Genomic DNA, 144,179 nt, shown 5'->3' with positions numbered 1-144,179 from the left:
GTCCTGAGCCACCAAGACAGATGCACTCTCCTCTTCCATCTCCCTTTCTTCTCCACAAAACAGATTGATCTACAGTAAAACTGAATAAGGATTCACTTCTCTGAGTAAATGTATTTTCATAGATTAGGTAAGAGTAGAAAACCATCTATAATTATAGAAAATGTTGATAAACTTAGCAAAAATTACTTAAATTAGTTGGAAATATGCATTAACATTATTTATCCATATTGCATAAAGACTCACAGGTTTTCTGTTTTGCACCTACACAAATGATGAATTTTTTCACAGAGCTGTGTCCTGCTTACAGATATGACCCATGCTAAGGATCACATGTCCCCATTTTTAAAGAAAAATATAAAAATACACATGTAATTAAACATTATAATATGTTAGAATTATTATGACTAAATATATTTCAGTAATCTGGAAAAGAATGAACTAGCACAGAACTCCATTGAGATAAGTAATGTAAAAAATACAAAGGAATTGTTGGTCCTGGCTCATATCAGCACGTGATCTATCTTTATCAATGAGGCCATTGTAATCCCACCAAGAGGAAAGGAGAATTCATGCTGCATATGGGGTTCTCATGGTACTTCTATTTCAAACAACCAATAGAAGTCTTGAAGTCAACTACTAGTCCCACAGGACTCACAGTGCTGTCAGTGGAGGTAAGGTCTCCTACAGAATGCTCCAGGCAAGAGCCTACACATCCTCTCTTGATCTCCTGGAGAGACCATCCAGATTTGCAGGTATACAGACATTTCCCGTGTGGTTACCATTCTGCTATCTACAAGCCTCAAAAAGTAAATGTAGATGGTGCTGGAGCCAACAGAGTTTTGCTACAAATTTGAAAAGGTACAGGACTTCTCTGTGAGCTTTTTCTGCTCTGTCCCGTGTTCACACACTCTAACCTGTGAGCTAGTCTTCAGGGAAATGCCACAAGTCACAGTTCTATTTTTAGTACCTGTGAGTTGAGGATTTAAATATTTATTTCCTTTCTCTAGGAAAAAAACTCTTACCAAGTTTTCTTTTAGCTGAGGAGAAATGGGTAGGAGATTTTAACATGTTGAACACAATTTTACATATTAATTACAATGTAAGTTTTAGTGTTGTTTGATGAGTTGTACTTTTATAACCAGAAATTAACTGGTTGCATAGAAGAGTTCCTACAGAACACTGAAATTCCTGATGATTTCATCAGATTTTTAAATTAGAATACAGAAATGGCTCTGAGAGCACCACCAGGGAGTTCAGAGCAACTATGATAACTGGAATAGATTTCTTCTCCTTTTCCCCAACACAGCTCACTGTAGTATGGGTGTTTAAGTCACAGCTCTGTTAGGTTCTTGGGTTGGGAACACAGCATTCTTTGAGAGTTTAGTATTTTAGTAAAGAAACATAAACCAGAACTAAAATTAAAGCACAACAGAATATGTATTTCTGCCTTTTCCTTATTTAAGCTGGATTCCTAGACTGCCTGCATTTGTGGAATAAAGCCATAAAATGAAAGAGTACTATTAAATATTTGACCTTTGTAACCTGGCACCAATCTCACAGCTCAGTACAAAAGCTCACATTTCTCTCCTGCACTCTCCTCTGCATGAATGAGATCAGCAACCCTCGACTCTAATCATGACTTCTACAAACGTCAACTCTATCAGCTTCTAACCAGTACCACAATTTGTCACCTACTAGGTACCTGACAGAAGAGCTACTTGCAGTGATGCCTTCCTTTGTGATATTTGAGCCTTATATTTGTGGTACTGTGATTAATGCCCAGTTCCCTCATTAAATCCATTAAGGATTTACCAATTAGTAAATATTTTCCTAATGAATACGTCTTAAAAATAACAGAGAACATTATAGAATCATAGAATCAGTCATAGAATGGTAGGGGTTGGAAGGGACATTTAGAGATCTTCTAGTCCAACCCCCTTGCAGAAGCAGTTCCTTCTAGATCAGGTCACATAGGAACATGTCCAGGTGGGTCTTGAAGACCTCCAAGGAAGGAGACTCTGCAACCCCTCTGGGCAGCCTGTGCCAGGGCTCCCTCACCTGAACAGTGAAATAGTTTTTTCTTATATTTACATGGAACTCTTTGTATTCCAGCTTCATTCCATCACCCCTTATCCTGTTGCTAGGTACAATAGAGAAAAGGGATGCCCCAACCTCCCGACATCCACCATTTAGATATTTGTAAATGTTAATGACATCCCCTCTCAATCTCCTCTTCTCCAGACTAAACAGACCCAGTTCCCGCAGCCTTTCCCCATGAGGAAGATGCTCCAGTCCCCTGATATCTTGATGGCCCTGCACTGGACTTTCTCCAGAAGCTCTCTGTCCCTCTTGAGCTGAGGAGCCCATAACTAGACACAGGACTCAAGATGAGGCCTCACCAGGGCAGAGGAGAGGGGGAGTAGAACCTCCCTCGACCTGCTGGCCACATTCTCTTGATGCATCCCAGGATGCCATTGGCCTTCTTGGCCATGAGGACACATTGCTGGCTCATATTCAGTTCATTACTAACCAGGACTCGCTATTACTACAAAAATTGTCTCAAAATGTAGACATATTTGCAAAAGTTTTTACAGCTCTACTTGTTATCTACTTGATTTTTTTGCAAAATGGTTGCAATTACAACTAAATAAAAATTCTTTAGCTCAGCTCCATAAAGTTAATATTGTTCCTTTCTGAATGTCAAGAAAAAAAAACTTCATGAACATGCTAATTAAAAAAAATAAAAGAAATAATTAAAAAGTCCCAAAAGACTAGTATAAAACTGATTCCTTTCCATGTGCTGCAGTGACCTCCAGTTTGGTTGGTTTGTAGGTCAGAAGGAGTGCAGCAGAGATAGTTCTCTTCAGCTGGGAAGTGGAGATTATCAGGATGGAGCTGATGTCCTATCTCAGAGTCTCAGTCTGAGTCTGGGCCAGCCATTCGGAACACAGAATGCACCTGCAGGATACCACGTAAATGTCAGCAGGGATGTTATCCAAGATACTGGAAGTGGTACAGCTGTGCTGGTGATATTACCTGAGATCCTGGAAGCAGTACAGCTGGTGTGCAGCACTGGAGCTGTTCCTGCAGCAGTGTCAGAGCTCCCCAGTTCTTATGCCCACGTGCCTGAGCTGTGCACCATGCGCTTTCACACAGGTGTCCTGATTTCCTCATCAGCACTTAGAGGCTGTGATTCCCAACTACAGTAGAAAAGAAGTACATTAAGATTGATGAACTCTCACTCTGTGCAGGTGGAAGCAGCAAATGATAGGTAAGGTAACATTTGCACAATGATACAATGATGTTTTTTCAAAGAAAGGAAAAGAGCTGGATAAAATTCAATATTGAGGATGGAAAAAAGAGAGTTTAAGTATAGTTCATTTGAACAGCAGCTCTGATTTTTTTTTTTTTACCAGAACATTCTGCTATATTTTTCAGAACAAATTCATTCTACTTCTACAAGGAAAGAGGAGAAATAAGGAAAATAGAAAATTTACAAACAATTAAAATATCTGTAACTATAGAGATAGTATACTTTGAAGTAACCTGCCTGTAACAACGTCACACTTACTGGATTACTTCAAGTACTTAATAACTTGTAGTACTGCCAAAGCTCAAACTAAACTATAGTTATTTTTCCTGTCAAAAGCTTTTCAGCTGTGCAGTGTCAAGCCACCAGAAGTGTTCTTTATTGCTTCTGCATGAAAAAATCTAACCACATTTCATTTTCGTAGAGTAACAGTTTTCTTTTTGTTAGCATGCTATGAATGTATTCAGAGATCAAAAAGCTGTTATTTAAAACAAAATGATAGAATGGTTCAAATTGAAAACAAATTATATTCATTTGTTTAACTGGGAAGATGATGAGCAATTGAGCTGTGTGATTGTAAATAACACAGACAAATGGCATAGCAAATGAACTTACGAAATATAGGTGCATTTGTAAAGATTTAATAGCTATATTAAACAGCATTAGCTTTCACTTGTGCATTCATAACACCACACTGACAAAACTGTGGGCTGAATTGTGGGGGGAAGAACCACACGCCTTTATTTCTGATCCTAAATTACATTTCTTGTTCTCATTTATTTTGCTCACAATTGATGGACAAAGGTGTACAGTCTTTACAGATTCATCTTGGTGCTGTGATGGAGAACTCTGGACTTTTAACTACAGAAAAGAAATTAGGAGAAGATGGTCACTTTTCTCACATTTGTAAGTCTAAAATATTTTCCACCTGCACAGACATGCAGACAAAGCATTTGTTTTAATGTCATTCATACAACTATTAAACACTTTTATGCTTTAATGTCAGACATTGCTTAGCCTATCTGTGTTTTCTATAGAAATTCCACATGCAATGGATTATATTTAGCCAAATATAATTAATATTTTTGTTGTATGTAATATCTTGCACAATAAAAACTCATGGTGAGTGAGGTCTACAGAGGAAAAAAGGAACAAGACCTTTAGGAACTGCAGGTAGAGAAGCAGAAGGACTGTAAAAATATGGAAAACTACCTTACTACTGAAGATAAAAAAGAACAGAGAGTAGTCTGTGCTGCCACATGGAAATCATAAGAAAGAGGCATCAAGAAAAAGCTAACTAAAGCATTTGCAAGAAACATATGGCTTGTAGGGAAGACAACACAGAGAAGGAATGCATAAACTGGTGAAGCTGTAACAGCTGATATCACAGAAGTAGACAGAGACTGCTGAAAGAGAAGATGACATTTCCTGGGACAGTGTTGCAAAATACTTATCAATGCCAGGATTTTATGTAGAAAATCTATCAAAAGTTTTACTACAGTCCTATGTAATGAAGTTGACAGAATTACGTAGGCATTCATCACTCACTAGCTATTCACTAGGTTCTGTCACATTTGTGAAAAAACAGATACTTCACAGGTATCTGGATTTACCACAAAACCTGCTTCTGCATGTATGTTAGATGTTTGATGCACAGTTCTCAAGAATTGCTTCTTAAAAGTCTACTCTAACTAAATTCAGTAGAGAAATTCACATCAGTTTCAATGGGGTAGGGTTTTTTCCAATTAGGATATAAAAAATGTCTCTTTCCAGTCGATCTTCTGGAATACATTTATTTTTAAAATGTGGTTTGGAAGGCTATTTTAAACACATGAGCAGCCTATTACCTTTTTTATCTTACTGGGACATTACCACAGAATTAGCAACAGCAGAACCATCTATTGCATATTCAGTATGCAGTACAGACTTCTGCTGAGCCCTAAGGGAATATATCTAGCAAGGAAGGAAAAATATTCTGCTCTTCTTTTTCCACAGGGTTGTTCCGTTTCCTTCTGTCTTTCACTGGGAGACATCAGACTTTCCCAAGCGAAGTCAGTTTCAGCATCTGAAAGCCAAATAATCTGTGGTGTTATTCTTTTTTTATACATTTTCAACACCTCCTTGCATGTAAAAGCTATATACAGGAATGAAGGAGAAATGTTTGTTAACTGTTGCACTTAATTTCAGGCAGAAGCTACACTGTGAGGTTGGGTTTACTTTATTGTACATGAAGGCTTGTGCAAATGAAACAATATTAATGTTGGTAGACAAGGACACAAAGGCAGCTAGCAGGTCAAAAGTGCAGTAGACTTGCCATGCCTGTCTGCATAGCTCGTCTTTAACACAGAAGACAGGGAACTGTGCATCACTGGCAAGAAACAATAGGAAGCAGCCAGCCCTCAAGTATGATTATAAAATAGCCCATGTAAATGTTATAACTGAACTTTCAAGTATTTGAAGCAAATGTTTAGAATAGTTCCATTTTTCCTCCTTGGTATTTTGAAAATCTAGGGTGCTATGCAACCTTATTTTACTTCTACATCCGTACCTCATGAAAGGTCACAGTATCAGTATAGGATTACTTGAATAGTACGGTAAATGAAATCATCAGACGTTATTTTTACATATGATGTTATTACTATTGCAGAAAGTAGATGTTAAAATTTGAAAGCTTTAACAAAGGCAATGGCATGGTTGGAGACAAAAATACAAATCCTCCATGGGAACAATGGTTTAAGTTATCATGCTCTGCGATCACAATTCTCTTAACCTTTGCTTCATAGAAAATTCTTGAGCAGCTCCTATCTTCAGAAATGGACATGTGGAACAAGATTTACCCCCACATAACTTTCATAATCTAAAAATTACCTTTTATCTATAGTCACTGTCTTAATTTTTTAAGAGCTCCTTAGCCCAAAGACTTTATTTCATCTCAACCTGGGAGTTGTAAGTCACTAGTTCCAGACACAACATCATCCACCTGTTTCCTACAGTGAGTACAAAGGCAAGCCACCTAGATGTGTAGTATCTAACTTCTGGACACCCAAAGTGAGAATAAACAAACCCCCTTATTTAAATACTTAAGGGCAACTAAATGGCATGGAATGCCTCTGTCTCATTTTATATTATTCCTCATGCCAAAAGATATGGATATAACAGGACACTTGACTGTGCTGTGGCCACTCATCCTTACAATAGATAATTGTATTAGTATTATTTTAAGGGCTGGGGACTTTCATAAAGTCCGGGAAATTACTATGGCTACAGTTTTGAAAAGCAGATAAATGATCCTGAAATCTGGCCAGAACAAAGAAATTTGATGTCTAGTTTTCAGCAAACAAGCTTGCTAGTTATTTCACACAGAAGAAACTATCACCTTGAATGAAAAGATTCAGAGCTTGTCTATGTGTAAGGGTCATATAGCTTAGAAAGAGTCTGATATATACAATCATCTCCCCAGTGGTTGTGCTTTTTCAAACTGATAAGAGCAAAAGGTGTATAACAAAAGGCTGAAGTGTTTCCTCTCCAAATGAGACAAGGTATATTTTAGTTGTAGGAGTCTTTGATCTTCCTTGAACTAAGTATGACTTCTGCTAATGATCAGATTTTTTTTTCTGTCAAGTAGGTTAAAGCTTATCCATTTCTCAAGCCTTGTTTTTGTGGGGGGGGAAAATAGTTACACTTTAAGAAGATAGATTAGAGGCATTTCTGACAAGCCAGCTGATTACAGTTACAATACCACAAGCCAGCATTTTCCATTTTATTTTCAAAGCAATGAATAATTTGCCCAATACACTTTGATTTTTCTTCTAACTATTCATTTTTAGCTGACCAGTCTAGATTTCTGTGTATGTGGCAGTGTTTTTTATAAAGTATTTTCAAAATAACTTATTACAAAATTTAGCCCCAGAATTAATTGAGATCTCTTCTTTCTGGACTTGTTCTACAGAAATGGTTTTAGCAGGGAAGAAACTTGCATTGGACAATCCAGTATTGTGTGTAGCACAAAGAGAAAAGGTCTGGATGGAAGACAAAATAGAACTGAAGAACGGTAATGACTTGTACACCAATCAAAATAGGAAATTATCAGTACACCATAAAATTGTGAATTGTTATTAACATTCATTAAACTTGCAGTCATCCCAATGATTTTAGTAAACAATTAACAGCCATCCAATTAGGAATAAACTGCAATTGTAAGATACCGTAAAAATCCAGACAAACTCAATATAGTAATTGATTGCATTTTTTAAAATATTTCTGAATCATCTAGGAACTCATAAACTGACAAGCAGTCAACAAACTTTCAGTTTACACTAGTTGAAGGCACTGCTCTGACATCAACAAGGAAAAAAATAAAGGAGAGAGAGGAAAAGCCAACTTCAGAAATTAAGATAAGCTATCAATATTTTTTTCTCCTGTAAGTGATGTTTACAACCACTTTCAGCTTTTGGACTTTGATGGGATTACTCACTAATCTTTAAAAGATCAGATCAGGGATAGTATGTTTTAGATTAATAATTTACATGATCTTTCCAAGGTTCAGTCTGCAGAGTCATACAGTTAAATTTGTGTGTACAATTAAATTTACAGAAGTGAATGAATTAAGAGAATAAAATCTGTTCTCTGACTAATATAAATAAGAGAGGTAAAACCACAGATCACATATGGGGACAGAAGTGTAAGGAAACAATTAAAGATTTAAGAAACACTTTAAGTATGCAAACAACTAACTCTTCAAGGGACTGTCTTCCAAGGACAGCTCAAGGAAGCAAGGTCTATTTTTAAAATAAATGTTAGTTCATTGACCTGAAGCACAGAAAAAAATGTTAAAGACAGATAGATATTGGATTAACACAAATTTTCAGTATTATTGATCCTTTCTGCCAAATAAATCAATGAAATTAATTATTAGTCATGACAAGGATGTAATTTTTAAGGAACCATGCCTCAGGAGTCTTTTTTTACTTTTGATAGGTAATGCATTTTTTCAACGTTTTCTTCAAGTACCTTAGGTTTTAGCAGTTCATCTGGATCATGAAACATAATGAACTTGTATAAGAGAGAAAAATCCTACTTTGAAATGTCATTTGGAAAAATTCTGGTTTTTCCTGTTGTGAACCTGGGGCTTCATTAACTTCTAAGTCACACTGATGAACATCTGAAGTTACTCTCAAAAAATCCAGCCCATGTAAAAGCCACAGGAGAAATGTTATATGATTAGCTGATCATGCCTGGCTAGGCAGGTCACAGTTCAGAAGACAAAGTACAGTGAGCAAGTCCTGATGATACAGATGGAATGGGCTGGTGAGGCTCAGAAAGAGCATAATCTAAAGCAAGAGATGACTGTTAACTCAAGGGGAACCCAACAGATGTAAGGAGGACTCAGCAGCTGACATCCTTTGGCCCATACCATTGCAAAGTATCCTAAAGCTTGGATACAAGTATCTTGTTGCCTGCATGTCAAAAACTACCTGTATACGCACACCTTGTTGTGGAAGTGGCTGTGAGTATAAATGGGTAAAATCATATTTACTTCAGTTTAATTTTTAAATGAAATAAACTTCTCCTCCCATCAGAGCTTGCATTGATCTTTGTTAAAGTGTTCCTACCATACTTCATCAGTATTTCCTGCATCTAGTCGTGCAGCATGCTTTTTTCCAAAGTTCAGAACCAAACAACTTTCTCTCAGCAGAGATTTGCCTGACAGGCACTAGAAGTCCACACATATCTCTATTCCTGCTCATATAGCTCAACAAACACATGTGGAGTTCTGGGGCCTGTCCAGGTCTGTGTGACACCTGCCCTGTCCATTGGGTTTGCTTCTGGATACATGCTCTGAACAGAAGCATTGGCAGGATAGCATGTGTTCACACAGTAGGTCTACATCCTTGCAGGAGGTATTAGATGTAAGAGTTAAATTCGGATTTACCCTACAAGTAAATAGCATAGCTGACATCTCCAACACAGATTGACAAGACCAGTGCAGAGCATCCCGCACACTCCTGAAGCACAGGACTCACTCCTATATTTTGCTAGAAACTTACATTACCACTGCCACTGCTTCTGAAGTCCTGGGCTGCCCAGTATTCAGACACACAGAGAGCATGTATCTAAAACTGGATTTGGTAATGGCAGTCTTTTATCCAACAGCCAAAGGGCTAGATTACTCACCCACACCACTGCTCTCCATGCTCTACCAGAAAGGCATATCTTCTTCTCAAGAACCGTAACATCTTGAATAGAAGTTTTCCTTATACGGTTTTCTCAGTCCCTGTGCTTGAACGTGTGCCATCTTGTAGAACCATCTAAATGATTTTTGGACAGAGAGAATGAAATCCAGATTTCCATTTTCTCTGAGTTCTGTGACATTGAGGGTCACTATAGCAGTCACTTTTGTGAGAAAACAAATGTTTAATTAAAACAAAACAGCCTCAAGGAGAAAGATATGTTCCTTCCGGTGGTTGCCTGCCCCTTCCTCTGTAGTTGTGTACACTGATAGAATTATCATCAAGCTTATTGCATTTGCTTGGAAGCTGGCAAAATCTTGGAATTCAATAAGCAGTATGTAGATTACAAAGTATGTAGACGGAAATTAATTTGGTTATCTCACATGCATACGAGTATCCAAATCACCAAATTATTGAATTTAAGATGGGGAGTGTAGCACCACCACAGCCACTACTTAGGAAACAGGTAAACATGAAAGGCTACTCAGTAGTGATCCCCTAGCAAACAAGGCATTTTTCTCAGCCCACATTGTCTGTCTTCATACGAGCTTTCTCCTGTCTAGAATAGTCAGTTTTCCACTCCAAATGTACTCCAGATTCAGGTGATAAATCTACCCTAGTAAAGTTTGTTCAGATTTTCTTTTACATTTTCCTATAGACTGTAGTGTAGATATACCTGGAGAAGAGACTATACATCTCATAAAAAACTTAGTTTACTAAGCAGCAGATGGCCAAAAAGTTCTACCTTCAAAGAAAGTAAAGACACTCACCACTGACAAACAACCCAATCCTGAGGCTAATTAGATTAGGTATCACATCATGTTTATTCAGCTACTTTTCTACTCACCAAACTTCTACCCCAAGCTGGTTGCTATTGATTGAGCCAGGTATGATATTATGCTACATAAACATGTCAACTTGTTTGGTGATTGTTTTGAATTATTTCAATGTTATGTAATTGCTGGTGTCATGAAAAACACCAGAGATTAGAGTATTTGAGATTCTTTTTGTCAAGCAAGTCCCTAAAACAAAAGTTTGATGCTATTTCTAGTAATACTACACTACCTGGCTGAAAAATTGCATTTGGCTCTTGCATCACAAGAAATCACCTTCAATCAGTATAAACAACAGTGCATCCTAACATAAGATCACTGGGAAAATCAATATGAATTCACTTCTCAGGACATAACTCTTTCAGATAAATGCTAAAGACCTAAATTCCCCACCTACAGAAGTCAAGGGGTTCAATTTTTAAGATACACTGTTCTAGTTACTTAGAAAACAGCATTAAAAAAATAAAGATGTTACATAGGTTTGTAGAATGGCATGGACTAATTTTTAAGTTAAAGGAGATCATGTTGATTATCAAGTCCAATCTATTACAGGTTTTTTCAGAATAATGTTTTTTTAATAAAGGCTTTTTGTTTTGCATAATGGTATTAAAATCCAAGAATAAAGCTAAGAAAATTCTTAGTTAGAGTTTACATAATTACAACTTGTGGTTCACAGGAGACCAGAATGATATCTCTCATGTAAGCTTTATACATTTTTCCTAATCAAAATGGGTCTAGCTTTCTCATAACTCTCTGCTGGTGGTCTGGTTATGTGACCACAAACTCACTTTATCCTCTTACCTCATTGCTGTGAGTGCCAAGTAAAACTTGTTTGTAGGTCTTTTGGAATGTATATTACACTTACTGCTGGACTGTATGGTTTTTTAGTCATTAAATAGATCTTAAAAAGCTCACTAGACCCAGCTTTCAGCCAGAAGGAAAGTGAGTGGATGGCATGCAGCAGCTCAAGGAAAACTATGTCAAGCAGGAATGGGAGTAGAGCAAATGTCAGATACGGAGAGAGTATCAGAACATCATCAAGGAGAGTGACTGATCCCAGAAGTCACAAAGCTGGCTGAAGATGGTGAAGAAGCAAGAGAAGCAAGTTCTCCTTGCCTTGAAGGATATATAAACAAGAGATAAGACAGACTCAAACCACATCATACATCACCTCAGTAGGTGTGTAAAAGGTGCAATTTTAGAAGGAGGAGTAGTGAGAGATTTGTAACAAGGACAGAAAAGCTGAAGTCTAAAAACGATTAATTGTGACAGAAAGAAAAAAGTCTGTTTCAGCTTTCTGTATGCAGGGTCTCAAATGCAATATAGTATATAGAAAATTAAAATTTGTTATTGCCAATGTAACAAAAGATAGTTCTCTCTCCTTTTGGGGAGGTTTTTTCCATCCTTTTTTTTTTTTTTTTTTTGGAAAGCCACAGGAGGTTTGAAAACATACAAAGGTGTAAGAAGGAAAGTAAAAACTAAATATTATTACTATGACTATGACTATTAAGAATATAAAGTACAATGTTAAATAAACATTGGGAGCATAAATTGCAAACACATTTTTGGTAAAACATTTAAGTAGTTACTTAGACACAGAAGTATTTTTTTTCCACAGGTACATTCTTGCTTTTCACTTTTTGGTGTTTTTTTGTTGGGTTCTTTGGGGTTTGCTTGTCATTTTTGGGTTTTTTGGGTTTTTTTTTTTTGCAGAGAGTGTTTTGGATTTCTTGGGGGTTTTGTTGTTGTTGGGGTTTTTTGGGTTTGGAGTTTCTTTTGAGTGATCTATGAAGACTCAAAGGAGCAATTATAAATTATAAAATATAAAATAACTGCATGGAAGGGAAAATATTACATTGCTATGATTTGTAGGCATTTGTAGACAGAACTGTTGAATTTTTCTAGTTTATAGTAACAGGTTTAGAGATTGTAAAATGGTCTTTTAGGAGCTCAAGAGCAATACTTCTTTGGTTTCAATGAATGAGATCCTGGTTAACCTGTTTCTGATGTCTGAATCCACGACACAGGGGAGCTGCTCTCCAAAGTTCTTTTTGCAGTTGAAAAGAGGCTGTATGAAGAATATTAATGGGATGGACATTCCTTCTGCACCGTCACCTGGAACAGGAGATTTTGTACTGACTGTAGCACTTCTAAGCAACCTCTGGATCTCTGTTCCTTAAAAACTTAGTAATCCTTTTAAACTTTGGAGACATGGAGGTTTAATTGTGTTTTCAAAAAGCTTCAATTGCAAAATTGTAAGGAAAATACAGATATAGGTATTTTTAGGCTTCTGGTACTATAGAAGCAAAACACAGCAGCACAGCCTTGCAGTCCTTTATGGGCCTGATCGTCTCAAGGGCTGCTGGCTGCCTCCTGTAGCTGAAGTTCTGGGCACTCAATCTCTCCCAGAATCAGATCTGTGTTTATGCATTGAATAGAGTCTTCCAAATCAAAACCTTATCTCAACTCTGTGTTTTGGTCTTCACTGCTTTCCATTGTCACCACTCAAGAAACAGTTTCTTGCTTTTGTGCTTCAAACCACTTAAACTCAACTGTGCTTTCACAGAGTGCCTTGATTCTGCACTAATGCTCTGGGCTGTTACCTCAAGGACATATTAAAACCCAAACAAAAGCACAAATCTTAAACTCCTTAATTGCTACAAAATCACTCTCAGAGGAATTTTGAAGATGTTCACAGCCTTTGCAATTTGGGAAGGACAGACCACCCATCAGCTTCTCTCAAGCCTGACTCTCTGGCTCGAACACATGGGGGCCAGCTGGCTGTCCTTGTCAGCAGGAGTTAGTTTTGCATCCACTTTCTATAATATTGGGTTAGATATTTGTCTGAAGGACATCTTGGCATCTGCAAATAAACATTGCATTCAGGAAAGCCTGTATGTACACAGTCTCTGTCGTTTATAGAAGAGCGGGATGCTTCTGAATAAAATGCTAAATTTAGACTGAAACTTCTCACTCACACACACACAAAAAAAATCTATCCAAATTAAACTTTTTTTCCAATAATTTTTAAAATTTTCCTTTTGAGATTACCAAATTATATTCTTTCCTCTTTGTCCATAATAGCAGACACTTTTCATCCTGATCCCAACAGAAGGTAAGCAGCAAGCAGATATTTATTCAAATTACTTTGGTTTTCATCCAAGATGTGTCTTCTGTTAAGCACTTGCAACTTTTATGATGAATATTAGGGTGTTTAGTGCACTTTGAACTAATTTTGTTAACAATTAAAGGTTGGTCACTACACAGGTCATTCTAATGCCAACTATAAACATTAATAAAGAAGTTGTTAAATGTACTAGTAGATATGCCTAGCTAACAAAGCAAAAAAGATATTGTGTTTCAAGTGATTTTGTGATTTCATTTCTTTGCTGTACTGGAACTTGGTATTTTCTCACAAAATACTTCCTAGCTGACACAGCACTATAATAGGATATTATTATATTTTGTGGTTATAGTATTACAACTGTATCTATTACAGAATATAACCATAAATGAGGACAGATTTTGTGAGAAACAGCTGTTGCAGTGATAGGGAGAGGATGAGATCAGGTAGGTGGATTATTTACAGAGAGAATGTATTATTTACAGAGAGAATATACAGAGGGGTGAGACTGTTCTGTCGAGTTCATTCACGTTTCAAAAGCATTGATTTTAAAATCACACAAAAGGTAAAGATAAGACATGTCATTGAAAATGTTGAAGCCTTAGCTTCTATTATTAGGATGTAGCCACACAGAAAGAAATTTTGTATTCCTATATGATCTCTCTAGGTCCCCTCCAGCCTTTAAGATTCAGTGATATGTCTTGAAAGCAGTGAGAAGGGCTATGTAGTGCATACTATGGAAAATATCAGCTGAAATGGGGCAAGAGCTATGTGCAACCACTTATGACCAGGTTGTGCTAGTGTTACTATATGATCTTTTCTTCATCCACTTGCTGGGGAGAGCACATCCTAATTCCCAACACAAAGTTCCTTCTTTGAGGTCCCTACACAAGCATGCAAAGTGGAATAAAAGAAAGGTTTTTATTGGAAATAGAAATGGAAGGCAACAAACAGTGCTGAGTTCTGTGAGATTTTTTTTGTCATCCCAATGCACGTATCACTGAAAATCTGTGTATGTATCATAAAGCAAGATTCTATCAAATCTGACTCCAAGAAAATAAACAATGGTAGATATTACAAGTATTACTCTGTTACGTGACTTCTTTTTAAAGATAAGTTATTCTAAATAGATATAGTAAGATGTTTCAGCAGGTCATGTGTCATTTCATTTCTGAACAGTAAAGCCATTTGTATATCTGTGCCTCAGGCAGTAGCTGTAATTTCATTAGGGAAAAAATAATTTGGATTTGCTGTCACTGATAGCTGAAAATAATTTTAAAGAAAGTAAATGGACAAGCTGTCCTTTAATGAATGTACTTGTGTGGTGAAGAGGTTAGAGTTAAGCTGACAGGTGATACAAAAAATATAGAGATTATTTTTGGCTAGGGAAAAGCCTCTGCTACCCTATTCTATTCTGAATGTTGTAAATATTGCCACTCCATCTCTGTAACAACCTTCCTTAGAGTAAAACTTTGTGGGTTTAGTGGCAAGTGAATAGGTAGGATAGTGCCCACCTCTGCTTATAGGGTGCAAGGCATTGCATTGTGCTGGAGCAGTGGGGAGGGAAGGGCAGTAGATTTTTCTCTACAGCTGCATTGTATTATTTGCTAATGAGGTCATAGCTCATTCAAATCACCATGTCTTTGATCTCAGAGGAGGGGAGCCAGGACCGGGCTTTGTGGAGTGATGAGTCAACAAAGAATTCTTTTGCATTTGCCTTTCCATTTCCATTTCTTACACAGAGTCTAGAAAAAATCTGCTGCTGTGTTTTCTGAGATGATGAACATAAATTTCATCACACTCAAGAAACCATTCACTTTCTCTGTAACACCTCCAGAGCCCAGATAACTTCTGACTACAAATAATTCTATTTGTTAAGTCTAAGGTATAGAAATATAAAGAAAAAAGTCTTTTTCTTTCAGTGCTATTAATCACCTAATGATGTTATTAATTGTAATGCTAAATTTCACAAAGTTTTCTTCTTTTGGTGTATGGGCATGGTTCCAGTCCTTGAAGAAATGTTGCACTGTTTGTTGTTAGGAATGCCAGACTTTTAGGAAAGCCATTGCATGCAAGGGAGTTTGTTTTCTGCTTTCATGTTTATAATTGGAATTTAACTCTTGAGGCAGAAAGGCTTGATGTGAGGCAGGCATTGTAATCCCATTGATTCCACCACCTCTAAGTCCTACCCTGTATATGCATAAAATAGATGGGGCTAAAATACCTATGCTCTGTATCTCTTGCAGCCGGAGAATGGACCTTTAGGCTCTTTATAATCTGATGCAAGTCAGAAAAGAGGGCTTAATATAAAGTTTAATTGCTAGGAAAGCCTACAGTAAATATTTGCAATGTTGTTCAACTCTCTTCCCACAGTTCTGAACATCAGACAAAACTGTAGCAACCTCAAGTTTCAAACCAGGATACTGAAACAGTGTAGCCGAGATAAGTTAAATGTTATGTGTACTTAACACAGTGTCATCAGGGTGAAGTTTACTGGCTTATAGAGAGGCGGGAAACTTTCAGCTTACTCCTCTGCTACCTGAATCACAATATGTATTCCCAGTGACTTGGGAAAAAGAAAAGTCCAGCTGCCGTAACTTATTCTGTATTACTTTGAGATCTGGCAAAACTGTTATCCTCAACATTTCACAGAGATGTTTCTTTTTGACAGCTAGATGGAAAAGCAACAAGTATTTGGAACATGTGGTGTGATGGGCACACATTTAGCTATTTTCATTTCCCAGAAATATAAGACTAGCTCTGAGCTGGTGGAGCAGTGAGTTGTTCTCTTTCATTTTCATTTTGACAGGCCAAGAGATAGATGTTGAAAAGGATATTCATATAATAATCAAGGTTTGCAATCCCATGTCTCAGTCTGAAAACTTCTCTATGTTCCTTGCAATAGTAAACTTAATGAAACAGATCACCTAAACAATGTTTTGGACATGCATGTGAGCATGATTCATCTCTCTGATAGACGTAGGTGGAAGAAAAATGTCCTGACTAAGTAAGCCAAAAGGCTTAACAGTCAAAGGCTGTAGACCAGCCCATCCTCCAGGCCCTCCTTCTCTTTGAAAAACTGTCATCATTAATTACAGTGAAGCACCTGGAGCTCTGTTTAAACGGGTATGGTCACCAGTACAGCAAGAGAATCACTGGTACCTGGCAGGGCAAAGCAGGGATGTCGTAACTGTGGCACTCATCAGGAACAAATCAGTAAATTGAAAAGAGACTAGACAGCATGAAGCCTTTTTATGCTGTGTGTTTTGGACATGTAATGCAACTCTTTCAGTACATCAGTTAACAGTATGCTCACACTGTCTAATGTCACCTTTATGACTTCAGATTCCTTTGGGGCTGAAACTTTATTGAATGCGTTTTGTTTAATAATTTCATCAGTAAATATTATTAATTTCTTACTGTATTTTCACAAGCCTTCTCAAATGCATGGAAGTTACTTGGAAATGCACCAAAAAAAAAAAGTTCTCAATCATATTTGCATATAAGCTTCCTTTGTGCATCAAATATGCCTGACAAAGAGGGAACAAAAGCATATTGTGTAAGGTTTTTTTGCAGGTTAAGATGTTAAATGATTGTGAAACAGTGCATTTATGTAGCCTTACTTTTCTTTTAAGCAAAGAAGCCGAATTTAAAGAGGCTTCCCTGCTGATTTGTATGCACTGTACAGAAGCAGGGGACTTCTGTGAAGTAGTATAGTGAGCAGTTTCTCATTTTGTGGATGTTTGTGTTGACACAATGCAGAAAACAAAGATGTAGTGATTTATTAAATGTTTTCTGGGTATGTAGATCTCTCTTCACTCCCTTCCTCTCCTTCCTCTGGCCTAACAAAGGTCAGGAGGCAAAAAGCCATGGAGTGGAAGAAGGAACTGTGGCAGTAGCAGCTGGATTCCCAAACAAAGCAGTTGGACTCACCAAACATGATGGTTTGCCTCAAAAGCCAAAAACAAAGTTAAAAAAATCCTCACATATGCCTCCTCAACACCCTCCTTGCACTCCAAGTGATAAGGAGGAGTGTTATCCAGCCATGGTTTTCTGGGCAGGAAGAGCACTCGGTGAACAAGATGTTTATTGCCTACAAGAGAAAAGCTACTGAAAACAAAAAGCACCACTTTGTCACGGAGACCAGGAGACTGAATCCTTTCCACACTCAGTTTGCGCAGGTGCGCAGTCAAAGACGTGTACACTCAGTTCTGTGTTGGAATATTACTAAAAGAAGGATGAAAAAAACAGAAATCCAAACAAATCCTAGTTCTGCAAAGTGGCAGGTATTTAATGCTCAAATGGTTAAGCCTTCAAAGTAAAATGGGTGAAATGAACAGCCATCCATAAGGCTCAGGCAAAAGGTTTTGGTAAAAACAGTTAGTTTCAATCAAAACCTGTACAATTCTTGACATAAAAATAAACAGCAGATAATGATCCTACATTAGAGAAAAAAAACCCAACATGTAGGTAATCTTCCATTTTGCCTTGTGGCAGCCCACCAGGGAACACAGCACATTGCTTTCCCATACTAGTAGGCAGTCCCTCTCACATTTGCTGTACTGGAAGGTTGCACAGCACTGCTGAAGAGGCAGTAAGATGTGCTGAGTTGTGGCAAGCTTTCAGCGATGGACACTTTCCATATAGCCCTGTCAGTGACTATAGGGAGCTTAGGTTAGTAAATTCTCAGTTTGATAGGATACATGACACCATTCTTGGTTTAACTGATGCATTGCATATACCCACACACTTGGAAGCTCTCCTGAGATGTCACTATGAAGAAATATGGAAAGTTCTTCAACAGTCCAAAAATGCTTTTTGTGGGCCATTGTTGTTTATGTTGGGATATTCACTCCAGGGTTATTTTGGAGCATGCTTGTATTGGGGTTTGAAGTTTTTCAGAAGAAAACTCCTGGTTTATATTTACATTTAAAATACTCTTTTTTAGAAGAAGGGGCAGAATCATTTGTTTTGTGCATTTATCCAAGATGCATTTTATTGTTATATTTTAAGTTATTTATCCTGCTGTGCTATATCTTTTTGTTTAATTCTTTGGTTTGAATCAGTGGTATGGGCCACTGAGGGATTATATTTGTCCTTTTCCCACCTGAGTGGCACCCACCTCCAAAATAATGGAAATTCTGTTAACCTGAGTAAAGGTTCTAATCTCAAGGAAATACAGGATAATATGATAGAGACACAGCCACCTAGAGCATTGGTTTGGATCAGAAGGCTTTAGAAAACCATGAAATCAAGAATCAAAATAGATTTTGTAGGAAAAATCAAAGTTTTTAAATACCATGAAAGTGCTTGTAATGGTTAGAAATTATGTCATTTACCCAATATATTATACATCTCACTTCTTCCTCTGTAACTAATTCCTTTAACCCATGGGCTGGAGAGGTAATTATAGTCCTCTTGGTAAATAGTAAGGGAGTCAGCGGGCTCTGACTCAATGTAGATTTCTAGTCTTGTTTAGCAACAGTAAGTAAAAGGCACCTTGGCCACTGTACAGCGTCTGATTCCCTGCAAAACAATTGTATGCATGAATAATTTTCATTTACCAATGGATACAAGCTTTTAAGTCTAATACTCATGAATTAACATATGTAACTACTGCGAGTAGAAACACAAATACAGATTTCAAGCAATCAGAATCATGCTAATAGTCCTAGGAGTCATTTCTGAGTAATTACAGAAAACTTAGGACTAAATAACATCCCTACTTGAAACCGAATGTTTCAAATACGTGCTTAAAAGAGTAGAACTTAGAAAATGTGAGGCTTAAATAAACTATACTACAGCTTCTCTATCGTTTCTAGTGCTGCAAAATCCCAGAGAAATAAGGAGCACAATGTCTCTGTGCTGTCTACTTTGCAGCCCTGATAGAGAAGGCATGCAATGGTCATGCTTACAGTAAGTACGAAGTGTGAGGGGTATTTATCTGCTTCAAGGTCTTCTGGAGAAGACGCAGCTAAGTAAAATCTAGCAAAGGCTTGAATAAGGTTGTTCTTATTATACTATGGACAAAAAAGGATGATACAAAGACATATACTAAAATATTCATTCTTTCTTCATCTCTTCCCCTTGTAGATAGAAAACTGCTTGGCCAGAGCAGAGGTTAAGGGTCACTGTATGCTTTTATTTTGACACAGAGCACCATGGCCCATTAAAGATTAGGGGAAATACATTGCATTCAGACAGATTTTTAGTGCAGACCACAGAGAGGCTATTCTGTACTTAAATTAACAAGGACATGCATTCCAAATTGCGCTCTGAACGGGATCTAGTTTTGGTGGGGAGGAGAGTTTTGTTGCTCCCACAACAAGGACTTATGAAACATTTTAATAAACAATAAGGCTTTGTCTGAAGAAAGAGCCTTGACAGCCAGTATACAGAAGTCAGACATATGCACAATAAGTTCAAACTGAACTGCTGTTGTATTCTGAGAAACCACGGCAGACAAGTGGATGAAATCCTTATTTGCACAATTGCCCACTTATTGAAGCAGTCTTTCCCATAGTACTTTCACAGGGTTTAACTCCGTGCCAGTCATGTTTTCTCTTGTCCACTGTCCTGATGTGAGCATTTCTCACCCTTTAAGTAACAAATGATCTTGTGTGGGAAAAGGTTTTCTCGTTATAACTTGCAAAGAAAGGATCTCTCGCTCTGAAAGATTATGTTCACATGAATTGCTCTAATCCTACATTCTATGTGTATGCTTATTCCAAGGAATACTCTCAAAATTTTATGAATCACAGTTTTTCTTTGTTCAGATTGCAGAAAAATTTTTGTTCCTTGCTCTTTTAATTCAAGAGGAGTACAATTTAGACAACTATAAATGAGTTTTACCAGGCCTTTGCACCGTTCAAGGCTTTGTTACCCATATGTGTGGCCATATAAAAGATCCTGCAGGCTCAAAAAGGCTGAAATGCAGAATTAGAACTCTGAGTACAGCCGCATGGACGTTTGAGTCAAGTTTCACATAGGACATACTATGACATTGCTCTGTATCTTGGCATTTTCCTAGAGAAGAGGGAAGTAAAAAAAATCTGCTTTGTGCAGTTACGTGGAGACTGAAGGATGTGGATCCTCCCTTGGAGTTTGATTTCAGATTTCATGACTCACTAATGGCGACTTTTTCATTTTGTTTTCCAAACTATCTCATTGTTTACTTCCACTGAAGTTGCAGGCAAAATTTCTATTGACTTCAGAGGAAGCTGGATGGCGCCAGTGAGATTCTTATAGTTCAAGAAATCTGTACAAATCTGTCACTAGCTTCAAGAATTTGGTTTTGAAAAGTCCTTTTATATGTGGGTTTATTAATGTGGTAATAAATACAGCCACTTGTATGTACTTGTATGGATCAAGTTTCTCTTCTACTGTAATTATATGTATTATCTTACATCACTAATTAAGTTCAAATGCTCTCTTCTTAACTCCATCATTAATAAACTGTCAAAAAACTGTCCAGAACAAAACTAAAGGAAAATATCCAGTCTTAAAGCCCATGTGTAAGAACACAACATTTTTTTAATCATGGCTTTGAGACACTGCCTCAGGGACTTCTTTTGGGTGGTCAAGTAACTCTGCCTGATGAGTAACAAATAAATAATTCTACATCCAATTCTATTTTATTCCCACTGAGTGGTATCTCCCTGTGCAAGTAGTTCCACTTCAGTATTTAGGCATGCAGATAATCCCAGCTATTTATAGGGATACATATCACTCTCCAAAACAAGGGATACAGTATGACATCTGTAAAAAAAGGGGAAAATTGCCTGATAAAATGTGACAAATTCTATTTTGAAAGGATAGACATATTCAGGACTCAAACATGAAACTAATTAAAACTTTCAGTTTCTCAATGTCATGTCTTAATGCTTTTCCTTTTTTTTCTTTTTTTTGAGTAACAGTGATTTTCTTTAAAGGTGAATTATCACTGCTACCTGGATCTTTCACATAGCCAGATACTAAGGTTAACAAGAGGTTTTTGGTGTCAGGAGTACATCACTGAATGTTAGGTGTTGTTTTAGATTACCTTTGAGTACTATCTGTTTCATAATATTAACCAGCTTGGCTTTACTTTGCTTTTTTTTCTGACATAGTCACTCATCAAGAATTGTTCACGTTGCTTCTCTTACCGATGTCAACCACAGGAGCCATAGGATACACAGACCTTTGGGACAGGCTTTGCAATTTCAGAGAAAGAAGATTGTTTATTTTGAAAATAATTAAAAAAAAAAAAAAAAAGACATTCCTGTAGTTTCTGGGGACCCACTCCAAAACACTTGCATGGAAAATCTAGAAAGAATTCCTTTATTAGCAGTTCAACTATAAATAGAGTTCAGCAGCTAATCTTCTAAACATCTAAACCTCATCAACTACTTTCCTCCTCCTTTGGAGCAAAATATATGCCATATTTAGGAGTACAAAATTCAGGATGTTAAGTATGTATGTGTACATTTTGATATACATACATTTTGTCAAAGATGTTTTAGAAAACCATCACGGCAGCTCAAGTTCAATAAAAAAATCCAGAACAGTTCAGCGTAGGAGTTCTGCTAATTTCTAGGGAGGAGATTTTGACCCCTTTTTTCAAGTTAATCCATCAGAATTAGCATTGAGGTTTAGTCAGCATCACTGAAAGCTCAAGCAGGCAACAGAGACTGCTGGGTCAGAGCAACACAGAAAGTATACTGCATGTGTGGGTTTTTTTCCCTTGTGAACTATCAGGGTTAGAACTGCAGGGAGAAAGCACAGACAACCTCAATTTACATTAATATTTAAGTGTCATAAGAAGTATTACATCTCAAGATTGTTTCCAAACCCTTCCCCATTTCATAGTGCATGCAAGCATACTCTCATGTACAGTTACATGCCTGTACACACTGATACACAGCCCAGTCTCAAAGAGTCCTGCTGAAAAATTCCTCTTGTTGACAGCAACTTTATAATTATCTTTTTATACTTCAGTTCAGTCAAATTGAAGATAACTTACTTAAGAAACATCCTTATTACTGCTTCTGGAGAATTAGAGAAACGCATTTAACCTCTGATATCCCAATCAGAACAAGGAATTCTGATTCAGGCAACTGCCTGTCTTCTTGTACTTCAGAAACTATTCTATTCAGAAACATGCCTATTCTCAAGAACTTCAAAATTTAAGCTTGGAAAAGCTCATGCAGCAGTGGCTAGCACAGTTTTTGCTCTGCTTTGTGAGACTGACTGCTACAGTCTTTTCTTGGTAAATTCTAATAAAAAAATTCCCAGAAGAAATCTAAAGGACTGCCAGTAAGCATGATTTAAAAGCAAAATACAATAAGATAAAAGCAAATAAAGTATGTTTCACTTGCCTTAAGATAACTTTCCAACAGTAAATTTTTTAATAGCACTTTATGCTTCAAGACAGTAGCAACTTTGAAAAATCTATTATACATATTGTTAATAGTTCATAATTAAAATAACACAATGATTAGTAATAACAATTTCATATCAACAGTATAATTCCCAGAAAATATATGCATTTGAGGACTACCGTAGTAACTGTCATCTCTGAATTAACTCTAGAAATACCATACTCAGTCACAAGAAATACACATGAAAGAGATAAAGATTCTGTTTAATATTGCAATAATAAAGACACAGAATTGAGTTCAAGGCCTGTGACCACAGGGATCAGTTCTGGGGCCAATCGTCATCCTGGATGAGGAGACAGAGTGTACCGTCGGCAATGCCACTGATTACACCAAACTGGGAGGAACCTCATGAGGTTCAACAAGGACAAGTGCAGAGTCCTGCACCTGCGGAGGAACAACCCCAGGCACCAGTACAGGCTGGGGGTTGACCTGCTGGAGAGCAGCTCTGCAGAGAGAGACCTGGGAGTCCTGGTTGATAATAAACTGAACATATGCCCTAGTGGCCAAGAAGGCCAATGCTATCCTGGCATGCATCAAAAAGAGTGTAGTCAGCAGGTCAAGGGAGGTCCTACTTCCCCTCTACTTTGCCCTGTGAGGCTTCATCTGGAGTCCTGTGTCCAGTTCTGGGCTTCTCAGCTCAACAGGGACAGAGAACTTCTGGAGAGAGTCCAGCACAGGGCCACCAAGATGATCAGGGGATTGGAACATCTTCCTTGTGAGGAAAGGCTGCAGGAACTGGGGCTGTTTAGTCTGGAGAAGAGGAGACTGAGAGAGGATCTCATGAATATTTATAAGTATATAAATGGTGGGTGTCAGGAGATTGGGGCATCCCTTTTTTCTATAGTAGCTAGCAACAGGACAAGGGGTAATGGGATGAAGCTGGAACAAAAAAAGTTCAATTTAAACATAAGAAAAACTATTTCACCATGAGACTGAGGGAGCCCTGGCACAGGCTGCCCAGGGAGGGTGTGGAGTCTCCTTCCTTGGAGGTCTTCAAGACCTGCCTGGACACGTTCCTATGCAACCTGATCTAGGTGACCCTGCTTCTGCAGAAGAGTTGGACTAGATGATCTCTAAAGGTCCCCTCCAACCCCTACCATTCTATGATTCTATGATTCTATTATTAAGTAAACCAATGGACCTCCACTGCTTCTGGACAGGCATTGACTTTCCATGGCATGATTTTCGAGAAGGGCACCTTTTTTGTCATCTGACAAATTATCTTAGTGGAATAAGAGAGACCAAAGCTACCAACCTATGACACCTACAAGATATATTGTTTAGCTTGAGATGTACCCAATGCTTTGTTAATCTCTTCTCCTGAAGCTTATCCACTGTGCTTTCTATGCAATATTTTAGAAGTTTAAAGCAGATACTTTGAGTTATCTATGGGGGATTTTTTGTTCCAAAGTATTAACTGGGGATGGGTGTGGAAAAAAATCTTTCCCTCTCCAGTGCTCTGCTTTCTTGCTGAATTCACTGAGAACAGCAGACATTCAGAAATTTTGAAAACAAACCTCTGTTATTTAAGTCACTTAAAATTGGTGCAACTCTGAATGTTGATATCAAAGTACATTAATTCAAATTAGCATCTTAAATGGTACATTTTGGGGTTCCACTCAAGAGAGCCTTTAATGTCTGTTTTTCCTATGGATTCCTCAGATGCTATTACAGTTTGCTTTCCTGTAAAGCAGTCTATGAATAGAACAGGAATGGGGAGGGCTTGACAAGAAACAGAAGTATGTAATACAAAACACCAAAATGCTCACATTCTCCTTCAACTCCACTAAAGGTTTCTTCTTTCCTTTTTTTCCCCACTCAAGAAGGAAGAATTCTGAGCTCAGTACCCACAGTACTTTATAAGTCTGTCTATAAGTGCAGCTGTTCCTTCATTTAGGACAGAGAAGAAAGATTTACTTTCTTTTTTCCCCCAGATATAACCATAAATCTCAGCAGAAGGCATCAGTTCCAGTTCACTGTGCCACAAAGCTGACTTTTGCATTTCATTGGCTCCTTTGAAGTTATCTGAGCATATGAGTGATTTGTGACATAGCTGTGCCCTGTGATGAAACTTGTTTTTTAGAGCTCTGAAGACATCCTTGCAGGGCATATGAACCAGTCAGACACATCACTCTTCTGTTGATTCTTCAAGGAAGAATTTCTTCACTGTGAGGGTGACAGAGAACTGGAACAGGCTGCACAGATGGGTTGTTGAGTCTCCTTCTCTCAGGACATTCAAAACCCACCTGGACGAGTTCCTGTGTGCCCTGATCTAGGTGCCCTGCTTTGGCAGCCAGGTTGGACTAGATGATCTTTCAAGATCCCTTCCAAAACTTAAGATTCTATGATTTTATTTGGTGTTTCTTCTTTAGAAGATGCTACCGTTGATTATATTTCCTAAAGAAACAAAAAAAGGCGCAAGGTATGAAATCATTTGAGTTTTGATGTCCACACCTATTATACAGTGCTGTGGTCAGCTTCAATAGAAGTAGAGCTGTTATAACTGCACTGTTTTGTGAAAGAAAGGTAACCCTCCTTTAAGATCTACACACAGGAACAAAAAAGAATGGCTGTACTAAAGAAATAATGACATACAAATTAACCAAACCAACACAGTTAGAGGACAGGTGCCACATAGTAATTTTGTCTCCTGGAAACTCACTAGGAGTGCTGAGGAAATTAAAACATCACATGATGTGGGTACTAATGCCACAGAACAAATAAGACTCGACAGATGCATAGACTCTGAACAACCCGAGGTAAAATCCATAAATAGGCACCCAGCAAGCCAGTTGCTATGTCCTAACATCCTTCTTCAATAAAAAGCAAAAGGTTAAGATGCAACACGTTACTAAGGACAATCCTACTGCATTCCCTGTCCTGGGAAGTTGCTACAGGATCACTTTAACTACAAATGGCTTTTTAGTGCAAAACAGTATCCTCACACAGAGATGTCCAAAAAGAAATTGGAAGGAAAGATTTGTTCAGCCATTTAGATTATCTGTATGCTTGGTAAGGAAAAGGTTCTGCTGTCCACCAACCTGATCTGGTGTATAAAATTTTGTCAAAATTATAACTGTTTTAGACAAAAGAATTTTGAAGTAGATGGTGCTTTATCTAAAAATATAAAATAAATGTCATTTTATTTTAATAAGACACAAAAATATAATTGAAGACATTTAAAATTAAATGTAGAAAATAATTTGGGAAGATTAGTTCAATTAGAATGACATTGAAAAGCCCATTACTCTATCTTGAGTTAAGTAAGCATGCTGTCACCCTAATAGACTGGTTTTAATTTGCTCAAACTCCATTGAAATTATTTATATTCCAATACTTCTGGCAAACACATTTAAGAAAGTTAATTATCTTTCCTGAAAGAGGTTTTCATTGACTGAACTGAGGTGCAGAGTAGCTACATATATGTTCAATAACTTTGAATAGACTATTTAAATTGCATATTCTCATTGAGCACCTCCAACCCAAATCAGAATCCACAACTTTTAGTTTAAAAAAAGCCTTTTAAATTTTTTTTTTTCTGATCTTGCATGTTCCATTTACTGATTAGTTCTGGAGGAAATCTATGGGACAGAATTTATGGGATGAATTTATGGGATTAACTGGGAGCCATAGTGACCCCACAGGAACAACTACTTTGCTGCCCCTTCAGTCACACCAATGTAACTCTTTACGAGAAGGGTGTTTTTGCTTTGTGGGGTTTTTTTTAAATGTAGATCATTTCAGTAATTCAGCTCACTGAGTAGCCCCACATGCTTTTCTTCTTATTCAAGGAGGGTGAGATTTCTCAACAGCTTAAACCAATCTAAACCAGCTTTGCCACCATCCATTCTTCTTTCTTTCTTTCTTTCTTTCTTTCTTTCTTTCTTTCTTTCTTTCTTTCTTTCTTTCTTTCTTTTCTTTCTTTCTTTCTTTCCTCCCTCCCTCTCTCCCTTTTCTCTTGCAATCTCCACCCCTTTTATGCTGGCACTAATGGTTCCCAGTGACTCAGAGCTGGTTCAAATGGCTTAACAGAAACCTATTAGGGCTTTCTATACAGTTTCCTGGCATTCTCAGTGCTAGTGGTAGTACAAGAGAGACGGTGAGGGAGCCAGAGCAAAGTATTAAGATGAGACCATAGTTGTGCTGACTCAGATTGGTTTAATTTGTCACAGAAGTATAACCTGGGGGTATGGTAAAATCTAGCTTGGGGGATACAAGGCACCAGTGCAGAGAGGAAGACTGGAAACTTCTGAAGCCAGCTTTTCCAACAATGCCAACATCTTTAGTAATTTCAGCTACAGAGCTAAGATTGGCATAGGTGGAGCCTGTAACTGCTCATAATGGGTGTGTCCTGTCACAGCTGAGTCTCCTGTGTGTCCCTTATCCCTGCACTGCCAATTGCAGCAGCACACAGGGTGGTGGGAGGCAGAGGACCAGCAAATTTACCACAGCTGGGAGACTGTCCTCAGAAGGAAAACTCTGCAGGCTACATTCAGACAGTTTTTAGATTCTTTCCCTCTCTTAATTAAAAAAAAAAAAAAATATTAAAGACACTGCCTGTTGTATCATTTTACAAATTGGGTTGCTGCTTGTCTTTCTACCCTTCTACTCATTGCATCTGCAGTGTATTAACAAGTATTAACAGCTAAACCTATTACCTAAATTCTTTCTTTGGATGATGTCTCACTGGGACAATTTTTGTGCCTTTCATAAGCAGAACTAGGGATCACATTGAACATTCAGGATCCGTATTCACCTTGTAAAGGGTATTCACATTCAAGCAGAAAATCAAGACTGCAAAAATAATGTCATGTCTGGATAGTGGAAGAGGACCACAAATTCCCTTTACAGATATAGGAGTCTTAGAACTGATTTGCAATGAGGTTTCTAAAACCTCTTTTAAGCACCACATTTAAAAGAGGGATTGCCCCATACACTGAATTTCTGCCTTTAGGGAACAGTGATTTGAGAAGCATTTCAGGATCAGAAGGGATTCTCACAAATTTCCTAAATTCATCAGGGGCAAAATCAGCAGTATCATGAAGGAATGCAGCTCCATACAAATTAATCTAAAAATGTAGAGAAGGGGAAAAAAAAGATGGTACTTATGTGAGTTATTTGTTTTGGCAAGCATTTTGTTCTATGCAACTCCATAGGAGCTGCCAGAGAGTTTAAGGAAGGTTCAACATTTTTATTTCAATCCTTCTGGCCCACTTCAGAGGACAGTGACCTGTGGGAAGTACTATGCATGCTTTCTCAGAAAAAATGTCTGAAATATCACTGTATGCTCTGGCTGTTCAAACAAGAAGGAAGTATGATTTAATTGCTGTCCATGACCAAACTTAGATTGCGATAGTTAATGTGGGATTCCCATCTCAGTAGAAATTTACTCCAGCATCTGTGTAACGTTCAACAATAGAGGGAAATTGTGGAAACCAATGGCAGGATTTCCTTTAACAATTCACTTTTATTCTTTCTTCCCTTAAATCCCTTTATTCTTGACTAGTAAAAATTGTATACATTAGTAGCAGCTGGAGTGAATGCAACTTCAGGCCTGAAAACACTTCAATCCATCAGCAAAGAGGTGTGGCAGATGGTCAGTCTATCGTCGCATAGGAAGGAAGTTGTAGCCTTTGCTTTGAGTCACGAGAAGCAGCCAAGGAGGGAAGCATCCATGCTTAGATGGTTGATACAGTAGAGTAAAGCTCTAAAGTAAAGTTGTTGGTACAAGATACCATGATGCAAAGCTGCTCAGTCACTACTTTCCAGGAAACACCAATGCTTATCTATGTTCACAATGAAAAACTGAGATACTGTCTGTGTCTGCATTAGCACATTGGTTGATTGTCATAGGAGCATATCTTCAGAGACAAAAATTTCTTTCTGAGGACCCAGCTTCTCTGCTTTCCTCAGTAGAGGTGATTTTATTGCAGACTAGCTCTAGTCTGGCCCAATACATCAAAAGTGGTTTAAGTGAAAGAGGAGCCTGTCTGGATGTCGTCTTCTGATTTCAAAATTCTCCAGTTTGGTCCACATTGCAATGTGGTCTTGGAGCAAACAAACTTCAAGAAGTGAGCATAACACGGGACTTGTTTCAGATACTCCCAATATAAACTAAAATGGTAATGCTGATGGTCTTATAGCAGTTGTTTTTCCTCTGCTTCACTAGTGAATGGGTTGCAAGATCAACATCCTGATAACAGGTAAAAAGGAAATATACTGACCTCAGAAAGGACTTTCCAATAATGATCCTTAAAAGGATGGATCCTGTCAAGCCCCTGGGGTCACATAAGAAGGATGACTTCTGGTCATGTGCTATGAGATCACAGCAAATCTACTGCTGAGAGTGCCCAAGTAGTTGTAGCTTGACACAAGCTCTCCATTACAACTAAACACATCTGTGTGAGAGGGTATATAGTTTAACTATAGAACACATCTCCAAGCTTTTTGAAGTTTCTAAGAATGAAAGCTAAAAACACTTTCACCAGCTGAACAACATCACGTTCAGAGCTGGTGAAAATTTTCACCAGAAAAGAATATCATGTTCAGAGCTCTTTCTGTTTCTTTTCATTTCCAGAGCATATTGTGGTGCATCATAGCACACAAGGACATCAACCACATTCTGTTGCACAAGGAAGCTGAAGGATTTTGACTCAGCTTAGGGCTGGCTGCCTCTCTTTTACTGAGTTAGCAACAGTTTCCAAAGAAAAACCTTTCAAGAGTTCAGAAAGACTACTGTGAAGAAAAAGATCATATGCAATATTGTCTTTGACCCACTGTCAAACAGCAATAATGCCAAATCTATGGAAATGTAAGTAATTTCTCTTCAGAAGACTACACAAGAAACAGTGCTTTTTGTAGAAAACATGACAACACAATGTGGCAAAGACCATAGACTATACAAAACACAATCAAACACCCAGAAATGTTATGAAAACATTGTTAGTATTCTGGCTTGTATATATAGGTGGAGAGAACCAAGAACTATGGATGAAACTCCAGCCTCAAACCATACAGTGATACTCAAAGACTCCTTTTAAAAGACTTGGGATGCTTATAGATTTAGTAACATGTGCACCTAGTTTATTATTAGAAATCCTTCCAAATCTGCATTTCCTGATTGAGCAAGCTCCTAAAATTGCTGGGTGTTTTTAATTTCATTTTTCTGTAATTTATCTTCCACACAGATAATCAACTGACTAATTAAGATCAGGAGGTTAGGTACTGTTATTATTTACTCATTAAATGCACATGAAGATAGAGATTTAAGTTCTTCATACATCATACATTGAAAAAAAAGAAAAGCAGCAAACTCAAAACCAAGATCAATTGAACTTCATAAAAAATCTCTTGATTTTGCTGGAGCTAAGATTTTCCTGTGGTCCAACAGCAGAAAGGGAAAAGACCATGTCTTTTGTTATCTTGCTGTGACAATCTCTTGGTGTTTGACTCTTGTTAGTATCTGTTTCCATCAGTATGAGTTTCATTATCAGAAAAATCCTAATGTTAAGCGGAGCTGTTTATTACTATTGTTATTATTTTCGTAAAAATCCATTTTGCAATGCCTATGAAGTTGCATCATGTTTTCCTGGCCCTTCAGAACTGAATGGTGCTAAAGCAATCCTTGAATGATCATCCTCACTCATTTTAAACAATAAATCTTTCTCTGTAATGCTGCAGTTCTTGCTTTTGATCATTTCCAGAGTTGATGGCTTCTGAAAATTTTCAAAGTGGCATCAAGTAACAAAAACAGTGAAAGGGTGGGTTCAGTATCTTTTGAAAGAAATATCTTTATGTCTTATCAATGTCAATCTTTCAAAGAGAACATCATGTTCTTGAGTTGGGAGGAAAAATACTGGGAAAATTAGTACACTGGAACTAAAGCATGTGTATGAACGTAAGCACGCACCTACTGCTAAGCCATCCTCTGCCTTCTAAATTTGATTAATGAAAGCTATTTTCTTGTATCAATCATCAAAGCTTCCATTAAAACTTATGTAAACTTCATCTTATGTAAAATTGGATGAAATCACAATCCATAGTCTCAAAGAAAACCTTCAAAGGTGCACATGTGCGTACACACACAGACACACACACACAACACATGTACTCCTTTCAAAACACCACCTTTCAAAATGTTTCTAGCTTGTTGATCTCAGAGCAGATCCATGGATATCTCAAATCTGATATGATTGTACTGAAATTAAATACTTCATAAAAGGCTTAAAATGAGCAAATGGGAACATGTGGCCCAATACTCCTCTCACATTCATATCAGTGCCAATTAAGATTAATACTGGATTAACTTTTTGATAAGTTGTAGAATCTGTAGGAAATATTTCAGTTTCTTGGAAACCCAAGGTGTTGCAAATCCGTGTTTAGCCTAAAAAAATAAACATTGACATTTTGTCTGGGATTTTGCTCAGATAAAATTTTCATTTTAAAACTAGTTTTTTTAATGTTAAAAAGTGTCAAATAAATCAAAATTAAACCCAGACTTTGTGGATTATTTCTTTGTCCTTTCTGCAAACAGGAAAATCTTACATCAGGTTGTCGGTTCCATTTCTGTAGTGATATAAAATAAAGGCAAACAGATAATTTGATATAGTGCCCAAGTCAGTTCAATGCCACCCTGACTGTACAAAAGTGCTAATACATTCCCTTTCCATGGGTCAATTTTGCTTAAACAGTAAAACAATTTAATATTTTCGGATTGTTTAGTTTCATATATCAGAAATTGCCTCAAGAAAATTTGATAAATTCTTTAAAGATTTTTTGCATAAATCAAAGGACATTTGAAAAAGCTTTGCAGAAAATTCATACTCATGAGCACTGATTAAAGACAATGAATTCCCACTTGCAGTGAGTACAATTTTCATGGTCTGAACAGCATGAAGTTGTAATGTATACTCAGCTTATTCCTATTCATCTTCACTTTAATTTTCTATCTTCCTCCCACAAAGGTTCAAAGGGGTCTTAATATAAACTGTGAATCAAAACCCAAGTTATATTGCCATTTATGCTTGCAACAACCTTTCGATAATATGGTAATAAATGCTTTGTTGAAAATAGAGCTCAGTGCACTTAGCCAGATCCTATTGGCCTGCAATTCCACCTCTGACACACTACCTAGTGTTTCACATCCGGCTAAAAGCGAGTTAAAACAGCAGTCCTTGAGCTAACTCTTTTTGAATTAAAATGACATTCCATTTTCTCTACTTGAGAACAGAAGTAGATGCCTCTACTGCAAACTGCTAGCCATGAAGGCAGGTTTTGGGATGGACTCATCTCTGCAACTACCCTGCTACTGCAGACTTAGTTTATTTACCCTGTGTTGGCAACTTTCAGTCTTTTTCAGTATAAGCCCGGTTTGAATTGGTAACAAAAAAGTGAACTGTTGTGTGTACTTTTTTTTTTTTCCAACTGATCTTTTTAAAATCTTCAGAAGACTATATGTATTACTAAATCCTAGCCCTAAGATTTTTCCTCTTTAGCTTAAATTCACTTCTAGTAAGAGATAACTTTCACATATGGAGAGTTTGTTTACAGAAGGCTCACTGTGACGGCATAGCCCTCAGAAATAATAATTTAAAAAAACTTTTAAAAAGGAAAATGTGTACACTCAGCAGCTTGCTAGGGAATCACACAGCATTCTTGATTACTGAGGAGTTGTTAACATACAGAATCTACATTACATGTATACATACACACCCACTTTGCCCTGTTCACTTGAACAATCTTCAAGAATGCTATGATTATTTTCAGTATCACTTGACAACCAAGACAGCATGAAGGGACTAGAGAGCTGACTCAGTGTTCTCTAAAGCCAACAGAAATCTCTTACTCTTTGAAGGACTGATTTTTTATTTCTTTTTGCCTTTGTAATGTATTTGGAACTTTATCTTCCATGCTTAGTCTTTCCTGAAAGGCAGACCTTTGTAAGGGTTAAATAGCCCTTATAAAAAGTCCTTTGATGGTATTATTATTGACTAAGTATTTGTTTAGTTTGTGTACGGAAAAATACTTTAAAATCTTCTCTGTCTTTGATGGGAAAGGTGAAGGAATGACCACAGCCCCAAGATGCTAGCTGGCTTTTACCAGACAAAATGCCAATTGGGTATTGTCGTCACACAGAGAAGTCACTGGGAAAAAGCAAGAGTGAAGTCATAAGGATGAGTTATGTCTTGTCAGCTCTCGTAAGGAGAAAAAGGATGTTTCCAGACCACCACTGTTAACAGGTTCTCAGGCCTTTCCTGCACGCCGTGAAGGACTAGGTCATTGTGTTGGAGCTGCAGTGCACTTCCTTCCCAAACCTGAAGCAGGAAACAGGAGCACAAGGGAACAAAAGAAGAAAGAAGTCCAGAGATAGTTCTGTTATAACCATATGTGATGCTGCAAAATATTTCCTTTCTCTTCCTCCATAAAAATACCTAAATTAAACTAAGCTCTGAACCTGGATTAGAAGTGGTCTCCAGTCCTTGGAGTTGTCCTGTTTTATTCCATGTGCAAACTTTGTCATATGATTGGTATTGCTTATTATTTCCTTTCCTACCCAAAAAAAGCCTGAAGTGCCTGACTATCTAGCTAGGTAAAATGCACAGAGAGATTGCTAAGTTACCAGAAACCCCTCCTGAATAACCCCCTTTCATTTTAAAGGGCATTCAGTCGATTTATTACATTATTATTATTATTATTACTTTTCTTCTCCTCTTTTTCCCTGAGCAAAACATTAGCACTTGGTTTTTCTCCTGGGAAGATATCCACCATAGTCTAGCAACAGAAGATTAATAAGTCACTGTTATTGCTAAACCAAAGGCACTGGAAGAATGCTTGCACTCCAAGCCTCCATTGACCCCAGTAGGCTTTGTACTGAGACCTCTAGAGGAAACATGAGACCAAAGAGGTTTTCCAGTAATCACATTTATCCTTTCTTGCTTTCAGTCATTATTCAAGAACCTTTTTAGATTTCCAAATATATTTTTCCCAAGTTAAATGCATATGTAAACAGCTAGAGGATACAGTTTAATAGTTCCCGACAGTATTAATCATCAAAAACCACAAAAAATATATTCATTCACACTTCCACTGAAACAGTCAAATGCTGAAATTTAAAAAGGATCTTTCCATAACAGGATTAGGAGTATTACATCTGGGCTAATGCATGCAGTAAAGGAAATTAAAAGAGGCTGCAAAGCAAAAGTAAAAGTAGAGTTGGCTCGTACTGAAGTCAATGTCAAAATTCCTTTAAACTACAGCAAGACAAGACCAAGCCCCAACAGTCTGGATTCACTACAAAGCTAAGGGAGATATTAAAACATAAAAATAAAGCAACGGCACAACGATTATTAACACTACGATGTTAGAAATCACACTTATTAGTATCTAAAATTCTTCTCAAAATGCACATTTTACTTTGGTTTTAGAATTAGTAGGTATTTCATTAACACAGAGAAAGGATTTATGTTTTTAGTCTAATTGTGGGTTGGGTTTTTTTCTTTACAGCATAGAGATAGCTTAAATGCATTCACATTTGTGTATATCTTTACCATGTGTTCCTGTAGAGAGGGAAGGGCCATAGTTACATGGGCAGGAAACAGAAAATGTTCCATTTTCCAAGCTTATCCTTGCCTTCAAATCATTACAATGCCAGATTTTATCAGGAACGCAGCTTTAAAAAAATTAGAGTTTAAGTTCCAGATGGAGTCTACAGTGATGTTACAAAGATAATATAAGGAACAGAAAGTGGAAACAGATGTGTCATTTTTGCAGAGATGGATTACATTAGAGTAAAACTCTCCAAATGTTATGTGAGTAGTGACATCTGCAGCAATATTTTCAGATCTGGGTAGATCCCTTCCCTCTGTGGATTTCCTAGGTTGGATGGTCATTTCTTTCTTTACAGTTTCACAGATTGTAATGGACTATCCAGACTGACCCTCTCACAGGACTTCTCAGAATTCATATCCAAAACAGGCTTGCCCTGAAGTGCAATAGACATCCCATGACTGTATTTGCTAGCCATACCAATGAATCTTTTGTTGCTAGACTGAAAAAATCAAACTTCTCAGAAGAGTCATCCTCTGAGTCCATTCAGAGAACTGTCACCACTTTTGCACAGTCATTAGCTCCTCTGTTGCATTGCTGTAACTTTTTGTTCTTGGATGAAAGACATTCCTGTGTGAAATTAAATTATTCTCTCTCTCTCTCTCTCTCTCTCTCTCTTTGCATCAGTACTCTTAGCCTTTCTTTTTGTATGGCTTTCTTCATGCCCAGTCTATGTCCTCTGGGAACTCTCTCAGAAGTAAATTTTGTATTTTCTTTTGTATCAGTGAGGAAAATTTTACCGATGTAAAGGTCAAGAAGCATCTGTCCTCTTGTCAATGACAGCTACCTGAGATTCTTAAAATTTGAGAACTGATGCTAAGGTTTTAATCTACTCTATATGACTGATTGTCTCTTTCACGTCGTAGGAATATTTTTTTTACTGAAAGGGTTATTAAGCATTGGAACGGGCTGCCCAGGGAGCTGGTGGAGTGACCATCCCTAGAGATATTCAAAAGATGAATAAATGAAGTTGGGGGGGATATGGTTTAGTTTAGTGATGGGCTTGGCAGTATGAGGTTTGTGGCTGATCTTAAAGGTCTTTTCCAACCATAAAGATTCTATTATTCTATGACCAGAATGACAAATGCCAAAATACTTTGGTGCCATTGTCTTTATCAACCAAACGTATTTAATTTTTAAAAATAGGGCATCAAAAGTTGTTTCCCATAAACCTATGTTAATTGATACTGACACTAGGATTCTTCATTTTTCATCTAAAAGTTCTTAAGCACCTTCTCACAATTGCTCCAGCTATTGGAGTCACCTTCTTGATCTTTTAAAACGTTGACGTGGAGTAATATTTTCTTTACATAAGAACAAATATTTAGAAGGAGGTTCATGAAGCTATCTGGTTTTATAACATACACTTTTCTCATGTTTTTTTGAGGAGCCACTTTTGCTTGGTAACAGGGGGAGAGGGTTGCACTGCAGACCCAGTAAAGAGTTATTGGTCTTACCCCGGCTCTTGGGTTCAGACCCACCTCCAGTGTGGCTGGGCCAATCTGCCACCTCTGCCAGTACTATTTAAGGATGGGAATATGAAGTGCTTGGGAGGACGTGTAGGAGTGGTACAAGATGGAGGCAACCATATGGACCCCACAGTCAGAGGAGGAGGAAGGAAGGAGAAGCACTAGACCAGAGACCCCTCTGCAACCCGTGATGAGAACGCAGCTGTGCCCCTGCAGCCCATGCAGCACCATGGCAGGCCTGAGAGCCACCAGCAGCTCTAGGTGTTTGCACCCAGATGGGCAAGAGACTGTGTGAGGAGGCAGCCATGGCACAGGCCGTGCTGGAGGATTAGCGAGAAGCCCACCTGCTCTGAGGAGAGACAAATGGCAGAAGCCATTGGGAATAGACTGACTGAAATCCCCATTCCCTGCCCCCTGAGCTATTCATGGGGGGAGGAGAAAAAGACATCGGGATGAGGGCTCTGTACTCAGGAAGAGGGGAGGGGTGGGGAGAAGGTGGTCTTAAAGGGCTGGTTCTGCTCTTCATCATTGTACCATTCTCTGTTGTTTTGTGTTGGTTATGGGAGTTTATGGTTGTGTTTTAGTTGGTGGTGGATTAAATTATTTCTGTTTTCTTCCCCAAGTCGAGCAGCCTGGTCTGTTTTGTCCTGGACCATAAGTGGCAATTAAGCCCTTCCTGCCCTTTAGGAATTCTTAAGTCTGTGGTACTTGAGTCTAATCATGATGTTTTTGTCCCTGGATGGATCTAAACCATGACAACTTTGAATGGGATGTGTTCAGTGTCCTTCTTAACTGCATTACTGATGTCAATACATCTCTTGGCTCTTTTTCTATATTCAAGATGTGACTATTTACTGAACAGTTCAGTCTCTTTGTGTCACTACAAACAAGTTACCTCTTTCTTTTACCAGCAATACAATTGCAAGATTTCTTAGTATATTTTAAAACTTTCCTCTAAACTCTAGAAAATATCTGCAGTTCACAGAATCACAGAATCTCAAGGGCTGGAAGGGACCTCAAAAGATCATCTAGTCCAACCCCTCTGCAAGAGCAGGACCACCTAGAGTAGGTCACACAGGAACTCATCCAGGCAGGTTTTGAATGTCTCCAAGAAGGAAACTCCACAACCCATCTGGGCAGCCTATTCCAATGCTCCATCATCCTCACAATGAAGAAATTCTTCCTTTTATTTCTTTGGAACTTCTTATGTTCCAGCTTGTACCCATTGTCCCTTGTCCTATCATTGGACATTGCTGAGAACAGCCTGGCTCCATCCTCCTGACACCCTCCCTTTATGTATTTGTAAACATTAATGAGGTCACCCCTCAGTCTCCTCTTCTCCGAGCTGAAGAGCCTCAGCTCCCTCAGCCTTCATCAGAAGGGGGATGCTCCACTCTTAATCATCTTGGTGGCCCTGCTCTGAATTCTCTCCAGCAACTCCCTGTCCTTCTTGAACTGAGGGGCCCAGAACTGGACATAATATTCCAGATGTGGTCTCACGAGGGCAGAGTAAAGGGGGAGGAGAACCTCTCTCAGATTTCCACAGCCCATAGCCCTTCTAATACATCCCAGGATGCTATTGGCCTTCTTGGCCACGAGGGCACATTGCTGGCTCATGGTCATTCTGCTGTCCACTCAGACCCCCCGGTCTCTTTCCCCTACACCACTGTCTAAGAGTTCATTCCCCAACCTGTACTGGTACATGGGGTGATTCTTTCCCAGATGCAAGACTCTACACTTGCTCTTGTTGAATTTCATTAGATTCCTCCCTGCCCAACTCCCCATCCTGTCCAGGTCCTGTTTTGCGTGCTTGTTTTTTTTTTTTTTTACTTTAACAGGTGTTCAATGCTTCCTACCATCTGACTTGTACCACTACCAAATTTCCTATTCTTCCATTTTTATATAAATTTTCATTTTCCTGTCTGTGGATGGATTTGGTTTGGGTTTGTTTGTTTGTTTGTTTGTTTGTTTGTTTCATATCTATTTTGACTTTCCCTTTGAGCCAGGATTTTATTTTGTTTTCTTTGGGTGGTATTTTAAAGAAAAACAAAAACAGTATGACCTCCTCTCTCAATTGTGGCTTTTGGAGCATTTGGTAAAATATTCCTAAGCAGCTCCCAATTATCATTCACATTTTTCTGTTTGAAAGCTTTCTCCCAAACGATTTCATTCTTAATTGTTTTCAGCTTTATAAAACTGCTTTTTAAAAACACTAATGGAGGGTGAAAACCTTTTTTTTTATTGTTTTCACTGGTTTGAACACTGTTTTGCTTTCATTTACCTAATATAACATTGCTGAAGATATATAGGTAAGCATTAACTATAGTATTAACACTGGGTTTGAATTTTTCTTTTATTTATCAAGGTCAAGTTCTGTAAAGAGCTCAAAATTTCAGAAAACACTTTCAGAATTAATAAATTGATAAAAAGAAAACACTATTAGTTTAATAATGTTCAAAATTGACATTTAAAACACCAGTCATCATGGTCTGCCTTGTCACTTGGTGCTGCAATATTGTTACGAGAAGAGAAAAATTAGAAACTGGGGTTGACTCATAATTTGTTACCAGATAAGCAGATAAATCTTCCTAAAAGGCTGGTCAGATCTTTTCAAGAGGTACGCTTACCACTGCACTTCATTCTGAAATATTCTGCACTATTCTTCTGAAATACTCCTCAACTATCTTGACCTTTGCTGAACTAATCAGCTTGATTTTTGATGGATGTTTTGTGAAAAGGCATTTTCTCCTTAAAGAACTGGGGGTAATGCAGTTTAAGAGAGCAACAGTACATCAGCTTCTACATTCAAAAGAAAAATAAAATTAAAAGTTTGTTTTTTCAGAGTCACAAAGATTTGGAGTTCAATAGTCAAGCTGTCCTCAATCTGAGTTGACAGATGCTTCAGTTTGCTCAAAGAACTACAACTGTATAATACTTTTTTAAGAATACATCCAATCCTAAATTGGCAATTCAGTGGTGACATAGGGAAAAATAAGAAACATTGACAAAGAATAACATCCTTCTTTGTGTTTGCCATCAAAGCTAAATAGATTTGAAACTGATAGTCCTTGCTGACTTGCTGGAAAAAGCACAGAAGTGTCTCCCAAGCGGTACATAATTCAATTATGGGCTTTATTTAAGGATTCAGAGCACAGTTTAGATCATTTTTCCAATGAGCTCCTTAACTAAATAATCACTATTCTCTTCTTAACAGGATTAAAAGATATGAAGTAACTCACATGAACTACAAGAGAATTAGCTGAGTAGTTACTTGAAGATATCCAGTGTGGAAGTCAGAAGTAATTTGGATGCCAAGATCAATTTCCTTATTAGTGTAAGGGAGCTGGTGCTTCTGAAACATTTAATGACATTGAATTGAAAAGCTGTCAAGATTATGCTGATGAATAGTTTTAACAAATTAGTTGGAAGGAGTGAGGGATGGTCACTTATGGGAGAAATGCAAAAACAAGTAGCCTTCAGGTTTAGTGACATATCAAAAGTGTTTCCAGACAACTTTTTAGGTATGTGGTTTGAATTCTCTTTTTGACATAATCAACTACATCTCTCAGTGCTGATGTGTTTGGCCATATCTGGTCAGTAACAAAGATCATGAGAAGACCTGGCTGTCTGGGAGAAGGCGAGTGTTCTACAGTGTAGGCATGCAGATTTTTATTCTTCAGTGGCAAACACTTTGACACATCAACCACTGTGTTCCTACAGTTAACAAAATTTCAAAAATAAGAGTAGGCAGTCCGGTGAGCCACTTTAATTTTGTGTACCAGAAGAAAGACACATTTTTCAAAGCAGTTAGTCTTCATTTCACTTATCAAGAAGTAAATGATTTAAACAGGTAAGCATAAAAGTTCAAGCAATCTATTTTCTCAGTTTAATGACTGATTTGAAGGAAACAAAGCAGTGCAGAGTGGTTAGAAATAATAACACTGTTTTGTCTGAAAGAAGAAGTTTTCTAAAAGAGGGTGTCACAGACTGTGAAGAAAGTTTGATTTAGAAAGAAAGTACTTCCTTTAAAATATCTGTAGTTAGAGCTTCAGAAACAAAAACTAGATTTAAGGAGAAGGACTAACATTTTCCCCTAACAGCTCAACAAGTAAAATAATGTCCACACCAGTAGGAACTTCAATTCCATTTATTTCAGAGTTTTAAATTTACATCAGCTTGTTCTTTAATAAATGTTTGATAAAACAAGCTGCAGACTGATATTAAAGAGGGTATGCTCAATCCCTCATTGCTTTTACTCACTTCATATTAAAACACAAGACAATACCTGGAAATAATCACACATGGGAAATATGCTTTCCCATCTCCCAAGGCAATAGACATAATTATCAGGCAGAAAGGAGGGGTTTTTTCTGTGCTTCAAAAATATTTAGTTAACTTGTGATAATGTGAAACACTAATAATAGAAAAGGGCATTGCGTTTCAGGATACTTTAGAGAAGATCACTAGAGAACTCATCCAAGTGCAGATTATCCAACTTATGTCCACAATGCTGTTAAAGCTCTTTGGAGTTGAGAAGTCCTTAGGATCTAAATCTCCCACTTTCTGAAAAAGTCCTTTGATTTCTGGCTATTACTCAAAAGACAGCTCAACTGTCTTCTCCCAAACACACACATACCAGTGTGTTAAAATGAATCCTACGTGACTACTATGTGTTAGGAACCCTAGAAATCACACACCTAGAAACAAAACTTTTGAAGAACTGAGGCAAGGGGAAGTCTAATCTCTCAGCACCATTAAGCAGAAGGCAGGCTACTAACAGGAGTTTAGTCAAACATGAGCTTCTGTTGCATACCCTGACATCAACTCAAGCAACCAAGAATGTCTTTTTGCCAATCATCATTGGGACTTGTTGCATCAGGTGTGCTCCCAAGGGCTGGATCAGATTTCTAGCTCACAATCCTTTTACATGTGTACCAAAATTGCAACTTAGCTACTATTCCAAATATCACCTCTCAGACATTTATCTAAAGCTTTGCAGTTATCAAAGCAACCTACTGGTTCTGCATGCATAGATGAGAAAGATCCAGTAAAATCATTCAATATTCTCCCAGGCTTCTGCTGGATTTGCACACAACAGCTGTCCACTGGAGCTCCACCTTATGCCGAGTCTCACCAGTACTGAGGCCAAATGTAATGGTTGTCAATCTTCTCTTCCTCCAATACATACATTATTAATAACAGCTCAAGAGTTGTGCTTTACACTGTCCATTTCCATTTTATAGTATTACAGTCAGTCCCTAGTCACCTGGCAAATTACCTTCTTTCCCTAGCAGCTGTATGCTAAATGGTGGTACCTTAGTACCTTTGAAAATCTCAGATTTTGAAAAAAGAGGATACTCTTAAGTATATTCTGAGGTTCCTGTCACCTCCTCAGTAATAAGAGCAGCAGTATGATTAAGGACAGGAGAGATGGTAGAGTAGGAGAGGGAACAGAGACCTCCAATGATGGAGAGATAAATAGAATAAAAGAAAAAAAGGTAAAACATACATAAAGTTCACATAGATAAGAAAACAAAAATAGAAATCAATAATAAACCAAAACAAGCTAAAAATAGAACTAAGATTCAAAGAAAAGAAAAAATAAAGATCAACAAAGCATAAGAAACCATTCAAGCAATCACAGGTTAAAGTCAGGCTGAAATTAAAAATTGAGGAAAAAAAGGCGTTTTTCAGTTAAACAGTTATGTTTAGAAAATGTTTTTCTTGGGAAAAATACATTATGAAGCTATTCATTTTTATTGCCTTTAAAAGCTGAGGTTTTCTTCTGTTTTTCTTTTGTGAATAAAAAGCACTATGAAAAGGTATTACAGTTTTTCCTGTTGATGCAGAAAACATCCTTAAGTCCAGTGAAGTGAGTGGTAAAACTGTTTATGATCATTTCAGTTTAGGAATATCATCCATGCTTTTACAAAAGGTACAAACAGAATATTTCCAACCTGATCAGGCCACTAAAACTTGAAAAGTTATGACAAAGGGGAAAAAAAATACGACAGATTAAAATAGTTTTATTAGGAGATCCTGACGGATTGCGTCAGCTCTCCTATTCAAAATCTACTCTGGCATAAATCTGAAGTGGACATGCACAGAGTAAAAATGATTAGGAGAAAATATAAAGCACATACCCTTCTCATTTCATTCTCATTTATATATTGTTACATGACTCAGCTGGCTCTTGAACAAATTGGGCAATGGGAGAGATTTTAGAGAAGTTTCAACTTGTTTGAATGGCAGTAGTTTCTCAGAATAAAGAGGAAAAGGTGGTTTATTTACAAAAACTCGGCTTCTTCAAAGTGGCAGAATATGTCTGTGAGAAAAAGCATCTATGGTGAATATATTTAAGAGACTGAAGCTTTGCAATTGAAAAAGCCTCCCCTCTAAACAAATAAGACATATAGGAGATCTCTTTCGTCTACTGGTAATGGGTACAGACAGCGATGCGGTGTCACAACTGCCTCTTTCCCTGTGCTAGTGACAGTAGTAATGCTGCTGATGAAAATGAAATTTCCCTGGGTTCACATAGTGTCCAAAAACCAAATAGGAAGGGACAGTGTCAATGAGTTTTTTAATAATCATAGGAATACCGAGGAGACTGTCAGGGAAATGAGAGTTGAGGGGAGATAGACTGTATTGAAGACAGAAAGTAGCGTATCAAAATTCTGGCATCAAGGGCAAAACTACTCCTGCCATCTGCAGACCCAGGAGCTCAACCTCAGCAAGTAAAACAGTGACTGCAAAACTTACTAAGGGACCAAATAATTTCCATGTCAGAAATAATTCTGTCAAGGAATCACTCCCCCTGATAAAACTGTTACAGTAATTTAAACACAAATCTTCTCATTGTCTACTAATGGTGATGTAAATTAAGTTTAAAATGACCATGAGAAAGAAGCTTCTGAAATTATGGAATGCTTGATATAGCAGCATGTCGTCTTGTGACAGAAGGCAGAAGGCTTTTTCCTAAATTAAATAATCCAAAATAAAGTTCAGAGCATAACAGAAGTATGTCAATTCTGGCATGTCAAGGGAGTTTCTGTGGAAAAACTCCCTAAAACCCCCAGGAAACAAAACGAGTGAGGGTCTTCCTAGGATGTAACACAATTGAATAACGTATTTGTGGCTGGCCTTCATCAGAATACATCTGTTAACTGTCTTATTTTACCTAGTAACAGGAGTAATTTTACCACTGAAATAAAATATTAGGAACATTAGCAACTCAGAAGAGAGTTATCCTGGGTGAAAAGCTTACATCCTAGCTTCCAAAAGCTAAAATCTACCCCAGCTTCTTCCCTCGCCTCTCATTTTCCTCTACTGAAAAGTGACAGTGATTGATGTCTTCTCCCACCCAAAGCATGCTGTGGTTATTGCTCCTTATGGTTAGAATTAAGCTAACAGCCCAGCTCAAACACTCACCCATTTAGATGAAGTATTTATTAGCCATGAATCCCTCTGTTCTTGCACCACCTCAAAGTTTTGTGTACGTCACTGAGGAACACAAAGGGAAGGACTCTGGCATTCAGTTGAAGGCTCCAGTACCAAACCCACTAACAAGGCAAGCAGGCATGGAACAGCTCCGAAGGCCCAGATGCTTAAACCATATGAAGCTGCAGGAGAAAATGAAGAGCAGCTGAATTACAAAGGAGGGAAGGATACAGTGTTTGTCTATGGTTACACTACTGTAAACTTTGAAATCTGTATTATGGAATCCATTAGAAAACCCGTAACTTTGATTTAAAAGTTACAGCTGTAAGATTCTTGCTTTGCCACTATTTATGGTATAATGAGAAGGTACATTACTAGAATCCCACAAACTAAATAGATGGATTTCATTAAAACTGTCCTTATGAAGAGTAAAATGGAAGGAAAAAGGAAATAGCAATTTTTATTTGATGCCAATTTATTTTCACAGAGCGCTTTGCACAGCAGAAACCTAGGAAGATGAAAGACAGGGAACATTTTCCTTTTCTTCCATAGCAGAGTGGAGCTTTTTAATGGTATTTGAAGGGCGGAAATGACCTACTTCCAGTTGCTTCTATATTAAGAATCTGGCTACATATCCAAGACTTGCCTGAAGAATCAAAGCAATGTACAAAATCAGATCAGGATTGATTTGTCAACACATTGGTTAAATAAAAAAATTGTTGCTAAAGAACGTGCTGTAAAAACGAGTACTTGAAAGTCTGCCCTAGTAGGGTCCTTCAGGGACATAATTCAGATGCTCATACTGCCTCCCTCCCTGCTCCCTCCTGCACTCCCTTCTTCATTCTGATGGTTGTCCTACAGAAGAAGAAATCACAGGAGCATCATGGCTTTGTGCCTTTCTTTCAGGTCAACATTTCACTCTGAAGGACCCACAAATCAAGTCTGCACAAAGTGAAACCAGGCCTGTTGTGGTCACTGCATTTTTCATGGTCATACCCTTCTCACTGGTCTTAAAGGAGCCCTGGGAGCTCGTCCATCCACCTCTGCTCCAAAATTGGTCCTTCCTACAGTGTTTTTTCACAGACTCAGCTCTTCCAGGAAGACTATTGTGATCAGAGTAAAGTGTCTGGATTCAATTTGAAAATAAGCATCAGGTGAAGAAGACTAGTGGAGGGCCGAAGGCCTCACTTCCTCACTGATAAACCAGCATTGTACCAATGTCTGCACAGGGCATGCAGCGAAAAGGCTGCTCTTCATTCCTTTCACCCCAAGAACACTACGTGGTGGTTTATGCTTGGATATCATAAGACATATGACAGATCATGTAACATCACTTCTGGAGCTGCATCCAGTCCAGGTAGAGTGCAGGTGGGAGAGGAATGGATGAGCCAGTATTTGCATATGATTATCTCATGCAGATGTGAGAAGGACACAGGGCCTCCTGAACGATTATCTCCAGTCTTGTGTTATAATTAAGAACATGATACAGTCTATAATTAGTTTTACAGTGAATAGAGGGATTCTCTCCCAAAATTCCATCTCTACTTTCCATCTCAGATGGCTGCTTCCCCTCTAGAAGTTCTGCATTGTCACTCTCCTGCACCCTAGATCATATTTCTGGTATGCTACAGCTGGCTTCCCCAAGTACACTAGTGCTTTTCCACTTCCAGACCACACTCAACACTTCCTAAGGCAAAAGAACAGTGTTGAGTGCAGCCTTCTAAGCAAATGCTTAGCAAGACTCAGGTCGGAACTGCTAAAGCTCTTTGGGTTCACTGGAAACCACCCTTCTCTTTGATTCTAGGCCATATTTACATTTTTCAATAACACACTGTATCAGCAGCCCACTAGCCACCACCATAACTCAAGATTTTTTTTCTCTTCACTTGTTGCCTACCAATGCACTTCTGGCTTATTGTTCCTAGGTATGAGCCTTTGCATTTCATTTTAATATGTATGTCCTCTTCAGATGGCTGGAGCCCTCATACTCATCCACCCTTGCAGCACCACATTCCAGTCCTTATCCACATTAGCAATATTTCCCTAATCTGTGTCACCTCCTCATTTCATAAAGACCTCCAGTGCATCATGCTGAGATTCACAGCCCAGCGGAAGCTGAAATCTGCAAACAAATCACACCTTACTAAATACCTGGGAAAAAAATATTTATGTTTGCAGCTTTTCGTTATGAAGTTGCACCCACTGGTGTACACATATGCTTCTCAGATGTACCCCTGTGTGCAGACACAGAATACAAGCATTAAAGTAGTAGGCTTTAAAACTGATCAGTGGTTTTAGTAATTTCACACTCTGAGTTGTTATACTAATGCCTGAGCAGCATAATTTTCTTTGGGATGATGTGTTCTCAGACAAACTATATATTCAAATTATGAAGAAACCGTGTTGTTGACATTTCTTCTACCTATTCTAATGTTTTTAACTGTTGATGTTGATTTAGTAGGAGTTAAATAATCATTGCAAGAAAATAAGAGCCATAAAGTCCTTTTCACTCATTTAGTTTTAAAGCTGGACTTTTTGACTATCACTGCCTTATAGTGACACCTTCTGGAAAATCTAGGATGAGAAGGAAAACTGCTCCATAGAGGAACAGAGTATGTGAGGAACAAGCATGAATCTGTCCCGACCAACTTTGGGGCATTCATTCCTGGCAGACTTCTGAAGTTAAAACACCTTTGCAGTGTTGTTATAGTCATGCTACAACTTCAGCTCTGTTTAAGAAAATTAATCTATTGCTAAATCAATAATCTGTTCATATTTGGTATCTTCCATAAAAGAGTACTCAAGTGTAGAGTGGCAGTAGTAAAGCATTCTACTTAACATCTCATAGAGGTACAACCAAATCAAATCAGAAGATATTATTTTTACTAGATAAATTTGGTTTATGTTTCAAATATCTTTTTAAAGATATCGTTATATGTTGAGAGGAATACTTGCATTAATCCTGTAAGTCTTTAAGTGAGAATAGTGATCAAATACACAGACTTTTAGCTTGGTTAGGCAGACGAAACAAGGGGAAAAAAACCCTCAGAACCTATTTGATTGAAGAATAGCAGAAGATGAAAAAATACATTTTCCATTTCTAGTCAACAGTTCAGCTGCAAACAATCCCCTGTTGTGGCACAGCTCCCAGTTTTATTTACTGCTCCTTCAGTTTTTAACTCAGGAGTTACGCCAGCATAAAAGGTAGTTTCTGAGGCTGCTCAATATACACTGTCGCAAGAGCAGTTCTGTTGTGTCTCACTAAACTTACAAACAAGGAGGGCTTTGAGGTTTGTTGCCATTTAAACAAACATAAGTTTTACAAGTGGCATGTGGGACACGTGGATGGCCATGTTCAGTTCGTTAGCAGCGTTGAGCTGAAGAGTATCCTGTTCAGCGGTAGCGTAGATAGAGTTTATCATGAAGAGTTAAAATCTAACTGAAAGCAGAGCCATGAGGCCCCCACAAAGAGCATGGAAGGACAATTTTAGAAATTCTCAGCTATAGACATCACGAGTTCCAAAATATCTCAACATCCATACTCACATTGTAGCTGATGACCCCAGTGCCATGGGTCTTCATTCATTTGTATAACAGAGCTAGCTGTAAATTTCCAGCATGTTAGTATACGTAAGCATGAAATCAGCACAGCCATCATGATTTAAACCAGATGAGGATCTGACCTTTAGTTTGGACTCAGAATCATGTGGGAAAGGAAATTGTATTATATGGGAACCATTAAAACTATCAAAACAAAGCATTAGTCAGGTGAGCTCAGCTGTACTCATGGAGAGCCGAAGAACCTTGTGTCCAACTCTACCAGGCTAGCTGGCACAGACTTACCCCCAAGCACAGCGCACGATGTGCTGCTACTGCCAAGCCCTCACCCTTGAAACACAGGGCAGCCTAGCACCAGCATGCCAAACCATGGCCTGATCTGCCACCTAGGCAGATAGGCTGTGTCCAAATGTACCTGCTGAGAGGACATCCTAGACTTGCAACTTCCAGACCAGTTTAGGCTGCACAATTGGCACATCTGATCCCAACGTGGAACTGGCATAAAATCATCCCAGTGCTGCCAGCAAGAGAGGACTTTTGTCTTCAGGACTCTGCTGAACTCACAACAGAGACCTTCCTGATGTTTATTATCCTAATTATTCATTTGTTTCCAAAGTTTTACACTATCCTTTGTGTTTTGGTAGTTCCTTTTTCTGCTTCTGTCCAAAAAAGGACTTTATTGGCCCCAAAAACAGATTGTACTTACCTCACAAAAAGGAGTCAGGGAGACTTTACTATGCAGACACAGCTTCCAGAAGAGGATTAAAAAACCATAGGGCAATAAAAAAAAAAGATCTCCTATAATCAGAGTTGATCACAAATTTGGCCTAAAAGGAATGAAATTTCCAGACTTGTGATTTCCATCTCCTAGAATTGATTTAGTTAGGTTCTCCAGCTTCTCCCGGAAGGTGAGGTCCTCAGGTGACAAGCCTCCAGTAGCTAGGGGTTTCACAAACATCAGGTACTGTAGGATTTGCAATAAGACAAAGAATAGTCAACACTGATTTTTTTCCTATATAAATCTAATTTTATTAAGTCTATGTTGTTATTCTAAAGGCTCTCTTGTACAAACTCACATGTTATAGAGGGTGGAAGGAAGATGTACTCGTTAGATTAGGAAGTGTACTCATTAGAACTCATAGGGGCAAAAAGTGTAAGAAGAAGCAGCAGGAATGATCTGAAACTAGTGAGGAGAGACCAGCCCAGTCATTTAAATGAAAGAGGCTTAGAGCTGGAATGCAAGCAGATGGCTCTTAGAATTTTATTTTTTCTTTTTGAAAAAAAATAGTAATCAGGTCTGTCACAACAAGCTCAGACTATATTTTGGAGATCTGCGATAGCTGCCCTCACTGAGACTCTAGAAACACTACTGCAATAGAAACATCACAGAAACTGAAAGAAGACAAGGCTTTTGCAAAGAACACTTTAAGACAGAGACTATGAGTTTTTCTTTTTTCCTCAAGATTTGCTGAATGTTAAGCAAAAACTATTCCAGATACAAGAGGTGTCATGTATTTTTTCACCAATAACTGAGTCACATGGCTATAATAAGAAGTTTATCTCAGTATAGATATAAACTATTAGTCTTGAAATCACAAAATTAAAGAGGAAAGGAGAGAGAGTGACACTGAGAGAAGGGGAGAGAGAATGTGTATTTGTGAAAGGACACAATATACTGACTGGTATTGCTCAGTGAAGAACATAGAGCCCTCTGTAATGTGTATATAGCTACTATAAACTGTCATAAAATATTTAAATGCAAGTTTATTTTCAGTTCAAGAAGCAATCTTTAAGAAGGAATCTTTTACTGTAGTAGTAATCCATAGTAATTTACTACAACAATAACAGAAGTCAGTTTGCCAGTTGGTGTTTTGCTTTTAGTGTAAGGCTTGAAATGGAAACTGTGGCCTTGCTGAAAACTGTGAAATTCCAGTAAATGGGATTAGTCATCCTTTTGTGTGCCCCAGTTCCACATATCAAATAACAAGCAGTGACATCCTCAGCTACCAAGTAGAAGCAAACTTCAAAAAGGGGAAAAAAAAAGCCGCAGAGAAGATGAGTAACATTTGACATTTTCATGTCCGGAATTTCTGTAAATGTCTCTCTCCCAGAGGAGAAATTTCTTCCAAAATATTTAGTTCCTTGTGGTATTTGTCTTTGATACAATACTGTGAAATCAAGAGGGGCAAATCCCTTAACAAAAATATCTTAATATTTAATTAACTCTTTGCAATCCAGGATGGTTTAAGGCATTTCCAATCAAGATTAGTATAGCAGATGGCAAAGGGGAACGGATTTCAATCTAAAGGATTCCTGCTGGTTATGGAGAACTTCACTGCTTGCTCTCTCCTTATCTGTCCTGGTGCCCTGAGCCTTTTAATTTCATCCTTGAGAGGAAAATTCCAGTGACCAAGAAGATACCGATTGCAGAAATGTTGTATGCCTAATTGCTTTGGCTTTGATGGAATATGAATTGCATCAGCCTTTAGAAAGGACTAATATTTCCATCCTAGAGCTCAGTGTCCCCAGTGGAAATGCTATATATTCATTTTTTACATATCTTGGTCACACGGTATATTGAATCAAAGCCCGATGCATACTGCTGCTTGTGCAAGCAATGCAACCACATTGAAAATGTTACATATGTAAGTTTCTGAGTTAATTGTCTGTTGCTATTGAGTAAAGCACCCAGTTTTCATAAGATTTCAGCATATTGAATGGATCTTAAACAGATTTCCAGTGCAAATAGGCTGCCAAACATGTTGTATAACAGGGTTTATTATTCTGATTGACAGTCAAATTACAGGACAATAAAAATACATTTTAAAAAAACATAGTTACAAATTTTAGTAATTGGCTCAAAATGAATTGAATTGTAGCAAACCCAAATCCTTGCAACTGTTTAGTGCTTTTTTTAAATTCTAATTTCATTCCACGGATCAGAAATAAAAATCCCAATATAATACATCCGTGAAATCCTCCCAAACACTGGTGACTCCACAGCATTGGGAACACTCTCAGTCATTTCTCTCCATCTTGCAAGAAAGCCATGTTCCACAGCAATCCTACTCTTCATCCCTGAATGCCTTCCCATGGTAACGTTGATGTCCAAGTCAGAATGGGAGAGCTTTGACCTTCAGGACACCCATGATCTGTTCCTAAGTGGACAACTGAAGTTCAGAGACTAGTATATCTCTTCTGCAAGGGCAGGATGTTTCCGCCTTCCCATCCTGACCAACTGACTCAATAGAGCATTTTACAGGTGAACAGACCGAAGTCCTCATAAAACCATCCTGCTCCACTTTTCTTGGGCACCCACAGCCACAGCAGTAGGTTTACACTTCAAAATATTTGTTTTAAATAGGAGTCCCAAAAGAGAGACAAATCATCTTTTTACCAATGATATAGACATTAGTTGCATTACATTCTTATTAGGACGGATGAAAATTTATGTGTGTGATCTGCTCTAGGTGTTCCTGCTTCAGCAGGGGTGTTGGACTAGATGGTCTTTCAAAGTCCCTTCCAACCCTTAAGATTCTGTGATTCTGTGAGACAAAGGGGAATAGCCATACTACACAAGGAGGCAATTATTTGTATATTTTATACAAGCATTTTGTGGAGTTCTGGTTGAAATCCACAGTATTTCAATGCTTGGTTTTCACAAGTATATCTTATGTTTGACAGCAGCTCTTTCCAAAGGATTAGTAAGCTGAATGCAGAAAATTAAGATACCCTCTACTGCATTCACTCACAGACCATGTCCAGCAATACCTATGGAAGAAAGGACAGTTGAGACAAGCTGGAGAAAGTGCTCTGTACAACAGTAGGAAAAGTCTGTGTTATCCAGGCTCAGAAATTACAGCAGCTAGAGCAGAGGGAGAACAGACGTGTTGCACAAAACCTAGCAAACCCAAGGGGGGCTGCAGGCAGAGTTGGCAGTGATGCCAGCAGAAAATCTCTAAAGCTCTCAAAATTTTCCTTTTAAGCTACAACTGGCTGCCAACTGTGTAACAGCTGCAGAGAAGAGGATGGGGAAATGTTACCATTTAACAGCATACAGCTTTGGTACAAATAATTTCAGGGAGAAATGCAGGAAGAAAGAAAATACATTAAACATATATTGCCCTCACCCTATTATAAAAGGAAATAAGAGAACCAGAGGCAAATGACATGGTAATTTAAAAACACCAAGTTTCTCTAACAACTGAAAGACCAGCAATAACAAAACAGCACAGATTATACCATTTGCTAGATGGAAAAAGGACTGGATTTTAACTGCTCTACAAATATCCAGAGGAGACTATCCAAAGTCTACAGATATAAAAGAATGAATCTCAGATATTTTGACATTTTAAGAAAGCAAAGTCATTCAAACAGATGACTCAGTGTATGATTACCAAATGAGACACAAGCTCTATGTACATTGCTTTGCTCACAGCATCCGCTGATGAGAAGATGTATCATCCATTAAGCTTAGATGGACCACAGAAGAGTGGCTTCTGGGAAAGAGTTTCCAGTAATGACACACAGATCACATAGTTTGACACAGAGCAGACTCCCACAGAATGAAAATTAGCATCAGAGCTTCATGGTCCCCCAGGCTGTTGGCTAAAGGAGGCTGATAGGTATGAGAGAAGAGAAAACCCAAACCATTATGTTGCTGATTTTCTAAACATACTGATATGGGAGATTTAAACTCACAAGCTGATGATTTCCTCATTAGAACAATGCTACTGCACTATTTGCAGACTAAGTTACTACTGAGAATATGCACTATGTCCCCAATCTGGCTCTTAATAAGACCGTATTGACACACACTCCACCAGATGAAATGCATTAGACATTAAGTACAAAAGTTGTTTTTGTTTTTAGAAGTCTATGTAACTTCACATACACACAAAATAATGTCCCTCAGACTATATATTAATCATGTTTACTGATCTCTGAAGAGTATTAGCACACTTTGAAGTTAGTCTACTGTGCCAAGACTCTGTCAGTTGAAGGCATAAATTTTCATCTTTGCCGCTTGTCTAACTTTTTCTTTCTTTCCTTATTCCCAGGCCCAAAGATGCAAGGCTAGATTGGAACTAGATGCATTATTATATATAGCCTTCAAGAACTTAAGAGATGTATGGATGGGTGACTTCATTTTGAAGGCACATGTTCTACTACTCAAGCCATCTTTTCCATCCAGTAGATGTCCCAGTAATGAGACATCTTTTTTGAATTGTTCTGCAACAGAATAAAAACTCTCCAGAAGTACAACTGTATCCACCAGCACATCCTTAGATAACCTAGCTTCAAGCCTCAAAGTTGCAAGTTACCTTTAGAAAGCAGTGACTATAAATAGAACCTCAGAGAGATGTGTCGTCTGTCCCCGTCCGTCCGCCCGTCCCCACTCCCCCCTATGAAGCATAATAATAGCACACCTCCTGTAAGTGAAAAGGTATTTTGCATCAGAATACCAAAAACAGGGTTCCAGTGGGGAGGGGAAGAGGGACAGCTGCTAGAACATAATAAAAAGATGTGCTGATAAAACTCAGCACTGAGTTATGCAGCATTTCCTGCCTTAACACACAATGCCATCTAGCACTGGAAGAGTTATCTTCAGCCATCAGCTGGTGTAGGCACATACAGACATGACATGAAAAGCAATGTGGCATCAGCCAGTCAGCTAGTGGCTGATGTTTCTGGCATCGCTCTGCAAATCCTGGTACAGTGGAAACATTTATTCGGAATTATTATGGATGCCATGTATGAAAGTACTTAATGGATGCCAAAGCATAAGCACTGCTCAACATGAGAAGCTCAGGAAAGTCAGTCTATACTATTCATGCTTCCACCATTAACATCATCTTCAATAGAGTAAACAAGTAGAAGCAATATGAAAAAAATGTAATCCTATTCCTTCACTCAGGAAAAAAAAGACAGACTGCATATAAACAGGAAAGGCACACAGAAATCTCAGCTGTAGCTAGCATACAAGTTAAAGTTATGGAAACAAGACAATTTTTTCTCGCAGTCGTGAGTGATGTCTGGTAAGTCTATATCTGCATAGGTGATTATTTGTGGCATGTATTCGATATCTATATCCACTTGCATTGCATTTGAAAACTTAGGCTTCTGATTTTGACACTCTGAAGCAAAATGCCTACAGTAGCCTGAAACCAGTGATTAACATATGTGACTCTCAGTACGTTTTTTCAGAGTAAAGAATTACTTCACTCACTAGTTGCCATCTGACTTCAGTTATTGAAGATCAAAGACAGCTATCTCAACTATAAGGAACAAAAATCAAATGGTCTTGAATGCTTTTTAAAAGTATTTTTCCTCTGCTTTTCAAAAAGACAGTCTTGCCCACAGCTAATCAAACAGAAATTGAAAGAGTGCAAAGAGAGCAAAAGTGCCTCTGAAACTACCAATGGCACTAAAAGCACTAAAACTAGCAAAACTGACAAAACACACTATTTATTTAGGTGTGAAGGGTTTTGCAGAACCAACGTTAAAAGCTATCCTGCAGTGAGTCCTAGTGAGTGAAACTGCTCATTCAGGATGAATTCAACACCACCTAGCAAGGGAAGTAAGAAGCACCACAGCTCAGGGTGGGAGAACCATGAAGGGGTTTGTACTTGCCAGATGAGGTTTTCTCCATGCAGCCATGGTGGGAAGCTGCTCAAACACTACTTTTCTTCATTGTTGATGGACTAGGAATATATAATAAGACAAGAATGGGAGCATAGGAGAGGCATTTAAGACAGGGACGTGACACAAAAGACTTCCCAGTCCTGGGAAACTGTCATTAACTCAACAACATCTGGAAAGCCATAGCTTGACTCACTAATGGGCAAGTAAATGTCCTTTTGTAACCATACAGCCAAATAAACATGGTCTTTCTAACAGTCTGAGTTGTGTGACCCCATGCCAAGACCTCTGCTGGCTCTCAGAAAGAGCATATTTGAAAGGTATCTACCTACATACCCTTGGATCTGCGTGTTCCATGCTACGCTTGTAAATAATGGGTGCCAAAACCTTACTCTAGCCTGAGATCCTCACCATTTTATACTTTGATTTTTTTCTAGCATTGTCTGGGGACAAGAATTTCAAATTTTTCTAAAGCATTGTTATAATATGAAAGAAAAATGCTACATTCTTTTTGAAAATGAATAAATCTAAATATTTTCTTGCCCTCTGTTTTCCCAATACACTCTAAATACACATACAGCAAGAGGAAAAATTGTATGATGAATGCATCTGTTAAATATATTAGTAGATCAGACTAGTCAGTGTTACATGATCATGCCGTGAAAGATCCTGCCATCAAAAACAACTGCACTTATTCACAAGAGACTATTATTAAGGCAACAACAGGACACTTGAACTCTAAATTCCCGCTGTTTGGATTTATATCTGAAATTTAACCTCACAGGAGTACAGTTTAGTGCATTAAACAGAACTATCTCTTGGAAAAAAAAATACCCACCAGCATGCTTATTATATCCCTATTCTTAGAATGCCCAGAGCGCACATGCTCTTTCACCCACAACCTATTATCGATAAAGATAAAAGAACAGTTTAGTTACTAGAGCTATGATACAATTCAGAGGCAGATTTCTGATGGAGCTGAAACAGCCATTCTCCTGGGCTGGGAAAGGATATTACTTAAAGGGCTCCATTAGTCATCAAAATATTTTTTCTCTTAAATGTGCAAGTTTTTGACCTTGGAGATTGGCAATAAACTTATGCATCTGTTGTTGGTTGGTTTTCCTGAAGACTCGCATCTAAGCACTTGGACTGATATGTCCCTACTTGCATTTCCTTTCTACAGCAATTTGGAATGTCCCTATTCCAGAAGTGGTTCACCCAGCTTGGAAGTGCTTTTTGAGACGCTCAGGACAGTCTGCTCCATTATTTCTGTCTGAGAAAGAACTGCCAGGCAGAGAAAGCACAGACTTTCACATCTCAGTTAAACTAAACAAAGGGATTAATTCTGAGCAGGGGCTAATATTAATAACAATAATAATAATATAGAACTAAAACAGAGCCATCCCACAACAGGGCCCAGTCAGCACGTGCTGGGCCACAAAGGAGCTTTTATTTGCACTGAGCCACAGGTAGGGAGCTCCTAGCATATGAACAATGGTATAAAAAGGGAGGCAACAGCAACTATTAAAAATATTAATAAAATCTGCAAGAAAAAATAAAGGAGTTTTTTCCTAATTAGTTCAAACAAACATAGAAAATCTACCAAAAAAAAATTCTTTAAGAATCCCTGTCCTTACAGAAGACAAATACATCAAAATATATCAATGCAGGAAGCAAGAGTGTGGCACATCAAGGTTATTGATGGTAACTATTCTTGTTTCCAGTGATTATTTTGATTTCAAATGTGAGTTGCAGATGGCTTAAATAAAAGAAATTAAAAAAAAAAAAAAACAACATGTCGTGGTTTAGGCCCATCAGGGAACAAAGACCACGATTAGCCTCAAGTACCGAAGAGGCTGAGAATTGCTCAAGGGCAGGGAGGGCTTAATTGCCGCTTAAGGTCCAGGACAAAACAGACCAGGCTACTCCGTTTGGGGAAGAAAACAGAAAATAATTTAATGCAACATCAACTAAAACATACCCCCAAAAAACCCAAAACATAACCAAAACGAAACAATCCAGAGTAATACATCAATGAAGAGTCCAACCAGCCTTTTTAAGAACACCTTCCCGCCACACCTCCCCTCTTCCCGGGCTCAGAGCCCTAATCCCAGGGTTTTTACCTTGCCCCCCCCCGAACGGTTTGGGGGGGCAGGCAGTGGAGGTCTCAGTCAGTCTGCTCCCAATAGCTTCTGCCGTCTGTCCCTCCTCAGGACAGGTGAACTCCACACCGGTCCTCCCTGCGAGTCCGTGGGGTAACTCACACGCATGGCAGCCCTGCACGGGCTGCTCCGACGTGCACTTATTCCAAAGGCTGCAGCTCCTCTCTGCCTCTCGTGTGGGGCTGCTCTGCGGCGTGCAGGCTCTCCAACACGGCCTGGGCCATGGCCGTCTCCCCACACAGTCCCTCGCCCGTCCGGGCTCACTCACATGGAGCTGCTGGTGGCTCTCAGTCCTGCCACGGATCTCCACAGGTTTCAGGGGCACAGCTTGCATTCTCGCCACGGCTTGCAGAAGGGTCTCCGGTCTACTGCTCCTCCTTCCTTCCTCCTCTGGCTGAAGGGTCCACGTGGTCGCCTCCATCTTGTATCCCTCTTACACCTCCTGACCCGCATTCCAAATTCCCGTCCCCTAAATAGTGATCGCAGAGGCGCCAGATTGGCCCAGCCGGGCCGGAGGTGGGTGTGAACCCAGGAGCCGGGGGAGGGTCTGCAAACTCTTTACCGGGTATTCACTGCAACCCGCTCCCCCTGTTACTAAGCCAAAAGCTGCTCCTTGCTAAACCAGAACACAACACAAAAATACAAAAATACAAAATCCACTTCAGTCAAATACAGAGAGGTAATTTTTTCTTGCTTTTCCTTCCATGTCACTTGAATAGTTGCCCTGGGTGGAAGAGGAAGAGGTTAAGGACTTGTTGGCCAAGCTTAAGGCTCATAAGTCAATGAGTCCTGATGGGATGCATCCTAGAGTGCTGAGGAAGCTGGCTGATGTGAGTGCTAAGCCTCTCTCCATCATTTTTGTACAATCATGGAGGACAGGTGTGGTGCCTGAGGACTGGAGAAAGGCCAATGTCACTCCAGCCTTCAAAAAGGGCAGGAAGGATGACCCAGGAAACTACAGGCCAGTCAGCCTCACCCCCATGCCTGGAAGAGTGATGGAACAACTCATCCTGAATGCTTTCACTGAACGTATAAAGGAAAAGATGGTTGTCAGAGGGAGTCAACATGGCTTCACCAAGGGGAAATCCTGCTTGACCAACCTGACAGCCTTCTATGAGTGCATAACCAGCTGGCTAGATGAGGGGAGAGCAGTGAGTGTCATTTACCTTGACTTCAGCAAGGCTTTTGACACTGTCTCCCACAACACCCTCATCAGAAAGCTCAAGCAATTGGCTTGGATGAGTGGACAGTGAGATGGATTGAGAGTTGGCTGAATGGCAGAGCCCAATGATCAATGGCACAGAATCGAGTTGGAGACAGGTAGCCAATGGAGTTCCATGGGGATCAGTTCTGTGGTGTCGTGGTTTGGCCCAGCTAGCACAGCAACACCACAACAGTCTCTTGCTCAGTGCCCTCATTCACCCCCACCCTCGTTAAGATGGCGGAGGCCCCAGTGAAATGGGAGTAAAAAGATAAGCAAGGTTGTTGTGGATTGAGACAAGGGCAGGGAGGGCTCACTGCCAATTATGGTTCTGGGCAAAACAGACTCCAGTACTCGACTTAGAGAGGAAAGTAGGAAAGTTTATTCTACAAGAAACAGAATGGAATAAAAGCAAAAAGGGAGTAGGATGATGAGAAAATTACAACCAGCACTTTAAGATCTCCCTCCCCCATCCCTCCTTTCTTCCCGGGCCCAGCTCACTGCTCCCGATATCTCTACCTCCTCTCCCCACAACGGCTCAGGGAGGCAGGGAGTGGGGAATGTGGTCAGTCTCTCACTGATGGACTCAGACTCTGTCTTCTCAGATGACAACGACTCCTTGTATTCTCCCCTGGTCCAACACGGGGTTCCTGCCCGGGAACACAGTCCTTAACAAACTTCTTTGGTGTGGGTTGTTCCCAACAGCTGCGGCTTCTGCCGATACAGGTTCCCGCACACGGGACACAGTCCTTGGTGAATATCTCTGGCTTGGATTCTTCACCGCGGTTGCAGTTTCTGCAGTTACAGGGTCCCTCTCTCGGGACAGGGCCTCTTCTGGGCATAAGATTAATGAGCTGCTTTGTCGTGGGTTCCTCCCCACAGTTACCGCTGAGGATGTTGGGTCCCTTCCTCAGGACACGGCCTCCTCTGGCCACAGTTTTAATGAAGAAAATCATTGCCTCTTGCTCAGGGTCTGCAGTGAAGTGGTTGGGTCCCCCCCACGGGACAAGGCCTCCTCCGGCCTTTAATGAAGTGAATCGCTGCCCCTGGTCCAGAGTCAGCTTTAGCAAAATGAGTCTCTGCTGCTGATGCAGGGTCTTTAAAGAAATGAAGATAAATCTCAGCTTCACCAGTTCTCTCCATAGAATGCAGGGGAGTCTCTGCTCTAGCACACCTCCTCCTCTCTTTCATCACTGACCTTGGAGTCTGCATGGTTGTTTCTCTCACTGTTCCTACTCCTTGCACCACCACCAGTCAGTAGAAAAAGAAGGGGCAGAAGAAAGAAGAAGATGGAGGAAAATGGAGGAAGAAACCTCCTCTTCTAGCTTCTTCTTAAAAAGTGATCTTGGAGGCGTCTAATTGGCTCAGCCCCAGAAGTGGGTCTGGCTCAGAGCTGGGGAGAGCTGTGAGCAACTTCTTACAGGAGCCATCTTTACAGCCCCTTCCCCCTTACCAGAAAAGGCTGTCATGTCAAACCATGACATGTGGCCAGTCTTGTTCAACATCTTCATCAGCAACCTGGATGAGGGGACAGAGTGTACCCTCAGCAAGTTGGCTGATGACACCATACTGGGAGGACTGGCTGATTCCCCAGAAGGCTGTGCTGCCATTCAGCAGGATCTCGACCGGCTTGAGAGTTGGGCAGAGAGCAACCTCATGAGGTTCAACAAGGACAAGTGCAGAGTCCTACATCTGGGAAGGAACAACCTCATGCACCAGTACAGGCTGGGGGTTGAACTGCTGAAGAGCAGCTCTGCAGAGAGAGACCTGGGAGTCCTGATTGATAATAAGCTAAATATTAGCCAGCAATGTGCCCTCGTGGCCAAGAAGGCCAATGGCATCCTGGGATGCATCAGGAAGAGTGTGGCCAGCAGGTCAAGGGAAGTTCTTCTCTCCCTCTACTCTGCTCTGGTGAGGCCTCATCTGGAGTCCTGTGTCCAGTTCTGGGCTCCTCAGCTCAAGAGGGACAGGGAAGTGCTGGAGAGAGTCCAGTGCAGGGTCACCAAGATGATCAAGGGAATGGAACATCTTTCATACGAGGAAAGGCTGCAGGAACTGGGGCTATTTAGTCTGGAGGAGACTGAGGGGAGATCTTATTAACATTTATAAATATCTAAAGGGTGGGTGTCTGGAGGTTGGGACATCCCTTTTTCTATAGTAGCTAGTAACAGGACAAGGGGTAATGGGATGAAGCTGGAACACAAAAAGTTCCACTTAAATATAAGAAAAAACTGTTTCACTGTTCAGGTGAGGGAGCCCTGGCACAGGCTGCCCAGAGGGGTTGTGGAGTCTCCGTCCTTGGAGGTCTTCAAGACCTGCCTGGACATTTTCCTATGCGACCTGATCTAGGTGACCCTGCTTCTGCAGGAGGGTTGGACTAGATGATCTCTAAAGCTCTCTTCCAATCCATACTATTCTATGATTTTATGAATAGCTCTTTTATTTTGTGTGTGCGTATCTTAAAGCAAATACCTTCAAAAACCTATTTGCACTGACCCAAGCTGTGATGTACAAGAAAGGAAAAACACTGAGTATCCCATGTGTATCTTCTATGCACATGTAAGACGTAACACTTTACAGTGCAGTTTAATCACCAGGCTACAGAAACTCAGTTTCTGTTTATCCTATCAGCTGAGCATGTTATTATTAGCCAAGACACTGTCTGAAACCAATCAGGATTTCATCATATTAAAAGCAGCCTCACAAGGAATGGGAAGCAGATCTCTAGATCACCAATGTTGATGATAGATACGGATTAGAATTTCCAGTCACAGCCTGACATTTTAATTTTCCTTTTTCTTAAGATATATAAATAAATAAATGTTTTGAAACCCCAAACAAACAAAACCAACAAAAAATCCCAACCAAGACAGAAAAAAGTCCAGCTGCACTTGATTTCCTGTTGTAATATCCTTAAATCATGCCAGTGAAAATGTCACTCGGGAACAACATTAAATGCACATGCTACTCCTGTGTGTATACTTGAGCATAAAACAAGTTTACACAGACACAAAATAGGAAACCTTTCAAAGAGATCATGAAAATAACTTGCACTAGCTTTATGAGAAATTACATATCTGCAAAAAAACCAAACAGGTCTGTGGTATGATAAACATCACCTTGTCACAATACTTTGCCAAATAGATAAGACTTTTCACAGGGGCATAAGTACAGTCTGTTATTTAAACTCCAAGAATTTCAGGCTTGATATCCATTGAAAATACATTTGTTTCTTTAAAATACTCTTTTACATTTTATGACACAATTGTAGAATCCATAAGTTAGTGTTAGTAGAGGGTTGTGTAAATTTGCTAATTCCTTCTTATTCGCCAGGTGGCACTACAGGTCTGTCAGTAAAGCTTATCGGCCTTTTCGAATTTTCTCCCATCCTTGCAGACTGAATAACAATGTTATGTTTTTAAGCCTTCTTTAAGAGGTCTTCCGGGTTTTAATGACACATTTTGTCATTTTGAGCAGGAGAGAAATTTCGGGAAAGACTGTAGAAATTAAAGCCGCAAAATACAGCACATACATAGACCACTTTAAAATGTTCTAAATGCTGACACGTTACAGAGATACAGCTAATGTGTCTGAGCTTGACTTAACATATCTATGCTTTACACGAGTTTCCTGTGAAGAAATTACTGATGAAGGAAGAAAAAAGTTCTGAGGCAGTAGAAAATTTAATCCTTTTCTAAAAGTTCAGTCATGGAGCCTGAGTTGTAATAATAAAGCATCATACTTATTTTTTTCTGTTATTTGGTTATTGATTACTAAAATTTAAAGCAATAGTCCATGTGGTAGAGGTTTATTGATCTTTATTGAGAAAATAATGTGAAAATGAAGAGAACTGAAGTTAAAGTCTGGCCTTTCTTAACCTGAAGAACTAATAATATGGGTTACAACGCCCAGTGTTTTCTGCCAAGAACCATAACATAAATGAACAAGGAGAGCAGATGTGCCAGCCCAAGGGTTCCTCACTAAAGCATGCAGCAAGACTAATGGTGTAGTAAAACATTCTGAAACCCAGTCTGATCTCTAACACTTGTTTGGTCAGTAAGTCAATGATTTACAAGGCTGACTAGAAAGAGGAAGATGGAAAGAAAATGCTGATTTTGTTTTGAGGGCAAAGGAAAGCAGCAGTCTGTGCTATATGCCTATGCTGCTTCTCCAGCACACTTGGTGGATAGCTTTTCCTGAAGATCCCTGCATTTTGTCCACAGCCTGTGGACATGGTGAGTACAGCCAGGAGCTGGCACGGTCTGTCCTCACCACCAGCCCATGGAGAAGGACAAGGTCAACAAAAGTCAAAATAACAATTGGCTGTGACACTGCTCAATCCAAGTGAAAACCCAATGATTGCCCATGAAAGGACAACGTCCACTTCCCATAGGAGTCCTCTTTCATGTAAAGGTTATGGGCAGGTTCTTCTGTGAAGTTCCTTCCCACTTCCACAGGAGAAAGGGCCTGTTTGCACGAGGAACTGTTTTTAAATCGTCTGTGGTCTAGCTACAAAATAGAGCTAATGCTAGAGGCTGATGTAGGTGAGACCTGAAGCTGGAGTGGCAGAGTAGGTCTGTCAAGAACTCAGTACCTAGGGAGGAGCTGCATAAGCTCTTGCAAGGGCTTATAAAGGCCACAATTCATGTCTAACTGCTGTGTTCCATTCACATCCATGTCCTAGACTTGCCACAGAACAAACTCCAGCCTTGCTCAGAGAGTAAATCACATGCTGGGTTTCCAAACAATGAAGAGACCTTTAGGATTTATGTTCTCAAGGGCACTTACCAGTTTGTCTACTTCTGAAAATCTGGATCTCAGATGATGAAATAGGAGATGGGATAGGTCTGACCCGTGGAAGGTGTCGGAATCATAAATATGAGAGGTGAAAACCTCTGTTAAAATCATCCCTTCCATATTAAACTTATTTCCAGTGTCTCTATGTGGGGGCTTTTTTTAAAAAATAATACGTTAATATTCATGGGAATGGGTGCCTCTGAGTCATTCCTGAGGTGTTTATTTGAATGTTTTTCTTCTTCCAATTTGCCACTTGCTCACATATCAGAAGTTTAGAAAAAGGCACAGAGCACCACTGTGCTCACAACTAGCTCCCTGAATAGTCCCTCTGCAGCTGTAACTCAGTAGGAAAGCTAAGCTGCTTGGATGTGTTAATTACTTGGCAGCTCTCCTCAAATTTTCAGCAGTAATGCTTACTGCTATAGCTCTGTCTGCAGGCATACACTTTAATTTTGCTGTTTCACCAAGCAAATCCTGTAAAAGGAAGAACAAACACCGCGTTTAATAGGAGTTAATGCATTACTTCACAAGCACGTCATGGTTGAGATTCTAGTCTTCCTTTCATTGATTCAATGGAGATAGCTACAAAACACTAGTAATGACCTCTGCTAAATGAGTCAGTCAGTTCGTTCCTAATCCCAGCAGATAAATAATAGTAGATATATCTACCCTTCAGCTATTTCACACAATCTTGGGAAGGAAATTGTGTATGTGATCCTGGTCCTGCTGTAGCTGCACACACCCATCTGTATCAAAGTGAGCAAGCCTGCAACTGCAACCTGGCAGCCACAGTGTGACTGGACGGCCCTGGTATACAAACTCTCCAAGAGCAGTAACAGTCTCCAACGTGGCACCAGTTCCTTAAACATGGAACACAGGCAGCTCTTTGGTTTTTTCCACACAGTGCCAGTGGCTTCATTTTATTGCCCCAGCCAAGTGTAGAGATGGGGACGTTTTATTTTTTAAAAAATTCTAAGTGGTATCTGCAATGAACAGTTAGCTCAACTAGTTCTTTTTCAAAGCAAGATTTTAGAAGTGCCCATTTTGTACATTTATTAAGTTATTCAATCACATTTTAGAGTATCATGCCTGGTCTCCTCAACGCTGAGGGTACCTTCAGAAAGTGCATTACCCAGTACCTTCAACCTAATATGGATTGCAGAAAGATATCTTTCAGTTTTCAGAAACAACATTAGACAAAACCGGAGTCATTTCTCAGCACCATAAGAGTCCAGTTTACAAAAGCTTGGGGATTTTTTTTCCTCTATTTCATCCATAAGCAGTAAGTAATTAGTACCTCCAGTATTATTTCTACCTGTTTTCTGAACTGCATTAACAAAGTACACACTGAAAAAGTTTTTTCATGAGTAGGTTTTCTTCTGCAGCTTTTCCTTATTGCAAGGTAACATGGCAAGAGCATAGTAGATGCAAGCTGAGTTCATTTGAGACGATGTAACCTACAGTCATATACTGACACAAACTAAATGCATGAGGTAAAAGCAAAATGCAATGCATATTTAGAGGTCATCTAAGGTAAATAGAGTTTATCTAGTTTTGTTTGGACAATACAGCATTTCACCACTTCTCATATACTTTGGATAAGCAGGTTTATCCTTAATTTGGACCTATGTCTAAAACAACTTCCCTACAATCTCTTCTTCCCTTATAACTGAAAAAAGGTCAGGGAAGTAACTTCAGTCTTCATAAATAATTTTGCATTATGATGGTACAGAAAAAGTACCATTTCAGGTGGCATTTGAACAGCAGAAAACAGCTGACAGTAAGTGCAGCCCTTTGAGACAACAGGTCAAGAAGGCTAATTTATGGGTTTTATGCAAACAAAGCAAAGAGCCAAACGTTGCTTATCTCAGTTATTAGCCTCCCAGTGGAGACATCAGTCACAGTGAGAATCAACAGCCAAGAAGCAATACAAATGTAATTTGGCAGCTGGGGACAGGACTGGCCACTGTGTCTTGGCCATGCACATGGGTGAAAGGAGGCCACCAAGGCAGAGGTATCACAGTAGGACTCTCCACTCACAATGGTCCCATACAGGCAGCTTTGAAAAGTACTCCCTTTAAAATTATTAAAGACATAGTTTGTTATGAAATAATGTGTTCATAAGGTTTGTAACCTCATCACCTTCATACCAATTATAAATACATGTTTTTAAAAACAGTATTTGCAATAGGAAAGTAAGTGTGGCATTGCTTGTTCCACTGGAAAAATACTAAGCTACCTGATCAGGGAAGTGATTCAGTTCTGATATTGTAGTTTTTGCTTTTTAAGGAAGTCATCTTTGGTTTGGAGCTGAATAGGACTACAAGTGTTTACTCATACAGCCATATACTGAATACTGAGATATTACCATAGTTCTTTGCTAGCTTAATTTCCAGACATTAAATTGGGGAGTAAAAAAGAAATTCTGAAAACAAAGGTTTACTGGTAAATATTCTCATTTCTTACCATTGTTTTTTTCCAAGAGATAGTTTAAAGAGATCAAATATTAATTACCTGCCCTTTCTTATCCCCACAGGAGTATTTGAGGCACTACATTTTTTTTTCCACTTTTAAGGCAGCAAAGACAGTTCTAACTGGTTGCACTTCCCAGAAGGTGGCAATCTTGCTCCACATTTGAGCTGTCACGGCCACAGGCCTGGTTATGTTTTGCCAGTGCTTTTGCTTTCTGGGGGGGTTACTGCAACACATGGAATACTCCACACAATTTCATATTTTGCACCTCAGAAATGTCCTACAAACCAAGGACCTCTTGAAATCAAAAGAACTCCCTCTTGCAAGTTACATGTAACACCCAGAGATCAGTCTCTACAGAGGCAGTACCAAACAATCTCTGATGTTAAAGATTTCAAATTGCTTAACATTAAAGGAAAAGCTTGTCCACAAACAGCACCAGATACTGAGTTTTCCCAGGAGTGACCCATAACAGTCCCAGTGTCAGGATTTCCTCTCACGGTACCTCTGACATGCCCAGTCAGGCTTAAGGTGTGTTAATGTAATTCTGCACCTACAAAGGTGGCAGCTGGAATAGTAAAATGATATTTTACAGAGTCATATTTTAAATTAAATGAGAGTGCACAAAAGTAAACTAAAAGTATTTCCGATTCTTTGAGGCATGATCCATTCAAGTCGTGTTGTGGCTGTTGAACCACAGAGGTTCCCATCCTCTGACTCATAAAGGATTATTTGTTGACATGCAGAGGCTGTGTTTACACTAGCGCCTGTATGAGCATCAGTCCCTTCATCTTCTGTAAGTGCCTGTTGTTCTGGGCATCAGTACAGCACAGTAACTGTAAAGGACAGAAAGCAAAAATTAGGCCAATAAATTATAGGTTCCAAAGCACAACAATCATTAAGTTGTGCACAGACATTTGAAGTTAGCTTAATGAAGTGAGAGCGAAGGCCCCAAGACCTAAAGGGCGTGGAGACCTTCAGTTTGCAGACATATAATAGCAGCAACCACCCAACTCAACATAAGGCCAAAATAAATCACTAGAGATAAGAGAAGATTTCTCCAGGAGACTGGAAAAAACTGGAACATCTGGGGAGGAAAAAAAAAACACAACCAATATTTGAATGCCTGTTTTGGAGGCTTGCAGGAAAAATATCTGCAAGAGACTGTCTTCTCTTTAAGCGCTGAACACTGAGACCCCAGACATTTCCTCTAGATTAATAACTACCTAGGAGAGTTAATGACCCAGAAAAAAAGATGAGGGTCATTAGAAGAAGTCAATCATCAGCTCATCAGGAGATGTCTCTGCTGAAGTTTATTATGGTTGCTGCTAGCACCCCTCCTTCTCGGTAAACATCAGAAAAGCAAAAGTAGCAGCATTCTTCTTTCTGCAGAGCCAGAAAGCCCTGCAGCCATGCCTCTCCAAGGTGAAATGTTGTAGGGTAGCACCATCATGTTAAGCATTCAAAAAATAGACAGTAAAAATTATCCCCTTCAATTTTTATTATATCAAGGGCATTTAAATTAAAAAAAGCACTGTTTAAAAACATTCAGCTAACAAGATAAACTGACAAGATATTAAGAAAAGAATGTCACTAGCAGTGTAGCACCTTAATGCATGATAGAAGCTCTCTCCTTGCTATCAGAAGAGCGTCACGGACTACAGGGAAAGGATGGAGAAAAATTTCAGCCAGTTTTCTGTGTGTCCCCAAAAGCAAACACAGCACAACCCAAATTATAGAGGAGATGAAAACAGACCACAAAAATATTTATATACTTGAGAACAGTTTCAGCCTCCCTCACTTACCCTCCTTTCACCCTCTGACTCCCATTTCAAAGCGCTCCCAGCGCCAATCTGTGTGCTGTCAGCCCACGCATGAGGGATCAAAGGGGCACCCCAAAGCCTGGGTCACCCCAGGCAGCTTTCTCTCACTCTGGGATTATGGCATATGTATGAAACAGAGACTTGCCAGGCACAGCACAGGCTGGGGCACTGCCAGCACCCAACCACTACTGGAGCCTTATTAAAAAAAAAAAAGAAGGGAGAGTAAATGCATGATCTAGAACATATCATGACTGTACATTTCTTGAAAGAAAATCTGCAACAATTGCTTTCTTCTCAGTTTCTTTAACTCTAGAGTGTAGATATGCACAAGAGGAAAGGCAACTTTGTGTTCTGCAAGTTAGGCATCCAGGCAAATCCTTGCAAAATCAAGTGTCCCATCTATAAAACAAGGTATGTATGATTTTTAAGGCATTTTACTAGCCTGTAGTTTGGGATACATACGATAAATATCCATTTCAAACATGAAAAGTAGTTTTGCTACATCCTATTTCAGTGCCCTTAGGTTAAGTATAATTGCACCTCAAAAGTCTTGGACAACTTTGAGTAAATGCCAGATATCCATTAGTTTAAATACTACTTAAGAGGTTCTTTACATAAAACATTAACCTTATTAATAACTGCACTTACAGTTATTAATAGCACTTCTAGCTGAACAAGAACAGAACAGATTTCTGTCTTAAAGGACCTAAATACTATAAGTTACTTGAACTCTCTAATTTGGTAATGACCATTGGGAGAAATGTGCTCATTTGAACATTTCATGTCTGACAGTTTGCCAAAAACATGGGCAAGTACAAGATAGGCAACAACTACAGTCATGTATTTCCTGCTTTAGTAATACACCATAATACTGTTGCAGGAGCTACCAGAGAAAAGCAAAATCACAACTGTTCTGGAAAAGATGTTCTTTCAGGGAAAGCTCCAATGTGTTTAATTTAAGGTGGCCTTCCCAAGATATCAAAAAGTAGATTTGGGAGTGAGGCATGTCTAATCTAAAAATGCATTTTTACAAAAGCTGGCAGTAAGAGGCAGGAGGGCACATTCAACAAAGATAGCTTGAACAAACAGTCATTGTCAGGTATAGCCATCAAAAGACCTTAAGCATCAATTCTAATTCTCAGCCATACATAAATTTCCAAGTGAGCACAGACAGTTGAGGCAGTGAGAAAGCACGGTGACTGGAGTCCTCCATAGTCCCTAAGGCAGATAGCAGGGCAAGAACAACTAGGCAGCAGAAGTTTCAGATAATTTTCAGAGAATCATAGGATAATTTCCATTGGAAAAGACCTTTAAGATTATCAAGTCCAACTACTAACCTCAACCTACCAAGCCCACCACTGAACCATATCCCTTAAGTGCCACACTTGCCACACAGAATCCTAGAATGGTAGGGGTTGGAAGGGACCTTTAGAGATCATCTAGTCCAACCCCCCTGCAAAAGCAGGTTCACCTAGATCAGGTTGCATAGGAACATGTCCAGGCAGGTCTTGAAGACCTCCAAGGAAGGAGACTCCACAACCCCTCTGGGCAGCCTGTGCCAGGGCTCCCTCACCCTCACAGTGAAATAGTTTTTTCTTATGTTTAAGTGGAACTTTTTGTGTTCCAGCTTCATCCCATTACCCCTTGTCCTGTTACTAGCTACTATAGAAAAAAGATCTCCCCTCAATCTCCCCTTCTCCAGACTAAACAGTCCCAGTTCCTGCAGCCTTTCCTCATATGAAAGATGTTCGAGTCCCCTGATCATCTTAGTGGCCCTGTGCTGGACTCTCTCCAGCACTTCCCTGTCCCTCTTGAGCTGAGGAGCCCAGAACTGGACACAGGACTCCAGATGAGGCCTCACCAGGGCAGAGTAGAGAGGGAGAAGAACCTCCCTCGACCTGCTGGCCACACTCTTCTTGATGCATCCCAGGATGCCATGGGCTTTCTTGGCCACGAGGGCACATTGCTGGCTAATATTTAGCTTATTATCAATCAGGACTCCCAGGTCTCTCTCTGCAGAGCTGCTCTCCAACAGGTCAATCCCCAGCCTATACTGGTGTATGGGGTTGTTCCTTCCCAGATGCAGGACTCTGCACTTGTGCTTGTTGAACCTCATGAGATTGCTCTCTGCCCAACTCTCAAGCTGGTTGAGATCCTGCTGAATGGCAGCACAGCCTTCTGGGGAATCAGCCAGTCCTCCCAGTATGGTGTTATCAGCCAACTTGCTGAGGGTACACTCTGTCCCCTCATCCAGGTCGTTGATGAAGATGTTGAACAATATAGACATCTTTCATATATCTCCAGGGATGGTGACTCCACCTGCTTGGGCAGCCTGTTCAGTGTTTAATAACCTTTTCAGTCAATGAATTTTTCCTAATCTCCAATCAAAACCTCCCACAGCCAATCTGAGGCCATTTCCTCTTTTTCTATCACTTGTTACTTGGGAGAAGAGAGGGACCCCCCACCTTGTCACAATTTCCTTTCAGGTAGTTGTAGAGAGAAATAAGGTCTCCTCTTAATCTCCTTTTTTCCAGGATAAACAACCACTGTTCCTTCAGCCACTTCTCATAAGACTTGTGCTCTAGACCCTTCACCAGCTTTGTTGCTCTTCTTCTTCTGCACAGTAAAAGGTTTACTACACTCCTCCCCCATCATGCTGGGATAAGGCAGTGAAGCTGTGTATGAGCCATTTAAGAAACACAGGGTAGTTGTTCTTTTCAGAAAAATTAACACAGACATCGCAGTATCTATGCAGTAGGGACCTTGAGGAACAGAGAGGCAAATCTTTTAGAAGTCTCATTTTATTATTTGAGTCTCATTTTATTATTAGCTGATAAAATACATCTCTATTTTCTTTTGTACAGACTCTTGCTGCACTTTCAATTGGAAAACCTTCTTGCTTCTCTTGACTGAACATATGACTCCTCTCAAGAGAAGCTTTCTACCCAATCTCTCTTCCTCCCCATCCCTCACAGGAAAAGGATGCACTACTTCTCACAGACTTTGCATGTTACTCCTCATGATTTTTCAAGACGTGCTGGGGCTGAAATACTCAGGATAGCAACTTTTTCTGCAGTAAAGGAAGAAGAGTTATTTTTAAGCAGCCCTACTTTTGAGCCAAGTTCCTTAATCTTTGGTTTCCATTACAGAATTTCTCTGCACTTAGAAAAATAAAAGTTCACCAGGACACAGAATAATCCTTAGAAGTTCTATACAGCCTGCTCTCACCAGTGCTAATTAGGTAAATTTATTTCCCCAGTGTTTACTTCCCTTCCGAGTTTTATTTTTACTTTCTCTGTCTCTGTGTGACAATCTTAGGCAGCAGCATCCTTTGTCAGCAGCCTCCACTGATCAACCCACACATGGCTGGAGTTTTACCTGACATCTCTGTCATCAACAATAGGCACACAAGTAAAATTATTTGCCATATAAGTCTATGTTACCTTCTTGGAAGGGCAGAGTTCCCTGTAAAGTTTAAAATAAACGTAGAAAAGAGAGACAAGGGAATGGCAAGACTGTCAGCAAGTCAGAAAGCTCTTCTAACACTTTTAAAAAACCTTTCATTTAGATTTAGGTTGACATCTATCAAAACAAGGCACTACCCCATCCACACAGTTTTTACTTGAAATAGTGGTAATAAGCACTTATATTTGCAACTAAATGTAGGCAACAGTCAACCTAATAATTGTATTTGTGCAAATCTGCAAGACTAGGAGACGGGAAAAAGAATATACAGAAATTCAAAACATAGAGAAGCTTCCAATTTCACTGGCCTATTATTGCAAGATGTCAGGGACCACATGGAGAGTGAATGTGGGCAAAATGAACCATTTTCACTCGGTAGATGGATGTCATACATTGCACCAGGGCAATCAGGAAGGTGGTGCCACAAGCAGACCCAGGCCCCCACCAGCTGCAGCACAGCAGCTGCCTGAGTTCAGCTGGGTACCAGAGTCCTTGGCTCCATATTTGCCTGAAGGAACATCCACCCTACACAGAAGGTAGGTCTAAGAGGACTATAAAGTAATACAGCTTCTCAAAAAAAACCCCCAAATATCTGCACATCAAAAGGGAGTGGGTAATGTCACATGCCAAAAGCTGTCAAAGAGGACTTTCTAGACTTTGTTATGGAATATCTCTCCAGTATAATTTTTCCTGTTACAATCACTGCTTCTACATGTTCTGGGTAACTAAATATACTACATTCTCTGAAAAGAGCAGGAAAGCAGAAAATTGTAATAGCCTAAGTTAGAATATGGTCTTTTGCAACAGCACTCTGGAAAGATTATACTTCCCAAGGCCAGGGGAAATAACCTGCAATAACCTGTATGATGATAGCCTTTACATGCGCTGAATTTCAAAGCTTCAAGGGGTAACCAGCTGCAACAAGACTGACTGTTGTAAAATTTCCACATATAAGTGGAGATTTACTAAAAAACAGAACCTGAAGACTAAGAGTTTCTTCTCAAATACCTGTCCTAAATCTTCATGCAGCTCCTCAGTTCAGGACCCATTTTTCAGAAATGTTTTCAATCTAACTTACTATTCAAAGATAGCTGTTAACATATTCACTCTCTGGAACAACTTATGGAGAGAAGGAGCAATATCTCTTAACATAGGGAATGTACTACTATGCAGAGCTTCTCCCAAATTAAAATGGCAAAACTTGACAACAGCAGTAATATTCTTGCAACAATAGCAATAAACGATAGTAACAATGAGGTTATCAGGGTGTACTGAGCTAACAGATGTCAGTATCAATCAGAGCTGATAACTTAGATTAGCTTCTGCAGAGTAAATTAACAGACTATTCAATAATACACATCACTGCAGACTGTATTTTTAGAATTCTCAGAGCTGACAGAAGGCAAGAAACATTTGTTCAGGGAGAACAGTGCTGGGCAATTTTCTTCTTTCTTGACCTGGAACCCTGAGATCCTCTGCAAAGAGAAGCTCTGAAGATAACATTGTCTTCTGTATTTTGCAAATTCGTCATATTTCAGTCTGTCTTTTTATTTTGCCAGAGAGCCATGCATCTTAGTTTTGCTAAGATAGCTGTTCTACAGAGGAAGGATTAAGCTCTCATAGCCTGAGGTCCAAGGAAATAAATTTGCTACTTCTCTGAACGTCACTTTGGGACTGCCTTAAACTTTTCTGGGGCACAGGGGTGGGATGCTGGATTTCTCCAACCCTGCTGCTGTTTGTGTTCTTGCATATGGGAGGGAAGGAGACTGCAGTCCTTACACGTGACAGACTCACAGCACAACTGCCAGGCTGCCTACACTTCTGCAAATATCATTAGGAACTTTTCCGTTAAAAAAAGCCAAACTTAAATCAACATTAGCACAGTAATTATTGCAAAGCTGCTGAATGGACTACTCTGTTACCTAAACTCCATTTTAATCCCAAAACAACATAGTTAGGATGGGAAAGACCTTTTAAAGGTATTTGAAATATGCATACTCCATTTCAGGCCCGGGGAATCAAATTACCAGCCTGTAAATGAGATAAGGCAGCAAGAGAGCACCAAGACCCCGGGTGGCTGCAGGACTTGGGTAATTTGCTCAGCTTAGTCCTCGGGCCAAACAAAGTCCCCAGTAACACCAGCTGGAGTGCACTGCAGCCTGGGACAGCTGGGAGGAGAAAAGGCCAGTCACAAATTAAATTAAGAGGTGTAATATGCTGTGAGAAGAAAAACAAATTGAGATTGTGAAAACAGGTGCCAACTGACATTTACTCAATACTCAGTCACACTTTCCTTTCTCTACATGTGATTAGCAGCTAAGCTGAATTAGGATAGATTTCATGCTCTATGACCTTCCAGAACTCCCCTTCAGAAAAAGAAAAACACCTGTAGCTAGAAGGTTTTTTCCAAGAGGGTAGAAGTGCCCACTACTGCAGAGCTGTGTTAGCCAGACTGATGCATTAGGCAAAAATATTTGTATATTCTGGGGGACTGCAATCAGATTTTTTTTTTTAATTAGTCTAACAAGTAGCACTAAACATAGGGCTTTAAAGAGGCTCCAGGCTACTTAGCAATGTGCATCATTCATGGCTGTCTTAAAAGCTGCAGTTCAGAGAAATTCATCGTCACTATCCTGAAGCTCCTGCACAGGACTGAAGTGAAACGCCACAGACTCAGTCTTTCCCCACAGAACCTCATGCTCTTTCTTTGCCTCTGAAAGCAGAACTGATTTTGTATCAGCTCCATTTAGAGCCCTCTGAAAGAGACAGTTTAGCTGGGAGTGCACAGGACATCACCTGGACATCACTACAGCTGCACGTCATTCCTCTGACAGAGCTATAGCTGGTCATACTGCATGGTGGAAAACAAAACTCTCCCATTGCCAGGGAGCCTCTCCTGTGTGAGCACAGAGGCTCCTGCAGGCATAGCACCATGCCCAGTTCACTCTCAGCTGGAGGGCTCACCACAGGTTTCTCAATGCTTCTCCTGCCTAGTGCAGTCTCCACAGAAGAGGGTTCTACTCTGGGCTTCTCTCCTAGCAGGGAAGCTACTGCAGATCTTCAGGAACTGGACCTGCAAACAAACTGGTCATTTCTCCTGAGATGATTCAAATGCCACGGAGTTCCTAAACACAAACAAAACCTAGCAAGGTAACATTAAGCAAAAGATGTACCACATACACTAAATCCAGGATAACCTCCTTGTACACCCTAGCCTTCGTAATTTCTGAAAAATCTCCTTCGAAACAAAAGGATCTGTGTGACTGTTAAGTGGCCACAGAGCAGACATTTGTTTTTTTCCCCACAAAATCCACCAGAATTAGCTGAACAAAGGATTTTGGTGGAAATCACCACCAGCTATGTAAGGGTACAGTATACTCATCCTGATCACACGTAGCTGCAGCAAATACTCAGCCTGTCCTGGGGGGCTCAGTGATACACTCACTCCTGCCGTCTAAATCAAACGGCAAAACATGAACCACTCCAAAACAACCACAAACATACTATGATGCACAGATCCCAAGTACTTGAGGAGAAAATGCATCAAAGCAAAATCTTCCATTTGTTTTTTAAGCTTACTGACCTTATGATAATGTGACATTAGGGACACTGTTAAATGCAGAGGTGTTGAATTTTTTTCCTTAAAACTCTCCACAGAACAGATGATGGCAGGCCCGTTCTACAAAACCACTTGATGAAAACGTCAGGGGCCTTAGAAATAGTTCACATTCTCTGGGACTTCAGTTTCATGACCATTATCACAAGAAAATGTTTTTGCTTATTCTTTGCACACCTGCTGTGTGTCAAATTTCACCTCACTGCAGCTCCATTACCGCATGCACTGCTCACACTGACATATATAATCACTTTCTTTATATCAAGCAAATCTTAAGCACTATCGACTCATCACACAGTGATAAAACCCCCAGCACATTTCACAAAGTGTTTCGAGAGAGGAATGTAGACTGGGAACATGGTTCAGGGTCAGATTAAATGAGATTAGAAGTCTGGAAGTCACTTTCATGAAGTTTTGGGCTAAAATTCATAAATATTTCCAAAGTGTTTGTTTTCATCTCATATGATCAGCTACTCTTACAAAATGTCAGCAGTGAATCAAGCTGAGACAAGGCTCACGAATTCTGAAGCCATAAACCACAACCAAAGCACTCTGGAGGTGCAGGAAGGATGGATAGAATAAAGGGGTGTAGATCCAGGAACTCCACTCTGTCTTCTTAACCTCTACAATTCAAGGTTACATTTGGAGTTTCATCTCCTCTATCCCATTTCATTCTAAAAGTGCTCAGTAACTTCATTGCCTGTCCATGAGCACCTTATCATATGCATCATTTCACATGCACCTGTGAAACCTCCTTCAAAACAGATTTGTTTTTAAAAGCATCTGTGCTTTTAACAAACCAATCTGAGGAATAATAATAAAAAAAAGGTAAAATATTGACTATATCATTAAAACAACACATTTAAAATAATGTTTTATCTGGTTTAAATGGATTTAGAATTATTTAAGATTTTTTTTCAGTTTAGTTTAAAAAACAATAATCTCATACATATTCCTACAGTGAATAAACAGCTGCTGCAGCAAAAGCTACTAAGTGCAAACAAGTCTAGAAACATCTGGTTTACTTCAAACTTTTTTTTTTAACTTGAAATTAACTTGAAATGTTACAATAAGCAAATGTTGAAAATCTCAGGTAGTTTTCTTTGCAAGAATTTCTTCTTTGGTTTTGTGAATTGATATGACCTGTAAGATGCAGCAGGTTATTAGCATTCAGAAACTGAATTTATCTTACAGAGTTGTTAAAGATTAATTTAAACAAAATTACTCCAGGTCCATAAGAGACAGGACTACAAGCAGAAGTTCTAAATGGAAAACTATTCTTCAACAAATCATGTATTTCTATGATCTGAATATCAGTAATTACCACAACATGCACTTCCTTGCTCACGTCTTCTCTACAGACACAACTCCTCTAAGTCACTGCACTGCTGTTGGAGCAATGCATGGACCATAAAGGTGAGTGGTACATATTTCCATTGTCCATATTTCAAAAACAACTTCATCCAAAATAGTCCAAGTAGGTAAAAATACTCCATGTCGCTGAAAGAGACACGCAAATGTATGCCAGTCTTTCTTTTTTGGCCACTTCTGATGTAAGAGATTATTACAAATATAAAAGCACTATGATCAATTTAAACAAAAATTCCAGAAAACAAGCAAATATAAAAGAATTATTCAAAACAGACTTTAAGAATGTATTTTTTTTTTATTTTTAATTGAAGAGAAACCAGAAGTATGTTTCCCTAGATTTTATTTTAGAATTGCGAAATTACTGGAAAGATGGGCAGAAGGATGCTTGTACTTACAGAATGATAGAACGGTATGAGTTGGAAGGGACCTCCAGAGATCATCTAAGCCCAATCCTCTGGTGAAGCAGTTTCACCTCTATCAGGTCACACAGGAATGTGTTCAAGCAGGTTTTGAACATCTCAAGGGAAGTAAACTCCACAACCTCTCCGAGCAGCCTGTGCCAGGGCTCCATCTTCACAGGAAAGTTTCTCCTCATGTTCATGTGGAGCTTCCAGTGTTCCAGCTTGTGCCTCTTACCTCGTGTCCTGTCACAGGGCACTACAGAAAAAAACCTCACTTCATCCTCTCAACACCTGCCCTTTAGGTATTTATGAAGAGTTGAGAAGATCTCCCCTCAGTCTTGTCTTCTTCAGAATAAACAGCCCCAGGTCTCAGTGCCTTTCCTCGTAAGAGAGATGCTCCAGTCCCCTGATCATCTTTACAGCCCTCCACTGGACTCTCTCTAGTTCTCTATCACCCTTAAATTGGGGAGTCCAAAATTTGACACCGTACTCCAGATGTACTATGCTTTGCAGCACACACACGTGAGTGCATATATAACTCAATATTATCAAAAAGTGGTGCATATTTTAGAGTTCATTGTTTCAGGTTTCCTTCGAAGAACGATCCATTATGAGAGCACATCTCTCAGTTCAGTGAACGATCACTTGACATAAAATAAATCACCAGTACAATAGTTTTCAATTTAAATACTTACAGGTAGCTTCTTATGGATTCTTAATAATTCTGGTCCACAACACTACTACGATGAGTTCAGTAGATTATCTCGCATATAGAATATAACCTAATCACATTTTCATATGCCATATCAAGGGAAGGGTGTTACTAGTGTCTTCTCTTTTTGCATAGAAGATATTAGCAGAACGGACAGAAAATGCAGAAGGTTCTCTCAGTCAGAAAAGGAAGATGTTGAAGTATTTTCCTGTCTGCCATCCACCTGCACTCTAGTCCACACAAGCTACCAATAATCTGTTAACGATAGCCTGCTCTGATTACTATGCAATTGATTTTAGTGCTTGAATCATAATACTACAGCCTTTGCCACAATAAAAATCGTGTCATACAAAGTACTATAATACCAAAAACTTAACTTCTCAACTGACTGCTCAAAAGAACAGAACTTAATATCATCTACAGTATCATCCAGGAGTTCTACTCCTGACCCAAACACTGTCAAGCCATGAGACTCCACCTACTCAAACAGCCATCCACTGAATATTATTACACTTCTTATAGCTCAAGACACACCCTCTAGAGAGAACAATATTATTGACAATATCAGTACTTTTTTTTTTTTTAAAGTATAGATTGTACAACAAGTGAAATAGCACAAATGTTTGCCTGCAGAATCACTTGGGATTGCTCAGGTACTCCTCCACTGGTGACAGCCCATATCTCAATTCTAAGGAACTCTTGTTAAGATCACCTTTGCAGGCTGCACTTATGTTATTACCAGAACAGTCAGGCTAAAACACATTCAGAGACATGTAGCACCACTGTTAATTGCTATCCTCAGTACCACTTACAGCCTACACGTAGGAAGAATATTTAAGTTTTCTTTTCATACATATGATATACATGTATAATAGACAGAAAAACCTTGGACTCACATTGCCTTTACATAGCACTGCACATTAGCAAGATCAGTGTATTCCCAATTGCATGACAGTTTCACTTTTGCACCGATACGATTATCTGAGACAGCAGAATACTGAATGACACACCTACCATCTTCTCCCCCAAACACCTCATGTTTTCACATTAGGTATAAGCAGGCCTTGTTTGTTAGCAAAAACAATGTTGGGGTTACTGGGAATCCAGTGATTCAAATCAACATCGACAATATAAAATTGAACAAGATGAGACACCAATTTAAAAAAAAAAATGAATGTTTTGTATTAAGTTCTTCACAACAAAAATTAAAATATTGTCTTTCATAATCAAATTCTACACCTTCAAACTGAAAAGTAAGAAACCTGTTCCTTGCTAACATGACTTCTGAAAAGAAAGCTTTGTACCTACCCTAGTACTGGCTGGCTGTGTTAAGAAAAAGAATTTTAAAATTAAGTTTCTTTAAAGTTCTGGCTATTCTGTGCATGGGATAACCAGGTAACACACAGAACCATGTTCCACGTGTTCTAAATGAAGATGAGTGTTCTCAAATCTCACAACTTTATGAGAATCTCATACCTAAAACTCCAGTAAGTAGGTAACAGAAAATTCTATGCTAATTCTTTAGCATTAGCATGTTTTAGCCCTCAAGGTGAGAAAATTCAGCAGAAACAGGCAAAAGACTACCTGGGACTCATTTTTAAAACCGTTACAGTAAAAAGAGCAAGTCCGTTTTTGAAAGCTACATTCCCTGCTCACAATAAGTAGCTCTTGATTGCCAATGAATTAAATATAATCTCATTTGCTACTTAAGCATAACCTCAGAATTAATTTATGTACATTTCCAATTCTAAAATGTCAAGTGAGAATTCCACTTAGCCCTCGTTGAACCAGATACCAAATAATTTAACTGAGCCATGTAAATTATCCCAACCTCAACATGACACAGTAATTCAAAAAGACACATCATGGGAAACAGTCATTTGAGATTATTTATATACACAAGTTGTCAAACATATTTCTCTGTGTGTGGAAGGAAAACTGCAGTGGCATAGATGGTTCAAGTGTTTCATGAAAACAAAGTTAAATTTCTTTTGAAATACATCCAAAAAAGTGAACTCAGTGTTTGCATTCCAGAAGATAAATCATTAAATTTGTCCTTGAACAAATCAATACAGACTGATGCTGATTACTGAACTTTACAAAAATTTTAGCAATTCTCAACACATTCACTATACATCAAAACCTAAACAAACCACATAAAGTGATAAGACTGAAGACTTCAATAAATGACAGATGTATTACTCTCACTTAGCAAATGGCAGATATTTTAAAGATTTTTAAAATAAGTTTATAATGGAGGGAATTTCTTGTCATAAAATTATCCTAAGGCAACAGCTCTAACAAATAAGAACTTGCAATCAGCTAGTGAAATTCCCAAAACGTGTCTATGTCCTGTAGCAAAAGCATGAAAGTTAGTGGAAGAGGTAAACTCTACTCTAGGGTCAAAGAACTAACATCCCTGTAGCTCAGGACATCTTTTTGATGAATGTGAAACAGCTGGAATAAATACATCAAGGGTAACAATTATGCTCCCATGGCAGGTCCGGCTGCTGAAAAAATAAACCCAGGGGAAAAAGCCAAGGAGTAAAAAAACCTGCAACAATATTAAAAAAAACTCCTTTACTATACAATCCCTCTGTTTCTGTCAAAGTCCTTTTAAATTATAAGACACTCTGCAAATGAAAAAAACGAATGCAGAGATTAATTTGTTAAAAGCAAAACCAGTTTATAACATTTTGAAAAACAAACCAAGGCATGATTGGTTTATCTAACAGCAACACTTTTATTCTTGGTCACTGTTTTTCAGACTTAAGGAACATTCGTACCTGCTAGTGAGAAAGCGATTTTTAGAATAAACAGACTCACAATAATCCTGTTAATACTTTATTAGTGTAACTTTTTATCTTTCTATTGGACAGAACATAAACACAAACTCCAAAAAAAAATTCAGAGTTCTCTGCCATTCAGTGCAAGTGATCATGGCAGCCTGTTTGATGTCCATTCTTTGTTACAGAAATGAGAGGAGGGGAAAGGGAGGGAAAAAGCATCTATTAGACACAGAGCTGACACTTACTGTACAATGATATGCACAAGTAACTTATAACAGCTATATTCATGAGATGTGCTCTTCGGATTTTTCCCTTGTAATATATGAGCTTTGCTCAGATGAGCAAGGATCATTGAGAACAAAGGAATTAACACAGGAGAAACAAATTAGACTTTTAAAACAAGTCTTTAAATAAACTAATGCAGTAACACAATGAAAAATTGTTCAGCTGAGAAGACATTTTTAACCTAGACTTCAAAACATTAAAAATTCATTTATTTTACAGTTATTCAATACACATGCATTAAATGAAAATATTGCACAAAATTAAAATTGAGATTGTGGAATTCATATATTTTTATTTTGGTACACATTCTGGCAGCACTTAAAATTTACTGTTTAGTTCTAGCGAACACCAGCATCACAAGCTTGAGGATGAACCTAATGAAAAATTCAATTGCTCGTTTTCTCTTAAAAATAATTAAGGCTAAAACAAGTGCATTTGTTGACAATGGCACAATTTTCAGCGGCCAGTCACAGCACTCAAAGGCCAGAAGATACACCCAGACGCTTAAGTGCTGTATATTAACATTCAGTTTTGGAAACTTTCTAGGAGAACAGGCTGCATGGGTTGACAGGGCAGGTATTCAAATTGCCAACAAGAAAACCATTTAAATTAAAGATACATACAAACTCTTTTTAACACAAAGTATTAATTTTCGATGATTCTTGCCAGCCAACAGGTACCACCGAATTAGGAAGCCACATTCTATAATTAAATACAGAAGACAAGAGATCAATACATACATACATATGCACACACATGTATCTAAGTGTGTGTATAGGTATATACATGTAATAAATTCATTCAGTAAAACAATTAATAAACATGGTGTATTATGTTCAGTTCACATTCCTAGAGATATTATTATATTTTTGTACAGAAATGTACCAGTTAAAAAATCCCAAATTTGCACATGATCACTAGTTCTCTTGAATATTTTCATGGTACCTACAGATAGTTAAAAGGTTCCACAGATGGACAAGACAGTATTTGAACTTCCCACTTTCATACTGCGTAACAAACTCAGTGACTTAAAAGACAATTAGATTTCGTAGGATCAATGATATATTTACTATATCACCAAGAACAATTGCTGAAAGATCTTTCATCAGTCAGATGTCAGGTGTGTTTGGGCACTCTGATATCAGATGAAGACACAGGCACATAAACATTAGGAGCTGGCTATGTCAATTACTTCACACAGAATTCAAGAATTTTGTTAAATTCAATAGCACTTAACCATCACGTTTCTACAGAACTTGCAGAGAGGAGGGGGCAAGAATATTTATCAACTTGTCTTCCTAGGGATTATAAAAGAACGGGATTTCATTTACAGTAATTAGTTCTGCAATAATGAAAAAAACAAGTGCACTTGAGCCCATGCATACTGTATGAAAATGTTAACAGTATAATATGATCATCATTAAGTAGTATGATAAAAGGCTACATCGCAACAGAGTCCATGAGAAAAAATGATCTACATAGAGGCTTCATTCAATTTAACTAGCTCTTTTGAAAGCCTTCTATCTTCTATTAGAACACTTTCATAAAAGGTCTACGTTCCTCCCTCACATGAAAGGATCATTTGCTCCCAATTAAGATACAAATTACTATGAGGATCCTTGATAAACAGCTGTATCTTACCCTGTTTTTAGAGTTCAAAAAACCCCAGAGTCAACAAGGATTATTTTATATTCACCCAGACAGTGGTGCTCAAACAGTAGGGGGTCATGAAAAACAAAGTGCAAACCAAGATAATGCTGTGGCGACACAGGGTTATTCAGTCAACACTTCATTTTTACCTGGACAGAAATTCTCTGAAACTAATCAGATGGATGTGGGGCCTAGATGTCAAACTTTTATTAAAATTTTACACTATGCAAAAAATTAAAAAATTATTTAAAAAAATATTGTAGCTTTATCTCCTTTTTATTTTCATATATACACTGAGATGCGTTCAGGAATTTCCAAGTGTTTGCATATGACTAATGAAATCTTTTACATCTGAGGAACCAACTTATCCTAACAGTTTTTCTGCATGAGGCTTAGACACTGAAAGATAAGGAACCTTTCAATTAAGTAGGACGTATAGCCTTTTTACCCTCAAAATGTTTCCAATTTTAGTGGGAGGTTGTGTGTAAACTGTGTCTTAGTGCAATATCCTCATCTTCTAACATTATGTCTATCCTCATCGAAACATGTACATACACACTTCCTTCTACACCTGTCAGCTTGACATATGTTCAAATATGCCAACTGAACATAAATATGATGCCACTTCTCCACTGAAGTTACATGCAAAATGTATGCCAAGTGCTATAAGAGCAGAATATGGCCCTTAAAGCTTCAGAATAATCAGAATAAAGGGTTTATTTCTACTGCAATTCTGCCTTTACTAAAACCCCTATTAGATCTAATATTAGTTTATTTTTCAAAACATGAAAGGTGATGTAAATGCGACATACAAGCCACATTACCTCAACTTTTCCTTAATAAAGATACTTTTATGATGGGGCTATAACTACTTCTCCCTCCTCCTGTGAACTTGCTATTCCAGAGACTGCTTTTCCTGTTAGCTCAACTTTTGTAGGAATGTCAAAAGAGCCCTACAGAGCTACCACAGTCATATTGTAGAACAATTCCACCTGATTCTCACACATTGCACTATCTCCCAGTGCCAAAATATCCTTTTCTTCCATTGTATCATCATAGTTGTGCTTTACTTGAACAGTCTGGCACTTTTCATTGCTGGCAAAACATCGACTCAGGAACGGAAGGAATCAGCGTTCTTATATATTGGGCCAGTATTCTCCTCAATGTTGCATGAAGACGCACCAAATCATATAAGACACATAAACCTTTCTGGTAGTGGTTGAATTACAAGTGAAGATGATAAGATCCACAGGTCTTACAGATGCATTAATAATCTAATATGTGACACTAGAAGACTGGTGCAGAAATAACAGCATGTGAGTTTGAAGCCCCAGAGAATCTGCCCAAGTAATTAAGTCCTGGACAAACACCAGCTTAATAGTTTAAGTGTCACCTTTTCTGCAAGGAAGGCGCTTGAGTACAATGTAGTCTCTGTTTATACCTCTGCATCTGCTTTGACCGTGAATGAAGTTTGTTGAAGAGCTCGTGGAACTTATTTTGTGGAAATAACGTTTCTAGGAATCTCTCCAGAAACACGTACACCATTCTCTTATTCAGTTGAGTGTGCTGGAACATTTCAAAGACCCGAAGAATGCCTTTACGTGTTGTCTCTGCACCTATGATGTGTTTCAGTTCATCTACAAAAATGAAAGTTACACAGAAGTTTAAGTTGAATTCTGCTTCTTTAAGTTTGTTCTGCTTAAGAACAAACTTAAAACTGTCTTTCAAACTACGTAGCTTGGAATTGAAATAACAGTGCCCCTATTATACATACCATGACTAAACTAAAAGTTCTCTCACAAAAGAAAGGATTTCTAAAAATTACTTCACTTTTACACTATATATATGGAACTACGTTACTTTACATGAAATCATGCTGTACTGGAATATAGGTATTACATGCCCCAACTTTAAATCCTCTAGTAAAACTGAGTAACAGGTTGGTTTTGAAACAATTACAGTCGCAAACTCACAGTACATGTGAAAATTTTTAGTGTTTTAATAATTAAAAATCTTATTTAAATGCAGTTCATACATCAACATTACTTTTCAACATTTCAGCAATTAACAAGAATACTGACATCAATTCCATCAACAATGTATGGTAAGAATTATTAGGATTCAAGCCCAGACTCACTTACCTGGCATTACTTCCAGTAATTTGGTCTTCCCTGCCACTCTTGTTCTCATTCTAATAGCTTTGTCCCTCCGTGGTACAGTCTCTGCTAAAATGCCGTTGGGCCAAAAAGCATCTCTGTAATAAAAGCAAATCTGTCAAAATACATTAAAATTTTATCAAGTGGAAAGCTCTTTTTTAATCTCTCAATGTTATCTCATAAAATAAATATAAGAAAGCGATTTGTACACAACCTAACACACACTTAAAACATTAGAAAAAGGAAAAGGCAAAAAAGGAATCTAAAGCAAGAATTACAATACACTTGACCTATCAGTAGCTACCATATACTTTTTAGTACAATAATTAGATGAAAAAAAAAATAATACTACACATCAAAACCATTGAAATATCCCATTGTTGTTACATAAAACTTCCCTAAGATTTGCTTTTACCCATCAGTCCCTATAGCCACTGAGAGAGTCTAGGCTTAGGACTACTAATTGCTTCATTAGTTCACTGACAGTAGTTAATCTATCAACAAGCTAAAGCCAAGATGAAGTAATTTCAGTGTAGTATAAAGTCCAACGCAAAAGACATGCCACTGTCTAAAAAGGTATTTTGCCTAGTGAATGCTGTTGTTTTTCTGAGTAAGAAGCACACGTTCTTAGTTGTTTAAGAATAGAACAGAATATCTGTAAAGTATGACCCTTTAGCTAATGTTGTCCTACCTTACCTCTTATCTCAAAAGAAAATTCCCTAAAATCCCCCAAAAAACCAAAATGGAAAGGGAGTGGCTATCAGTCAACTGCATCGCAGAAGCCATTAAGAACGAGAGAGCCTTTGATACTTTCAGTATTGTTCTGTGTGCACACATGCAAAACATACTAGCTGAGAACTAGGGGCCTTTAGTAATTTTTGGCCTTTTAATGCAAGGCATGCACACGCCTTCATCAAGGTATACATCCAGTAATATGATGAAATTTTTAAGTACAAACATACTCTAGCTCTTTTAGACTGGTTAAAGAAATTTTTGAAGGAGGAAAAAAACTCAAAAACATTGTTCTTCATGTTGCAATTACTTTCTCTCACTTAACAAAGAAAATGGAGTGTATGCTCCAACTGGAAATCCATACACTAATAATTTCCTCACATGAAAAGAATAGGAAGAATATACAGATACTGGACATCATATTAACATCTATGATAAAAAGACATACCTGAAGCGTTTAACTGCATCTGCTACTTGCTCAGGAGATGTCATCCAATCAACATGATCAACTATTTTTCTAAAATCAAATCAAGAAGTGTCTCAATTTTTAAAACGGGGAACACAAACATAGCGTAAGAGCACTCTAGGGCAAATAAAGGATAATTTCAGCTTTCTCCAACTCCATAAATAGGTTCTATAAAACTGCACACTCAGAAACTAAACACTGAATAAAAAATTAAAAAAATCTATGCTCACTGATCACTCCTAAAGCCAAAGCTTGAGTAAATTCTATGACTAAGCAGGGCGAACAACTGCTGTTACATCTCCCATCAGTAGTAGCTAAACTTTCTGCTTGTAGAGTGTTTCTCTTCATGCAGCACTCTTCAAGTTCTCCTTCTATAAGCAAAGAACCTCCTTAAAATTAGCATACTTATGTATGTAGTTACTTCATAATATTCAATAGGAGATACTGATCATAAACTCTGACCTTTAGTCATCAATACATGCACATAACTCAATATCCACATCTAGTGATTACAGAAACAATATAGACATTTGTGTTTCACCACAAACCCGGCATTATTTCCCCAAACATCATTTGAATTTAGTTTTCTAAGAAATATGAAAAACACAATTTTGCTGCAGAATTCCACTAAACTCAAGAATCTGCTAGGACAAGGTATGACTGCTAAACCAGAGGAATTAGTAAGTATTTAGAATAGCTCAAAATGCAGAATCAGAATAGTTCTGTACACATCTCTGCAATAAGAAAGCAGCATCCTGTGCACAAACTCAGCTAGTTATACTATGATCTGAAAACAGTAATAAAGTACTTAGAGTTGTTGAATAGGGCAGCATGTTTTTGGAAGCACAGGTCTCAAGATACACCTGGCCACAAGGAATTATTTGAAAAAAAACATGGTTGCATCACTACTAGTGCCACAAGAACTGTGTATATGTTTAACAGTACTGACAAAAACAACAGAAACTTGTGAAGGGTAAAAAGTAATGACACAGTGAGGAATGTCCTGAAAAAGTCATATGAAACTACTTTTCACCTGCCAGTAATTAAGGTTTTAGGTCAAGGAACTAATCCAAAGTGCCAATCCTGCTTCTGGAATTTTTTTGTTTCAATTTGCATTTATATTTCGGAAACAAACTATAAGGAGGAAAAGCCTGGAAACAGTAGACTTCTAAATTGAGGGCAAGAAACATTACTTATTTAGCACTACTAATTTACTTTTTGTTTGCATTAAAATTTCATTCATTTATTTTCATCAATTGCAGAGAACACAGGAAGGCAGTATGGACCTCATAACAGTCCTTTCTCTCCCTCCCTTCCATCTTTTGAAGTTTGAGAGTAAAAACTTAACATGGCAACCCAATACAGTGCACAAAGTTTGATAGTGCCAGGGTATCATTTGTGGCATCAGGAGATGTAAACAGAAACTATTAGAAGTAATAAACAGCATTCATAACAAAAAGTACAGGTAAAACACAGAGCAAAAAGCACAAACACCATCATCAGTTTTAAATTAAGCTCGTAGAAACATGAACATTTGTTGAAATGTGAAAGCTCTTTTGGAAGATACCTGGCATGTAAGAGTTACTACAATCTGTCTTTCAGCAGCATTTTGTGTTTATCTCTGTTTTATATCACATTTGGACTTGGTTTATTGATTCTTTACAAAGGCAAATTCATGCAGATCTAAACCACAACTCAGTAATACCAGAAAAAGGATTTATAGACACAGTCTACATAGGGTTACTCACACGACCACTCTGTATAAGAAAATCAGTACCTATTAATTGTGTCACCATAGGTTGCTCTAATAAGTTGTTGAAGCAGATTTTTTATATTTCTTCTTAGCCACTGATTTCTTTCCTTTAAATCAAAGACTTCATCCATAAGGAGGAGCATTACTCTCAGAGGAATATTGTCATCCACCTGACCACCAAGTAAAAGTATAATCAGTACACTTTATTTCAGCTCAAGAAAGCTGCAAATTTTAGTAGCTACTTTATAGGTCAAACGTTTCAGAATAAGCACACAATGACAGAAACACTTTGTTCTGTATTGTACTGTAATATGAAATCTTCCCTAGATCTTCTATCCCATCACTAAAAGCAAAGAAAGGATGAAAACTTTTACAGTACAGCTTCTCCACATACAATTCCATTCAAATTGACAGAATTTTTGTCTGATTAATGACTGCAAGTTGTCAATAAGGTATCTTAAAAGAGCAGGTGAGAGATGAAAGGTTTTGAAACATTTTGAAATCTGCCTTTCAGGAACACTTGTTATATTAACTTAAATGCTATCAAGAATTCAAGCATTTATTTTACCAAAGATCAATGAAATATTTCCAGAGAAGCTGCTCATATACTTAAATTATATTATTTTGTTTTCCCAAAGAAAACATCAAAGATGTTTGTAATTACAAACTTATGGAATACAGTGTTATATAATGAAAAATAATGGGGAAAAAGAAGACCCAGAAAAACTCAAGACCATGTTATCTGAGCAAAAATACCCTACCAAGCAACCGTAGCAGTTATACACAGGAAGACAAACTGGAATGCTTTGATGTGACAAAAAAATCGAAAACATTAAGGGCAGAACAGGTGCACATTTATGACCATAGCAAATTGCATGTAATCACTGGTAATCTTATGGCCTCTCTGTCCTACTTGGAGATAAAAGGAGTTTTTCTCCAATTGTTTTCATATATATGATTATTTCAATCAGAAAAATAGCAAAATACCATAGCTTATGATAACATCAAGAGCCTAAACTTCACTTACAAAGTTTCTAATGTTAATACTTTCTATATTTTATGTATACACATACTAAAAGTTTATTATTTAGAAACGCAACATGAAGGAGGGCTGTTCTGCAACAAAATAGCAGATTTCTGATCTACTAATGCTCCTTAAAAGTTCACATCAGAAATGAGAATCCATAAAATGCCAATTGAAATTATATTAACTGTCTGGTACCATATTATCTTTGTACAGACTGAAATTGGAGAGAGGAGGAGAAAAATCTCAAATATTCTACATCTACAAAACTTAAGCATGTACGTTCTAAGTGACACTACTGTTGTGCAAATCATTATAGTATTAACAACGATGTTAATTTTAGAAATAAGCATGTAAGTTCCTTTTTAAAAATTCAAGAACTGCTTGTAAGTGCCTGACACAATACCAGAAAAAATAAACATGTAGTTTAAAATAGTTACAGTAAATAACTCATTCACTTGGACTCAGAGGAGTCAACTTCAAAAGGACAAATGTCAGACTCACATTGTCATCAATTGGTGCTGCAACACGGCAATGATCAGGATCTGAATAGGTTTTCTGGATCAAAGGAGGCACCTGCGATAAAAAGAAAGAGGTAACGTTTATGAAGGAAAAATATTTTAGAATACCAGTAAATCAGATAAATAGATGAATTTTCACTATTGATTCAGTTACGAAAATAAAATCCCAATATTTGATGAGAAGTCAGTTGCATAGTACCACAGTTAAACAAATCAAGCTGATCAATGGCTACAGGAGAATACTTAAGTTGTCAACACCTTTGCACGTGTACTCAAGTGCCTAATGATTCAATTGAAAAACACCTAGAAATTCATATGGACTAATACTTCTGGTGTTTCCTCTTTATCTTAAATCTACCTAGTGATGAACTTCCCGGTAAGTTTAATTGCAGATACATTGTTAGTCACATCCTAAGGAACTTACAGCAAAGAGAAAGTCTAGAGTCAGTCTTTTTATTGCACATGTAACGAAAATAAACCAAAAAAACAACCCCAACCAAAAAAATCCCACCCCCCAATTCCCTGATTCATTGTTTCCTTTCATGATTTAAGGGCTAACTTATGTCGGCTGTTGTTCTACATATGCCATATAACTGTTCTGGTAACACAAAATGCACCATTCCTGATCACTGGCCTTACAGCTACACACAGAAAGGGAAGGGAAGGTTAAGATGGACACGTTAGGAAGATTACTACTTTCATAGCTCTTCTAGATAAGATGCACTGCTACCATTCCCCACCTCTAAGGTGTTTTATATTTGGAATATAAAAGATGAGGAAAGATGGCAGAAAAAAGAAAGAAAATTTAATTAAAAACAGAATTCAGCAAAGAATAAGCAGAAGAGGCTGTCTTATTCTAAGTTTTGCGTTTTTTCTAATGACAGCAGGTGATGCGGCAAACTAGCTTCATGAGAATGGCTGGTAAAAAAATAAGCGTATCAGTGACTCTCGTATACTTCTCAAGTGGCTGCATTGAATTAGGAAAAAAAGGATTGTTGTAACAGTTCATTGATGCCATCTTAAAATGTGTTACCTAATAGCAAACAGAATTCCATGTTTGTAGTATTACAATTCCTGAACCTCATGAAAAGGATGTAGGTATGAAACAGATTGCTTTCCTATCTAATGACTTAATTCTTCATTTTAGTATACAACATAAATTTAAGTGAGTTGATAGCTAATCTCTTATTAATTTACTAGTATGTATTAACTACCAAATATTTTCTTACCTTGAAAAATGATTGCTTTATGTCTTGTCCCAATCTCTCTGACATTTTACCCATGTTGTCTGACATTTTAGTCATTCCCTCTGCCAGGCTGTCAGGGAGAGACTTGACTGCATTTGATACATTTCTCATAGAGTTACGCAGTGGGTTTACAAATGTGTCCATCTGAAGGGGAAGATGTTTAACCATAACTGTATGAACTATGAGGACACCAGTATATTGATACACTATGAGAAGTATCATACTGTTCCAGAGAACAATAATATAAAGAACAACTCAAATTATTTAACCTCATTACAGAACACAGAATAAACTTTTAGCTTCACTTTCATTTATATTTCTCATTCCTTACAGTCTTACTGTAGCTCTTTAGATCTTTCAACAGATCTTTCTCCTGAGACATTTCCCATCCCTCAGCTTTTATTAGCTTGAATTTATTTTCCCTTTCTTCTCCATTCAATGCAATTTCTCCCTTCCAAGCTTCCTGCTTCCAGATGTTTCACTTCTGCTTTCAACTCTTCATCTCTGAAACATACCTCTTTTAGATAGCAATGGAGTAATATGCTTTAATGTCATGGTAAGTATAATTTAAAACATACAAGTCACTCCACAGAAACTGTTACGAATTTTCTTCCAGTTTACACTCTAAATTCAGTCCAGAGGCACAAATACTAGTGTGATGTCCTTAAAAAGTTATGTCTATGAAGGATCCCATAAGCTAGACATCAAATCTTAGTCACTACATAAACCTTAATAAATATTTAGCTGTTTCATTGTTAAATATTTAAGGAATAGAGGGAGAACAACCACCTGAAGTGACAATACAGCTGTAGACACTTTTTAGATCAAAGTCATTAAAAGTTTAGAAATAGCTGTATTGCAAAGCAGATGCCCAAAATAACTAGTCAACTGAACAAAGAATCACTTGTCTGAAAAGAAGTCTGGTGAAGTAACAAAAACAATGCACAGCTCAGAGCTTTGAATTTGACCAATGACTCTGAATGGTTACAACAGCTAAATAGGTAACAGCTGCTTTTGAAGGGAAATGCATTTCATCTTTGGGGCCAAAGAGTGAGGAGCATGGTAATAGCAGCAAATACAGAGTAAAGAACTGAATAAAAGAAATCAGAAGGAATGAGACTACGAAAAAAAATCACAGATGTCTGACAAAGTAACCTGTAAAGAACATGCTTTTGAAGTAGTCTCCGTGCAATACACTGTGTCTGATTTGAAAGGTCTATTCCACTGTCACACGAACAAATTTACCTCTCTCAAATATTGGTAACTTTTGGTTCCATATGTCCTCAGTTACTTTGCCGCCCCAAGTACTAAAGCAACTCATGCAAGTTGTTTTGAAAGTGTTATATAGTTGTTTGATATCAGTTCAATATCTCTGTTTAATGTAATCATTGTGCTAATGAATGCTTTAAAATTCCCAACAGAACAAAACATTCTTACCTTCCGTGCAAAATCCCCCTTCCCTTTGCTGTACGCTTTATTCTCCAGGAAGTCATACACATAATGGGCTAAAGCTGGGGAAGCTTTCATCATTTCAGGATTTAGCAGGAGCTGAGTAAAATAATTTTTAAAAGTTGTTTTTTAATAAATAATGAAAAAGGCGACATGGCTCAGTTTAGCAGAATTTTACCACGCACTAAGACACTACATCTTAAAATGTACTTCCTCGTTAATTCTCTAAATTTTATCCCAACATCACACTATCCTCAAGGTAAAAACCACATGCCTTTTGGCAATTTTCTTAATTTTAACTAGCATGCTAATTATAACATCTCACAGAACAACATACACCTTTATGATCACTGAAACTGCTTCTAGAACTCAAAGAAAAAAAATTACTATTAAAAATTATGTTCATATCTTAAAAAAAGGAAAAAATACTACCACTCTAAGCACAACGATCAGATTTCCCAATGTTTTATCATCTTTATTATGTATTGCTAACGTATCCATTGAATTGGACAACACATTTTAATGCTAAAATATTAGAAAGTCTGTACAAAGAAAGACAACTGAACTCCTTTTATCTGGGCTGATACAGGCTATATCTAAATGGAGAAGCTGTATGGTTTGCTATATCGCTGGCCCCACCAATCCCTATGCAACAGCACACGAGAAAGCAACCACAAATATGAGTATAATGGAAGGAAGTTGTCGTGGTTTGGCCCAGCTAGCACAGCAACACCACAACAGTCTCTTGCTCGGTGTCCCCATTCACCCCCACCCTCATTAAGATGGCGGAGGCCCCAGCGAAATGGGAGTAAAAAGATAAGCAAGGTTGTTGTGGATTGAGACAAGGTCAGAGAGGGCTCGCTGCCAATTATGGTTCTGGGCAAAACAGACTCCAGTACTCGACTTAGAGAGGAAAGTATGAAAGTTTATTCTACAAGAAACAGAACGGAATAAAAGCAAAAAGGGAGTAGGATGATGAGAAAATTACAACCAGCACTTTAAGATCTCCCTCTCCCATCCCTCCTTTCTTCCCGGGCCCAGCTCACTGCTCCCCGTATCTCTACCTCCTCCCCCCTCAATGGCTCAGGGGGGCAGGGAATAGGGGATGTGGTCAGTCTCTCACAGATGGGCTCTGCCGCTTCTCTCTTCTCAGATGAGGATGACTCCTGGCATTCTTCCCCTGCTCCAACACAGGGTCCCTCACACGGGACACAGTCCTTAACAAACTTCTCTGGTGTGGGTTGTTCCCAGCAGCTGCGGCTTCTGCCGATACAGGGTCCCGCACACGGGACACAGTCCTTGGTGAATATCTCTGGCTTGGATTCTTCACCACGGGTGCAGTTTCTGCAGTTACAGGGTCCCTCTCTCGGGACAAGGCCTCTTCTGGGCATAAGTTTAATGAGCTGCTTTGTCGTGGGTTCCTCCCCACAGTTACAGCTGAGGATGTTGGGTCCCTCCCTCGGGACACGGCCTGCTCTGGCCATAGTTTTAAAGAAGAAAATCACTGCCTCTGGCTCGGAGTCTGCAGTGAAGTGATTGGGTCCCCCCCATGGGACACGTCCTCCTCCAGCCATAGTCACTGTCCCTGGCTCAGGACCTTTAATGAAGTGAATCGCTGGTCTGGGGTCAGCTTTAGAAAAATGAGTCTCTGCCCCTGATATGGGCTCATTACCAAAATGAGTCTCTACCACTGATGCAGGGTTTTTAAAGAAATGAAATCTCAGCTTCACCAGTTCTCTCCATAGAATGCAGAGGAGTCTCTGCTCTAGCACACCTCCTCCTCTCTTTCATCATTGACCTTGGAGTCCGCATGGTTGTTTCTCTCACTGTTCCTACTCCTTGAACCACCACCAGCCAGAAGAAGGGACAGAAGAATGAAAAAGATGCAGGAAGAAACCTCCTCTTCCGGCTTCTTAAAAAGTGATCTTGGAGGCGTCTAATTGGCTCAGCCCCAGAAGTGGGTCTGGCTCAGGGCTGGGGAGAGTTGCGAGCAACTTCTTACAGCAGCCATCTTTACAGCCCCTACTCCCTTAGCAGAAAAGGCTGTCATGTCAAACCATGACAGAAGTTAATGGCATAGATTTGAAAATCTAAACAGCTGGAAGCTCACCAGCTCAGAGGAGTTGCAACAGAACTGGCTGAGAATAAACCAAGACAGAAAAGGAAATGCAAACTTATTAGATAGTATTTAAACAATATGAAACTCTTATGGTATACTACTTAGGATTATACACTACCTGCAACACTTTTTTCTTTAAAAATAAAAAGCACAGAGTGTTACCACATTTTCTACCTCAGATAAAAGAAATTCCAGTTACCATAACCAAAACAGATATATAAATGCTTACCTGCAAATATGCATTTAAATCTTTTTTTCTCTTTTCCAAAAATTCTCTGTCCATATTGTTAAATGTCTTTTTGCCAGGAAGTTTCAGTATATTTGCAAGGTTTTCAAACTAGCAAAAAAAGATTTTTATGTTATGTTTTCAAGAGTTTCAAATCACCATGTAAGCTCAGGAATGACAAGGGCCTTACATTCACCTATTCTTATCTACCATCAAACACTTAACTTCTGCATAAAGTCTGGAACTCCAATTCCTTGCAGAAAGCAAAATAAAATATAGATGGGGTCAACAACAAATGCACAAAAATTCTTGAGAGACTGGCAAGGGAAAAAAAAAAAATTCTGAATGAACACATGATACGTGTGCAATATAGACCCAAGTATAGTCTGCAAAAGGTTTAGGCTCAAGTTTTATCACTATTATTTGTGCAGACACTAGATGAGTTATGAGAATACACCAAGAGTACTTGCTAATCTTTATAAAGAAATCTTCCCTTTCCTGTCTTTATCAAACCTACTAAGGAAATCTTTAATCTCTGCAGTGGATGGCAGCACCCAGTTTACACATAGATTATCATAGGATGCTTAGTATGTCATGACCAGTGCCTTTTCTCATGGTAATGTCAGTGATTGATACTGGTTGACATGTATTCCACTGTCCTAGTTTTACAGAAAGAATGGGTGTTCCAGGGAAGCAGGAGGGAAGGAAGAGGCCCTAACACTTAAAGGTTGACCATATTTGCTACAATGCCCAAAAATAAAGTAACAAGAATAAAACTTGAAGAATCAGTATTATCATAGAATCACAGAATGGTAGGGGTTAGAAGGGACTTTTAGAGATTAGCTAGTCCAATCCTCCTGCAGAAGCAGGTCCACCTAGATCAGGTCACACAGGAATGCATCCAGGCAGGTTTTGGAAAACTCCAGAGAAAGAAACTCGACACCCTCCCTGGGCAGCATGTGCCAGGGCTGTGTTCTAGCTTTGTGCTACTGGATGAAAAATAAATTTAATTTTAGCTTGAATTTTTCTAAATTTCACTTATCCACATATAGAATCCAGACTTCCTGTAAACAACAAATAGTATTCTTAAGGTGATAAAAAAGGATCATATCTAGGCTTTAAGAATCAACCTGGAAAAAAAGGTTGTATCCTTTTCTCTCTAGGGAAGATTACAAAATTAGATTTAATGAGACTGATTCTATGCAGCCCTTACAAGGTGTTTTTTTTCAAAGACATCATTAAATTTTGGAAGGTCACAAAGCTCACTTAACATTTATAGCTTGTAGGACACAATAAAGAATAACTCTGTTCAACTTTACAAATCCCACCTCCTTAGAAATAGGTCATGTGGGGAAAACAATGGAACAGAAGATGGTCTACTTTTCCTTTGGACACATATCTAAACAGAAGCAATGTAAGCAAAGAACCTCTATTTTAAATACAGATACCTACTTCAAACGATATTTATTGCATTACTGACTGAATAAACTGGTGTTCAGTACTTCAGGAAAAAAGCTCTACAGGCTCTCTTTTAAAAAGCACTGTATTATTGACACTTTTTCATGTCAGCAGGTTCTGCTTTCTACCAGCTGGTGAATCATTAAGTCTCTATTTTTCCTTCTTTCATTTTAGAAGGGTTAAGAGTCTGTGAATGCAAGTACAGCAATAAAAGACAGACTGTCTAGCAGTACATTGAACTGTCAATAGCTGCCCCTTTTGAGATCCCATCAATCCTTCATGTTTCACTTAAATTCTAAATACCTACTTCCCAAGCTCAGTTTTTATTTTTGAATCTCTGTGACAATACAACAAATGACACTCACCACTATTTGAGAACAACAGCACCTCATTACAAATAGTTTAATGAAAAATTAAAGCAAAGGGGGCTGGTGAAGGGAAAAGCTGAGTTCCATTTCCTTTTGTTAGAGCAATTACATAGCCAACAGATACTGAACTACATAAAAGCAAACCTGTAAACTGCTCATTACAAATAACGTATGATACAAACAGTAAAATGAGTACATTTAATGGAAAATAACATAGTGCCTAAACTCCACATCTTAAGTCATTTTTAGAAAGCTAATACTCATGTCATATCATCAAATAGAGAAAGTACCTTTCAAAGAAAGCTTAAAAGATTTTTGGGATTAATTACCTGCTCAGTGATCCTCATGTGAAAGTCATGGAAGTCACTGTAGCGTCGATAGGTCTTCCATGTCTCTTCGCTGTTTGCATTTCGCCGATGGACTGTGATAGCATACAGTGCATATGTCTTGCCATGGTCGTTGCACACTCCTGCCACAGCATATGGGTCAGAGTCAGCATAGACTAGTAGTTTAAAAACAAAAATAAAGAAGGAACAAACAGAAAGAAGGAAGACGAAAGGACACAAACGTGAAGTGAAAAAATGTCTGGAATGACAGACTTGAAAGACAAAAATGGACATGCAAGCAGAAGAGTAAACCATCCCTTTACCCTGAACGCTGTATAAGTGATACCCTCTAGAAACTTACTACGTAAACTTAGATACAGGGATTAAGCAGTCTTAGACAAGTTTCATTGCCACGCAAAACAAATAAAGTATAGAAAAGGTTTTGACTTTTACAAATAGCAAATAGATCTTTTAAGAAATCATGTTAACCTAAAGAACTAAAGATAAAGGGTAAACAGCAATTGTTAAATCAGACGAAATTCCAGTCTGCAAAGTACTGTAATCATACTGCAGAAGTTTGTTCATCGAATATCTCTAAATGCAGGAGAGTGTTAGTAAGCTTTAAGCATTTGGTTTTGTTAACAACATTAGCAGTTTGTTATTAATTGTGAAGTAATACACATATGTATGTGTTCTGTATGTATACGTACATATATACAATGTCTTCTGTATGTCTACACACAGGTGCACACATTTTAGGAAGAAGGCAATTTATAAATAGAACAGAGAATATTATCTCAAAGAGAAGTAAACATCTGTCTGTTCTTCACTGAATATATTCTCTTGGACATTCCTTCATCACAGAAGTCTCTCAGTATAGTATGTTTCAAAAACTTTCACTTAATCTATAGGATAACCTAGAACCAATACTGTTTACGCCACACATTGTTTAAGTCGGTAACATGTTGTCTCTCTAACTGTTGAACCAATACTCAGTAACCACAATTCTCCAGTGGCTAGATTAAAACACTTTTTAATCAAATTCTGTGAATTTGTCAACACATTCACACTCCCGACAAATCATCAACTCCAACCTCTGCTATGCTTCCAGCTTTGACTTCTCTCAAGTATAATGCCAGGGAGCACATCTCTAAGATAGAGGTAGCTGCTGACAAAGTACAAATTACTAGCAAGGTGCACAGTGGGCAAAGAATATCTTTTCTTTATCCTCTACCCTCTGTAAGAGGAATACTGTGTGCTGAACCCCAATAGAAAAGAGCAAGCAGTCAAGATGGTTCCAAAAGACTGCCCAGAGAATAAAAAAGGAAACCCTGGCCCATGGATGTTAAGCAAGCCCTATCTTGTCAACTCACACCGATCACACCGCCATGCCACCAGACCACATTTCAGGAGCACAGCTAAGCTGCATTTTTAGGAGTACCACTTCAGGATGAAAGTGGCAGAAGAAACCCAGAAGTTGTCCCCACTGCCTCTTAGATCATAGCCTCTTATTCAGCATTCATTTTCCAAACAAGACGAGGGGAACCCTCAAAGATTTTGGAGGAGATCTTGTATATACTCAAAAAGCACAGGAAACAGTAGTAATTGGCAGAGGAAAGGAGCCCACACACACATGCGAGCTGTACCTACTGCTTGTACCATCCCGAAAACAGGGACTTGTATTTCCTGTTCAAATATGAGGTCAAGAGGAAGACTACATCCAGTTTAATCCTATCTTACAATGTGAACCTGTATATATCCCGTGATTCAAATGGAGTATTATGGATTCACAGAATCAATCTGATCATTATCAAGTCACATTGCCATCAAGATCATAAATTTAACAAAATTTGTGTGGTTCTGAGATTATCTTTTCTCTTAGATCAAAACAATGAAACCTCTAAGTTTAATTCACAAAAATGTATCACATACCATTTTAATTAAAAAAGCAAAAGTGTAATTCTTAACTTTTAAATTATTTTCACCCTTCTCTGAGGGCTGACTATGAGACCTGGATTGCACTATGCACTCACATAGGTCTGGAGAAACAGTTTAATTAAAATGTCAATTAGTTGAATTTTTGCTCACAAGTCCTCTGTCCTATGTAAATGCACAGATTTAGAAGCCTGTTGCACAGGAAAATCTAGAAAAAAGTATCCGAAGATGTTTCATTAGGATACAGTGCAATCTCATCTAACTAGAATATTTGCAAATAACATCTGAGATGTTTTTATTATTTACTCATGTAATATAAATTTTTAATTTATTACTGGCCTTTTTTTTTTCCCAAAGACCACCAAAAATGCCACCACTGTAAAGACTTAAGTCACTGCCCTAAAGTAAGCTAGGTCAATAATGAAGCACAAAGAAACAAAGAAGGGAAGGGAAAGTATTATAGCAAGAGAAGTAAACAGTCAAGAATTAAATTGTGTGACCAGAAAGAAAGTTCTGGCTTTCAGAACTTTTCTTTCAATAACTGTTAAAATAAATACTACTCAATATTAAGTTTAATGAATGATTCTTCCGAGATAAGAAAGATTCCGTAAAGAAAAAAAATTAAATCACATTATAAGTATAGATATATAGTTTACGACCTACCAGGACTTCATGGGAAACATTAATTACATGATTTATGAGGTTAAAAAAAGAAAGTATTATGATTTCAAGAGCCTGTAATACTAAAAAAAATCTAAATAAATGGTAAAACCCAAGTAAGCAGCCATTTTAACAGATTCACTTACCAGTATCTGAGATGTATGCATGGAGCTGAACTGTCTCATCACAAGGGACATTTGAAAGGTCATCTAAGGACTGGAAGGCAGGCAGGGGCAGAGGGGGAAAGAAAGAAACAGGCAAAAGAGAATTAAGATCACATATACATTTGAGAGAGACTTTTTGATCCATCTATTTGATTTTCAAATTTTCAGCTCACCACACTAATGTAACAAGTAAGTGTTTGTACTACCTGGTTACAAATGCCTTTCTTTATGCATATACGGACTTTCAGTTTTCCTGTCAACCTTGGAGTTGTGATCACTGTTTATTTGCCATTTTATTTGATATCTGAACTCCAATGGAAGTACAGCTGCGAATAGTCTTTTACTAAGCATTAAAGCAACAAACAAAAAGCCAGTTTAACAACTGTGGAGATACAGATGTCATAGAACAGATATTTTGGTTTTATATTTATACATTCTGTTTTCTTTCAACTGACATAAAGCACTACATAAAAGTCACACTGCAGAAAAACTTGAATGACATCACTGCTGTATGGGGAAAAAAAAAACCAAAAAAACCCCACTTTTCTCAAAATCTCTTCCTCTCATAAAATATGAATAGGTAGCCCACAGTTGGCTAATGCCCTATCTTCCTATTCAGTAATTACAGTGATCAAAAGAAACTTAATGGGTCCTTTAGCAAATCCTTACTATTATTTAAAATTAATAGATTGGATTTCAATCCTAATCTTAAATGGCCATCATAAACAGATGGAGCTACTTCAGTAGTGTTCATAGGCACTGGGATTCCTCATACTTTATATACTTTACCCCCAAATTCTAAAATTCTTCAAAGATAAAATTCAGAATGACTATGCAGCTTTCTGTATCTTTTATCATTTTAGCCAAGCCAGTTTTAATAGTGACTGCCACAAAACACTAACTAGAATGGGACCAGTGGGTAGCAGTGCCATATCCGTGTCAAACTAGTAACTCAAGTCTATGTCAGTCAGGTTTCTAAACTCCTCTGTGTCCTTAATCATAAACCAATCTTATACAACTAAAATCAAGAGATAGGCTGGATTTAAATAATTTAAGACTCTGCTCTTACCCTTTCCACATCTGCATCTTTATCCCCACAATATCCCAACATAATACTCCACTCCTCAAGCTGTCTAGAGATAATATCTTTTCTCTGCCTCAGCCACCTCAATCTGTCTCTGCCTAAATATCCACTATGGAAGGTGAGGGAAATAACATTTCTGTTATGAAGTCCAGATAATTAAAAAACTGCATTGTTAAAAAGGTCTGCACTCACTAACTATGCTTTATCACATAGTGGAGTAAGTAGCCTCATAAGTATCTCACAAACCAGCTTGTAGTCTGTCCTGGGTTTGGCTGAGATAGGGTTAACCCTATCCCAGACAAACCCAGGACATAGTCTTACAGGATAAGAGTCCCAGACTGAAAAAAATAGAAGATCCCATTTGAGAAATCTGTTAGCACTATAGTGGGCAGTGACAAGTTTCGCTGTTCCATAGCAGAACAGATGAATTCATGCAAAAGTATTTTGAGAGCAGACATTATCTTCAACTTAAGAATTTCCAAATCTGTAAGTTACTGTAGGTTGGCAAGCATTCTGGTATAAGGTATCGCTGTTGACTGTTTAATCTTCATTAGACACTTGATCTTTGGTTGTTCTTGGATACAGGGATAGACTTTCTCTATCCTAGTGAATTCTTAAGCAAGTGATCCTCAGACAGCAATAATCCTGTAAAGTGTGCTCTACACTTCAGTGTCCAAATTTTTTTTCTTCCTGTCTCCCTTCATTGCTACTCTGACAGTTCAGTCATCTTAATAACTGGGGTTCAAGCAGACATATTAATAACTGCCAGAAGTTCAGTCTAGCCATTTCTGCTGCCACTCAAGGACCTGAATGTGTAACACGTGTGTTAACTTCCATCTAATGTTGAAGCACTATGTAAAGTTCACATTATAGATCCATTTAGAGGAAATCTGCAAGACTCTAAATATTTCCCATGGTTTTATACTCCTAAAATATGCCTTATTGCTTTAATGTAGTAGATTGTGTCAAAGTAAATGGCAAAAATTAAGAAAGCTTTTTTAAAAATATCTTTTTCTCAAAATAGTTTTGACCCTTTCTTCCAAATACTCCTAAAATCCATTCTTACAGAGAAAGTATAAAATGCAGGCAATGTATTTCATAGTAGAAACTTTAGCAAACACTCAACTGCTGTGGCAAGGCATCAAACAGCAGCAATTAATACCAGTAAGTGAAATGGTTGAAACTTGAACAAATAACGCAACAGTCTGCATTTAATATGACCCACTATCTTTGACATTAGGTATATTCACAGGAGCATAAGTTAATTAAAAAGCAAAAGTGTCACACCACAATCCAATCTTACTTAATATATTGTTATTAGCTAGAAGTAGAGAAATTCCCTGACCTTTGAAGTAACCTTTCCAAGGTCTATTTTTCTTCATGTTAACTGGCTAACGCAAGGGAGCTGAACTATGTGTACAGAAATTTACTCTTGATATGGAATGTAGCCAGAAAAAACTAATGTACGGATATTCAAACACCTGCAAAAGCAGTAAAAGCCTTGAACAATATGGACTACAGAAAGCAAAAGTTCTGCATAAATGAAGGCCTATTACACATTTCTGGTAGAATTTTCTTTACTCTTTATGAAGATAATCCATGTTCTATGCTGTAAAAAAAGAAAAATTAAAATCTAGGTTTTGAAATGTCGCATATAAATATATATTTGTACTGCAATAGTTCTTGATAAAGGCTTTAAGACTTCCTAGCTTAGTTTGGAAAGGCCACATGAAACTAAACAGTTGACAACCACTATCCAGATGAGCCACTGCAACAATAAATCCCAACCATAAAATATGACTTAGATATGTCAGAAAACTTTTAGAAAAAGTACTGAAGAGACATTTGAAAACTTTAAGAGATTAGTCAAAGAACCTCTTGTGAAATATTACCAGAACTGTACATAGATGTATTAAAAATATGGCTGAATTAACTTTTGCTTATTCATTTAGTTGCCCTTTCCTTCACCAAGTTTTGCTTTATCACCTTGGAGTTAGCATAAACTGTATCAGCTGACAAACTCCACTTCTCTTTATTTTTCAAAATGTAAACAAGAAGAAAATGATAGGAGGGGGAAAAAAGAAAAATAATTAAAAAAAAATAAAAACACACCCCCAAAACAGAAACTTCCACATGAAAAACACATTTACGTTAAAAGTATTCCTTTTGTCTTGGTTTGGCCCTGCTAGCAAAGAAGCACTACAAGAGTTTCTCGCTCAAACCATGACACCTTTACAAAATGAAGTATTCCTCTGCACACAAGCATGACCTAATCAATGCACCGCAACTCATAAGGAGCCATAGCATCTTCCAAGAATGAATCAGAAGGGCCTATAAATCATGGAAACCAGAAAATTGCATGCAGATTGCAAACTTTTCTAAAAATGAAAGATTTGGAAAAATACTTTTGTATGCCTAATTAAACCTTGCCTATCTTGTCGTTCAGCTACACACGGTCTCAAGAAACAAATACAAGGGGAGAAAATACATTTCAATGATTATGATGTTTCCATTTTAAATAACTGCAATTTTGGTTTTTGATTACAATATTTTTAACCTAGTAAAATCTATGTGGGACAGGTTATTTGGATGTGGTGGTTTACCTAGGACATTGGAAAAAGTTTGGTAGAAGTATACAGTTCTCCTCACACTTATGCAACCACTAAAACATGCAGAAGTGTATTTCAAATATTTAGGTACATTCATGTACCACAGAACAGGTTCTGACAAACTGACCCAGACAAGAATTACTATAAAAGATAATATAAAAAGAAATTAACTTGAAATTGGTCTCCTTAGAAAACAAGGATTCATGTTTAGAATAAACTTCAGACGATTTGGAAACATAAGTGTAAGTTGGAACAGAAAAAAAACGCTCTACAACAATCAACCTATAAAAACCTAATTAAATGCCTCATTTTAGAATCTGTTTGAATTTAATCCTTTGAGATTTCAGTTTCAAAGGATTTCTTCTCACCTGTTATTACCTAATACCAAATTTACGGCTATTTAAAAAAAAAACAAACAGCAATAAGTATGCATTGCATACATTAACTATAGAAATAATGCAACATTTCGTTTAACACAGGGAAAAAATAAAAAAAGGACAGTTTTATCTGACTGATATGTATTTCTACTTAATTCAAGAACTTTCTCAGAAATTAAGCTCCATTGAAGTAAAATCTCTAACATACATAACTTAAACCAATTTATAATGCTTTCCCTACTGTTGGAGAGAAAAAAAAAAAACAAAACAAAACACAACCAAAATCCAAGCACGTACCAGATTTATGCTGCTAGTAGGAGATCCATTAAAAGACTCTGGGAGCAGTGAGGAAGGAGGAAGGAAAAAATAGGTTAGAAGATTTTCTTCATCGTAGAGCCACATACAAGAAACAAAAATGCAAAGATAGAACGTGAAAAATAATGGACAACTGTGGCATTGGGCAAAATGTTATGCCAAACATGAAAGTACTTCAAGCTTCCAGTAAAAACACATAAAAAGAAAATGTAAAAACACATAAAAAGAAAATGTAAGTTTACACACTACAGATATGAAGATAATACTCTATTATATGAAATAAATACTCCATTTAAATACTGCAGAACATTTTTAATTTTAAAATATCTATAATACACACTTGATTTGTAATTCAGTTAAAGAATTATTTTAATTGCTTTAAAAAAATACCACATCACCTATGTACTTTCAATTTTATATTTCCAGATGAAGAATCTCGTTATATATTAAAACAACCCAGTATGTTGAAGAATCTCAAACATTTTTTTAATAAATAGTGAAAAAGCCACATTTCTCTCAGTGACACATTTGTTACCAAGACCTGACAAAAAAAAACTGGCATGAGATAAATAAAGTTACTAGAGAAAAAAACACCTGTTTGACTCCCAAAACCATTTAAAAAAAAATAAACAGGGAAGAAATATTAATTTAAAAATCAGAGACACTACAGGAACCTTTTTGATTGCTCAAAAATAGTATGGATAACTTTATGATGTTCATTTTTAAGCAAGAAAAAAAAAGAATGGTTCAGGAAATTCCTCTTACAGACATGGAGCTCACCTCCTTCACCATCATCTGATCCTCTGAAACTAGGATCCTTCAGCATATCCAGCTCAGCTAACATACGCACATACAACACATTCTGTTTGAACGAAGGGTAGAATCTTTCATCTCGCAGCATCAGTTCATACACCTTATTGAAACAAAAAAGCTAAACTTAGAAATGCTTTTTATGTTTTTTAATTATTCAGCTAAGTTTTCATAAATTCTACTTGATTAACACATATCTGTGCATTCTATTATGTGTCTGCCTTTCCTTCTAAGCCCTAACGCAAGTTTGTGAAATTTCAATTTGGTTGACTATTAAGGGAAAGACTATAAGAAATAATTGTGCTAGATGTATAATACATTCTCAGAAAACATATCTAACTAGTGAGACATGCACATATAGCAAGGTTCATATTCCTCTCCTCTTACCCAAATGCATTATAAACATATTTGGTCTTTACCCATTATACAACAGGTTATCTCTCAGAGTCTGCCTTTGTTTATAAATGTAGATATGCAAGCACTTTGAGGGACAGGTGAGAAGAAAGAATGGAATGGATGGAAGATACCACATACTACTTCACTGGAAATTAGCCAACAGAGTATAATCTTACCTCACAAAGATTTAAATACACCACCTCAAAAAGTTATCTATATAGCCTATGCAGTGACAGTATATACACATATGTGTCTACATGTAGTATGAATTCATAATGTCAAATCTAGAACACTGTAATGATGATTTTTTTTTTTTTAATGGAAGACTTCACACAGGTGCTATCACCTGGTAAGAAAGGTTAAAAAAATTCATGCAGGTCTGAGGAAGTAAATTTTGTAACATGAGACATTTATGGTCTTCAGTAGAAATCAGATGCTAGGCTCTTGTAACCCATTTTGAGCAATATAGATTGCACAAGGTGTTTTCACTAATCTTAAATCTGGTTCTTAAAATACAACAGAGTGATTCTAAGTTCTGCAACTCATATCATTAGTTTTTATCATCCAACATTAAGTTAATGATACAAATTAAAAACTCTCAGAATGAGTACGTAATTTGACAGAATATTAATAATTCACTTTTTAATAGAGTTACATATTAGACATGAGTGATGAAATCTATATCTGCAGGTAGTATAAAGACTGTCTTGTCTTCAGTACTTGCTGCTTGAGTGCTACAATGTGCAAGACAGCAGAAACAGAGCGGTCATATTCACTTCTAGAAAGAGATATAGAATTTAATAGGGCAACATGCTTACACTCAGCTATGAAAAAGAGAGCTAAAACTGTACCAAAATTGGGCCATTTAGTCATTCTATACAGACACTCAAATTTGTGTATTAAGACAAATAATCATAATTCTGCACTGTTTCATACAGGACACCTACTCTTTCTTTCTATTGCTTTGAAAACCTTGAGTTACACATGGCTAAACAGAAGCTGTCAATTTACACTGTGATTTTTATAGAACAGGAAAATGGTTTTAGGTTTCAGATACCCAAGTTCTTTGCTCTTTTTTCAATGGCTGTAGTGATGTTTAATATTCTATAGCACTAATAGTTCTTCTGAAATAAAGGATGAATGTCGTCACCTTTCTCTGAATGTCATCAAAGATTTCAGGAGTTGGATCCTCATGGTTCAGCTTTTCTGCCAGTTTTGCTACTAAGTTGTCATCAATGTTAACTCTCGGAGATGCCTGTCATACAGATCTAAATCAATTTTTGCAACATAAAAACAAGAAAGCTTCTATTTTCACAAATAAAATGTAATACATTTCTCCAATTCTATAGGTCAAATAAATTTCTCCTTGATGAATATCTCCAGAACTGTCTAGAACACACAATAGGAAACACATCCTCTTCCCCTTGAAATTAAGGTCTGAGCATGTATTAAAACTCAGAAATTTTGAGGATTAAATACTAAGAATCACCTCAAAACAATGTATAATATTCAGACTTAAAACCAGATTTTATTTATCTACAAATAGAAAAGATCTAAAATGATCTAGTAAAAAACCAAGTAGATGAAAAATCTGAGGAAAGGCTAACAGTTTGCCAATTTCTAGAGAGATTACCAGTAGCTGTAAACACAGAACCATTTAGATTGAAAAAGACTTGTAAATCACCGAGTCTACAGCTACCAGTAGACTATACCAGTCGTGAGATTGTCAGTCATTCCTTGGTATGACATATTTCAAACCAGTGCTCATTAAGCATTCGTTCAAATGGGCCCAAGTTCATACACTTTCCCAATTTTCTGTAACACAGACAAGGAATCAGCACTGAACCAACATAGATCATTCAACAGTACAACTGAGAGGCTGAGTTTATCAGCTTCGGAACAGCTCTAATGTTAGGTGGCTTCTGAGTTCAAACTTGTGAACATTCAGTCAGTTCAAAGCCCATCAGAGCAAGCAACAGTTCACCATGTCAACAGACTACCAAGGTGAAAAAAACAAAGGGAAAGGGAAAACATGGCATGAGAACCATTACAAGATACTTGAGAGATAATTTGTTGAGGGAAGCTTTTGAGTTAGTTTTATGCATATACAAATTCAGAATAAAGATGCTTTGTTAACAGAAACTGGCAAGTGTTTTCTTTCACAGAAGACACTGTCATTACAAGATTACCAGAAGCATTCAAACTTAGTCTATTGAAAGATACCCAGCAGTGATATTTGAGCAATTTACACAAACAACTGTAGAGACACAGGAGGTTACTTAATTTGAAAACTACATCTTAATCCAAGATCATACAAACACTGGGTTGCTTTTTTTACAAAACATTTATTCTTAAAGAGGGGCAGTATAGAGTATAAGGAAGAGAAGGGGAAATGACAGCACCCACAAAAAGGACTGAACTTCTTATTCTGTCTTCCTATTTTCTCTAAATTTACTATATTTTAGAAGGTCAGCTTCTGAGGAATACATTTGACAGGAGAGTCGGTGCCAGTATGAGCCTTTTTAAATAGAGACGGAGAACAAAACCAAGATATTTTCTTACTGCTTGACATAAGGAAAAAGAAGAAACACAAGTACTAGCTTAAATGTCAACTTGTAAACAATGTGTGCTACATCCATTTCACATTAATGTAGTCATAACTACCAAAGAAGTGTCTGTGAAAAAAAATAAATTCCACGCAATGCAGAAATTAGTTATTCCTACCTTTTCTGATAAGTATTGCTCATAAACTCCAAATGCAGCTGCTCTTAATAGACCCTTGGTTTGATTAGTCTGATGTTTTCCATCTTTCTGCCGGCCTTGAAGTACCTCCAGCTGTTGCTGTGCTGTAACCCTGTACCCTTCCACTGTCATCCAGAAAAACAGATGTGCTTGGCCACCGGTCTGCTGCATGTAATCTACGTAAAACAGCCATCACACAACCTTAGTTATTATTGTGCATCTTAGAATGAGAATTCTACTTCTACGTACGGAAGTCCAGGATCTGTTTATACATCTGGAATACCCATCTAGATCTGGAGTCAAAAACCAGTAAGAACTATATACATATTGGTGATAATCAGTAAACAAAATTGGGAATAAAGTCTAGGAAAGCAGGGAGTCCTAAAATGCACGTATAAAAAGTAAAACCATCATTACTCTGTGGATGTAACAGGCCTGTACAGCACAATAAAAGTTGAGAAGAAGTTCAAATCAGGATTCTAACAGACCACATGCATAAAATCATAGAATCAGTTAGGTTCAAGATCATGAAGTTCAAAATTTAACCTAACACTGTCAAGTCCTCCGCTATACCATGTGCATAGGCACCTCATCTATACATTTTTTTAATACCCCTAGGGATGGTGACTCAGTCACTTTCCTGGGCAGCCTGTTCCAATGACTGATAGTACTTTCACTAAATTTTTTTTTCCTTAATATCCAACGTAAACCTCCCCTGGGCACAACTTGAGGCCATTTCCTCTTGTCCTATCACTCATTACTTGAGAGAAAAGATCAACACTCACCTCGCTACAACCTCCTTTCAGGTAGCTGTATAGGACGAACATATCTACTCTCAGCCTCCTCTTCTCCAGGCTAAAAAGCCCCAGTTCACTCAGCCATTTATAAGACTTTCTCTAGACCTTTCACCAGCTTCGTTGTCCATCTCTGGACACAATCCAGTACCTTAATGTCCCTCTTCAGTCAGCGGCCCAAAACCAAACACAGTATTCAAGGTGCCGCTTTGCCAGCACTGAGTACAGGGAGACAATCACTTCCTTGGTCCTGCTGGCCAAACTATTTCTGATACATGCCAGGATGCCATGAGATTTCCTGGTCACCTGGGCATACTGACAGCTCATTCAGCAGGCTGTCAATTAACACTCCCAGGTCCTTTTCTGCCAGACAGCTTTCCAGCCACTCTATCTCAAGTCTCTAGCATTGCACGGAGCTGTCGAGACCCAAGTGTGGAACTCAGCACTTATCCCAGTTGAATCTCATACAGTTGGCATTGGTTCAGCAATTTAGTCTGTCCAGATCCGTCCGAAGAGCCTTCCTGCCCTCAAATAGATCTACACATCTGCCCAGCTTGGTGTCATGAGCAGACTTACTGAGAGAACACTTGATCTCCTCATCCAGATCATTGATAAAGATGTTAAACAAAACAGGTCCCAACATTGAGCCCTGGGGAATACCACTAGTGACCAGTCACTAGCTAGATTTAACTCCATTCACGACCACTCTTTGGGCCCGGCCACCCAGATAGTTTTCCACCCAACAAAGAGCAAGTCCATCCAAGCACAGGCAGTCAGTTTCTCTTGGAGGATGCTGTGGGAGATTGTGTTGAAGGCCTTACTAAAGTCTAGGTGGACCACAACCACAGCCTTTCCCTCAACCTCTGAATCATCGTGTCACAGAAGGAGATCAGATTGGTCAAACAGGACCTGTCCTTCATAAAGCCACGTTAGCTGGGCCTGAACCCTTGGTTATCCAGTAAGCACTTCCACCAGCTCCCTCATCACCCTTGGGTGGATCCCATCCAGCCTCATTGACTTGTGTGCATCAAAGCAAAGCAGCAAGTCACACAATATTTACTCTTAGACTAAGAGGACTTAATTCTGTCCCCGGTCCCTGTCTTCTGGCTCAGGAGACCAGGTGCCCAGAGAACAGCTGGTTTTACCATTGAAGACTGAGGCAAAGAGGGCAGTTAAGTGCCTCAGCCTTTTCCTCATCCTTGGTCACTAAGTTCCTCCCTTCATAAAGCTTTCCTTTAGCCCTCATTTTGTAGCTGATATAGAAACATTCCCTGTTATTTTTTCACAGTGATGGCCAGCCTAAGTTGTAGTTGAGCCTTTGTTCTTCTAATTTTCTTCCTAAATGACCTCACAACACCCTTGTAGTCCTCTTGGGCTGCCTGAGCTTTCTTCCGAAGATCATAAATTATCTTTTTCCTCCTGAGCTCCAGCAGAAGTCCAATATATTTAGACACATGTATGTATTTATATGTATACATATTTAGCTCTCAGTAGATACCTATACTTAGCAATTTCAAGTGTTCAGTTCTGGGAGTTGGCATAATCTTCATAAATAAAAAAGACCAGATAAATTAACACTTACCCATAAAGAATTGTAGTGCAACATTGTCTACCAGAATATGGTCCAGAGGGACTGTGCAAAGTTTTCCAAAGTTTGCTGCCAGTTTCACAGTATCTATTTCCTGTAAGACACAGTTCACTGCATTCACAGACACTATTAAAAAATTTTAAAATGCTTTTAAAAGTTCTACTTATCACAAAGCAAATATAGTAAAAAATTTCTATTCTACGTAAGAAAGTAGACTCTTAACGGTTAGAAAATTTCACAATCACTAATAAGTGAAGATCTAGATCATAAAGTCATATTCTCATAACTATTTGCCTTCAACATGGATGATTTCTGCTGTATGAGAAGCTGGCTTTTAACACTGCTGTTCATGTAACACTATATAGGGCAAGTGGTACCTTTATCAACAAGAAAAGAGGCCTTCTCAAAGACTAAGCTTCAGGAACTCAAAGTATGCATTGGAGCAGCAAAAAATAACTGAATCTAGGTGTATAAATACAAAGATGCTTTATATCTATGTAACAATTTGGTTTAAACACGTAGTTTTAAGACATACTGACATATTTAAACTGATCTAAATACGTGAACCTTTCAAAATTTTTTCCATACGTAATCTGCAAATACGAGACTAACATCACTTGCACGAACTATTCCTATAATCGCACACTTCAAGTTGTGGTTAAAACCACAAAACTTTCAAAGCTAGACCAAACTAGTTAGTCATTTGCAACCTCACTCTTTTAGAACTGAGGGGAAAAAAAACCCAACAAACCTAAAACACTTACTTTTCCTGACTGCAACCTCTGAATTCTTGAATCACATACTTTAATAACATACAATAAACTGTTAATTTGATTTTTTATAGTGTTGATATCTGAAAGGAAAAGCAAAGAGAGTTAAGTAACACAGATAAATAAATAAAATCTTGACTGAAATGCCCTAAAAATCTCATACGATAAGTAACAAGCCACATACAAAACACATTAGCTTTAAAGAGAAGATTTAGCTTTTCTCCAGTTTATACATCTTACTGATGGAAGTCAACAGGAAGAAATATTTTCCTCTTTCCTCTTTCAGATTAATTGTTAACTGACTATCTGTTAATACCTAAGTATTACTAACATTCAGAATCACCATTCAGGCAATTTCAAAGTCAATGGAAATATAATAATTAAACTATATTTTAAAAATAAATAAAACTCAACAAAACTATCCAGCACTAACCATCTCCTGCTGTATCTAGAGATCGAAGATACTGCAGTTCTTCACTTGCTTTATCTTTCACTGCTTCCAGCTCTCCTATATTATCACTTAATTTAATAATATTCATAAAGGCCTCATAGTTACAGTTGGAATCACGAATCTGAAACAAAGTTTTACAGTGTCAATAACACAAGACAGCTAAAAAAACATGACATGATTTTTCATTAAGTGAATTATTTTGATACAGCACTGCAAAGTGGCATTTTGAAAACACTTTGATGCTTCTAAACCTTCCTTTTGATACTAAAATTTTACATGGCCCAAGAAGCAACATGCATACAGTCAAAACCTATTTCACTACATCATTTTCTGGTTTTAACAATTTCAAGAACAATACATGGAAAATCCACCAACCTACTTAATTGAGATCTTTTGTCCAAACCCCAATCAACCTTCTTCTACTACCCATCTCTTTAACTATGTAGCCAGAAACTGGTGAGACCACTGAAAAAGTTTCAGCTTTGCCAAGGTCACGGGCAATTGTGTTGTGAAGTAATAGTACATGCAATACTTGAACTTCAAACATTTTGAAAAAAATTGAATTTTACAACAAAGAGAAACAAGTTTGGATTAGCTTCTAATTTTACATTGAAACTTTATACTCTATTGTGAGAGAGTTAGTATTGAAATGTGGTGTGCTTAAAAACACAGAATTAAACGTCTCATTTTCTTTTTTTTTTTTTACTCAAGTCTGATATTTGGTTAAAGGTTCCAAAAGGAGCGGGAATTTATTTCAGTCATCTCTACTTAACTTCTGCAACAATCTTGATGTCATGTGAATTTTATTACATTTTTTGAACCATTTATTCTTCCCTATCTTTCTCTCACTACATTCACTTCCCCATCTCATAAAGCAATTATGACATTAAGATTTGGGTCATCACCATCATAACACAACACTTCATAAAAAACTCAGAATTTTATCTTTGGATGCAGCTGGGGGCAGTGCCAAGTCACAAATAAAGAAATGTGTAGGAAGAAAAGGGAAACAAAAATTGAAAAGCTTGGTCTACATGAGCAGTACTATTTTTTCTTATTACAGATGTTTCTGTAGGAAAGCAGAATGCAAAATTTACATGAAACAGAGGTGGCTGGAGTGAAGGAAAAATTGTACATATGTGCAGGGCTACCAAGATCATCAGGTAGATGATAATCTTTCATACTGGAACATCTTTCATACAAGGAAAGGCTGCGGGAACTGGGGTTGTTTAGTCTAGAAAAGAGGAGACTAAGGGGAGATCTTATTAACATTTACAAATAGCTAAATGGTGGGTGTCAGGAGGTTGGGACATCCCTTTTTTCTATAGTAGCTAGTAACAGGACAAGGGGTAATGGGATGAAGCTGGAACACAAAAAGTTCCACTTAAATATAAGAAAAAACTATTTCACTGTTCAGGTGAGGGAGCCCTGGCACAGGCTGCCCAGAGGGGTTGTGGAGTCTCTTTCCTTGGAGGTCTTCAAGACCCGCCTGGACATGTTCCTATGCGACCTGATCTAGGTGAACCTGCTTCTGCAAGGGGGTTGGACTAGATGATCTCTAAAGGTCCCTTCCAAACCTACCATTCTATGATTTGAATTTTTTCCATACTTGAATTTACTCCATACATAAGAACATTTACTCTGAAATCTAAATCCAAGGGTGTTTTCACTGTAGTGCTTGAATGCACACTGTAAAGTACGTTAATAAAATTAGAGAGAGCTTGAGTATAGGGGAAAAAAATTATTAATGATCTATAAGAGATAATAAACTTTTTCTTAAAGTTTTAACTTGCTTTTTAAAATGTCAAGAATATTAAAGTGTGAGTACTCTATGTTAATTTCACCATATATTAATATAACCTTTTAAAAGTTGGGGAGCTTTTTGTAGGTTCATTAGAGAGATATCGAAGTAAAGACTTCGTTTTTTTCCATTCAGTTTAATTAAGGGTGACCATAAACATTTCCAAAATAATTAAGCTAAGATTCCTTAGCGGAAGCAAAAAAATCCAATCCTACTACCTGTCATCCTAGAGGCCTCTTAAGCTTTAAAGGACACACCATAAAAACAGTCAAGAAAACAAACAACACAAAACTTCGAAGGCTACTGATAAGACTTTCTGAACAGCGAAATAAAACAGAGTGCTCAACTTTACACTTTGTCATATATCTCTTCTCTTTCAGGCAACTTCTGCAAAACAATCACAACACAGAGCCGGTAATAATGTATGTGGATATATTACATAACTATTATATAAACATTAATGTTTATATTTACACACACACACACACATATATAAATAAATAAGTCAGCCAGAAGTTCATCTCTATCAATATATCTATTAGTAACTTTTCTACCCAATATCTATCCACAATTACAGAGAACACAAGTAAATATTTATATGAAAATATTCTGAAATTGGAATTAAATTTAAACATGAGAAATCTTACCATCCATATGACATACTGATTAATATAATCAGGATCACTGAGCTGGTTTATTAATGGAAGAAGAATTCCTCGGGAGAGGATTTCCTAAGAAACAAAATATAATAAATAATGTAATACATTTATTCATAAAGCTAATGTAACTGCAACAATTTAAAAATCACTGTGTGGAGTCTAAATTCAAAATGTGGAATTACAGAAACCATTCAATAGACACTAGCATATTCCTTTTCAATTAACATTAGAAGACGTTGAAACCTCAGAAAAAAACCACCCATTTTGTCATGCTTCTCTAACGTTGCTAGAGGTAAAAATCTTGGAAAATATTTCACACAAACTGTTCTCTGCTATGAAATACTTATCAAGACCATACTGCATTTGAAATAACCTAAATAAAAATCAGATCATCTCAGCTAAATTTTTTTTTCATGGCATTAAGCCAAAGAATTGGGAGGGCTTTTAGAGTCCACACTTACCCTGACAAAGTATCGCATGATCTTGTTCTGGAAGTCTCCAGGAGGTAGCAATATATACAGTAAAACCTCACACAGATCCCTTAGGAATCCTAGGGAGGGAGAACAAAAAAAAATAAGCCTAGGACATTTTTATATTATGTTATTCCACATCTTATCTGATATCAGACAAACTAACAGATAAAGTCTCAATTTACAATATACAATCATATATATATTCTTATAGTTCTCCAAGCACTGGTGTTAATGTGAGACGGATTTAGAGTTGCAAAACTAAGACAAAACAAAGTCAAATCCCAAGAACCAAAAACCTAATTACAATGCATTTTCCTTATTTAACACGTATCATATATAGATAGGGTTTTTTGCTCCTTTCTTCACACTGATTTTTTTAGTGAACACTATGAAATCACAGAATCACAGAATGGTAGGGGTTGGAAGGGACAGCCCCAGTTCCTGCAGCCTTGCCCTTGTTGAACCTCATGAGATTCCTCTCCACCCAACTCTCAAGCCAGTAAAGCATTAGTAATCTGCAAGGCCATTCCCTGTCTCCCATAAAACGTATTTCTGCCTTAAAATTCTTCAATGAAAACAGGAAAAATATACATATGCACATACTCATTTAAAGCATTAATATGTACTAATTAAAGGAAATATAAATGTACAGTAGATAATCATACTTTGAAAGTCACAGGTTAAGATTTCAGTATATATCATATTATGAACACAATTGTTAGTATTTTAATTTAGTCTGCTATACTAAAATAACTTTAGAAAATAACACCAAGAGACCTTCTTCATCTTTGGGAGAAGTGCAGACTAGATCACGACAGACTTCTTTTTCCATTTCAACTTCAACCTCAAAGAATGTATCTACAAGTTCCTCAGCTTGGTCTACACAAAAGAAAATGAAAAGGAAACATACTTTTTTATAAAGAAACTTCAGAGTAAACCTGAATTACTAAATAAAGCTACATGTATTTCACACATACAAGATATCTCCCAACTGAAACTCAAAAAAACCCCCAAACATTGAAATAATCACATTACCTTTCATCTGATCACCTTTCTCTGCTATTCTTTGCTGAGCTTTTCTGAAAACTCGAAGATGAGTGCCGAAGTCATCAACAAGTCGTGTAGTGAAATAAGGCTGCCAGTCTGTGTCCTTTGACCTACCAAAATATGACACCCAAGAAAATGAAATGTTTTATCCTGAACACAAAGAACAATAATAAAATTATACTACTCCTTCTTCCCTATCAGGAACCACACTCATAACCATGGAAAAGCAAAGAAATACATGAGTTTCCTAATTGTCTAACTCCTGAAAACAAACCTAATGTTGCAAAACATCACTTTCACATCGCATTAATATTTACACTTGCATTACTTTAAGGTCAAAATTAATATCTGGATAGTATTCTGATTCATGACATAGTCAAATATGTGTAAAAAATCCTGATATAAACAGTCTACAACTTAAAACTAAAATTCTCCCCAGGTCTTTTTCAGTCAAACATATTTTTATCATTTTGAAAGGCATCTAAACAAAATAATTTTCTTCTGAATTTGCAGTAATATATGACTGAGAAAACACACATTTTATTTGAAACTACTCAATATTATCAACAATTTCCAAAGCTTATGTAAGTGGTAATTAGCATCCACCTCCAACAATGCACATAGGTAAGTAATAAAATAGTCATTGTCACATTTGATTAAAACTATTTCATTATAAAACAGTTGCAGAAATCTTATGATCTTACTAGTCAAACTGAAAATGCACTTGTGTGTTCAACATTTAATCAAGCTAGATGCCAGTGACAGCTTTTAACTCTGCATTATACAGAGCAGATTCAGTATGCTGTATCTGAATTCTCTTAGATATCTACTTCGTTAATAGAATCAGCACTTCCTTTTTCATGTTTATTCTCTCAACCTGGTCTTTCCCCCTCACAGGGAAAATCACAGAATCACCGAATTGATTGGAAGGGACCTCTAAATATATCTAGTCCAACTCCCCTGCTAAAGCAAATCCACCCAGATCAGGTCACACAGGAACACGTCCAGGTGGGTTTTGAAAATCTCCAGAGAAGGAGACTCCACACTCTCCCTGGGCAGCCTGTGCCAGGGCTCTGTCATCTTCACAGTGAAATAGTTTTTTCTTATGTTTAAGTGGAACTTCCTATATTGCAGCTTTTGTCTGTTAACCCAGTCCTATCACTGGACACTACAGAAAAAATGTCGTCCCATCCCCTTGAGACACATCTTTCAACCACTTGTAAGAATTCACGAGCTCTCTCCTCCTCCAGGCTGAAAAGTCCCAGTTCTCACAGCCTTTCCTCATATGGAAGATACCCCAGTCCCCTGATCATCTTGGTGGGATGCACCAGAGGTTCCCTGTCCCTCTTGAGCTTGGGAGCCTAAAACTGGACACAGGACTCCAGATGTGACCTCATCAGGGCAGAGCAGAGGGGTAGCAGAACCTCCCTTGACCTGCTAGCCACAGTCTTCTTGATGCACCCCAGGATGCCATTGGCCTTCTTAGCCATGAGGGCACATTGCTGGCTCATATTTAGTTTATTATCAATCAGGACTCCCAGGTCTCTCTCTGCAGAGCCGCTCTTCAGCAGGTCAATCCCCAGTCTGTACTGGCGCATGGGGTTGTTCCTTCCCAGATGCAGGACTCTGCACTTGTCCTTGTTGAACCTCATGAGGTTCTTCTCTGCCTAATTCTCAAGCCAGTTGAGATCCCGCTGAATGGCAGCACAGCTTTCTGGGGAATCAGCCAGTCCTCCCAGTTTGGTATCATCAGCGAACTTGCTGAGGGTACACTCTGTCCCCTCATCCAGGTTGCTGATGAAGATGTTGAATAGAACTGGCCCCTGTGCAACTCCACTGGCCTCAGGCCTCCAACTACATTCAGCATCGATAATCACCACCCTGTGGGCTCTCTCATTCAGCCAGTTCTCAAGCCATCTCACTGTCCACTCATCCAAGACATACTGCTTGAGCTTTCTGATGAGGATGTTATGGGAGACAGTGTCAAAAGCCTTGCTGAAGTCAAGGTAGATGGCATCCACCGCTCTTCCTTCATCTAGCCAACCACTTATACTTCCGCAGAAGGCTATCAGGTTGATCAAGGGAAACCCTTGGTGAATCTGTGCTGACTTCCCTGATAACCATCTTTTCCTTGACGTGTTTTGAGATGGCATTCAGGATTAGTTGCTTCATCGCTTTACCAGGGATGGAGGTAAGGCTGACTGGCCTGTAGTTTCCCCACTTCCTCCTTCTTCTCCCTTTTGAAGACTGGAGTGACATTGGCCTTTCTCCAGTCCTCAGGCATCTCACCAGTCCTCCACAATAATTTGAAAATTATGGAGAGTGACTTAGTAATAACATGAGCCAGCTCCCTCAGCACTCAGGGTGCATTCCATCAGGTCCCATGGATTTATGGGTGTTAAGGTTGCCCAACATGTCCCTAACATCAATCTTGTTTACCAGGGGAAAGCGTTCCATTCTCCAGGCTATTCTACTATCCTACAGGGATATTCCCAAAGGCCAGCAAAGAAGTCATTCAGTAGAATCAGATAAGGAATTTTGAAAGAAAGGGAAGCCTACTTTAAAAAACAGATGTGGAATTAAGATGCAGAGCTGTCTCAAAGGCAGTCAATCAAAATTATTAATAATCCAGAGTCACCATCCATGCAATCAACAAACAGTAAAAAAACCACTGGGTGGCAGCCTTACATCATTTTTCAAAACGTGTAACTCTCAAAAAAAAAAGTAAAATCACATTGTATTCATTCTCCCCAGAAACTCACAGGGTATAGGGTATATGAAATTAGAGATAATAGCACTGCTACAGCTATATCCAGCTACAGTCACTACAAATACTTGTCTCTTAATGGGGCTGCAGCCCCATGAAACAGAATTAATTTATATGAACACAACTGCATAGGAATGGTCTCTATTTTTGAAGAACTATAGTACTGTGGGGAAAAAAACATTAATTGGTTGTAACTTCACGTGCTTCAACACAAACCCAGTGCTTCGTACTGTTCAATGAAGTAACTGACAATTAGTCACTGAAGTTGGGAAGCTAGGCTCATTTCATACAAGTACTTGACTGCTTACTGTAATATGTAGTTTATTGCAAAAATTGTTTCCTAGGATTTCCATTATTTTACAATTAATAAGATCTTATGATTTTGAAATTTTTCCTAGAATTAAACTTAGCTCTTCCTCTCTGACTTTTCTTGCCAGAAAAGCACACTGACCTACATTTTCAAGTCAACAGAGGGACAGGATAACACTACCTCAAAGTTGCTAAGTTCATTGTATATAGGTGATTCAAAACCTCTTCTGAGAAGAATATAGACAATAATCAGCATGGTTGGATTAATAACTGAAATCGTTACTTAACAAAAAAGTAGATGAATATAAAAGCATGCAGCATCTGAGACATCTGGTGTACTTAAGAAGATAAATGATTTCTCAGACAAGTTCCCTGATTTTCTGCTACTTGATTAAGCAAAACCAGAAAACACATGGGACAATTAACAAAGTATTCATTTGATCTGAACCCCTTTTTAAAAAAAAGATTTACATGTGACATATTTCATTCTCCAGATTATCACTCTTTTAAAAATACTCATTGTTCTTACATATTGAAGAGAAATACCACTGATAGAAGTTAACTGAGCTGATACAAATGCTTGAATTACAGGCTTTCAGATGTCTTACCTTGTGAATAGCACCCTGCTGTTTTAATGAAACAAACTTACATATAAAAAGGTGATGATTCATGCAAGTGAATACTTAAGTTGGAGAAAAGCAGCTAATTGGTAAACTTACACATCAATCTAAATTTTTAAAAAGTCATTTTGCAAAAGTCCATAGCTACAAACATTATCTCCATTCATTCCCTAAGGGATCAGCAAAAGACTGTAGTTCTTAGATTATGATCTTTTTACCTCTTCTTCCTGTAAAAATGCATTGAACTGTGCCAACAGATAAACTTCATCATTTATCTACTACCGTACAACCCACAGAGGTATTTGTCCACTTGCTTAAGACAGCATACTGACGTAAATACAAATAATCTTACCTGGCAGAAAACTGAATAAGTGCATACTGAAGAGCCTGTCTGATTTCCAGAAGGAATGATTCATCATCACTTAGTGTGTAATACCAATACTGCACATAGTCTCTCAATGAAAACTGGATTACCTGAAATTGGAAAAGACAAAATAAAAATTAACTACAGAATAAAAACCAACAAAACATACAATAGCTTTCTGTGCCTGATAATAAAAGAACAGTCTCCTTAAAAGCTTAAAACAGTGACCCATATTCTCCTACCATTATGAAATTGTGAGTTAATACAACTCACATACTGAAAACTCTTCTTCATATTGGTTTGCATGCACTCACCACCACTATGCTGGGAAACTAAAATATACAGAAAACAGATTCAAACGTTTTCCAGTACCTTGGAAAGGGTTTTTTCATTTACAACTCTCAAGTACAATGACATTTCTCAACTGCTATTCATCACTCAACTAATTAAGATATTACAAAGTCAATACTCGCAAAAATAAAAATAGGTTACATAGTTCTGGTTAGAACTTACTTGTTGCAAAGGCTCGTCAATTATATTCGCACCTGTCAGTCTTCTGTCAATCTTAATAGGTCTGGCTTCACGTTTCATTTCTTCTATGCACTTGAAAGACATTAGTAAATGTGAATGTGCAGCTTTTAGCTATAATTAAAAATCATCTATACAGTTTATAATGTATGTATACTTTCACTAATAACTTTATACAACATTTTCCCTATTAATATATATCTTATCTACTCTCTGAATTAATCATAGCCTCATAAAATCATTTGGGTTGGAAGGGACCATTACAGGTTATCCAGTCCAATCCCTCTGCAATGGGCAAAGACATCTTCAACTAGGCCAGAGGCACATCCAACCTTACCCTGAATGTTTCCAGGGATGGGGTATTTATAGCTTCTCTACAACAATAATATTTGTATTCTTCACATACAGTAAACAATGGTGAGGAACCAACCTGAAAACCTACTTCTAGCTTAAAGGAGCATGTTTGCTAAAATACTAGATCAAAACGAAATTCAACTCAAACAGCTATAACATTACCAGCATTAAATGATTACTCAGGCAAAATGGTTAATCACTTGTTATTATTAAATTTGAAACCTACTTAATTTTAAACAGGTAGGAAGCACCTATGAGGACCATGGGAGACACACTCCACAAAGTGGAGTAACAAATCCATAACATAGCATACAACCAATTGACTCCAAGTAAAGAGACTCAGAGACTAGTCAGGGATCAAACATACAAACAGAACTTACAAATTTTGACTGTTTCACCCAGCCTACAAAAACTTGCTGCCTTTTGGATCAAGCATGAGAGACATCAATTATAATAATGATTGAATATTCCATATTTCTCAATCTATAATTTTTATTTTAAAATAAGATTCCAGTTAACAGTTCAGAAGGCTCTAAACTTGCTTTTCCTTAAACATTATTTTAATTAAAACCTGTAGACACTTGTGTATCTTACAGAGTCAGTACATTATAGCATCAAGTGCATTCCTAACAGAAAAGTTATATAAAAAAGACTGCAAAAAGAAAAGTAAGTCTAATCCAAATTTTTGAAACCTCCCTGCATGGATCCAAACAACAATACAAAAAAATATCACTAAGGTATATAATCTTCCATCAAAATCATGTAACTGTTTCTCTTTAGTGTGAGGCACTCATTAGATATTGCTAATAAGTGGCAAACAAAGAAAACTATTGGTACTGTGTTGGAATTTAAGAGTCTAGTACACTCTATACAATATTTCAATCCACAACTGTGATGCTTTGAATTATAACTGATTTCTTGAAAAAGCAAGCATTTGAAAATACACTTTAGACTAAAAAATACCCACATAACAAAAAGAATGTCCAAAATAATTGATAAAATTCTGGTTTTGGGGGAAAGAGTTTCTGCTAAAAAACCTGTATTATCAGACTACTTCTCAAAATACAGCATGACAAAATTTTATATTAAGGTAAACTCAGTTTGTACTTGATTCATGGAAGAATCACCAGTCACCTGAAAGAATATTCACTGTTCACAGTGAATTCACTTAGGGCCACAAAGGTTTTACACATGAAAACAAGTTTAAAATATCACTTTCCGTTAACGGTAAATCATCAGAAATTTAATACAGAAGTGCAAAACAGGAATCCCAAGCAAACCTCACATTTGGTTAGGATTCATCTCTTTTTGCACTGCTACTGAATAGCTGAGATATACTAGGTAATGTTATTTTAATATAGTAGCAAGAAAAGAAATACACAACACTATGGTAGAAGATAAATAGCTTTTATTTGAAGAACAACTTCAAACAGCATTTACTAAACTAGCTAAGAATAAATACCTTCATCCTGCAAAACTTAAATCCAGAGATTAGTCAAGACAAGTCAGTTGAAAAAAGTGAGAGCAGGTTATTGAAACATCAAATCAGAAGGATGTTTCAGTCAAAACAGTTGTGAGATTAAATATCAGCTAATTAGCAATCTTTGGCTTTAAGAGTTGTCTCTATTCTGATGAACAGAAAAAGATTAGGTTATGAAATTTCTGAGTGTCAAGATGTATTGGTTCATAAACCAGGAACTCATAGAAATTCTACCTCTTGAGTATTAAGAATTTATTCTATATTAACCAAATATGGACTTATTTGATTAGGAACGCAGAATTTAGGTCCATCAACCAAAATTACACATCTGTTACAGTGAAGAAAGAGTTGAAAAGGGGATGCCACAGATGCTCCATTTTTACCTATGCATTTCCAGGATTTCTGATTGCTCCTGGATAGCCAATGAGAACTTCTACATCCCTGAAGTACTATAAATCTAGTCTTCATTACCGTTCAATCTTTTTAGTAAAGCAAGTAATTTTCTAACCATAAACAAACAAAAGAATCAAAACTGGATAGCTTAAATAATTAAGAACAAAAGAATTCTAAATAGTCATGACAATCTTGAAAGAAGCATCAAGAAGGAGCTACCACTCCTGCCCAAAAAAACCAACACTACATGTAAGTAGTCTAGAATGGAATGGTTTAGTAATTCCCTCTCAGATACTACATCTCATTCATTTCTCATAACAAAGTCAGAAACAGTACTTGAAACAAACTTTCCATAAATGCTTAAAGCTTCTACTTCAGAAAGGGTAAATCTTCCATTCTATTTGCATATTGCAGCTGACACAAAACAAAACAAGACTCCTTTATCTTGTGAAACGGGTACAATTCTTAGACTAAAACTGATTATTAATTTAAGTTTAATTTTCAAAGTTACGAAATCTGATCTACAAGTCAAGACCAGTAAACTCTCCTTACCTTAGGGATCCCAACTGACGTACAAGGAAGATATGAATGCTCACATTGCTCAAGATATCTTTCCGAGTTGCTTTTTCCAAATAAAAAAATAATGACTAAACCCCTAAAATGGAAAAAGAAAGACCAGCTAGAAAAAGTCATCTTCCTCCAAAAAATATTTCACAGCAATTTATGACAATATACAACAATTATCATTGTTTATTCTCCTAGTACAGTGCTCTTTCACAGTGTGTCAGTTATTTTGAGCTTCACACGACAATACTACGTATAAAGTTTCTCAGTCTTGATATATTCTTAGCACATCGCAGATCCATAAAGCACAATCTGTACTACACAGGCTGCTGCATAAGAAGAACCTGTGATGGTATGGTACCTATGTTCACAAATATTAGTCCATGGAAAGACAGGTACATACATAATCTAATCTGGTTTCATTTATACAAAGATTCTTTATGATTCATAGTGATGAAGTAAAATTCTTCAGAGATATGTTTAGGCCACTGCACTGTGGTATAAGCACAGAAACATAGACAAAGAAGAAACTGATGTAGTAAGTGTAGCAACTACTGATTGCATTTGTTTAAACAAAAAAGAAAATCTTAAAACTGGGAACTTATTTTAAGCTGCAAAGGAAAAAAAAAACAACAGCAGTCAGTATCGTTAGCACAGGCAGTCACAGATGTATGGACGTGATCAAGTACTAATAATTATCTTTTTTGACAACAGAGCGAGTTTCTTAAAATGAAAAAGCAATTGATGTCCAAGAAATTTCAATTCTCCTAACATCAGAAGCCAAAGGCTCTTGCAGAGCCACAATTCACATAATTTTTATTCTACTTCCTGAGGATTAAAAGAGGGAAGGAATGAAGGGTTAGAGATATTCATAGTACAAGCAAAAACCAGATAGTAAAGACAGGCCCAACACTCAGATTAAAGGTTTTGCACCAATACTTGAAGTTTCATGAAGACTAACACCTTGTAATAGTCTTGGCTGCAAAGGTTAAAGAAACAATATTTATCTTTTGCGTCATGCTTTTAATGGAAAGAGCTCAAACACGATGAGTTACCTTATCCTGAATTGAAGATGTAAGCATTAAAACCCTAAAAAGTTAATACTTCATAAATTAATCTTGAAATAAAACAACAAGAACTTTTTATTTAGAGCTTTTATTCATATGCAGTCAATGTATTCATATATAGTCAATACTTGCAAAAATAAAAATAGGTTACATAGTTCTGGTTTGAACTTACTTGTTGTGTATATTCATATACACAAACAGTTTCAGTATCCTTCCATCCACAAATGACAATAGTTCACTTATTATAAGCTATTTTTGCAAGCACACAGTTAAGACTAAACAAAAAAGAAATAATTAGATATCACAAACCAGAACTGAAACAGTACAAATAGATTATGTTGATACAGCTACAGCATCACCATTGTTTTCCTTCACAACTCCCTGGCATATAACTTAAATCCTTAAATCAATATTAAGAGTGCAAACAGCTACAATTCAATATTTTCTTTTGTTTGAAATGCAAAATGGGACAGGAGCAGACTCCAAGCTAGTCGAAGTCAGAAACCTTTGATACAGGTCACTGTTTTGAGCAAGCATAAAAAGTTGTCATAGTTTTATAAATTGGATAAGAATTCAAAGTTTCAATCTAAAAACCTATCCGCATCCAAAACTGGTATCTTGGTCCAGACATGGGTATGGTGAGTATTAAAGGCACTACTATAATCATGAACAAAAAATATTTTTTATTAAGTTCATATAAATAACATTATCACAGAGTCGTAGAATGGTAGGGGTTGGAAGGGACCTCCAGAGATCATGATTTATAATTGTTAATCATAAATGAAACAATTACTTTCTAAGACAAATTTCTGCTTGTTTCTAAGAGAAACAAGACCAAGTATTTCACGTAACTTCACAGACACTAATTGAAAACCAAAATTTGGCAAGAATAATTTACATATAAACTTATCTGACCTAATCAGCACTCATGGTTCTGTAAGCTAAATGTTTAAATTAAAAGTAGCTGTGTCACTCTGAAAATGAGTAACAGTGTAAAAAAGGGACAGATTACGGACTTAGCCAAGAAGATGTGTATGTTAAAATAATGAATTCATAACATTCTACTGAGAGTTCATGTCTGTCTATGTAAGTGAACACATAACGTGGAAAGGGATGCAAATTTTGCTTTAACTGACACACTACCTAAAGATTAATTTATCCCTAGAATGATCAAAAATGAACCAAAGCTACAAAAATGAACCAAAGCAGAAAAAGAATCACAGCAAAGAGGTACCAGACCTGACTTGGGAATGAGCAAGCTCAGGCTCTACAGGCAGTATCACAGTGGCAAATTGTAGCTGACTTCAGACATACTCCATGAGAGACTTTGACTGTTAGCTTTGAGAAGCCAAGCAACCAAAATTGAGCAAGAAGGAAGGATATGCTTCTAAGAAATTATTATATCCCATGTAATTTTTCATACTGCAAAGACTAAGGAAGTGGTAATACAAAACAGTAAACAGAAAAGCTCTTGCCCTTTGGACGACCCCTCTGCCTTTTGCCCTGGACAAACAGTCAGCAATATATGCCAACTGCATATGTATAAAGTTTTAACAAAAGCATTTACTTAAAAGTTAGTTTTACTTTAACTAAATTCTCACTCTAGTAGACTGACTACTCTGATTTTTCAAAGATGGAACTCTTAATACAGTTGAAATCCAAGTGTAGCAGCTGCAATTCTAGCCACTTAACTCTTACATTTTCTGATGAGACATACAAGAATATATATTATGTACTGTAATCAGCAAAAAGATTAAAAGAGTCTTTCAAAGGAAGGAAAAAAAAAATGCTGAAGATAGTCCAAAAACCCCGTTAGAAGTCAAGCACGTACTGGAGAGCTAAAAGTGTTACTGTCCTGCAGATGAGTCTTATGAGTGAGAGGAAGAAGGACTATCCCAACAATAAATTTAGACTTGGTATTCAAAATAAATTTTAATGATTACAAAGCAGATATGATAATATAAAATGTAATAATGGTGCTAAAGGCTATAAAAACATCACCTGTTTGCTCCCTTCCTATCCAGATAAAGCATGAATTATCTAAAGCTGCTGAACTGATCTACTTGTTCAAAATGTAGCAAGATGTAGCAATAGTCATGTACCTAGGAAATCACCTACTCTCTTGAACGAAGTATCTTACATAGGAAAATGAGATTGTGATAAGGGACGTAATTACTTAGTAAATACCTGGGAAAAGAACTGAGAAAGGGATAGAAAGTATGAACTGAAGTTAACATTGATTTCATATATTTGTCCTCTAACATCTGTTACAAATAGCTACTTTTTTTTTTAATCAGTTTCTTTTCCAAGGGCAAAGGTAGTAGAAGCACTACTCAGCAGTAAAAAAATTTACTTTTGATAAAATTGAAATTTCAAGAAAAATATTTTTCTCATAAAGAGTTGCTCGAATGTAGAAATATTAACTACACAAAAGTCAGTTCAGAATTTCCGTGCAAACTATTTGTTAATATACACAGTAACATTTTACTTTCATAGTAAAGTATACAAAACAGTAAATACTATACTTACCCACCAACAAAGCAGAGAATACAACATGCAAAGGAAAACATAGTGCAGGGTCCAAAATTTGCTAGAAAAAGCACAAGGCCAAGACTTCCCCATTCCAATACAGAAAGAATGGTCTGTAAAGAAGAACACATGGAAAATGAATAATTAATATCATGTTCATACAATTTTAAGTGTCCAAAGCAATATTTCTGCTTTCTACAAAGCTTGATACACTTTAACTGGATATGGAGTTGATGAAAATTATTTTTTTAAAGCATATTGCTCTCAAGTTGTATTGTATGGTAGTAGTCTAGCTAAGCTAACATTAAAGCATTTTCTTTCAAATATTGTTACTCATCTCTCACTTCAGATGTAACTATGACCCTTTCAAGTGACTTCTTTTTCTCCTCTATTCGCATTTTGTACACTTCTGTTTCCTGAGATGTCTTTCCCTGCCCCCTCCCTATGAAATTCTCCACAACTTCCAAGAAAAATGCAGGCTTTGTAACAAAACAGGAAGAGATGAATACAATCTTGTTTCACACAAGCAAATATGTCATTTTCCATAACCAAGCAATGTTGTGTCTCCCCTAGGTCAACTCAGTTGCAAGACGAAAAAGTGTCCTGTTCTCCAGTCAAATCACAAATGGGTCAACAGGTGTATCAAATATTTGGTACAAGTTTAATTTTACTCTTTGCTTTCTTTAAAAGGGAGGGAAACTTAAAAAACTGACTATTACCTCTAACAATTTTTACCACAGAAATCAGGAGCATTCAAACAAGTCTTTGAAATATCAAATACAATTGTGTTTTAAAATAATGACATTTTAAATATTAAAGACTCCGGATTCCCAGATTAACACTTTCTCCACTTAGAAATTCTCCATTTCCTAAAAGACATCTGGCTTAGCAGGCAGAAATGATATTTCGTCAGTGGCGGAGAGGGGAGATGAGTTGTTTGGAAAACCCAAGGTGCAGCTCAACTTATTCACAAGATGATATGTGGGACTGCTGTAATGTTGATGCTGGTGTCTTGCATAATGCAGTAGGCAAAACTTCACTTGCACTGCCAAACTCATCAGAAGTATGAAAAATGCAGCAAGATTCAGGTTATTGCACGAATACATGTTACGATATAAGTGCACTCATATTTATATATATATACACACACACACATTTGATCTAGATAGATGTGCATATGTACAGACATATACATACATGCAGGGTAATCTAAAAAGCAAGGTACAGAAAACCTGACAACTGAGCTACGATAGTTTTAGGCTCTTACAATTCTGCAACGCAGTCAATAAAGATTATATAAATTTAATTCAATCTAATCTCTAGTTTAATATGGAAAGCGTGTTTCAGCCAAGTCCTAAGAGTGTGAAACCGATGACGACAGGTATTTATAGTTCACCAAAACTGTTCCAACTCTTAAGTTCTCAAATTTTCTTTTTTTGTTGTCTAATTTACACCTTCTCTACCAGTGATTAAATGACACCCTGATGGGAACTCAGACAACTGCTATGTCAACAAGTAACACTAAGAAAGTATTTAAATAAACTCATCTTGCAGTTTGACATTCAGAAAACAAGTAGAGATTGAACACCGTATTTTCAGAGAGTCCTTTTTTAGCTTTTAATATGGAGGACAGGGGAAACTTGCCTACAGCACTAGTTTCTCTAAAGAGACTATTTAGATTTCATCTTTCCGTCTTGGCCGTGGGATTCAGAAAAATCAGTTTTGTCATAAGAAAGTTTTAAAATTCCTATAAATAGTGAAAAATAATATTAAATAAGGCTCCTACATAAAAGAGCATCAGTTCTTTCCTGAGAGCAAAGACATCACACTGTCCAAAAGCAATATCATAGCTCTAAGAAGAGAGTGTTTCATACATGTAAATTGTAATTGTCAGAGTATTTTAATTATTCCTAGTTTATTAAACACCTTAAAAAATCCTGAGATGAAATTCTATTTTCTTCTTAAAGTTTCTTAACAAGAAATAGAAAAAGTATATTTTTCCTATTTTCTTAGTGTTCAATGCTGGGGGGGAAAAAAAAAAAGTCATCTACATACTTACACGTTTAATTTAAATGTTGCAATTGAAAAAATGAATTGTAAATTATTCAACACTTTTTAAGATGAAAAAGTGCTTTATTAGATTATATTAACCATACAATCCACACAGCTAAAATGCTGACAGTCAGTGCTACAAAAAAATTTTTAAAATTTTGGCCACAGTAGAGTAGAAGACTTTCTTGACTTATAAGTAAATACAGCAGATAAACTGCTTGGAGGGTGTGGAGGACAGAGACAAGGAGAGGGTCATCAATAAAAGAAACCAAATTGGCAAACACAACAATTAACTAAAAAAAACGGAGATCTTATTATACATTTACATTTCGATACACAAAGAAAACTCCACCTATTCATGTCCTCAGAAATACATTTTGAACACTACAAGCAAAAGGAAGATACGCACACAGAAGATAACATTTCATTGTGGTCCTTTTTTTGTCAAAAAACAGTGTGCTTAACGGTATTATTCAAAAAAGTTTAAGTTATAAATATGGGAGAAGCACTCTAAATGACTTTAAAAAAATTAATTAAACTAGATAGCAGGATGCATATTCATAGTTGGATGAATGCATAATTAACAAAGAAAGTTCTATAACTAATAAATAAACCAGTGACCTTTTGTCCTATGCTCTAGATTTGCTGTTTAGCATATAGCTAAAGAGATTCAAATCTCATTTGGTATTTTAATAGGATTTCTTAAGATGCACAACTTGGTAAGATGACAACTCAGTTGTGCGGTTAGTACAACAGATACTGGCTCATTTCTTGCATTTTAGATGAGCCTTAGGGATAGATAGGGATTTAGAAACATTCAAAGGGATCTAATTCTATGATCAGCATACTTCCCTTTAGGCTGACTGTAAATAAAGCTTTTTTAACTTCACACTTCTTAAAGGGTCTTCAGCAGTACAACGCCCAGAAATATGAAAATGTTGGAGTTCCTTAAACACATGAAAATCAACTATTAAAAGAAAGTCCAATCATTACACAAATATGACCATGCAGTTGATCAGTGTGTAACTAGCTTAAGTATTTAAGTTATAATTAGTGGGGTCTGAATTTATTTTGAAAGATGTTTTATTTATAATGTCAATTTTTCTGAATATTCACAGATGTACTGTAGCTTTGCCTAGCCTTAAAGTTAACTGCAGGGTGAGTGCTTGCCACTATAGACAGAATGAGCCAGTCTTCTGAAGAGATGGTATAATGCTGGCATTTAAGTATCCAGATCCTTTAAAAGAAGCTGACATGTCCTATGCTGCAAGGACAAACTTAAAAGCTGAACTATCATAGTACTATTTACTGAGTTCCAAGTAAACTAGGGACAGTTACCTAAATACTAAAGAAGAATTTAGGCCTTAATCCTGTGGTAGGCAAGGATAAATGTTTACTTTATGCATACACAGAAGTGCACATAGATAAATTATCTTTATTCCAGATCAACAACTGTTCCATCTCATCAGTTTTAGTCACTTTTGCTTATAATCACTACAAGTGCCATCTATTAGTCCCACTATCACCACCTTCATGTCTAAGATCTTACAAAAAAAGACTTCTGCAGTGTGTTAGGAAGGTCATGTATGCAAAGGGCTAATGTATTATCATACTCATACACAGTAATTTTCTTATATGATAGAGACTTGCAAAAAAATAATCTGCAATTCAAGTAAAGGATAGTCTCTATGTCCAAACAGCACACTGAAGAGCCTCTTCAGGTGAGGAGACACACTAAGATAAATATTCACATGACCTTGGTTCAGCTGTGACAGGTAACAGGACTGATCCCTCTCAGTGACATCTGTTTGTCTTTTTTTTTTTTTTTTACTAGATTTTGTCCTTTTTTCCCACTGAATGTATTTTCCACAGTATACAGTCTACTAAAAGTAGTACATAAAGAACTTGATTTCTTACATACATCTGTTTTTCCTTTCCTTGGCTGCTGCTTCCTAATTAGTGCATCATTTTGATGCTTCCAGTTGCATAATGTTATGTCTAGCAGTGCTGAGCTAAGACTGCCTACACAACTTAATATGACCATTCACACAGGAGCTTACGTAAATCTACAAGAATCAAGGCCAAGAAACTGTGTACTAAGGCCATAGAGACAGTCTTAAATCAATCAACAGTTTAAGAGAGGAAAAATCCCACTGTAATTTAGTATGCATGCAATTATGCATAATATAATTTACCAGTTACTAATTATCTGGAGTATTTTACAGGGAAATCAATGGGAACACTGTAAGGATTTAATGTACCAACTGCAATAGCAATGATTTACTCCAGTACCACAGCTATATCTCACTACACTTTAAAGTCACTTCACCAGGTCTCTTGTTCAATTAATCCAGCTGACAAGCTTTCCAAGCTTTGTCTCTATCCTAACTTTAAGCAAAATCTTCATCCTTGATACACCTTTCATTAAAACAATTCACTACAGCAACTGTAAGTTGGTTGGTTGGATTTGAAGTGGTGTTGCCAATTCAAGGTTGTAACTGGCAGTAAGATACTTAAAAGCATTTCCAATTCAGTATAAAACCAGTACTGCTTGAGAAGTCCAGCCTACAGGTAGTCCTTTTCTTCCCTTCTTTCCCTGTTCCACCATAGAGAAGACAAACGTGTTGGCCCTCATGCTTTCACTCCAGCCAGGACCTCCTGCTCCAAGCACCCAGCTCTCTTCACAATTGCCCTACACACATAGCAATTGTAGTTTCAAATTTGGAGATGGGTCAGGATGGGAAACAAAAAACAGGAAAAGTGGGCTCTGGAATCATCTGCTAACAGCTGTAGCATTCAGGTGGCCCATACTACTTCTGAAGACTATCATTTCTGATTATTTTTAAATTAACCTTTTAAAATTAACCAGTTGCAACAGAATAATCTGAACACTGAAAGAAAGGTATCATTTAAGAACAAAACCATACTTCTCTGCTCACAATTCTTTTACTTTGTATATCCAAATATATTTGTCCATTAATATTTTTAAATGATGTGTCCTAACTAGACACAAAAAAAGCTAACTACTCTTTGCCATTTGTAGGGTTTTTTTTAAAATATGATGTTTGGCCAAATGTATTTAATGCCATCTCTTGGTTCACATTAAAAAAAAATTGTCAAGGACTGCATACACACTGGATGTCAAGTTTAATTTTGTTAATTCTAAACATCTGCCTTTTAATTTGACTTCCATTCTGAGTGTAACTGGAACGTGTTCATGTATAAACCCTTTTATAATCAAGGTGAATGTCATTTTTGTCAAGTGATTTAAAACATTATTTTAGGACTCAAATTACTATCTTGACAAGCATGACAAGTAAAATTGGAAAGCTGTATCAACTGGAGTGCCAATTTCATCTGAGAGGAAACTGTAATGTTACAGTACTAGGAGGACTATTTTACAAGTGTGAGATAACCTATTAACATCTTTGTAGTTACACTCTCTCATCTGCCAAAGATACAAGAATCAAGTGAAAGACATGTGAAGCAGAGTTTTCAAAAGAGTTCTGCATATCCTAATATCACCAAGAAACTCTTTTTAACATCTTCCTTCTTACCCTTTTGCCTTGTTTCTTCTTTAACGGAAAAACGCAAGGCAAAACAAAATCCTAAACTCCATTCCTACCTCTGTCTATATAAACATAATTGTAGTGAATCTACACAACAATTTACTGCAGTACTCATGAAATCTTTTTTCATGAAGGAATTTTATGTTGTTTATTTTGCTTTTATTGTTCTAAGTTTACAATTTTTTCCCTTCAGGCAAGTTTAAACTATTGAAGAGTATATAAACCACTCATTTTTAAAGAAAAAAACAAACAACAACCTAGACAATTAATGTTAAGAGATAGTAAGTATAATAAGTCAGGCCAATGAAGTTTCTGCTGGGTAAGTGCAATATTCCTGTAGATCCCTCCTGATCATAGAGCCTGGGAACCCTCCTATAAGCAAGAGCCCATCTGTCCCCTCTCTACCTCACCTCTTCCTCTTCTGCTCAGTGCACACTTTTTATGTTAAATGGCTTACTTGGTTAAAAGTTGAATTAATCCAAGCGCAATCATGTCTAATTTTATTTAGCTTAGACTTTCCTGATGATCCTCATACTCCATGTGACAGAAAAGCTTTTGGGATCATTTTCCCCTACCCCCCAACATAGTTATACAAATGGTCTAACAAAGTCCTCGTGGACAGGCAATAATGACAATTACTGCACTGTTTCAACTACATAAGAGTTCATTTTTAGAAGTGGAAACCTTTAAACAAAAATATTTACTTCAAGAAAATGTTAGCATATTAAGTACAGTATGTAACCAAAAAAATTAAGCTATTGTGCACATCACTTTTAATATTTATCTAGAAAGCAACAAATTTCATTACTAAAATAAAACCTGCCTCTTTGCTAGTCAGAATATTACTATTAAAACAGAAAGATTTTTTTTTTCCATATTTTGATACAATTGGTTTGTGCAATAAAGCTTGTGAAGAAAACAGTCTTCTGACAAACACTGAAAATTGTTCTAACAACAATTTTCAACCTCAAACTTTCTTTCCATTTGAAAAAAAAGAGTAAAATTCAGCCTAGATTCAAAAGTCACTATTACTATGTCTTCCTCTCACATACCTGTTCTGTGAGCACTGTTGATCACAATATGAAATTTGGAAGTGGATTTTTTCATTTTAAACTGACCTTATTTTTAATAACCTTTCTTTTTAGTGCTAATAACTATTTTATTATACAGTAGAACTATCAGCAAAAGACAGAAAGCCTCATTTAACATAACCTTATTTTCAAACTGGAATAAGCATTTATCTTACTATGAAAAACAAGAGGCCATCCTCACATGCTTGCATTAAAATCTACTCTGAACCCTAACACAGTTTAAAATGATACGGTGTTTTGTTCAAGTTCAAGAGAAGCACTTGAGCATCCTGGATGACAACGGGAAACAGAAGATGCTAGTCCATTTTCAACTTTGCTCTTAAATATAGAAGTGACATATGCAAACTCATTTTTAATATCATTTCAAAGACAGTGATTTTTTTCTTTCTAGCAGTTCATATTTAGTTTAGCTGTACAGATAAAAAATAGACAAAAAGTATCAAAGCATTTTGGATCGTCTGAGGTAATCAAAACAGGGCCAGGTTTATTACTTGATGGGATCACCTAAGATGATCTAATGTGAGAAAATAAATTCCTCTAACTCTAGCTTGAACTCAAGCCAATGAGATAATCTAGACTGTTCTATATCGAGTCTCTGGATAAACAGATTATATCTATTCCAAGTTTTGCTGCTGGAAAACACTGTCAAAAGACAGACAGGGAGAAGTCCCCAGAATCTTTATTAAGTAAAAAGAATTTGTTCTCCTAAACAGGTAAGCATAAAGAAGTTACATGTTCTTTAGTCAAGAAACTGTTATAGCACATTTCATTTGTGATTACTGCTCAAGTAGCACTTTAAACTTCTTACTTTCCTGCCTAAAACTGCAGCTAGGGATTATTTAAAAGTTCCTTTCACTGATGTTTTCTTCCTTTCACTGCTAAAGAAACCTTATCCCACTAAATAAATTTAAAGAAAAGACATTGCTTCTAAAACAATTTCTACCACTTAAGATTCCCAATATATTTCTTGGCAGAAATACATTAAATTAGTCTCTCTCCCTAAGCATCAGAACTAGGGGGCCGTCTTTATGTTCCATTTAATTAAAAACTTGCTGACAGAGCTCAGGGCTACTGCAGAAATGGTTGTACAAGGTAGGTTTTTAAAAAGGCTTCTTCATTCCTTAACAGCTATGTTTTTTGAAGGTAGAAAAGAATTCTATTTACTTTTAAGCTCTTGTTCCATTGCAGGAGAAACTGAGCATCCTCTCTATCAAGCAATAAGCAGACATCTATTCCTTTGATTCGAATCTCCAACATGCTGCCCAATTTATGCCATTACCTATATCACCTCACATTTACTAAGAAAATTAATAGAAATATTATTTATACATAAATGGTTTGAGACACAGACTTCTGTTCAAATGCAACACATTCTTGTCCAAGACTTTTAGAGGGAGGAGAGTGTGGAAAAAAATTGGTTGCAAGAGGTCTGATGAACAATGATTACTTTTCTTGAAACCATTATTTCTCCTACAGAGACAGGACACCATTTTACAGCAGTTGCTGTGTGCAAAACAGTTCACCAAATCTTAAGTTGATAGAAATCATTTAAAAAGAAAAAAGATACACAAATATACAATACCTACTTGGCGCATCCCTTTATTCTAGTATATCTAGCAACAGGACAGGGGGTAATAGGACGAAGCTGGAAGACAAAAAGTTCCATTTAAACATGAGAAAAAACTATTTCACTGTGAGGGTGACACAGCACTGGCACAGTCTGCCTCCATCCTCACCTCCATGCCTGGAAAGGTGATGGAACAACTCTTTCTAAATGTTATCACTGAACATAGGAAGGAAAAGATGGTTATCAAGGGGAATCAACATGGCTTCACCAAGGGGAAATCCTGTTTAACCAACCTGATAGCCTTCTATGAGTGCATAACCGGCTGGCTAGATGAGAGGAGAGCAGTGGATGTCATCTACCTTGACTTCAGCAAGGCTTTTGACACTGTCTCCCATAACATCCTCATCAGAAACCTCAAGCAGTGTGGCTTGGATGAGTGGACAATGAGGTGGATTAAGAGCTGGCTGAATGACAAAGCCCAGAGGGTGGTGACCAATGGAACAGAAGTGAGTCGGAGGCCTGTAGCCAGTGGAGTTCCACAGGGATCAGTTCTGGGGCCAGTCTTGTTCAACATCTTCTTCAGTGACCTGGATGAGGGGACAGAGTGTACCCTCAGCAAGTTTGCTGATGATACAAAACTGGGTGGACTGGCTGATTGCCCAGAAGGCCGTGCTGCCATTCAGTGGAGTCTCGATTGGCTTGAGAGTTGGGCAGAGAGGAACCTCTCCAACAAGGACAAGTGCAGAGTCCTGCATCTGGGAAGGAACAACCCCATGCACCAGGACAGGCTGGGGGTCAAACTGCTGAAGAGCAGCTCTGCAGAGAGACACCTGGGAGTGCTTGTTGACAATAATCTAACCATGAGCCAGCAATGTGCCCTCATGGCCAAGAAGGCCAATGGCATCCTGCGATGCATCAAGAAGAGTGTGGCCAGCAGGTCAAGGGAAGTTCTTCTCTCCCTCTACTCTGTCCTGGTGAGGTCTCATCTGGAGTCCTGTGTCCAGATCTGGGCTCCAGCTCAAGAGGGACAGAGGACTTCTGGAGAGAGTCCAGTGCAGGGACACCAAGATGATCAGGGGACTGGAACATCCTCCTTATGTGGAAAGGCCGCAGGAACTGGGGCTGTTTAGAGAAGACTGCGGGGGATATCTCAAATATTTACAAGTATATAAATGGAGGATGTCAGGAGGCTGGGGCATCTCTTTTTTCTATTGTAGCTAGCAACAGGACAAGGGGTAATGGGATGAAACTGGAACACAGAAAGTTCCATTTAAACATGAGAAAAACTATTTCACTGTGAAGGTGACGGAGCCCCAGCACAGGCTGCCCAGGGAGGGTATGGAATCTCTTTTCTTAAGAGATATTCAAGACCCATCTGGACATCTTGCTATGCGACCTGATCTAGGTGGACCTGCTTCTGCAGGAGAGTTGGACTAGATGACCTCTAAAAGTACTTTCCAATCCTACCATTCTATGGTTCTATGATCCCTTCAATATATCTAATTTCTCTTTAGAAATTTACTGATAGCTCCCTAACACTTTTTAAATGTAGTGCTTTTTAATCAGCACCATAATTAACAAACTACAAAACAAAATGGACCTAAAAATTACAGAAATCTCAGAGTATGAACCACAAAGAAGCAATTTTCAGTGGCCAAAAGTTAATAGATCTTAATCTGCAAATACAGTGCATTTCAAGAAGAAACTTAAGTCCAATTACAGAATACTAGCATCTTCCCCTGAAGGTACTGCAATTATTTCACTGTTCATTCAGCAAGTTTAAAGTTAAGTGACAAAATTTTTCCTTAGTTACAAAATACAGAAACTCTGATATAGTCATTATTTCACTACTAATTCCCAGTAGTCTCTTAGAGTACATCTGAACTCCAACAAGGCCAGATATCCTATGAACCATGCTTACTGGACGAAGATAAAATAACTGTGGAAACAGATGTTATACAAAATGATGAAAACTTTTACAAAGCTAGAGTAAGCCTCAAATCTTTCAGCTTCTTGCAACTGTTTTTCTGATTTCTGGACAGAATATCATCCAGTTGCATAAAATAAAATAGAGAAATTAGTTCACCATCCACAAATTATCCAGTATTCAGCCCACAATATCCAGGTTCTTTAAGGAGCAGCTGCCTAACTCTAGGCAGAACAAAATAACAAAAAAAAAAAAAAAGCACTTTGAGGGTGTAGCCTTACTTAAGAGGGGAAAAAAGTGTTGAAATATTATTGTCATTTTCCAATTGGATAAATTTAATACAAATTAATAAAATCAATCCCAGTCATTCCCCTTCATGTATTTACTATCCCATTTCCTAATCTCTCTTTTAGTTCTTATCGCTTTTGTACTTTACCCCCTTACTTCCAAGAGGTGTTTGGTTCAGCGACCCTTTTGAGAAAGCGTGGTTACTCTGTGCACTTTTAAAACTTCACAAGTTTAATCCAAGTAACTTGCTACATAACGCTGATGACTGGTGCTGCAATATGTAGCTCAAAAGCAGTGGAGCTTCCTATAATTTCTTCCAAGACCCTGCTCCACAACCTCTCTCCACTTGGCCTCTCTATGAAAGTCAAAAGCCTGTTAAGTATCCTAGATGAATCTGTTGGCCTCAAGTAGTCTTCCTCCCTTTCTTCACAAAAAAATCCAGGCCCAGAGTTACTATGTCAACTACTCTGTGGATATCTCCTTTGTGCATATACACTGAAAAGGTAAAGCAAGTGTGAACATCTGCAAACAAAGTTTACATATAGTGACAGTTGTATGAACTCAGTAGAACACTTAATTCTCAAACATCAAGGCATGGAATATTTCCAACAAATTTTTACGACTTTTGAGGGGAATTGAAATGGAGGGGAAGTAAACCACAGAAACAGTGCATCAGCTCTTGCCATTACCACTTCAGTTACAGACTGACACTAGTGGTGGATGAAACAAATTAAGTTGTTTTGAGTATCGAGCTCTCAGGGCAAGTTTACAGAAGGTATGTAAAAAACTCAATCATTTCAACTTGCTCCAGAATATCAAGGAAAAAAAAAAAACCCGAACCACAGTGGAGCTACCTAACCTTACTCTTTTTCTGGAGGCAGAGGTACATTCAGAAGACACAGAAGGAATGATAACATTCCCCATTTTCAGAAGGACAGGAATTATTTGAGACATTGATTCACTTTAGTCTTAAACAGAAGGAAACACAGGAAAGCATTTTCCTTGCACTGGACCATGCAGCTGTTCATTTGGCAACTTCTCCTGGCTGGTTCACCACGATGAAATAATTCCTCATGTAGTTGCTGCTTAGCTGCTAGACCTGATACAAAAAGCAGCCATGACACCAGTTTGTGTTTTGAAAGAGGCAGAAAACTTCCTTAGTAGTATCTCAAGCTAGATTCAGTTAAATAAAATGTGAAACAACACTCTTATTATCTTAGATTTCTTTATGCATGCAAGATACCTAAAGAAAAATATACAGCCAAACCAGTGAGGAAGAAATGTAAAGATAAAAGAAACAAACCACAGCACCAAGTCTTAAAAAAAAGAACCACCATACAGATAGCAAGAGAGAAGCATTCACAGACTAACCCAGGCATACTGTTATTCCATATAGCAGCAATGCAGTTACTTTGATCACTGGAAAACAGAAAAAAAGTTCTGCATAAAGCATTAAAAAATAGAAAAAGAACAGTAATAGGCAAATCTCTACAAATCCTGAGAGAAAAATTAAGAAGACTGCAAGCATAATGTTAAATTGAGATTATCAAAACAAAACAAAAAAACAAATAAAAGAGAGTACTGGTAAAATAAAGCATGATTAGAAGTAATGGTCAAGAGCAGACCATCATTAATTGGATAATCCAATAATATAAAACATCCAATAAAGTAATGAAGAGCTTGGAAATATCCATAGAAACTTGAAGTTCGCCTTTGGTCTCACTATTGCTAACTTGAAATCACTGAATGGTTTCTGCTGGAAGGGACCTTAAAGATCATCTAGTTCCAATTCCTCTGCCATTGGCAAGGACACCTTTAAGACGCTGTAGCAAGGCAACTGCCAAATGAAAAACACAAGACCGATACTATTCAGACCTTAAAACCAACATAAAGAAAGAAATAAAACTTATTTCAAAGTTTTAGTCACACATGCAAGTCAAATTAGTGCATGTCAAATACAAGCATGGAGCACAGAACAGAATGTAGTATAACTGTGTAAATTATGTTTAACACAACAACTGCAGAGTACTCAATTTAGAATAAAATATTGACTGTGAAAAACTTTGCCAAGAGTGAAAAATTAAAACAAAACCCTTATTCTCCTAGCCTAGCATTGTAAAGAAATATCTTCCTATCAAAACAATAAAAATTACATTCACACAAAACTTGATTTCCACTAAATTCTTTCCATTTTATTACATGTAACATCAGATTCAATTTGTAATTGAGACATTAAATCACAAGATTTCTGATTCCCATAGTATATTATTTTAATTTACAAAGTTAATGAAATTTCAATTTCTTAGCATTGTGATCAGACATACTAATTTAAGTAAATAAACCATTAAAAAGTCATTTTCTTCCAAGTATGTTAAGAGGTTAGCTACTTCAGTCAAAGAAATGTCATTTAAAATCAAGATATCTATTGGTAACAAATATGCCAAGACACACTGGGAAAAATATACTCAGCATAGCATTTTAGAGAAAACAAAAAACAAAACCACACACAAAATACATATGCAACTTCAAGGACAAATAGGTCAGTATATAAGAAATACATGTCATTATTACTATTATTTTCAATATATCACAAAAAAACATTACATGTGCTTCAGAAAAGTAGTCATACATTGTTGTCACATTTGATAACATTGTATGACATTTGAGAAAATTTAAAATAAATGAAGTTTTGAGTTATTATAAAGTACATAGAATGCAAAGGTTTAAGTGAAGAAGTGCCAGGCCTCACAGAAGAAAGGACCTAAGATTCATGAGGGACACCTCTTCTCAGTCTGCTGCAGCAATAGTAACATGGGAACGAGGAAAGCTTCATCACGTCTCTAAGTCAAACACTTCCAAGATCATTTTGACGATCAGCAAAACTTTAAAGCCATCACTTCCTACAGTTACACAGGTTGAATACTAATTTCCTAAAGCACATACACCACCAGATTTTTAACTCATGTACACAGTCCAGAGTGCCAAATGCTATATACAGGGTGACTGGGAACATCAGGCATGTTCTTTGCCATTGTTTTCAATACTGATTAAGAGCTATGAGAAAAATTAGTTCAGGCCGAAGGCACTGTTTCACAATCTGCTGGTTAGCTGTAGCAAGAATTTCCCGGTGAAATTCTAGAGTACTTTTATTTGGCCTTGTCTGACAGCACCAACAGGAAGACTGGAAATGCAGAGCATCCTACAGGATATGTAGCAATTCAAGCTTCCTGATCAAATTTGTTCCCTTATATCACAAGAGATAGCCTAACCTACACTGCCTCAGAGGCATCACCAGAAGTGTTGAGTACAGTTATTTTTTAGAATTGCAAAAACATACTGAAGAACGGGAATACATGATCTTAAAATAGTGGTATTTATGAAATAATAGCATTCTGACACAAACAGATCTGACTAGAATAGAAACAAGATCATCCCATTCTTCCCAGAAGCACGAGATTAATGAAAGAAAAGGCACAGGAACAGAAAAAAAATAGAATTAAAATCAAACTGCAACAAAAGAACAGCTGCTTTTAAACAGATAATACTCCTCAAAGTAAGCCTCCAAATGCATGAACATTCTTGGAAAGAAAACATGTAAAGCTTGTCTTCCGACCTAAAACCCCAACAAAAATGGGATACTGAATTAAGTATTTTAGATATCAATGCTATAGACAGCTACTTGTGAACTTTTAACTAGGTCATATTCCTTCTCATCTGAATACACACAGTACTACTTCCACCTGGGATTATTTTTTTTTTTTTTTAAACAACAACAAAACACAGGTTCCTGATATAACTTCTAATTGGCAAAAATTCTTCCAACCAGGTCAAGGCACAGAAAAGATATTATATAGGCCATTTGATGTAAGAAAGGACTTAGTGGAAAGTAAGCAGAGATGGAGTGACTAACTGCTTAGGTCCAAATCAAATTGGTCTTGTGCTTAAATATGCAAAGTAGTAGGACTAAAGAAGTTCAAGAGCCACTGGTGAAATAGCTTCAAAATAAACTACTCAGCTAACCACTATGGTGAAACCTTGTATTTTGTCCTGGGAAATGCCTGGATTTTTAGAAAATCTCACTTGAATAAAATGAATTAAGATTTTTGTGTGACTTTTTAAATGCTTGCAAAATGCCAACGTTAAAATACAAGAATAAATTTGATTCATGGTGTTTGAACTGCAACACTGAGATCATATCCCCTAATCCACCTCCACTCTGAGGATTTTACTTCTGCTTCAGAGCAAGAATAAAATCCTTAACAGATATTCCCAAACTCTACCAGGGTAGGAATTTAACCCTTTTACAAAATAAATGGCAGTTATGAAAGGAGTCTAGCTGAACACACCTATTCAGATTAAACCATAATGGCCATTTCACCTCATACCTGTAATCACACAATCATAATTGTAAGGTGTAATACTTACAGAAGTTACATAAATGAGGTTAGTGTGCTCTTGTGAAAACATTTCAATATATTTACATTATGAAATAAAGCTTTGTTTTTCAATTCTGAAATCAGACATTGGCTGGGGGGTGAGGGGGAAGGGGTATGGGGGGGGAGTGTGGTGGGAAAGAAGAGCAATTAAGCCCAAGAAACTTCTCTGTCATGTAACTGCAAATGCCCGCTGCAATTGTTTTTCTGTTATGCCAGCCTCAGTACTCTCAGCCAAACAATGCTGAAAAGTGCTAATGGGACTCCAAAATATTAATTCTTTAAGTGTTGTCAATAACTTATACCACCAACAGTTTTTTGTTTCCAATAACAGTAACTCTCTTGATGCTAGTTCAAAGGAAAACATGCTTTGTCATCTTTGTAAGGGTGGGGAGAAAGGGACAAACATATTTAAAACTGAGATAATTCCCTAGAGAGCAATCAGACAGAGGAAATCGTCACTTGGAGCTCCTTTAGCTATCTAACCAGACAAGTCCTTAGTCTATTTTTATTAGAATAAGGAACTTCACACTTTTCCTCCCCACTGTTTTGGGGAATTGTCCAGACTCACATTTTAGAGTTGCTGCAGAACTCTGCACTCAGTCTCAGCAGTTTAGGCCCAACTGTACACTCTAAGGATAGTCTTGAGCATTTAGACACTATTTTTTACTAATAGCTACAAAATATTTTAAAATAAACACTAGGAACATACAACATCCATTCCTTGTAAATGGTTAATTTTCTAATTTACCATCCTCATGTTATTTTAACTGATACTCTACAGAATATGGTGTTATTAAAAGAGCTGTCATAGCAACAATTAGGGACACAAAGCAGACCAGTGATAGAGTAGACTTTATTTACAGAATATTTTGAAGGAGAAGGAAGAGGCTTTTACCTCCTGAGGGCTTGCAACTGATGCTCCAGTTAGATTTCATGTGGCAAAGCACTGGCACTGAGGCAAAGCCCCATGGTACGTTTCACAAAAGGGCAGAAAAATAATTGTCTATACAATTTAAACTGCCTCTACCAGCAAAATATAGTTCAGTCATATAAAGCATCGCAGCAACCTTGCAGAGCCATGTTATAAAGGAATGTGAAGAAAAATAACAATGCTATAGTATTTCAGGCAGTTAACTGTTTTCTGCATCTTACAGAGCTGGACAGCTATATATATATTACAACGTGCTACTGTTTCAGTAAGGCTAATTCATTATTAGTCTAAAGCAACTTAAGCTGCTGAGTCAATCTTTATTCCTAAAAAAAAAAAAAAAAAAGCTATTTTACTTGGTTTTGCTCAGAAACAGTTCTCAAGGGCTAGTAACTATACAAGCTTAACCAAAAAAAAAGTTTATTAAACACCTCTTACAAATAAAAAATAGGTTGCTTAACAGAAATAAATACATGTAGTCACTGAATTCTTTTGACTGTTTACAATAACAAGAAATACCAACACATCAGTGTTCATTTTGTATGGCTCATTTCTATTTGTGAACAAGAAAAAAGTTTTCCTAACTTCCAAATTTCAAAAATCTTACCAACTGTCACTAGTACTGCAACAAAGTACTCTTGCTAAGCTGAGAATTAAGTTGTTGAAAATTTAGCTGCTGTGATAAATTCAGTAGGAAGTCCTCACTAAGCATCTCAAAGCAGCTGAGAAGGGGGGGGGAATGGAAAAAAAATCTACTCACTTTTTCTCAAGTGCCATCTGTAGAGGAAACAGTCTCTAAATGCAGATAGCACAAATCATCAAATTGAAAGCTATCCTAAAACTTTTTATAAACTAAATTCCATCAAAATCATATTTAACATTTGTTCCCATCAGAATTTAAGACACTACTGACCATCAAGAGCCTGTAAAACACCATCTGCCTTGTTGTAATCAGGGCAGTACAGTTACCACCACGTAAGAGGCGAGACGACAGTTGTCTAAAAACACAAGACACAGACCACTGCAACTTGTGTCCATCATGGCCTCATCTGACCATAAAGTGCTGAAACAGTAAGTTTCATGGAAACAGGCTGCACTAGGTCTTGAAAAGAAAAAGAGACATCCAATGAACAAGAAAACAGTCATAAGAGGGGGAATGGTGGGGTTTTTTGAGACATTAAAAATTTAGAAAAAGGCAATGATCTTTGCCATTCCAGACAGTAGCAAACTACACAAGCCTGCAAATCCCTAGCATTTTTTAATCTCACTTCACTATATGTTCTTAAATAAAATAGTTACTTTGAGAAATGAAAAATTGAGAGGTATATAGATGTTTACAGAACACTGTATATATATTGGTAGGCTTTAAGAAATCTGCATGTTCCTGCAAAGTGGGAAAAAGGTTTACAGGTGTGATTGCTTGCAGTTTTCAGAAGCCGTTTTAGGTACCAAGTTACCATTGGAATACTGGAAAAAGCATGCCGGCAAGGACTCTTTCCAGTTCACATGTCAGGTGGGTTCTCTGATAGTCAAGAGTTGTCTGGTGCTTGAAGAACTTCACACAAATGCTTTTCAGGCAGACAAGCAAAGCCTGCAAATTTGCTAGACCCTCTCCAAAATCTGAAGCCATCTCCTTGGCACAGACCAAGCCTAGAATACTTCACCCTGAAATTATCCTGACTACAATTATTTTACATATAGGAACTAGAAGTAAAGACCTCCACACATCAAAATAAAGTATTATAACAAGCACAAGTAGTAGGTTTTACTTCAAAAAGCCACCAGAGCAAGGGGCATCCAGGCTGTTACATCAGTGCTCTTAGTAAAAAAAAAATTAAATTCCAAGTGGCTTGGATAGGCACACACAGCCATCATCAAAGACAACAAACAGTCCAGCATGAGGCACTGACACAGAACATTCTACAGCACCCTTAAAATAATCTAAATTATTATGGTTAATGCCTGTGCATCACACTCATTAACACTTATTAACTCTGACCACCCCTCTAATACCCTTCATGCAAAAATAGGTCATGTATTATTCCAGGTTTAACTAACTCCGCAAATTTTACCCTCCTGGGGAAATCCGAGAGCTCATGTCACTAGAGAACCACTTTCTTAATGCTCTGAAACTTTGAAATGATGCAAATTGAAAGCTTCAGGACACTTTTTTTTAGCTGTCATTCAGGAAGGCAAAGTTAAATTTTTCAGGTGTTAGAAAGCAAGCCTTTACCCTTCCAGATTTAAGTCAATTCAGTCTTACACAAATAACCTCCACTGCAGGACAAAATTACAAATCATTAAACACATGCAACGCAATCATCATGTTGGAGAAGTATCTGTATGCCAGACGCTTTGCTGATATACTAAAAATAGAAAATCAATCGATCTTTGTAGATAAAACTGAGCGTGGAAGAAAAGTCTCATTTCTAGCAACCAGAAAATACCAAGAGATTCCCTCTGGGAGCGCACCTTTGGAGACAGTAGCCATTTCTAGCCCACGCCGATCCTCCAATACCCACTTGCCTGACAGATCGGCTGCCCAGTTGCTCTGGGACAGAAGCCACCTACCAGGGAGAGGCAAACCAGAGAGCCAACTTCTATCGATTACCTACAACCACAAAGTCCTGCAGCGGCAAAGCTGTGCAGTTTAAGCTGCTTAAGAATCAAGCAAACAGGGAGCCTTTACGAAGCTACCACTGAGGAGGAAGCCAGGGGTGCTGAAGTGGGAGCCAGCGTTCGGGGGCTAGGCGGAGACATCTCTCCGGCGAGGCCTAGGGGAGACACAGGCCCCTACCTCCCCTGGTGTACCCCTCCAGAAACGGCGCCCACCGTGCAGTAGGGGCCCCAGGGCCCATGGCCGGGCGGAGAAGCCCGGCCGGGTGGAGAAGCCCGGACGCCGGCACACCGCGGGGAAGGGCGGGCCCGCCCCAGCAGCGTCCCCCTCCTGTCCTCTCCTGCCCTGCTGGCCCCTGACAGAGGAAAGGCGCCCGGCCGGGGAGAAGGGACAGGTGTAAGTGGAGCCCGGCGCTGCCCTCGGCGAGCTGGCCGGCGCCTCTGCTCTCCGCGGCCGAGGGGGAAGCTACATGCTACCTAGACAGGTCGGAGGCCCCGGCGGAAGGCAAAGCCTCCTCTCGGCCGCGGGCCCCAGCGCATAGCTGGCTGCTCGGCCGGGCGGCCGGCGGGCCACTCCCTCCCATCGCGCACCTTAAGAGGTTCTTACCTCTGCTAACATTATTACCCCGCTGCGGCGCCTCGGCGATTCTAGCCCCGCAGCATGGTGAAGCCTCGCGGCCGCGCGGAAAGCTGCCCCTCACCCTGCGGGGAGGGGAGGCGAGGCGCGCGCCGCCAGCGCCCTGCTGCCCCCCTCAGCGGCCGCCCGCCGCCCCTGGCCCCGCAGCCGCCCTCGCAGCTCGGTCCGGAGCGGCCGCCATCTTGGGAAAGCTACGTGCGCCGCCGCCGCCGCGCCGCGCCCGCCCATTGGGGCTGCGGGACACAGGGCCGCCTCACTCCCCGCCCCGCCCCGGCTCATCGCGCCACTCTCTGGCTAGTGCTTACCTGGGCCAGGGTTACCATAGTCAACACAGGCCGCCCGTTGGCAGGATTCACGCACGAGGACAGCCTGGAAGCCGCCGGGGCCCTGCGGTCTGGTAAATCCGGTGGCTGGGTATGGCTCAGGGGAGGGTCAGCGCGAGCCGGAGCCTAAGCCCAAGCCCAAGCCTGTAGCGGTGCAGCGGCCCTGAAACACAACGCAGTCCGACTGGAGAAGTTGAGGGCCACAGGACATGAAAGGTTGCCGTCAAGCCGTTCTGCAGTGGGTCGGCCTGTTTTGCCCCGTCTTTCTTGAGACGCTGGCGTGCCCTTTCTCTGAGCTCTTCGGTGACAGGTAGCAGTTCTGAGGACGGCAAGTGAAGTATTTTCTGTATTTCTGACCAAGCAGCATGCCTCTCATCTGCCAGTATCAAATACAGCACTGCTCTCTGTGTTAAGGAAGAGACATCTCAAAGCCTACAGTGTTGTTGACAGAAATTGTGGAACTGAAACACATCTCAGAACCAGAGCGGTGTCTGCATCAGACGAGAAAGCCCTGCTCACACACCCCCTCAGCTTGATATTTGAATACACGGACAGATTTGTGTTTGAAACTTGTTGCTTCTTCTTTAAACACGATCCTGTGGGGTTTTGTTGGCTTGCTTGCTTTTTAACTAGATTCTAATGTTATGAAGTTAACCTTAGGGGAGTAGAAACAAGATGGGATTTTTTTTCTGCATTGCCCATAACAAAATGAACACCAAAGAAATAGTAATAGCTGTGAAGATGGAGGAAACCCAACAGTACTATTACAATGTCAAGAAAACCAAACTTCAATTGCAGTGTCTCTTCAAATAAAAGCAGAGCCTCTTTTCTTCCAGAGGTACAAAGGGCGTGAGGCAGCTTTGGGCTGGTGGGATTT

The 144,179-nt window shown here is 37.9% G+C and overlaps 1 protein-coding gene across 3 annotated transcripts; it reads right to left on the bottom strand.

Annotated features, from left to right (window-relative positions):
• Positions 1-78,368: 78,368 nt before the first annotated feature.
• On the bottom strand, positions 78,369-143,169 carry SNX13 (sorting nexin 13). Of its 3 annotated transcripts, none has more exons than XM_061996663.1 (26): positions 142,950-143,169; positions 123,869-123,981; positions 120,261-120,363; positions 117,467-117,556; positions 116,942-117,063; positions 112,882-113,003; positions 112,624-112,725; positions 111,835-111,923; positions 111,362-111,445; positions 108,896-109,034; positions 108,457-108,545; positions 107,687-107,786; positions 105,293-105,486; positions 103,719-103,823; positions 102,143-102,275; positions 101,345-101,382; positions 96,960-97,029; positions 94,222-94,394; positions 92,070-92,177; positions 89,710-89,820; positions 88,255-88,416; positions 87,009-87,080; positions 85,505-85,650; positions 83,710-83,778; positions 82,515-82,627; positions 78,369-82,010 (listed from the first exon to the last, which is right to left on the bottom strand). In XM_061996663.1, the coding sequence occupies exons 1-26, from the start codon at positions 142,959-142,961 to the stop codon at positions 81,763-81,765; spliced, it is 2,907 nt and encodes a 968-aa protein (XP_061852647.1). In that variant the 5' UTR covers positions 142,962-143,169; the 3' UTR covers positions 78,369-81,762. The 3 variants fall into 3 exon arrangements, with proteins under 3 accessions (XP_061852647.1, XP_061852648.1, XP_061852649.1); XM_061996664.1 differs by having other exon boundaries at positions 94,222-94,361; XM_061996665.1 differs by lacking the exon at positions 88,255-88,416.
• Positions 143,170-144,179: the final 1,010 nt, after the last annotated feature.

This window comes from Colius striatus, chromosome 5 (assembly GCF_028858725.1).
Source record: "Colius striatus isolate bColStr4 chromosome 5, bColStr4.1.hap1, whole genome shotgun sequence".
Taxonomy (NCBI): domain Eukaryota; kingdom Metazoa; phylum Chordata; class Aves; order Coliiformes; family Coliidae; genus Colius; species Colius striatus.
Note: the sequence above shows the minus strand (reverse complement) of the source record. Positions and strands in the feature narration are given on the sequence as shown.

What these genes read in the sequence shown, in the direction of transcription:
- SNX13 (XM_061996663.1), bottom strand. An exon ending in GAAAGGTGATCAGATGAAAG is followed by an intron (nt 112,726 to 112,881) that starts GTAATGTGATTA and finishes TCTTTTGTGTAG; the next exon opens with ACCAAGCTGAGGAACTTGTA. An exon ending in TGCATACATCTCAGATACTG is followed by an intron (nt 94,395 to 96,959) that starts GTAAGTGAATCT and finishes TTAAACTACTAG; the next exon opens with TCTATGCTGACTCTGACCCA.